The sequence below is a fragment of the Zingiber officinale genome, chromosome 2B, assembly GCF_018446385.1.
Source record: "Zingiber officinale cultivar Zhangliang chromosome 2B, Zo_v1.1, whole genome shotgun sequence".
Lineage (NCBI taxonomy): Eukaryota > Viridiplantae > Streptophyta > Magnoliopsida > Zingiberales > Zingiberaceae > Zingiber > Zingiber officinale.
In genome coordinates this window covers 35,139,671-35,274,907 of record NC_055989.1, presented here as the reverse complement: position 1 = coordinate 35,274,907, position 135,237 = coordinate 35,139,671, and the positions used below count along the sequence as shown (strand labels likewise).

Genomic DNA, 135,237 nt, shown 5'->3' with positions numbered 1-135,237 from the left:
ATGTGATAGTTAAAGTTAAAGTGATGGAATAGTCAAAGTTAAGATAGAGGGATATTTCACACTTGGTCTTGTTAATCATCCAGTCTTAAAATTCTCAGGTTCTGCCTGCGTTGCTCTGAAGCATGGTGTTCGGATAAGGTTGGTCGGGTATGCATTCGGTTGAGTATAAGGACTTTAAGGTTTTACTCTGAAATTATAAAAACAATGCACTCGGTCAGCAAATAGTTGGTCGGGTTCAAAGGAGCTCGACCGGATGAAAAGCCATCCGGACTCTAGGCAATTGAGCCTCACAAAAATCTTAATACACGATTGACCGGATAAGGGCCGGTCGAACATAAAGCTCTCTGTGTACACCCGGTCAGGCAAAGTCCGGTTGGGCTCAAAGACACTTAGCCTCACAAAGATCTTAATACTCGATCGGTTAGATAAGGGGCGGTTGAACATAAGACTTTTTGTGTTCTGAAGTGTGAGGACAAGAAACTCGATGAACAATTCCATAAGAGACAAGATGGCGATGGAGAGCTTGATATTCGCCTCCCCAATCAAAATGAAAAGAGAGTATTTTACGATTAAAAGATCGTTCAACTTGAATTTGAAAATTACAGAATATATCAAATAAATCAGATTTCCTTCTCATAGGATAGAGCCAAGTATATTTACTAAAATGATCAATGAATGTAACATAATATTGAAAACCTTGATTAGACAAAATAAGTGCAGGGCCCCAAACATCAGAATGGATTATTTCAAGTGGAAAATTAGAAACATAATCAGATGAAGAGAAAGGTAGCTTATGACTTTTAGATTCCATACAGACCCTACATGAATGAGATGGAGAGGAGGAAATAGAAGTAGGTAAATCATACCTATTGATGATTGACTGAAAAATACGAAGGGAAGGATGACCAATTCGAGCATGCCAAGCTGGTTTATTTATGTGTTCACCAACAAAAGCTTTGATTGAAGAACTCTGAAGACAATAGAGGCCATTTTTTATTCTCCCATAAAACACAATAGCATTTGTTCCTCTATCCTTTATAAGATAATGATTATGATGAAACTCAAAAATGACATTGTTATCAAGACAAAACTGACATGTAGAAAGTAAATTTTTAGTGATAGATGGAACGTGAAAGACATTGCGCATGTGAAAAGTTCAATTAGATAAATGAACATATGTGTTTCCAAGATAAGCAATTTGCAAACCTGAACCATCTCCTACTTGTACCATATCTGAGCTATAATATGGCATTACGTCTATAAGGATATTATAATCTGATGTGACATGATGAGTTGCTCCAGTGGCAATATACCAATCAGTAGATGAAAACTCTGGGGTTTTACCATAAATAGGCACAGACGAAAGAACTTTAGAATATACTTGTGAAATAGTTGGTTGTCTTGAGATTGTAGGACGACCAATAAAATTTGAGTCAAATGGACTACGACATTGAATATCAAAATGTCTAATTTCAAGACAAATTTGACATTTTACCCGAGACCAATCAAGTCTTTTAGGTCATTTATTTCTAGTATGACCAACAATGTGACAAATCTGACATCGGTCTGAACTTTATTTTTTGCCTCTTTGATGTCGTCGAGTATTTAACATCTAAAATAAAAAAAAATAATTTGTCCGGTGGTAGTGGAGAAAACCCATGGAGACGGAAAAAATAGAGATTAAAGAAGAGGAAAGAGAAGCAAAAGGGTTGATAGCGGAAGAAAATAAGTATTTTTCATTTGTTCTGAAAAATAGAGAAGAATAAAAAAATTAAAACAATAGGAGAAAAGAAAAGGCCTGAGGGAAAATTTTTTAATTCGTCGTTTATAGGATCTCCGTCTCAAGGAATTGAGGGAAGATAAAAAAAGAGATGACTCTGATACCATGTAAGAAGAAGAATAGGGAGAGAGCAAGAAATAATATGAGAGCAATAAAATTTATTGTTCATTGATATTTGCCCTAAGGACAATACAATATATAATGTTCAAAAAGTATTTGGTCAATTAACTAATTAATAAATAACAGAATTATTCTAAAAATAATTCTGTGAATAATTCTGAGAATAATTATAACAGAATTATACTAATATGATTTGATTTGATAATTTGATCCGGTTAATTTTGATAATTATATTTTATCTCTTTTAGTATACCCTCTGGATATGATAATTTTATTAGTATCAAAGTCAAGTTTGATATGAATGTTGGGTTTTATGTTTTTAGAATTTTTATCTCGTTTTGATTTATGATTTTTCGAGTGTGGAGAAGAAATCTTAATCCTTGGTATGTGGCGAGACGTCAAAGCTTATCCGAGAAGTTTTCATGGACCATGAGAAGTTGTAGCTATTGCTATTAGTTGTGTGGAAGTCTCAAGAACTTGTGACATCTTTGCCGACCTCAAACAAAAATGCCCTTCATCTCAAGTTAAGATGTCACTGATTTTGGAAGTCATGTGGAAAGCCCTGTCGTGATGCAGAACCTTGGCCAACCTTGAGGAAGATTGCTTCTGTCTCAGGACTCTTGGAAAGCCGCTGCCAGTGTTGATAGTGGGGTTTTGCTATCCCGTGGTCGTTCCGTGTATCGATCGGTGCCGGAATGAAAAATGTTGCCTATGCTAACTGACACAGCACATCATTCATGATGGCAAAAAGGTGAATACGTTCGCCCCCAGCGCCCTCGTCAATTCGTTCCAGGAACAACATGGAGAAGATAAATCACGAACGACTACTAACCTTTGAAATAATGACTAACACATAAGAAAGGCACAACACACCATTCATGCACCAACATCATAACTCAAGCTAGCAATATCCTTTAGAAAATATTTTAGAAACATGATGAACAAATCAATAACAGTGATGTTGACCTCTGTTCCTGCATTCCTATAACCACTCACACTCGCCATTTTATGACATGGGGCAAAGAAAAAGTAATTTTTTCATCCAGTTTTCATCAGGTAAATCATAGATAACTATTAGCTATTAAATATAGGTGACTAAAACATAGAAGAAAATATACTCAAACATGTTGAATTTTAATCTCACTCATATCTCAACTACCGCACCATCCTAAAGAGATATCATCTTTATGGCATAGAACATAGAACATGGTGGCAAAAGGCGAATACACTTGCCTCCAGCGCCCCCGCTAACCCGTCCCCGTCCCCGGACTACTAGCCTTTGGAATAGTGACTAATACATAAGGGAGACATTTATCTCGGTTTTGCCCAAATTCGAACCCCAGACCTCATAGTGGCAACACCTCATGCGCTAGCCACTAGACTCATCCGAGGGAACAAAAACTAAGGTAGGGTAAACTTTTTAACGTGACTGGGCCCACCGCTTCGCGGCCCCATACCCCAAAAACCTCCGAAGGGATTTTTTAGGAAGCCTCAGTACCACGTATCCGACGGATAAAGAGTTGATAAAAGAGCTCGAACTCAGCACCTCAGTCAACATTGCCCCAAATTGGGGGCTTTTTAATTGATAAGAGCCTGCGCAGGTGGGAGCTCGAACTTGGCACCTCAGTCAATGGGTAACAACGTCATAACCTGAGCACCCCTATTTCAGTTGTTAAAACTAAGATAGGGTAAACTTTTTAACGTGACTGGGCTCACCGCTTCGCGGCCCCATACCCCAGAAACCCCCGAAGGGATATTTTGGGGAGCCTCAGTATCACGTATCCGACGGATAAAGAGTTGATAAGAGGGCTCGAACTCGATACCTCAGTCAATATTGCCTCAAATTGGGGACTTTTTAATTGATAAGGACCTGCACAAGTGAAAGTTGAAACCTGACATCTCAATCAATAAGTAACAACGTCATAATCAAAATACCTCTAGTTCAATTGTCCATAGAACATAGAACATAGAACAGGGGGCATGATGACATTTGTATTATATAGATTTGGAAGAATAGAATGTACCTTAGAATAAGCCACTAAGGTGACACCAGAAATTGAAAGAACCAAAATTTAGACAAGAGGATAATAATAGCACAGTATACCCTATTAATAATTATTTTAAATAAGAGTTAAATCAAAATCTTTTTTTTTCCTTGGTTTATCCTTCCTAAGTTATCTATCGTTCCAACCAATCCACCAAAAGGATGAACACATGGGTCTATTTATCTAATACATTTCATACTCGACTTATGATAGGGTCTGGTTGCTTGTTTTATTGGTCAATTAATTCTCATTGTTCATATGGTTGTATTGTATGCAGTGGTGGTACTTGTGCCAAGGCTACATTATGTTTAGACTATATGTTTGATTCATGTAGTGCCTAATAAAATTAGTATTTAATCAGTTAGGAATGGTGGAAATTATCCTCACCTGCCTTTCTTTTTGATTGTAAGGCATTTTGCCAGGTTTAGCCGGGGAAACTCACCAAATTTCCATTGATTGAGAAACTGAAATCATGCTGCAATCCAAAATATACTACAGTCATTTTTTTATTACTCCAGAACATAGTGTACATTGCTGATATTAGAATCTGTTGTTCCTGAGATATAATGGATGTTTTATTTTTCTTAGTAGTGCCATTACGTTGTTTCCAATCCAAACCACACTTTCCTAATTTGAAGAGGAAGAATATGATAATGAAGTTAGCCATCGGAAATGTTTAAAAAAAACCACTCCTTATTAAAATATTCATGCAGCATAAAAAGGACTTATTATTTTGATTCAATTTTATTACAAGTTGGGAAGTGAGAGCACTTAGATAATTATGATTGTTTAGCCAATTTTTTAGTGGTACGCATTAAGAAAAAGGCACATCTCTTATTTTAATGGATCTTTTAGTACCCGTCCTAGGGTTATAAAGAGAGATAAATATAGGTACATAAGTGTTTGATATATGGTGAAATAAATTTCAAGTCGTCAGTTTCTGAAAATCGACCCCTAACCATTAAGCGAAAGATATTATGTGTCCACCACCTGTACTATGCCCTAGGGCAATTGGTCGTACGCAAAGGAAATATAGTACAATGGATTTTGGAGGGAGCATGATTCAAATTGGATGATCGTTGATCGGTTAATTAAGTTCAACCATTTTCTACTAACATACTATACTGACTCTTTGTATCATTTGGTAGAGAGTTTTCAACGAGTCATGTGTACAGAACTTCATTGTTATACAGAATTTAAGACAGATAGATAGACAGAGCATGTCATTTACTAACAGAAGGATTATATATATATATATATATATATATATATATATATATATATATGTTAATTCCTCGATCCCCTTCTCCTACTGTAGTCATGTCGCCTTCCTCACACGTGCTCGCAGCACCGTCCCTGCAGCCACCATCTCACACCCGACCGCTGGTGTAGCCCCGGTCGGCCCTCTCCTCCCTCAACGTCGGCCCTGAGCAAAGGCTCAACCGACTCGTCGACAGCCACGTTGCAAACCAACCGGTTTCTCACTATTCGAACTCACGTGCAAATACCAAATCGACTCCACTAGGCATTCTTGTGTGTGCCAGTGCCACAACCCACACCTCCAGTGTCGCGTGTCCTTATGCTTCTCGTCAGACCACTAGCGACTGTCGAACGCGATAGAGTCAAAAGATTGTGATGTCGGGGATGACGTCGAGCTCCTACAGGTTTATTGTTGCCATCACTCGATGAGGAACACCTCGTTGTTCTCACCATCCCTCCGTGAGCCGTCAGCCGTCAGCCATCGCCCCTATTCGCCACCGTGGAAGAAAAAAATGAGGAATAATGACGTAATGGATTTAATTAGGAGTTTAACAATTTTATCTATTAATCAATGGATGATGGGTTAAGTTGAAGAAATTGATTTAAGTAGTTATTAACTTATTGGATGATTCATTAGGTTAGTTACATAATTGATTTATCATCTGATTTTGATACATATTTAATTGAAATAAAGTGAGTTAGGTAGTTTGATTTATTTACGGATTTAGAAATTTATTTAAGAAAATTCATAGTGGATAGATTTATTGATGGATTGACTTAAATGCTGGATTAAATGATTGAAGAATGTTAAGGGTTAACTGATTGGATTAGATCATAAGATATGGTATTTGAAAGAAGTTGTTGGATCATTATGTTGATTCAATTAGGGATGAATTGGGTATGTTTGAATGAATTGGGTGTGTTTGATTCATGATGAGTTCTAAGGGTGATCACGGATTGGGTTGGTTCGGTTATTAGGGTAAAAAAATTATCCGATCCTATTAGATCAGATAATACAATATCAGGACCTACATCCGGTCCTATATCCGGCGGTTATTATATATCAGATATCCGACGGATTGTCAGTTATTTGGATATCCGACCCTATATCCAATGAAATATAAAATATAAATATAAAACAATAAAAAAATAAAATATTTTAAAATGATAATAGACATTATTCATTACACGTTGTAGCAGCTAATCGTCAGTAGCTGTTACAACGTGTAGCAGCTTATCGGCAGTAACTACTACAACGTGTAACAACTTATCGACAGTAGTTGCTACAAGTAGGGGTGATCGCAGATCAGGTTGGTTCGGTTATTGAGATAAAAAACTATCCAGCCCTACTAGATCGGATAATGCAATATCAGGACCCTATATCCGGCCCTATATCTAGCGGATTTTTTTTAGGTTCGGTTCGGGTCGGTATAAGCAGGTTGATCGGTTTGGCAAGTTGACTACTCACCCCTAATGAGTTCGATTGAATCACTAGGTCAATTAACAGATAGTTAATATTAACATGTAAATGGATTATTACATGGATCAGTTAATGAGTTGATGATGTTGGGTTAAACCTAATTCAATCAAGGGATTTGATTAATCAAGATTAATCAATTCAATTAGGGTTTTTCTTAATCGGAAAGAGATTGAGTAGTAGGTTAACTAATTGATCGAGGAAATGGGAATTTATTTGAAGTTAATCATTAATTAAGATTAATTAATGATTATTTTGATTAGAGTTTTTCCTAATTAGTTTGAGATTTAGTTTAGCTAGATGTATATGAGATTAGCTAAATTATGCATTATGTGATTACAGGACTTTGATTTAAGATGAGAGTCACGTCATGAGATTAGTTTAGCACGAGCTACAATTGAGATGGGTAGTTCTTGCTTCAACTTCTTTAGATTTTTAACCTTAGTGCATAATTATGTTATTTGCATTGCTTGTGTAGTAACTATTTTAACCTTGATATATACTCTATGTTACTTCTCGATCTTGATCTTTTATTGTTTGATCTTGTATTTTGATCTATTTTGGTATCTATGTAGTATAACTTGTTATTCCTACTTTAGTTGGTTATACATATAGGATATTACCAGACCGTAGTATAGTTGTAATCATATTCTCATACATCTATACTGTATATATGGTTATATACTTAGGCTCGTGCCTATACATGTTAAATATTATACTATAGCAAGTGGTAGAATATTCTAATAGGTTATTTATTTCAGACTGCTATCTGGGACTACTTGATTATGACATTGTTATTTTAGAATATTTATAATGATACCATGAAGTTAGTTGAGATGTTACGACTAGTTGACTAGTATTCTCTGGATGAGATTGGTTGACTAGTATTTTTTTAATGAGATTGGTTGACTATTTTTCTTGTTGTTGTTATACTTGTATGTATCTTGAATGCCCACGAGACATCCATTGTAGGGAGTTTACATGCAGTCCATAGCTAAATAGCTATGTATATACCTTGTCTACCCATGAGACATTCATGGTAGCGAGTTCGTGTGTAGTCAAGATTTGTTATATGCTAGTTATGCATATGTTTGTGTAGGGTTTGGACGTACTATATATACTCTCAAGTTATTGGTTATACCTAGTTGAGCAGGTTAGTTGAGTGTTATATAGATGTTTATATTTTTGTTAGTAGTTGATTATATTGATATTCTTGTGGTGGCAAAAGGCGAATACGCTTGCCCCCAGCGTCCCCGCCAACCCGTCCCAGGGCCAACACGGAGGAGGGATTATATTGATACTCTTACTTATATAGTAGGTATACTACTCTCTTTGATCTCCTTATATATAGTATCATGTACTATCTTCTTATACCTACTGAGTTGTTATATTCACTTCCCCTTGCTTTTTCTTTGACTTTCAGGTTAGCAGATAGAGGATGTATTGTGTCGTTCAGAGGTCTTGGCTGCCAGTCTCACTTAATGTTTGGATTTCTGTTGAGTTATAACTTCCTTTCTATATTGATTTTGAGCTTTGTTAGAATAATATGACTTTTATCTTGTGTAATGGAGTATGATCTTGTGTACAAGCATATATATACGCATTGTCATTTGTATTTTGGTGATTTTATAGTGCATCAATGTGGTGTTGGCTTGAATTGGTTTAATATTGATTATTTTCTATATTGTCACTAGAGGGTACAATCCGATTTAGCGGACGAGTTTACCTTGAAGGCATGACAGCCTCAGCCTAAAAGTACTTGGGTAGTTGATATTTATCAAATATTGTTCTAGTGCCTTCTTGTAGAGTTCTATTTTTCATTTTACTATCTCATTTTGTTGAGGTGTTTCAGGACATGAGAATTCATGATGATATCCATTCTTTAAGAAAAAATTATCAAACCTATGATTTTTAAATTCTTCATCATTTTCACTCCTAATTCTTTTAATTTTTAAATCTTTTCATTTTCTGTTTGTTTAAAAAATTACTAAAGATTTTAAATATTTTATCTTTATTTCTTAATAATTTTACTCAAGTAATAATCATCAATTGTTACTAAACAATATAGACTTCCATTAATTGATTTGATTCCATCTGAGTCAAATAAGTCTAAGTATAATAGTTCGAGTATTGAGTTGATTTGAGCTTGATTGGTTGGTTTATGAGTTGATTTAGTCTGTTTTTCTTGTTGACAAATATTACAGATTATTGATTCCAAGTTAGGTAATTTTGGTAATCCTGTAAATAGGACATTTAATTTAGTGATGTTTCTAAAGTGATGTGGGACAGTCTTCTATGTCATAGTCATGTTTCCTTTTTTTTTGTGTCAATTAACACTTAAATGAGAAGTTAGCTAGGTTAATTGCATAAATGTTATTTTTCCTAAATCCTTTAAGTTTTATGTTATGGTTGTTTGTGTGTTTAATTAAGCATTTAAATAATAGAAACCTAACCTTATAGTTAGAATCACACAATTGGCTGATGCTAAATAAATTAAATTCAAAATTTTCAATAAATAATACTTTCTAATAATGAAATTAGATTTGACGTCAATGTTATATGTCCCAATTACCTTAAGTTTGTTATTGTTTCCAAAGTCAACTTGTTCCTAAGCTTTTGTATTTTAGTTCGATGAATTTGGTGTGATCCCTAGTCATATGTCTGAAACAACCACTATTCAGTATCTACTTAGTTTCCTAAAAAAATAGGAGATGTTATTATTTAATCATTAATTAACTATTTTTAATAAGTTTGGTTTTATTTTAATTTAATATTAATTTAAGTTTAAATTTTAATTTTTAATTTTAAAATTTAAATTTTAATTTAAGTTTTAATTTTAAGTTTTAATTTAAGCTTTAATTTTAAGTTTTAATTTAAATCATAATTTAAAATTTTAATTTATGTTGTAATTTAAAATTTTTATTTAAGTTTTGTTTAAATTTAGACTTTAGTTAACCTATTCATGTCATCCGTCTAAGTTTTCAACCAAGGCATTCTAATAGTTTTGTGAGATATTTAGTTAATTTTTATTTTGAAGATAGTTTAACATTGTATTAGATTCAGATTTAATCGTCAGTTAATTAAATATACATTTCAAAAATTTGCTTCTAGGTTGTGGTGAGGCATATGTGTCTTTTTAGGTATTGGTACAACGATCATTTCTAGATAAAGTCTTTTTAAGAAATTGTACATTTAACCTTCTTATTGAAAAACTTTGGTTAACTAGTTTAAGATATGATGAGATAGCTTCGATTAGTTCTACTTAGTTAGGTAGACCAAGTAGGGTGCGCCTTACTCTACTTAACTTTCTAAACTAAGTTTCTTCTATCATTTCCATTACATTCACAAACAGGTAAGTTTTCTAATTTTTTAGTTCAATAAATTAAGTTATTAAGAATGATTTAATTTTAGGTGCTTCATTCTCATTATCATGATTTTTATCATTATTATTAAGTCAAAATTATTCATTATTTATTTATTTATTTGTTTAGAATGACACCAAACTCTGATATTAGTTGGTAATTTGGTCAAATGATGGGTGATAATCATAAAACAATATGATGTAAATTTTGTGGAAAGTTTATAACTGAAGGAATTACAAGATTAAAGCAACATATTGCACATGTTAATAGAAATATTGAAATATGTCACAAAGCTCCTAAGGAAATATAATCAATGTTAAGAAAACGTCTTCAAGACTCTAAGGCAAGTAGAAGTTCAATGCAAAGGAAAAAAACAAATAGCCTTAGATTCGATTACACAAAATATACGTGTATCAGAAAGTGGTAGTAGTGGTGGACATGACATAGAAGATATAAAAAATCGAAAAATACAAAAAGTCATCAAAGAAAGTCGTAAAACAAGAGCCATTGAGGAGAAAATGCGTAATCACCATGGTCAAGGTAAAATATATAAATAATATTTTAAATTTATGTGTATATATCTTATCAATTTAATGTACTTAACTACTCTAAATTTTATAATTGTAGGATTTTCTGGTTCTTCATCTGCCTTAGATCCTGGTTTAAAAAAAGGGATGTCTCGAAGCTTTAGTGTAAGAGGAGATTCTTGATTACCATCATAAAGAATTGACTCTTTTATGTTTCCCACAAAACAAAAGAGTCTCAAAAACTAGTTTGGTGTTGAAAAAGTAAAAAATGTTGGTAAGGCAATATCGAAATGGTTTATATATAATGTTATTCTATTTAATGCAGTAGATAGTGGTCCATACTATCAATCTATGATAAACACCATCGCTGAGGCTGGAAGAAGAATAAAAGGTCCCACAGGATGCCAAATTGGTGGTGTTTATTTACAAGAGGAGTTGGATGAGATAAATGGATATTTGAACACTTTAAAATCAAAATGGTCAAAGTATGGATGCACAGTAATGTGTGATGGTTGGAGCATATACAACAAGCATCCAATCATAAATTTTATGATATATTGTGACCGCAACATGGTATTTCATAGTTTCGTTGATTGCGCTAACAAAGTGTTACATAACCGTAAGTGCACGATTTCGTTGTCAGTGATAAAAAAGATTATCGATCCCATAAGGATAGTTGATTAAACACTGTTGATTAAGCACTAGTTAACTTCGCATAGTAAATTATCTAGACAAACATAAGATTGGTTGGAAAAGAAAATAAGAAAAAGAGAAGAGAGAAGAGATGGTGGATCTTGAGAGGAGTTGAGCTAAGAGGATGTGAGAGATGGTTTAAGGTGCGATTCTAGGATTTCAGTTTTCTTATGATGCTAGGCGATGTTACATAGATTGCTTAGTTCCTATCTTTTATGTTCATGCTCTTGTAGAAAGTTAGATGCATTACCGACTCTCCCCTGCAGTGGATAAATTGGCATAATCTCCTACTCCATGTCATATGGTACTAAATGGAAGTGATTCCTATGAAGTCCGTTAGCGGGATAGTCTGTCACCAACGTCCCTCGGTCATACAACATAGAAACACACTAACACACAATAATATAGAAATAGAAATAGCGATTATGCCTGATCCCCTACTTCCTTATGGAGATTTGATTCTCCTTTTAAGGTGATACCCTAGATGTTCGTTAGCGGGGCAACCTGTCACTAGCGCCCCTCGGTCATACGATCTAAGGTATCCTCCCTACGGGATTAACAATTCTACACAATCATTTGATAAAACATGCAAAAGATATATATAAGCTTTATACACACATTTCATCAAACATGAACAAACCATTAACAAGTCATTGAATAGAAACATGGTAAATCCATATAGTTTTACATCTCCATCAGATCACAAATACTCCTAATCCTAGAAAGGAGACCTACTCCATTGTAAAGGAAGAACAATCCCAAAATATAAAGTAAAGCATACTTACAACCCTAGATGTGAGAAGAAGGGGAAGAAGAGATACTTGCCGATGTTTCCGATATCTTGGGGATCCCTCCTTGCTCCGGAGATGGACGGATCGTCAAGGGATGGAAGTGAATAAAGCTCTAGGGTTTCCCCCTAAGGAGAGAATCCTTACCCAAGGAGAGGGACGAAATTCCAAACCCAAGATGAGTCAAAGAATGAGGTTCTTGACCCTTTTATACCTCCTCCAAACTGCCCAGGAAAACTAGGATTAGAGGAGTCTAGTAAACTGGGATTTTCGCCCATTAAAGTAGTTTTTCTCGTTGATCCGGCGATAAGAACAGGGGACCCTCGTTGTAAGGGGTCAACGCCATGTGGAAGTCAAAGAGCCGGGCGGTCTATCGAAGAAGGTCGGACCAGCTAGGCCGACCGGAGAAAGGGGGCTGACCGACCGGGCGGCCTCCCGGTGTTTAGCCGAGGGCAAAAGGCACCCCTATGGAAGTCGGGGTTCCGGCGCTCATGGGGCAAGATCGTAGGGCCGAGCGGACAGCACGCTCGGTCGAACACATGAAGCATACTGCTAACAGTCACCACAAAACACATTACCGATAATTTCCCAAGTGTACCATCATACATGGCCGGTCGGACGGGAGGCGGGCGTGGGCCGGTCAGACGCACGGCAGGAGTTCGGGGAGAAAGACAAGGGACATCTTCTGACAGCTGGCATGCTTCGTGATATGGTCATACTCCAAATCACGCAACGTGGGGTTCCGTTGTCCCATCAAGGACATGCTTTGACTGTAGCAGTATGAGTCAGGTAAGCTTTCTGACAGTCACATACCGGGGTATGGGTTGCGGACACGTATGTCCCTCGGAGGGCGTGCAAGAGCTCTTTCACCGCCCTATATAAAGAGCCTCATACTTCGCCGGAGGTACGCGTTTTTACACCTTTGGAGCCACCTTTTTCATCTGCTTGCCTGACTTGAGCGTCGGAGGGTCACCGCCGGGAACCCCTTCCCGGCCCGACTTCTGTGCAGGTTCGCCGGAGCTTCGTGCAGCCAGTCGAAGATCCACACCAGCAGCCGGGGAGCGCCACGTGCCCAGCGTCCGTTGGTTCAGCATTCGAACAGGATCACTCGTGATTTACCTTGAACCAAAGTTGTATATCTTGAAATTATCTACAATCTGATATTGAATCGAGCCCTGGCTCTAATCGACCCGAAAGTTATGGTGGTTCAAAGTTTGGTCTACAGTCTGGGCGAAGGTCCAGATGAACCCGCAATTGAGAGGCACGGTTGTGCCATTTAGCACAGGTAGACAATGCTATCTCTCTGTTAGATCTGAATAAAAGTTGTAGATCTTGAAGTTAACTACATTTTAATATAAAGAACATCTCAAAACTCCAACGAAACGTAAAGTTATGACCATTTTACGATCGGTCTGCAATCTACCTAGAATCCAGCACAGCTATTTTTTGGCGTGGCACGACCCCGTGACATCCACACGACTAGCTTCTTCTTGGCCTCGGCTCTGGTCACACGACCTTACCCGTATTCCTCTCGGGTTGAGTCACAGGGCCGTGTGGCTCACACGGTCGTGGCCTTCGTCTTCTCTGTCAAAGTCACATGACTATGTGGATTTATACGGTCGTAGCCTTCTTTACCTCTGGATTGCTGGCATGGTTGTGTGCTGCCTGGTCATGGGGAGATTGGCACGACCGTGTGGGTCACACGACCATGGTATGATTTGTTAGTTAGAGCCCTAGAGCCAATCATTTGATGATTGTTGTATGAACTCGTTGTATCATATTCTTGTATATAAATAAAGGCATTTGTTTTGGTTATTATACTTACTTGTATTGGTGCCAAATAACTAAGTATAATAGCATCCTTGAATAGAAGGTTCTTACCTATATCAATCGATTGGTTGAATCGATAGTGAGATGATATAGGGAACACTACTCTTAATTATTCCTAGTCAAGTATTAACATTCAGGGACAATGTTAATGCGATGAGACTAGCATGTAGGTCAACTCGATGACTTGATCTCACAAGTCATGGATATGGAGATATCAAGTTGACACATGGGTATGCATTGGAGAATGTATACTGAATGACCCGCCATGAGAAAGTATCATGGATCGTTATATGAGTGTCATATACTTTCTCATATGGCTATTAGTATGACTACTAGTCCTTGGATCTGAAGTCACCATGGTTCCCTACATAAGGAGTTATGTACTTTGGCTTCGTCAAACGTCCCCGTAACTGGGTGGACTATAAAGGCGATTACTAGGTATGTAACAAATTATGCGGAGGGATGTGAGTGATGTAGATGGGATCTATCCCTCCTATATCACATGAGCGACATCATTATTCTTGATAGAGTGAGATCACTAAGTGCATGACCATGCCCAAATGAGTCAATATGAGATATTGAGCTCATTTGATTATAGTGAGTCTACTTGGAGCTCAATATGAGATATTGGCCGACCACTTAAAGATGTGAATTAGTGCATTTTGTGTGCTAATTGATTTTCATCTTCTTCACTTTGTTTTTTCTTCTTCTCCCTCTCCTCCTCCTTGCCGAGACCATCAAGGGTGCTAGCACATCCTAGTGGTTTCTCTCCACTTTCTTGCTTGTGTGGATACACATAGAGGAGTATCTACTTTGATACTCTCGAGATCAGACGAACCGTGGACGAGCGGGATTAAGCGAAGGGCTTCACATCAAGGGTAACCTCATTTCCTTTGTAGATCTAGTGTAGATCTAGGTTAGAGAAACTCGTACACGAAATTTTGTTTTATAAACTTCACATGGATCCGGTGGCACGGGGATTTCGGGGTTTCCGCAACGCAAAAAGCGATTTTTGCGATCCGAAAAACCCAACATGATTTACTTTAGGATGGTCACACGGCCATGTGGCCTACACGACCCAAGCTTGATTTCTTTCAGAGTTACTCCCGTGTGCGTTTTTACTCCATTTTTACTCCAATATACGTCATGTCAATCAAAATATACAAAGAGCAGATCTCCAAATAGAATATAATAGAAGTATGATATTATAATGAAATAGGGTGCAATAAACATAGATCATGCTAATGAAATACAAGTAGATGTGCGTCAAAACATGCTTAAAAGTGTATATAATCTATGCACATCACACACCCAGACTTAAACCTTTGCTTGTCTTCAAGCAAAATCCACAATCTAGATTTATGTGCGTAGATGACATGTAATAATTCCTAATGAATCAATATAGACCTATCATATAGTTTTATTGATAAGCATGATACAAAAATTATTTGAGTGTGACCTAAGTAGAAGTTCTCCGTGCTCAGTTTGATAAGTGGCTTAACTTTCTCAAGTGTCAATCTCTAAGCCTAGTTAATTTTTCATTTAACCGTGTTCCTCATACTTCTGGCGATAGACATTTACTTGCCACATGCAAGGTTTGTTCCTCATAAAAATGCTATACATCGTCTACACAAGGTCTCAAAGGAATACTCAATATCAAGAGAAACACAGTATTCATTTCTCTAGTAACCTAACTCGGACTCAAAGGGGTGAATTACTAGTTTCCACTCACGTTGACTATTTTTTATCCCTTATTTTCTTTCTTTCTTTAAATGTTTGCAAAGTATCAAACTTGAACAAACCTTCATTCATCATTTTTTTAGCGATTAATTTTTCCCAATGAGGTTGCATGATCTGAGTTTATTCAATAACCAAAATGTAATTGAGAGGTCACCATAGAACAAGAGTACTAGTCCAGTTCTATGAATCATGACTGTTTTAAAAAATATCTACCATCAAAGTTAAGTATAATGTGAAGAGATCCTAAAACTAAGCTAATATTCAAATTCTTATAGTAATAACAATGCTCACTTCATGCTACTATGGATAGGAAAACATAGATCAATAGATATACTAGCATACCAAATCACATAACATAAATATCTAGATGAAATATGCTAGTATTTTGCATTAAGGAACAAACAATCATGATGTGATGAATGATGTAACTAGGAAAAATTTATTAAGCAAAAAGAAATAAACAAAAACTAAACTAAACCAAATGTATCTAATGCATCCTCCAGGCTTAAACTTTTCATTGTTCCAATGAAAACTAGAAATGATATATGGAGGAGGTTTTATGAAATTTAGAGAAGTTATCAAGTGATACGCTCCAAATGGTTGACATTCATATGCTTGAAGATACTCCTTTATCTGATACTCGTATTCCTCCACAATTTTGAAATCTATAAAAAATAAGATAGACAAGAAAAATTAAATTGAGATATGATTTTGTTATTAGAAAAATAAGATAGACTAGATTTAATACTATATTTATTTATCTAAAATGATTAAATTTTGTTTTGTTTTTAAAAAGAAGGCATTGGAAAATGCCGCTGGGCCCTACAGCGCCAAGTCCAGGCCCGATTTACGGCTGCTATTAAAATTCATCCAATGTTCGATCTTTATCAGACATGATTGATCGGGGACCAGATCCAGAATGAAATAGAATATCCGCGGATGAGATAAACGAAAGGCACAGCATGGTTTACAGTTTTGACCAACCTGGAGCTGAGGCGTTGTTATCCCCACCATCTCGTCAAATGACTGAGTTTTGTTTGTAAATCCGACTTTTCCCTCTTCACTTCAGCACCCGTTTGTCGCCGCCCCGTTGAAAATGGGGCACGGCAGCTCCCGAGTTGTCACCTCCGGCTATGACGACGCCCACCACCGTCCCTCTCGGCTATCTCGATTCCGTCGGCGATTCAGGTCCGACCGCCCCAGTCACGGTTCTGACCCTCCGTTCCTTAAGAACATCTCCGCCAACGATTTTGCAGGGATAGCTCGGATCGAGATCATCTGTGTAAGCGGATTCTGACCTCCACACTTTTGCTCTATGAACGAGGTCTTTCGAGCGAACTTTCAATGATGATAGTAGATTGCGCATCATTTCTCAGGCAGAGATGCAGTTCAAGGACCGGTGGATGGCTTGCTTCTCGTTGGGAGAGCGGACGTACCGCACAGAGATCTCGGATCAGTTGAGTTGGACATATTATATGACCTTCACCAAGTCAATCGAATTTCCAAAATTTAAAGCTTGATTTTCTATAGTGCTTTCTATAAAAGTAATGTTAATTTCATGCTTTCTTAGGTTAGGTAGAAAATGAAACTTGTTTGACTGTATAGATGTTGAAATTTCTAGTGTTGGGGGTTGAGTCCGCCCCAGCACCACATGTTCTAGTAATACTACCGAAAGATCACCCGTGGTATGAATACAAAGAAGGTAAATGCTGAGTTTGCTTCCCTGTATCTCCCTGTATAACTGCTCTTGCTTATGCTGTATCCCAGTCATCCTCGTTAATATCTGATGGTTTGCGTTACTCTTCTCTTAGGCAACTGTGCCAACATATGTGACATCAACAATCACTTCAAAGAAAACTGTATTTCCTTACAGACTCCTGAATAGAAAATCCTTTGATATTTGCTGAAGTCCTATCATGCTAAAAACCTCCCTAAATTCTCACCACACTGAGAAAGAAAACTGTTTGATAAACAAAACCTTACCCAAGCAGTTGCCAGACACAAGAAAATCCTTCTTTCTACAAACTGTTTGTTCTCTTATAACCTCTACAATTACCATTTGAGAAATTATTTTAGCTTAAGAACACTTAGGTAGTATCTCATTCAATTAGTATAGATTCTTATTGCAGTAACACCTTTGTATATTTACAATATATCAACTAGGTCCTCAACACTTCTCCTTCATCTTGTTCAAACATAGTATAAATCCCATCTTGTTATAAATTGATTCAATTCTAGGACCTCTTTAGGATTTAGCTAACGAATTCACTAAGTTATCATTAGAGCTAAGAGATGATGTAAGTATCTTGATACACTTTTTCTTCGACAGAATTATGTATCTCTATGTGTATTGATACCATTGGAAGTTAGCTTACATCAAGTCAGCTACCATGCCTACGTGCTCTCACTCCATCCTGGCATCAACAAGCCGACCTCTTGAGCCGAGTCATTCCAAGCTCTCTAATCTGAACTCTCAACTCAAGCTCTCCAACTCTCTAATTTAAGCTCTTTAGCCTGAGCTCCAGCTCTCCAATTTGAGCTCTTTAGCTCAAGATCTTCAATTTGAGCTCTCCGGTCCATGCTTTCCATAAGAACCGCTTCGACTTCATCGATGGATGCTTCAGAGTCTTGATCTTTCGTCTTTGCTTTTAAGGCAACATTGAGATTTGTTTTTTTCTATTTCTTTAGGATATGCAATTTGAGATTCGTGAAGTTCAAAAGTGGAAAACAAATTCTCTAGCGTACTTATCTTAAGATCCTTAGAGATGTAGTATGCATCTACTAAGGACGCCCATTCCGAAGTTCTCGGGAAGGCATTGAGCGCATACTGGATTGAATCTCGGTTTGTTACCGATTCTCCGAAATTGTTTAATTGAGTAATCAGTTCCTTAATTCGTGCTTGGAGTTGCGCTACCTTTTCTCCATTGTTCATCCTCAGGTTTGTTAGCTGGGTTCGGAGAATGTCTCGCCTTGCTAACTTTGCTTCCGAGGTGCCTTCGTGAAGTTCTAGAAACTTCTCCCAGATATCTTTGGCGGAGTCGTAGCTGCTGATTCGATTGACCTCTTGGCCAGAAGGACGCTGAGCAGATGGAACTCTGCTTTACCGTTCGCCACGAAGTTGGCTTGTTCCTTCTTCGTCCACTGATATTCTTCTTTGTCTTTTGGAACTATAAAACTATATTTCATTATTAATAGAATTTCGAAATCTGTTTTGAAGAATACCTCCATCCGGCGTTTCCATTGTGCAAAGTCTCCCTCGAATTTTGGTGGGTGAATGCTTGCACCGGCCATCATCTTGATCTTGATGCTTCAGTCGGCGGTTAGTCCTTCTGAGGCGGTTGAGCTCTGATACTACTTGTTGGCACAGCGGAGCCTGTAAGAGGGCGCAGCGTCTGTTAAAAAAAAATAAATAAAACCTTTCTCTGTTTTTCCAACTAAGATTAGTAGCACTATCACAATAATTATAAACTCAAATGAACAATTAATACAATTAAAAGAGGCTAACAGGTTTAACTTGGTTACAACCTAGGTGGTTGTTAATTCAAGGCGGTTGCAAAGCTCCACTAGAAATATCTCCTTCGTGTAGGCGGAGAAGCCTCTTACAATCTATGAAAAGCTCAGAAAAGACTAGGAAATTGATTACAGTAGCGCCTCTAGCGAGGCGCCAAAGGATAAAACTTTATCCTTTGGCAACGGCTAGAAATCTGGTCGAGGGCGCCTCCCATAAGCACGGAGCGTGCCTTCCATGCTTATGGAGGGCACCTTCCGCCTGAAGGTGGCGAAGGCGCGGGCGTGCCTCGGAGGCGCCTTCAACCCTTGTTGAGGGCGCCTCCAACAGTTTTCATCAACTTCTTTCGCTCTTCTGCTGCTCCGATTGCCTCGGTGATTGCAGCCAACCGAAATTGGACTCACCCGAACCCAATTTCCGGCCTTCTCTTCGAGCAGGTTTTCGTTCCGACTTTTTGTCCCTCGAACGTCGTGTACATTCTTCTCGTCCACCGGTGTACTCTTTCGCAGCACTTCATCTCTCGGATGCACTGAGCCTGTTGGCTTCCTTTTCGTGCTATTTTTCTCGCTAATTGCGTCTTCCGCTCGACTTCCTGTGCTCCTAAGCTCCTGCACACTTAGACACAGGATCAAAACAAAACAGAACCTAACTGAACTTGGTCGATCACATCAAAACAACCACAGGGTTTAACAGAACCTCCCAGTCGCGCAACGTCTATCCAGTAGATAACGTCATCCATGGTTTAAAGTGCCGCGCCGAGACGGTTGAAACGGGAGAAACATCTTGTTCCGCTTGCGACCAGCACTAGCACGACCCCGACACCAGAACCATGACAATTGCGATGTGTTGTATGACCTCGTGGCCGCAGTGGAGGGGTTGCTCGACCCCATAACAGCAACGAAGGGATCGCATCATCCTTTCGCTGTGGCCGCGGAGGCATCGCGCGACACTGCGACCACTGCAGACTTGTTTGAATTAATAAATAAAACAATAATATTAAAACAACAACAAAAAAATAATAATAAACAATAATAAACAATAATAACAATAATAAACAATATCTATAACAATAAAAACAATATTAAAACAATAATATTAAAACACCAACAATTGATATCATGCATGACTTGTTTGAATTGTTTGACTTGCCATGATCATGCATACTTATCTGTTATATAATATGTCATGCATCTTTTCTTAATTTAGAACGGTTAGTTATAAAAGGTTTACCAAACCCTAACAACATAGCATCGGAATGGATTGAGATGATAGTACGTCAAGGAAACTTTGTCGAAGGCATGTCTAGGCTGAATCTTGTGTATTCTACTTGGTGCACTAGACTTAATGGATCTGACCGAAGCTACCCCAGTCAAACATGGGTTAGTTAGACCAAAACCTAGTATTAAGTTTTTTTGGGCAGAACTATTTTGAAAAGTATTTAGCAAGTGGTCCACCGTTGATACACAAGAAGACCATATGCTTCGCCACTGAACTGAAAATTTATCCTTAGAAAGCCTGCTTGATTAACCCAAAGCTAAGTTTGAATCCAACATGGGTTCAATAACCTTTTTCAAAATACTTATTCAATTAAATTAAATTTAATTAAAAATGTTTTAAACTTAATCAAACTTAATCAAAATTATTTTAAAACTTTAATTCAAATTTAATTCAAATATTAAACCTAATTATGAAAACCCAATTTAATTTAAATGTAAACTAAAATGTAAAAACATAACTTAAAATCTAAAATTAATTACAACTTTAATCAAAATTTAATTCAAACTTCATTAAAACTCAAATTAAATTAATAAAACAAAAATAAAATTAAAATAAACTTAATTTAAACTAAACTTAAACTTGAATTAACTCAAGTGTACTTTAGAAAGCAAACTAAAACAATTTTAAAATAAAACTAAATTAATTATTAATTGATTAACCCTAATCAATAACTAATTTACCTTAATAGACATAATTAATCTTTAATGACTTTAATCAATAAATAAATTAATCAATAATTAATAACTTTAACTTAATTAAATTAATCATTAACTTAACTTAATACACTTAATTAATGCTTAATGAATTTCACCTTAAAATCTTAACTTTAATCATCAAATAAAGTACTTTAACCTTAAACAAAATTAATTAAAACTAATTCTAAAATTTTACCTAATTAATTCCTAAGAAACTAATTAAATTAATAATAATTCATAATCAATTAATCCATAACTATTAATTATGAAACTTATAATCAACCTTAATTGAAATAAGTAATAATTAATCTAACAATTATAAATCAAATTTTTAATCCTTGATTAATAATCATAATAAATTAAACTCAATTGAAACTAACTTTGAATTATTCCAAATTAAGTTTAACTGGATCATTAATCAAAAAATTCAACCTATAACCATAACAATTACAATTAATTCTTAATCTAATTAATAATCATTAAATTATATATCAACTTAATTGATCCTAAATTAAATCTTTTATTAATTAGCTAATTATCTATAACAAATAACTATACAATTTCTAAACTAAAATTAATTTATAAATTCAATTAATTCACAAAATAAAAATAAATGTTATCATTAATATCAAATCAATTAATAATCCATTTTAACCCAAAATTAATTTAACATAATTGAAGTTCAACTAAAACTCAATTTTAACTTAATTATAATGAAATTCACAATTAATAAAGTCATCTCACACAATTATAGGATTACCATACTTGAAAATTTAGAATGGGTGAGATGCAAACAAAATTAAAATTTATAATAATTTTTTAAAAATGTTTTGAAAACTTATAAATCTATTTTCTTAAGAAATATTTTTCAAATTTTGATTGATGATTGATTGGGTGTATTATATAAATTATTCACCATCTAAGTCTTTAGATCTTTAAGTCAACCATGACCCTTAGACACATCTAGGAATATCTTCCTTGTGGGTAACAAGGATATCCAACAAGAGTGTCTAGTTAAGGGGAGAGACTTTACTGAAGGACATATTTTTTTTTTTTTGAAATATTTTTCAAGGATTTTTCAAAATCTTGCTTTTGAAAACATATTTTGAAAAATGTTTCAAAACACTCTTTGAAAAATGCTTGATAAAACTTCTTTATAAATCTTTTTGAAAATTATCTTTAAAATCTCTTAATCAAATACTTTTTGAAAATTACTTTTACAAAATTATTTAAAGAATCTTGGTTTTGAATTAACTTGAAAATATTTTTGAAAATTACTTTCAAGAGTAACTTTTACAAAATTTATGTTTCATACTTTGAAAAACTCTTTGCAAATCTTTTTGAAAATTATTTTTATGTAACGCTTATTCCTTGACAAATATTTTTAAAATTAGCCTTGAAATATTTTATCTTTATTTTGAAAATGATTTTGAAAACTTCTTCAAAAGAATTTTTGACACTAAGAATCAATATTTTTCAAAATATAATTGATGCATGTTCAATTTGAAAACCCAATTACATCTTATCATTATCTTTCAAAAGAGTGAGGGAATACCTTAGGAATATCTTGAGAATGTTTCAGGTTTTACATCATTGTTGGTACAAAACTTAGGGATACCTTAGAAATCAATTTATGAAGGATTCTTTTTGATGAATGACAAAAGGGGGAGAAGAAGGTTTTAAGTTAGAAATCTAAATCTTATGAATATACCAAACTTAAACATATTTGTCAAATATCAAAAAGGGGAGATTGTTGGTACAATCGACCTCCAAGGTTTTAATGTCCGACAAATATGTTTAAGTATGGTGCTTGATCTAGGGAAGTCTTAGTTGTAGGCTAGGCAAGGGAAGTCCTAGTTGGAGGCTAGGCAAGAGAAATCTCGGTAGATCGTGGAAGATAGGTGGATAGGTCTGGAGGACCTGATCCCTGGGTAGCTGAATACTGAGGCAAGGGAAATCTTGGTATATCGTGGAAGCTAGGTGGATAGGTCTGGAGGACCTGATCCCTGGGTAGCCGAATACTGAGTCTTGGTAAGTGAAGCCAAGTGGTGAAAAACCTAGGGGGAGATAACCTTAGGTAACGAGAAGTCTTGGAGGAGTGAACTCCAAGCAAGGTTGATCGGATGCAGTCGACCGGACCAGCGGATCTCGGTAAATCTAGGTTTCGGTTTACCATTGTATTCTGCATTATTATTGTTGTTGGCTAATATAGTATTGCAGGAAAGGTCTTAGTGGATCAGGCGATCAGACATTGAGTAGGCAAAGTCCAAACATGTCTGGAGGACCATGTTTGGCAGGTAAATTAAGGTAAACAATTGGAGGAGCGACAGTGAGGTCGGGTTCCTGAAGGGAACAACCTAAGGTCGCTGATCCAACTGAATAAACCGGGAAGGTTTCCGAGTTGAGATCAAGATAGTTCTACTGTCTAATGTTACTCATGCATTATATATTACTGTGCTAACCTTTGTGTTGCAGGGATGTTTTGTTTAACTGTGTTGCAGGTTCGGTCGGATCGGTCGACCGAATGCAGGGATCGGTCGACTGAACTATTATGACTCAGCACAGACAGCAACGATCAGGAGCAGAAGGAAACTACACTGATCGGTCGACCGAATCGGATGATCGGTCTATCGAACAATCAGCCATTAATGCAGCATTAAGTATGGATCTCGGTAAATCTCGACGAACAAGGAAGGAGGCTGTTCGGTCGACTGAACAAAGGGATCGGTCGACCGAACCCTTAATGAGCATTGATTACCGAAGATCGAATCAGTGTCCAAATCTCAGCAAGGAAGGAAAGGGGTTGGTTCGGTCGATCGAACCCGGGGATCGGTCGATCGAACATCGACGATCTTATAAAAAGAAGCTCGAGGTATGAGGCTGTATATACTTTTTGATCATCTCAAAGCTCTCCTCTGTGTAAGCTGCTCGTGCTACAAGTCTTCTACAACTCTTGAAGCTACTCCGTCCGGAGGTACTGACCGAGCTTCAATTTGTACACTTGTCGGTATATTTTTTATTAGCTTGCATTGCAATTAACTCAAGTAAGATAATAGACTGTTACTATCTTACTCATCTCTTGTATGCACTGTTTCTTTCCGAGGTTTTCGGAAAGAAGGGTTATAGTGGATTGCCCATCGGTGCGGTCAAGGATCGTGGGCCTTGGAGTAGGAGTCGACCTAGACTTCGAACCAAGTAACCGAACGAGTTTTTCATTTTACTTTCCGCTGCACGACTTTGTTTTCTAAAGTAAAAGAAAAGTTTTAAAAGCGCGATATTCATCCCCTCCTCTATCGCACTCATCCGGTCCAACACACTTGACAACATTTCATCATAACACAAAGCATATTTACTTTAAACTTAACCATACATTAAAACATAGGTTTGATGTTGTGCTCCTAGCTCCAATGACATTTGCCTCCTTATCATTATGACGCATAAACTTGAGAAATTGAGTTATTACATTCATAGAAAATAAAACCATAATTCAATTTAACAATCAATCACTGCTACTTCCTTGATACTAGAATAACTCTACCTATCTTGGTGTCAGTGTGGCGTTCAGATCATAGAAGTGTTAATATACTTAACTCCTTGTGTACCAACTTCAAAGTTACTTTGCATGATTCATATTTGTTAATGTAGATTTTTTTCTTAGTTCCGTTCATTACCTTTACTAACCTTGGCCTTTTTGCTTTTCTTCTAAATGGTTTCACTCTATGCCTACAAATACAATGCTGCAGCACTGAGAAGCCCATCTGGAAATCAGTGAGTGTATTGATGCTTGATTTTGTTCTCACCATCATTAGTTTGGCTAGATATTCCTTTGATGTTCACAATAGTGTATTTTGATGTTTTCATTTTTATTCATTTGTTAAAATGACTTAGATATCTTGTGCAATCATGCATGAAGATATGCCCAATCTCCTTAGCATATCTTCTAGAAATAAAAAAATTCAGTACCCAGAAGCACTCTGCAATATATCATTTTCATACACATTCCATATGTTAATATCTTGGTTGGATAATATCTTTTGCTGCATAAATCCATAGTTTCCTGAATGCAGGACCTTTGAAAATTGTTTTACAATTTAGAGAATAAAGAGCATTTTTGTGGCAGAAATTGGATTGTGTATCAATCCTATGTAATGCTAACCATGGAAAAGAGAGTCATAAATAAAATGCACACTTTTTTTAACCTTTCATTCCAGTTTGTTATTTAATATTTTAATGAAAAATTGAGAGAAATGCCTTTTTATTATGTGACACGGTGGATGGTGATTATTTTCTTGTTGCTAGTTCTCCTGAAGGATTGCGCTTATTTAGATCAGGACCTTTGAAAATTGTTTTACAATCTAGAGAGAATAGAGAGCATTTTTGTGGCAGAAATTGGATTGTGTATCAATCCTATGTAATGCTAACCATGGAAAAGAGAGTCATAAATAAAATGCACACTTTTTTTAACCTTTCATTCCAGTTTGTTATTTAATATTTTAATGAAAGATTGAGAGAAATGCCATTTTATTATGTGACACGATGGATGGTGATTATTTTCTTGTTGCTAGTTCTACTGAAGGATTGTGCTTATTTAGATTAAGAACTTTGTTTCATGGTGCCAAATATTGTTTCATACATGATTCAAAATAAATTTCGAAGATTGCACTTCTTTTTCTGCTATCATAGTTTTCTTGTACCCTTGTATAATCGTCTTCTAATTTGTAGAAAATGAATTCATTTTCTACTTTTTAGTTTCTTTTTTTTTCAAAGTAAAAGAATAAACTGAAATTGGAAATAAAATTTAAAAATATCTATCATCATTTTTTCCAATACCATTGTATTAATAATTTTTTTATACGGATGACAATCTTGCCCAAAAATTAGATAAAAGTTATTATAGAAATTTAAGGAAAAAAAATCAAGATAGCAATTATTCATAACCTGAACAATGATTTTCTACCCGATAGAAGTTTGCATTTCTTCATTGTAACATTTTCAGATTCTGGAACATTCTCCTTTTGTTAATTTCAAAAGTAATCATTTATTGTTATTATTTTTAAAAATTAAAATGCAGGTCATGGTATCTCATATTTTCTTTTGTTCTTATATCCATTCTAGGAAAAAAAGGTTCCGCTGGAAAGGGATGGACCTCATGTAGCTCGTATATCTGTTTTTGAGGTATCTTGTACTTGGAACATTAATAGTGTTTCTTTTCTGTTCTTCTGTGGTTTAGCAATTCGTCTAATAGTATATTACTTCATATTAGTTGGTTGTTTGGTTTGATTTTCTAAGAGCTTTCGTTCATATATGCATTTTCATTTTTTGGATAATGATATAATAATTCTTAAGTTTATATCTTTCTAGTCTCCGGGAGTGCTTCCCATTTGCTATTCAACTTTTGTTCTGAAAATGGATAGCCTTCGATAGATTCAATTGCTTTGATAAGTTTAATATGTGAACCAACTTAAATTATTAGGTAGTTACCCTGATATGATTGTTGACATGGATACACACGAGGGTTAGCAGTTTTAGTACAAAAGATGGACATTTAGGAAGTCACAGAATCAGCACAACCTGAAGGCAGTGACGTGGAAGCAGTTTCAGTTGAAGAAACAGTCAAGTAGTGCTAATTAAGATGCAAAGTAGCGTAGTAGTGGGACAATTATGCACACAGTAGCAGGAACCATCATGTAAGTGGTAGTAGTCTTGGTGCTGTGTAGATAAGTGATAGTAATTTATTTTTTGTGTGAATACTGAGGAAAGCAAGAATAATTTATCTGTGTCAAAGTTTAAAATATCATTCTGTGTTGAAGGCTAGGTCTATTTTTACAGTGGTATGGTTTCTATTGTGCCCATGCAACATACTTATACACCCTTTAAAATGTTCTGCCTTTAACTACCACATGTTTACCTCTAAATATAGACATATGGCAATTATAATTTTTCAAATTCAATTTAATTAAATTTAAGATTAACAAGTTATAAAAATATAACAAAATCTCAAATAATTATTTTTCCTTCTTAATAGCAAGATTAGTGTTATATATTGATTCTTGTAACATTTTTATGAGATAAATTCTATTATTTTCCAACTTATATTAAAATACTGCTCTTACAATATTAGTATTTGAATTAATTTCTTCACATGTCCATCTTATGGCTATCCCATATTTTTACCGGTTCGTTTCCTCCCTAATGATCGAGCCATGAGAAAATTTATTTGCTATTGCGATTAGCACCTCCACGAATATTTTTCCTCTATCTCCCTTTTCTATGTTGGTTCGCTTTAAATACCACTGGTCAAGTTTTAGTTGACATTTGGTATCCAAGCTTTTTGCTCGACTAATTTTGGGGGTGACTGGCCTCCCCACGGAAGTTTCCAATCAGGATAAATCGGGGAAGTACGCGTGGAGACCTATCCTGACAGCCAGCATTCTCAGGTGTGCTACCCTTCAAGAAAAAATCCCCCACGGTATGCCGTAGCTGAGTCTTAAACTTTAGATGCCTGGTTTGCTGTGAATTAGCCGGTGATACTATGATCACTCTTTGTTGCTCTTGGCTCAGTTGCAATTGCGAATGATCATGCTGCCTGGATTATGTTCGCAATAGTTGGGGATGATTATCCGCTGCCAATGGATGCTCCACAGCAACTGGGTCTACCACTTCCACTATTGAAAGTTGATTTGCAAGATCTTCACCATTTGTGGCCCCACCATCTACCGCTGGGATGCTTGAGGTCGCCATCTGTACCTTGAAAGACGTCTTCCTCGTAAAGATTACGAGCGCCTGCTCGCTGCATTTGCAGCCGGCCTTGTGTGGTGTGGTGGATCCTTCTAGCAGCTCTCCTTTCGATGGCTAATTCTCCAACATCCCTCACAGAAATCCGGCATGACTTCATATATTATCTCCAAATCAAGATAAACTCCCGTGGACAATGTCATTGGAACCCTCTTAACTTTCTCACCAATTACAGCAACCTCTACCAAGAGACAAGCAAAGGTTAGTCTTTCTCGAGTTTACGTCAGTTTGTCGGTGTACAATGGCTGCCCAATCTCCGAGCCTATCAAGCTAAGCACCTTTGGTGTCCAACAGTTCGAAGGAAGACCATGGATCTAAACCCATGCTGGAATGAATCTCCTATCCTCATTGAAAAGAAAATAGATAGACGTGCGCTTTAGGAATAGAGGAATTCCGAAAGCAAAATAAGGGCCCTCTAAGCACAACTTTCTACCGGTCTTTAGCTGTAACAAACCTGTAAATTATCCAGCCGCTCTTGTGCATGAAAAACTTATAGGGTAGCCTCCATCTACGAGCCACAACCTCCACACCATCCTTCCTAGATGTCGTCCCATGAAGCAACTTACCAAGCACTAGCCCATTGATTCCTCCACAGATTCAATTTCATCATATTCAACCTGTATTCTTTTCCCAGTGGCCTCGTGCTACTGTAGGTGCATTGCCATTTTTGAGATCACAGCTGCAGCTTCTGCACTTCCCTTCACGTTTCCAGCTCCTTGGGGACCAAGACAGATTGGTGATAGGGTTTGGGCCCTGCTTACAGCAGCTCCTTGTCTCCTCCTTGCCATTTTGGTGCAAGAGCCAAATGGGAGGTTCCTACACAGGCCAGACAAGAACCTGCCGCCACCCAAAATAGTAATGACAGACTGTTTGGTGTCTTGCACCCTCCTGCAGCTGCCCCTGCATGTTCAGACCAGCCAACAATTCCCTTGTCCTGTTGTGGACCAGCCATCTCCTCCCAAGGCCAAGAAGAGCTCCAGCGATTGCCAGAAAAAACTTGAAAACGGAACCACAACTTGTTTGCACCAGGAAACCAGAAACCCAGCAGAACACAGCTGTTTGTTCTCACCGGAAACCCAGAAATCCAATCGTTTGCTTGTACAAAGAAATCCGAGAACAAAGCCTTCCACGAACAGCAACCCAACCCAGAAAACCAGGAAATAACCCAACACAAAACAGACATGGGAGAGGAAGAAATACCGGGGAGAGGGAATGTGAGGGACATGGGAGGGAAACACACCTCACCTTCACATACCAACCACTGACCAGCAACCTCACTCAACTCTTATATTTTTTATTCCATTGCATATTGCTTTAAATTAACCTTGCTAAATCTTTGGCAGGATTCTTTAAGTGTTAAATTGCAGGAATGTTCACTATTCTCTCCCCTCTATCTATCTCACCATCTCACCTACTAATTCTAACAAGTGGTATCAGAGTTAGAAAGCTTTGAAAAATTTAACCGCTAATCAAGCAAGGTGCTACATAGCTTTAGGGGAATTTTAGTTCATGGAAGAGGAAGATGATGCTATATTTCTGACTCAAAACTGACATGACAATAATTGTTAAAAGGTTATGATTTTCCATTTAATAATGATGGAGAACTGTTGTCATTATCTAGGTTGACAAAGAAACAAAGAGAAGAGCATGTTTCAGACACCAAAGCAACATTAACACTTGCTAAGGCTCTCTCTAATAAAAAATGAACAAAATTGGAAAATACTCAAATGATAAGGAATTATGGAAAAGGTAATTGCAATGCATGAAGGATCCCCTATATACTCAATTGAGCAACTTTAAGACGCTAAAGAGAAATGGTGGCTTAAATGCATTCAAGATACAAGGAGATCATGCACCTACTCATTGGCATTGGTGAAGAAATTTTGAATTAGGATCTTCTTACAATGCACTCAACACATTCCCATGAATTTTATATTGGAGTTTAATGATAAATGACTACTATCTCGTGATAAATCTCTATGTAAGTACTCTTGATGAGTTGTTCTCAAAAATGTAACTTCATGTGTCTAGGAATCCCAGGTTGAGAAGGATGAAGTCTACAAGTTAAGAGACCATCAATAAAGTACTCTTGATGAGTTGTTTTCTAAAATGTAGCTTCATGTGTCTAGGAATTTGACGTTGAGAAGGAGGAAGCCTATAAGTTAAGAGACCTCACATTAATTGGGAAGAGACGAGAGGAAGAAATTATCATCCTCGAGCACTGATGGATTCGTGTGGTGGAGGATAGATATGAAGAGGATTGTATGACAAGTAAGTTAAGAAGAAATTTCAAAAATAAATTGTAATTGAGAAGGAACAACTTGAAGGAGTACCTAAGGAAGAAAGGGAAAAGAGGAGAAAGGAAGAACGTCGGTCGATGCTACACTTGTCAAAAGAAAGGCTAAGTGAGGTACTAATGTCCAACGTTAAAGAAAGAAAAAGAAAAGAGAAGAAGAAATAGTAGGCAAGAATAGTGAGAGCTTGGATTTTATGGCAATTGATGGTGGAGTCTCTTCAACCTCATCCGAAGAAGAAAAGGTGAGGTCGAATCAAGAGGTTGTAGCTCGGACCATTTGGTAAATGAGGTAAATTCCTCTTTTGAAGAAGATTTAATAGAGCTTATTAATTCTTCGAATAAGTTTTTGGATAGACATGAAAGGAAAAATAAGAGATTTGTTATAGATTATATAAATAAAAATAAGAAATATAGAGATATATATATAAAAAAAGGGCAGCCTGGTGCACGAAGCTCCCGCCATGCGGAGTCCCGGGGAAGGATCCATTGTACGCATCCTTACCCTGCTTTTTGCAAGAGGCTGTTTCTAGGATTCGAACCCGTGACCTTTTGGTCACATGACAACAACTTTACCGTTGCGCCAAGGCTCCCCTTCAAGAAATATAGAGATATGATTTACCTTAATTGTAGGAATTTGATCAAGTCTAGGTACTTTCTCTATATGTATGAGATTGATAAGTAAAATCATTAACATATTTTTTCTTCTAAAATTTCTTAACATAATATCAGAGCAAAGCCTAGTCGTCATTCCAAAGCCTAGCCATCATTCCAAACCAAACTTTCTTTTCTCTTCCATTATTGATTGATGGTGACAACTCTTCTCTTGCATTATCCACACCTAGGTGAAATCATCGATCGCCAATCTATCATCACCCAAATTCTAGTAATTAGAATCATTGTGCGTGAGCCACATGCACCGTTATGAGTTTTCTGGTCTAGTCCCATGAGTCAGCGTGTGAAAGCACATTCATTAATGGAATTCTCTTTGGTTGTCACTATTTTGTTTACTCTACTTCATACAACATCTTCACATACCTGATTGAGTCAATATCTGTTCATGTGTGAGATTTTTTTTTTTTTAGTAATAGGTTCAGAGTTTCTTTGGTATTCCAAATTTAGTTCTCTGTTTTCTTTTGTTCTTGCTGCTCTTTGGTGATATTTTTGAGAAGTTTTTCATGATCTGTTGATGAATATGTGAAATTTTCTAGGTACCATGAATCATTAAAATCTTCATCTACAATAACTACTACCATCGTTGAATTACGTAAACCAAATACATGTCTTATTTCCTCGTCCTCCATACAGGTCATTGATTTTGGTGTCATAGATCATATGATAGGTAATTCTAATTTTTCTCTATTTTTCAGTCACATACCTCTACTTCTACTATTACTTTAGCAAATGGGTCCACTAACTTATATTGTGTGGTTAAGTTTTCACTAGGGATGACTTTGCAATTTTTATAAATTTTTGTATTCCTCTTCTTGATCGAAAAAAGTCAATTTATAACTTATTATTCCTACTTTTAAATATAACAAGATGTTCTTCTTTCTTTTTGAGAAGCATATTAGCTATTATAAGTTTATATGCTATTACAAAATATAATATAACTTTTTCTTCTTCATTTTTGTCTAAAACTATAGCCCTAATGCACCCTATTATATTTCTAATTTCTCACTCCTATATGTTCATTTAGATCTTCTCTTACTAATGTCATTTCATTTAATTTTATTGCACTACCTGGGCTTCCTAAATTTGTTTTTTTCATCTAATCCTACTTGAGCTACATATATGTTAATTATATTAATAATTTCTTTTGCTATCATTATAGTGGGATAAGGTATGATTATTGTTGTATCAATATTTTAAGTGTTATAATCTTATCTCTCTTCCTAATTACTACTAGTTCATCCTTTAGCCTACTATCTACAATAATGCCTATTTCATTTCTCCTTTTACTTCTTCTTGTATACCATTACTTAAACCTCAGTTCTCTTCCTTTCCCATTTCGTCTCTTGCAAGCACAAAACATTAGTTCTTCTCTTAATCATCACATCAACTGCCTCTATTGCTTTATTTGTGAGCGTTCTTACGTTTCATGTTCCAAATCTAAAATAATTGGTATCCTATAATGTCATTTCATATCCAACTTAGGGTGTGAACTCTTAACAATACACTTAAGTTTTCATAGAGATATAACTGAAACGACCCTAACTTCCATTTTACTAAAATTATTTTTTTAGGAAAAAAATATAGCTGAGAAATACGATATCTATAATATAATATTTAAAAGCTAATTTACTATCATTTTAAAAATAAATCTCATATGCAATAAAAATCAGAATTTATCATCCATCTAACATTAGTCCAACCCATAAAAAAAAAAAGGGCAGCCCGGTGCATGAAGCTCCCGCCATGCGGGGTCCCGGGGAAAGATCCATTGTACGCAGCCTTACCCTGCTTTTTGCAAGAGGCTGTTTCCAGGATTCGAACCCGTGACCTTTTGGTCACATGGCAACATTAGTCCAACCCATATTATCCAAAATTATTTAAACCAACTAGTAAATAAAAATCCAACATTTAACTTAAAAAGTATTTAATTCTCTCATGAAACCTCTCATAAAATCATAAATCATAGTTTTATATTGAAATGCAAGGTCTTCGGGAGTGTACTTCCTAGCTCGGTCCAATTAAGAGTCAGAGTCTCCTACCTCAATCTCATCTTTCAAACCTAGTGAGTCTAATGACTCAACACATTCAAACCATGATACTAATACATAAATATACATTTACATGCATTTAAAAATACTTATAAGAAAACTACATTTAACTTTAAAATCATTTGCATTTACATTCACATAAATCTTTAAAATACTTTAAGCATCATATAACTTTTTCCTCATCATTAATCATAAGCATTTTAGATGAAGTTTGTTCATTGAGAGTGACTCCTTTATCCTCTGTTCGATTGATCAATCTACAAAAAAAAAAAAAACCATGGTATCATGCGACAAAGTTTAGTGACCACTTTTTTGTCGCATTCCTTTGGCCTAAACATGGAAATCCGATATTCGTCTTTTTCTAGGATCTTTTCCCATAAATGGGCTTCCTTTGGGGTCTTTTTCCTAACGGTATTCCCATCAATCATTTGTAAGTTCATTGCTCGCATTTTCGACCGATCCCTCCCATATCCTCTTTGTTATAGTCAAATCACATTCCTCAAAAAAAATATTGTTCCTTTCCTTTTTCTTTTAAAAAATAAATGACCTTTTTCTCATTTTCATGAAATAAACATGTATCCGAAAATTTCATATATTTAACATAAAGCCTCGAAACTTATAAAACTTTTCATATAATTGTTCAAGCATTTATCATGGTAACTAGGGGCACTGCCATGACTTCTATTTTTTTTCCCTTAAACATAACTTTCCCATTTTACCCTTTATCATACCCATAAACTCCTAAATTTTACCCTTTCAACTCTTTACTATAAACTTCGACTCAAGCCCTTCCTAAACCACTTCTAAAAATTCCTTAAACATGTTGTCGAGGCTCTCAACTCGTTCAACACGACTTAATTTCTCATGCAAACCCTAGGCCCGTTTTTGACCCTAATTGACTTAAACTTTAAAAACTTCCTTCCCAAGTCTAACACGACTTGATTAGGCCCTTACAATCATCCTAGGACCCTCCTAGACTGCGACAAACCAACAACCAGCCTGCACACAACCCATGTGTTGTTCTAGCCCTTTTTCCCTTAAATCGTGCGACCTAAGTGGAAAACAAACTCATAGCCGAGCCCAAGGTTTAAAATTTCGACTTGTGCTGATGTTTCGATCTCAGACTAAAACGATATGATTTCGGTATTGTATCGTACTGTGCCGATACAATTTTGATAATTTTTTATTTATATATATTAATTATAAGATAAATATGTTTATGGTGTGTATAAAAATAAGTTGTATATTAATTTTGTATAAGTTTTCAATTATTGAATAACTTAATATTATTAAAAAAATAATTAAATATAATTTTCATTAAATAAAATTGATCTATCAATAATTTAATTAAAATTGATTTATCTATAATAATAAGTATATAAATTAATACAAAGATATATAATAATTATATAAATTAACTATTTATTAGTTTAAATAATTATTAATTAAATAATATATATTTTAAATAATAAAAAAATATCAAGTAAAAAAATATAAAATAATAAAATATTATCAGAATATAAATCTAAGTTATTAGAATTTTTAAAAATTTTTTAGAAGTTTTTAAATTTTTTTTAGAATTTAAAGAATGTTTTAAATGAAATTTAAAATAATGCAAAATAATAAAAAATATTAGAATATGAATAGAATTATTATATTTTTAAAATTTTAAATGGAATTTAAAATATTAAAAAATAAATTTTTAGAATATTAATTAATAAAATTTATTAAATTTATTTTAATTTTAAATATATTTTTTATATATTTTATTAGGATAATTTAATTAGGGTTTATAAAAGCCTGTTCGAAATATCACACTTACCTTAGGAATTGTTTAACTTAATTAAATAAATAAAAAAGGAAAAGACAAATACAAAAAAGAACCGACGCGAGGCGAGACGCGATAGATCACGGGGGAGGACGAGGACGCGTCCAACGACGTTGGAAGAGTCGTCGGATGCGTCCGGCTACATTGGAGGCGTGGCCGGACGTCGGAGGCGTCGCCAGAGGTGTCGTTAGAGGTGTCGTTAGAGGCGCCGTCGGAGGCGTCCCGCGATGCCTTCGATGCTGTGGGAGGTGTCCCGCGCCGAAGGCGTCGTGGGATGCTTCCGACACCTTCGGAAGCGTCTTGACTCTTCCAACATCGCCGGAGGCGTCCCGTAACTCCTCCGGTGCTACTTGTGACAGCGTCGAGATGGGGATGCTTCGCTTCACTTTTCCTCCTCTGAAAATCACGTTTTTCTCACTGTTATTTGCTGCTATATTCCATGGCTACATCCCCTCTAGGAACCCTAGGTTTGATGGTGAGATTTTCAAAAATAATACCTAAGGAGGCTAGGGTTTTGAGTATTTAAACTTAGGGTTAATTAAGTCCACTAACTTTAGTTAATTAGGCCTAATTATAGTCAAATACAACCTGCATAAAATGTTAATAAGATTAAAGTTTTCGAAATTATTTGACTAGTTTACAAGAAGTTGCTTAATTTGTCAAAAATTGGTTCTTAAAATAAAATATGCATCGACTCGTAATTAAATAGAAAACCTATAAATTTTTAGAAAATTTCATACTTAAATAAACATATTTTCATGCCATTAAAAAAATATTTATTTAAATTATTTTAGCACATTTAAATTTTTTATGCATGTGGTTTACGTGAACTTTTCTTTTAAAATTTTTTTTTGGGGGCGTTACAATTCTACCCCTCTTAAAATGAATTTCCTCGAAATTCACCTAGTCTTGATAATTGAAAAGCTTAGACTCACTTATTCACTTCATACTTAATCTAATTGACTAAAATTTTGCACTCTATCACGCTTTTGTTGGTGCATGTCTCCTAGTTTCTTAAGCAGATTTCTTCATCATATTTCGGATTAAAATTCCCACTAGGATTCTATGTCAAAAGACATCTTCCATTAATCCACTAGTGTTGATTGTCGATTTGTGGAGATTATCACTTCCCAGTATGGGTTCATCTAAGGTAATTCTTCATTATGGTATTCTCAATAAGCTCTTCACTGCTAGATCTTTAGGTATCAATTGCAGTGCATCAACATTTTCTCAGATGGCAAGTCTCTCAAAATATATTCAGTCTGTGTCATTATCGTACACAGATTCCAAATTTCAGACACTCTAAGCATTTCTGGCGTTCTCTCTGTGCAAATCAACATCTCATCCTATTCATGTCACTTTAGAAGAAAGGTCACTTTTATGAGTAAGGGTGTTGGTCGGAAAACTCCTACATCTTTATCACCTTTTTGTTCTCTATAGTCTATGGACAAATTTTTTTTTTTCAATTTACTATATGTGATTGCTATATATAATTATTTAAACACCAACCCCAACAACATTAAGGACCCTAGTCTTACGTCTAGGGTTGAGCTTGTTATTGCTACTCCTAGGAACTGCTACTTCTCTGGCAACATCACTAGTTCTGAATCTAGCTTCTTTTGATTTTGATCGCAACATTGCTTTTTGAAGGTACTCCACAAGTGCACTACTTTACATCCTTTTAATAGATATATCTCATATCCTTATTCCTCACTAGTCTATTTTGTCTTCATTTCTTCTTTAGCTTCATATTCTATCCCTAAGATAGTTTTTAGACACTATTTAATCCAAGATAACAATAGGCTATGATTGATAAGATGACATCTTTTTAATCTAATGGTACTTGAGAGCCTGTTTCTCTTTGGCAAATACACAGTTGGGTGTGAGTGGGTATTCAATTTCAAGCCTCCCAATACATTGTCTATGATGAGTAAGATTACTTCAGTTTGCCCTTTTCTTACTGTTCAAAGTAAAACCTAAAATCTCGTGTTATAGGAACCCTACGAGTTAGACCTTTATATAGAAAAGAAGATATACACCAAAAGACTCAAATACCCTTTTACTTATTCTAACACTCCTCCTCAAGCTTGAGAATATAGATTATATACACCAAGCTTGTTACATATGTAGTCAATCCGGGGACCTCTAAGTGATTTAATGAATATATCTGCTAGCTGATCATTTGAGTTGACAAAGCTAGTAGATATTTCTCCAGATATGACTTTCTCTCTGACAAAGTGACAGTCAACTTCAATATGCTTTGTTCTCTCATGGAAGACTGGATTTGAGGCAATATGCATAGCAGCTTGGTTGTCACATATGAGTGTCATTTGTGTAACCTCTCCAACCTTAGTTCCTGAAGCAACTGTTTTAATCATATAAGTTCTTGACTAGCAATAGCCATAGCTCGATATTCTGCCTCTGCACTGGATCTTGCCACAACATTCTGTTTTTTGCTTTTCCAAGAAATAAGGTTACCTCCGACAAATATACAAAATCCAGAAGTGGATCTTCTATCAGAGGGAGATCCTGCCCAATCTGCATCAGAATACCCTACGACTTGAGTATGTCCTTTGTCTTCATATAAAAGACCCTTTCCTGGTGTACCTCTGATATATCGAACAATGCGAGTTACTGCATTTCAATGTTCTTTGCATGGAGAGCTAAGAAATTGACTTACTACACTCACTGCAAATGAGATATCCGGACGAGTGACAGTAAGGTAGCTTAGTTTCCCTACCAATCGCCTATACCGTTCAGGATCTGAAAGAGGCTCCCCCTGATTTGGTAGGAGCTTGACATTAGGATCCATGGGATTGTCGACTGTCTTTGAGTTTAACATTCCTGTTTCTTCCAGAATATCCATTGCATACTTCCTTTAGGATATAATGATCCCATCTTTAGACTGTGCTACTTCTATCCCTAGAAAATATTTGAGTTTGCCGAGATCTTTTGTCTGGAAATGTTTGAAAAGATGTTGTTTTACTTGTGAAATTCCAAGATGATCATTACCTGTGATGACAATATCATCAACATAAACCACTACATAGATGCAACCAGTAGATGAGTGGCGATAAAAAACAGAATGATCAACCTCGCTTTGAGTAATGCCAAACTGTTGAATTATGGTACTAAATCTACTGAACCATGCTCTGGGTGACTGCTTGAGACCATATAAAGATTTCCGCAAGCGACATACAAGACCAGAAGACTCCCCCTGAGCAACAAAACATGGAGGTTGCTCCATGTAGATTTCCTCGAGCAGGTCACCATGTAAGAATGCATTTTTGATGTCCAACTGATGAAGGGGCCAATGTCGAATTGCAGCAATAGACAGAAAAAGACGCACAGAAGACATCTTGGCAACAGGAGAAAAGGTGTCGCCATAATCCAATCCAAATACCTGAGTATAGCCTTTAGCGACAAGACGAGCCTTAAGCCGATCAACCGTGCCGTCTACACCAACTTTCACCGTAAACATCCGACAACCAACCACTGACTTCCCATGAGGTAGAGGAACGAGGTCCCAAGTCCCACTGCTTTGTAGGGCACCCATTTCATCAAGCATAGCCTGTTTCCATCCTGGATGGGCAAAGGCATCACCTGCAGTCTTTGGAACAGAAACAGACGACAAGGAAGACAGACAATAATAATAGGATGGGGAAAGACGATGATAGCTTAAAGAAACATAGTGAGGAGAAGGATTACGAGTGGAACGCATACCCTTTCGAAGTGCAATAGAAACATCAGAGTTAGGAGATGGGACTGGAGGAAACGACGAAGGACTTGGCTCCAAAGATGTTCCCACAGCAGTGTCAGTGTTGGTCGGCGGCAAAGCAGAACGAGGACGACGCCGATAAACCTGCAAAGGAGGAGACGAGGCTGGAGGTGATAGAGGCGCCTCCGGAGGATAAAAGATAGTCACTGGTGCAGGTGGAGAGGGAGAAACCTCAGCCTGTGAAGCGGAAGGACCAAAAAAAGAAACTGACTCAAAGAATGTGACATCGGCAGAGATGAATTACCGACGAAGAGTAGGGGAATAACACTTGTACCCTTTCTGAGACTGCGGGTACCCAAGGAAGACACACTTATGAGACCGAGGAGATAGTTTGTCAATGCCGGGATCAAGAGCATGAACAAAACAAATAGAACCAAAGACCTGAGGTGGTAGAGGATGAAGGAACTGATGTGGATCAAGTACCTGATGAGGTATTTTACCCTGAAGAGTGGATGAAGGCATGCGATTGATGAGATAACACGCAGTAAGTACGACATCATCCCAAAACTGATAAGGGACATGAGAATGAAGAAGAAGGGTCCGAGTGGTTTCAAGGAGATGACGATTCTTGCATTCTGCAACCCCATTCTGTTGAGGGTAATGAGGGCAAGACGTGCGATGCAGCACACCATGAGATGTCAAGAAGGTACGAAACTGAGTAGACAAATACTCGCGTGCATTATCACTTTGTAAAGTTCGAAGGGAAGTACCAAATTGAGTTTTTATTTCAAGGAAAAAGGATTCAAAAATAGAAAACAATTCTGAACGATCCTTCATTAGATATAGCCATGTACAACGGGAAAAATCGTCTATAAAAGTAACAAAATACCTTGACCCCCCATTGTAGAAGAAACACGACTCGGACCCCAAACATCAGAATTAACCAAAGCAAAAGGAGACATAGCCCGACTCTCAATACGAGGAGAAAAAGAACTACGAACATGGTTACCTAATTGACACGACGCACAAGATAAAGACTCTAAGTGAGAAAGATTAGGATGTAATTGTTTCAACTTATTAAGACCTGGATGTCCCAACAGAGCATGAATAAGAAGCGGAGATGCCGCCGCCGAACCAACAAAAGAGGGTTGTTGAAGCCGATATAGGCCATGAGATTCACATCCGAAGCCAATCATCCTCCCCGTACTTCGGTCATGTAAGGAAACAGACGTCTTAGTAAAAGAAATGACACAATCAAGAGATCGAGTAAGTTGACTTATCGACAATAAATTAAAAGGAGCGCTGGGAACATAAAGAACATTATGAATTGAAAGAGATGAAGAAGGATGAACAATACCAATACCATGAGATTGAGTTTGGGAACCATTGGCCATGGTGACCATTGGTAAATTATCAGAAGTAGTGAGAGAGGAAAAAAGGGATTTATTACCAGTGATATGATCGGTGGCCTCCGAATCAAGAACCCAAGGGCCCGAAGAACGAGATATGCCAGCAAAGGAAGTACCAGCGTCTGCAATGGTAGCAGTGGAACCCGAAGCCTGTCGATCCTCAAACCATTTCAGAAAGTCAGTATAGGAAGGTGTTGAAGTCGAATCAGGTGTTAACTGTGAAGTGGAAGCTGAAGGAGCAACAGAACTCTGAACAATCTGAGCAGCACGAGGAGGACGACCATGTAGACTCCAGCATTTATCAATCGTGTGTCCCGGTCGGTGGCAATGATCACACCAAGGACGTCCTTTGCCACCCTTGCGAGGTGGAGGTCCTTTGTGTCGAGAGACCAAAGCTGACGAGTCGACAGGAACAGAAGAAGGCATCGTCAAGACTTTGGCCGGGACACGGAGAAGAGTCGCCCAGGTATTTTCCATGGTAGCTTCTGTGGGGCTGCCCAGGATCTGGTCACGGACATGAGAATAATCTGTGGGCAGACCATATAAAGCCAAAGACATAAAAAATTTCTTCCGATTTTCAAGCTCTTCAACAGGATCGGCCGCAGGTGGGAGTAGTTCATTGAAGTCACAAAGAAGGCTAGAAACTGAACCCAGATAAGTTGACATTGAATCCTTAATCTGATTGGCGTTGAGGATAGTCATGAGATCTTCACAAACTTGATAGAGTCGCCGAGAGGTGTTTGTAAAGAGTTGTTGAGCTTGTGTCCAAACAACTTTGCAGGTTTTGTGAGTACGGAAGACATTCCTAAGAGATGAATGGATGGTGGCTCGGATAATACAACACAACTGAGCGTCAACCTTCTTCCACAGAGGACGATCGGCGTCTTGAACATCTTCTTCAGTTTGAGTGAGATGTGTCTCATACCCCTGTCCAACAAGCCAAAGTTCAATGTGAGATGCCTAGGAGATATAATTTTTACCATCCAATTGCTCGGAAGAGAGGGGTGCAGTAATATAGTTGGTAAAGATTGAGATATCTGGCTTTGGAGCGCCAGATGTAGCCATGAATAGAACTGTGAACCGGACTGCGCTTGCTTCTGTCAGAAGTGCTTCTTCTGGCGTCAGGCTTGTTGGCTGCTGATGACAGAGCAGAGGCAGAGGTGAAGGTTCTTGGCTGCTGATGACAGAGCAGAGCAGAAGGTTCTGTGCAGAAAGAGATGGCGCCGCTGGAGAACTCGCGTGGCAGAAAGAGACGGCGCTCGGCAAGGTTCTTGGCTGCTGATGACAGAGACGCCGCTGGAGAAAGGCCGCGGTAGAAAGAGACGGCGCCGCTGGAGAACTCGCGCGGCAGAAAGAGACGACGCTCGTTGTTGGAGAGAGGCCCGTCGCTGGAGGGCTGTCGCTGCTGGAGAATTTGCGACAGAGAAAGGCGCGCGGCAGAAAGGCCGTCGCCTCTGGAGAACTCGCGCGGCAGAAAAAGAGACGGCGCGCGAGGAAGGAGGCGGCGCTGGAGAACTCGCGCGGCAGAAAAAGAGACGACGCGCGAGGAAGGAGGCGGCGCGAGAGAACAGGAATTCGGTGCGGGGAAGAGAAAAAGAAATTAGGGTTTTGGCTCTGATAGTAAAACCTAAAATCTCGTGTTATAGGAATCACACGAGTTAGACCTTTATATAGAAAAGAAGATATACACCAAAAGACTCAAATACCCTTTTACTTATTCTAACACTCCCCCTCAAGCTTGAGAATATATATTATATACACCAAGCTTGTTACATATGTAGTCAATCCGGGGACCTTCTTGGGGATAACTTAATATTTTGAAGAGCAAGAATAAAATTGTTTTGGTTAGGTTATGTATAAAAGCATAGTAAAAGCTATTGCTCTTGTTACATCTAAGTTTATCTTGAATAATAAATTTAATAGGTAAAGTTCTTACTATTTCTCATGTAGCCCTATTGTAGCAACCACATTAATGGAATAAACTCTAGACTTGAGGGAATCGGTCAAAACATTGTATTTGACTAATGTAATATGACTAGGCACTTCCTCTTCCTTTCTCCTAATTATTGATCTAAGAAAATCAACCCTTAATGATTTAAAATAAACATTTAAGAACTATTATAAATTTAATGATATAATAACTAACATTATACTTTAAGTAAAATTTTAACGAAGTTAGTGACTATTTATAAAAAAAACTATTTTTAAGTTATGACATGGTTTAACTAAAATTATAATCGAAGGGAATTTTTGTCTATCTATTTTTTTTTCGTTCTAATGATTTGATAATTCAATAATAATCAATTATTTTTTTTTTATATTTTCTTATATATGCATATTTTAAGAAAATAAAAATCACTTTGCTAAAAAAAAAAAATCATGGCCGACATTAATGAAAGTTTAAATCATTCAATATAACATAACTTAACTCTCAATAACCTCAAATATAACAATAAAATATTTAACCTTTTAACTTAACATTCATAAAAGTAAGCTTACAAACTTGAGGGTTGACTCTTTGAGCTTCCCGGAACCGGTAGTAAACACAACCCTTACAAGATCCTTGAAATGACCCTAACTTCCACTTTACTTAAATTATTTTTTTAGAAAAAAAATATGGCTGAGAAATACTATATATATAATAATATAATATCTAAAAGTTAATTTCCTATCATTTTTAAAATAAATCTCAACTATAATAAAAATTCGAATTTATCATCTATCTAACATCAGTCTAACCCATATTATCCAAAATTATTTAAACCAACCAGTAAATAAAAATCCAACATTTAACTTAAAAAGTATTTAATTATCAAATGAAATCTCTCCTAAAATCATAAATCATAATTTTATATGGAAATGCAAGGTCTTCGGGAGTGTACTGACCAACCCAGTCCAATCAAGAGTCAAAGCCGCTTACTTCAATCTCATCCTCACCTACAACCATTCAAACCTAGTGAGTGACTCAACATATTTAAACCATGATACTAATACATAGATATACATTCACATGCATTTAAAAATACTTTTAAGAAAACTACATTTAACTTTAAAATCATTTGCATTTACATTCATATAGGTCTTTAAAATACTTTAAGTATCATATAACTTTTTCCTCATCATTAATCATAAACATTTTAGGGGAAGTTTGTTCATTGAAAGTGACTGCATTATCCTCTATTCGATTGCTCAATCTATAAACATTTTAAGTACCAGTGGCGGAGTTTAGCCACCATTTCTTCGTCGCATCCCTTTGGCCTAAATATGGAAATCCGATATTAGGTTCCCTCTAGGTTCTTTTCTCGTAAACGGATTCCCTTTCGGATCTTTTCCCTCGCAGTATTCTCATCAATCATTTATAAGTTCACTGCTCGTATTTTTGACTAATTCCTCACACATCCTCTTTGTCACAATCAAATCACATTCCTCGAAAAAAAAATATTTTTCCTTTCCTTTCTTTTTCTTTTAAAAAATAAATGACCTTTTTCTCATTTTCATTAAATAAGCATGTATCCAAAAATTTTATACATTTAATATAAAGTCTCGAAACTTATAAAACTTTTCATATAATTGTTCAAGCATTTATTATGGTTACTCGGGACACTGCCAGGACTTCTGTTTTTTTCCTTCAAACATAACTTTCTCATTTTACCCTTTATCATACTCATAAACTCCTAAACTTTACCCTTTCGACTCTTTACCATAAACTTCGACTCGCCCTTCCTAAACCACTTCTAAAATTTCCTCAAACATGTTGTCGAGCCACTTGACTCATTCAACATGACTTAACTTCCCATGCAAGCCCTAGGCCTGTTTTTGACCCTAAACGACTCAAACCTTAAAAATTTCCTTCCCAACTCGAACCACGACTCAACTAGGCCCTTACAATCATCCTAGGACCCTCCTAGATCACGACAAACCAACAACCAGCTTGCACACCACCCATGTATAGTTCTAGCCTTTTTTTCCTCAAATCGTGTGGCATAAGTGGAGAACAAACCCATAGCCGAGCCCTCCATGGTTCCCTCGACTCTAGACAGGTTAGCACTTCTCCTAGGACACCTCTTGACCCTGACATAACCCACAACCACCGCTACACCTAGCCATGCACGACCCCTCTCCTTCTTCCCTTAACCTGTGACCTCATGGCTTTAAAACCCTAGCCATGGGTTCAGTCACTTCCCTCTTTGTCCAGACCCCTCTAGCATACATGAATCACTTCTAGGACTAGTAGACATCATCCCGTTACTCCTTAATGACATCCCTTGTCTCTAGTAATCTACAACAAATCTCAAATATTGATAAAAACATCAAAACTTTGTAAAAATATATTAAACAATTATAAAACTTTAACATAATCATTTTACATGCATAATTACATAAAACATACATAATATGGATTGGATGGTGCAGAAGAAAGGTTTAAAAAACTGTGCCTTTGCGTTTAAAATGCTCGAATTTTGAATACCAGTGAAAAAAGTCGGAGTGCACGACCGGGGGACGACTTAGCTTCACTTTTCCTCGTCTGAAAATCACGTTTTTCTCATTGTTATATTCCACGGCTACAACCCCTCTAGGAACCCTAGGTTTGATGGTGGGATTTTCAAAAATAATGCCTAAGGAGGCTAGGGTTTTGGGTATTTAAACTTAGGGTTAATTAAATCCACTAACTTTAGTTAATTAGGCTCAATTAAAGTCAAATACAACCCGCATAAAATGTTAATAATATTAAAGTTTTTGAAATTATTTGATTAGTCTACAAGAAGTCGCTTAATTTGTCGAAAATTGGTTCTTAAAATAAAATAAACATTGACTTATAATTAAATCGAAAACCTATAAATTTTTAGAAAATTTCATGCTTAAATAAACATAATTTCGAGCCATTAAAATAAATATTTATTTAAATTATTTTAGCACATTTAAATTCTTCATGCATATGGTTTACGTGGACTTCTTTTGTTTTTTTTTAAATTTTGGGGGCTTGTTTAGACGTTGCAATTGGACTTGCAACGTGTTTTTTTCAAGGAATAATCTACTATTAGTAGAAGTTTAATAGGTCCATACATAACATTTGTCTTTGTTTAACGTTGGTTGACAATCTAATGCAACCTTCCTATTTTTTTTGGGCTTAGGATTACTCATGACAGCGTTATCTAATTAATTATTTAGAGGTTTTTTTTTCTCAATATTTTTAATTTGTCTATTTAATTAGAGAGAGATTACAATCTTATCTAATTAATTATCAGCGAATTTAATTTTGAAAATTATAAAAAATTCTAAACTGTTTAATATTTTATAATTATTGTAAATTAACTCTAAAATCATATTTCACTCTAAATTAATGTCTATAGGATTTATAAAATTAATTTTATTTGAAACAAAATAAAAATAATTAATTCTTAATTAATTTCTAATTTAACCCCTCAAATATACATTGCATAAATGAACTATTAATTTTGTAATTGTTCTCTTTTCTTTTAATCAGATAAGTTAAATCTTGATTTTATCCCAATTAAATTTTTAATTAATTAATATAATTAATATTTATTTATTTAATTAATTGAGCATAATAATTATCCACTACTCTTCCTGATACTATATCTCTCATATGCTCAAGATTTTGATTTATATGTGTAACTGCATATGCTCTTAACATACTAACAGTGTCATCAATACTTTTTGATCAAGTGTTTCATTTTTTTTCAATATAGTTATTATATAATATAGATCCTTTATGGTAGCAAAATGTGATTATGCTCACCCAAGCGCCACTCATAGCCAGGTTATGTGAAGAGAGGTAAATCACAGGGTCAATTTATAGCTGACTGCCAAATTGGCTAGGGATGAGAGGGATTTTTTATCCTCGAGGACATGCGCCCGTTGGGAATAGTCACCTTATTATCTTTACATGATGTTCCCTAAGGACTTGTGATAATGTTTGTCGTACTAGGACATATCTAGTATTTATTTGATATAGCCACGATCTATTTCAAGGAATATCAACTTGAAAATTTGTATCAATTGTATTCCATTATGGACAGGGTCAATCCAAATGGTCACTAATCAAATCGGCCATGTCATATAATCTCCTGTTTACCAAAAGCAATGCCCTGCATTGATTACTGTATGTTCATAAGGTTGCTACACATCTTCTATATATTCAATGCTTTCAAGGGAAATATGTTGGGTCTCTTATAAGGTTAGCGGTATCCTTATGTTTCAAGAGCGTTTGTACCTAAATGCGTGAGACCCAATAAGCACAAAGTAACACATCAAATCAATTTCTATAGTAAGTCACGTTTAATGGATGGGTTATTCACAACATATCCATTGTCATGTTTACATTTTAATCTTCCATTCTATTAGGAATCCATCCATACCCTCACATTTACATTTTAACCATTACAAATTCATCAAGGTGAAATAAGCTTTTATCTTGATAGATATGTATAGGTCAAAATATAAGGATGAGACCACCAACGTGCTACTAAGACTCATAAGAACTCATCCATATCTCATTTCTAATTTTGTGCATGTGTAGATCCATCACATATCTCATTTCTAATTTTGGACATGTGTAGATTTGTCATGGTGACTATCTTGAGAGAGCTAGGGAGGTATGATGGCAGATGTGAGGCTACTAGTGTGCTCGTGGTGTGCCTAGGAACCCATCAATGCCCCTATTTCTCTATTCCTATCTCTTGATGTCTATCAAATAAAAAGGAATAGATTTTTAGGTGGAGAGAGAAATATTCAAAAAAAAAATATACAAAAAATACAAATTGTATCTGATGAGGTGCCCCTAAATATAGGAAAGAATCACCGGAAGAGAAGTGAGGGAAGGAGAGGGCCACCAATTATGGTAAAAAGTGGGAGTGGTTATGGTGAATGCTAAAGTTACGAGGTTTTATACGGAATCTGTTAGGTTCAATAGGGTTTTTGTCAGTTGAGCGGGAGAGAGAGAGGGGTTGAAATGGGGTATTTTAGGGATATGACTTAGGAAGGTGCATCTAGTGGGAATTTATAAAACTAGATTCACCAAATGCACCAGCTTGCCATTTTTCTAATTTACATTCATGGTTTAAAAATTTTACCTGTTCTTTGAGGCATTACAAAAGAGGCCAATTCTTGCTTTTATATTGTCAACAACCTCAATCTCTCTTTTCTACATATATGGTTTCTCTTTACTTGGATATTTTATTCTAAGAGTACACCTCTATTAATTTTGTTAATATCTAACTATGCCTTTTTGAATAATATGCTAATTGTTTTTGTGTAGACAAACAGGTTATCCAGGAATAATCTGGTTGGCTATTGTGAGATTGATCTCTTTGAAGTTCTGAGTCTTGTAAGACTGCCTCATCTTTGGTTTGTGCAGCATTTAGTGCTTCCATAGATTCTCACACATTTATTTTCTTTTTTTGCATTCTTTCTTAACAATTGTCCCTTGTTGATTTTCTATTTTCATAAACAAATAAAACTTGCACTTAATGATTAAAAGCGACTTTCTGTGTCTTGGAGCAGCTGAATTCCTGAAGGATTTCAACTGTTCTTTGTATTAATTAGTTTCTTGTATATAGAATCTAAATTTTTAATTGCATATATTTAGTGTTATTGGATTGTAGGAGGCTATAGTATTTGATCTTATGGGAATTCCATCTAATATTTCATGATTTTTTCTAACATCTGAAACCAGTCAACAAAACCTTATAACGTTGTTAGGTCAAGGCAAGTGTATCCTTTTCTGCTCTCCATGTATTGACTAAGAATGGTTTCTGATTTTGATATTTAAAATTTTTAAGCCTAGAAGTACACAGAAACGTATCATTTCCCATGTTCTAAGCAATAGATACCAACAATTCCAAGTATAGCATACAGATCTATGGCATATACAAGCAATTGTGAATTAATTGGGTTTTAAGAATTCTACCATCTTACAAGAAAACATGAGGGTCATGTCAGTTCAAATGTCAAGTTTCCTTCCTTGAGATCCTAAGAAGGTTTAAGTCCTTTATAAACATCAAGTTTCTCACAACATTTTAAATTACTTGTGCTACTATTCTATGCATTCATAGTTAGTTGGCATTTCAATAATTTTATTCCTAGAATTATAACTTTCATCTAGTTTATGAACTTTAATCTTGCCACCTTGGCATTTTTATGTTTTTGATTGAGAAATCTTATCATCATTTCTCTCATTGTTTCTCTAAAAACTAGGAGAGCTGGTGTGAGATCCATAATATCGTCATTCTCTAGGAGGGTTTTGGCTTCCGATTGAGAGTGAGAGAGAGGAGAGAACACGAGTTTGGAGGATGGTATAGGCCATAACACAGTTGGTAGCAAGTTGCAACGGTACAATCAACAATGACATGGCTGATTGGCAAGTGAGGGTGGCAGTGGTAGGTTAATCCGTAAGAGAGGGATGGAGACAACTCGATGTAGGTGGTGGCAACAGCCACATGACCTTTATTCAGGGACGATGAGAAGCAATGGTGGGATCACATGCGAGTGATAAAGGGGTCTTTCACGATTAGATTTCTCAAAAGGAAAAGGAGGGTAAGCAATGGTGGGTCAACGATGCTGATTGTGACAAAGAGGGAAAGAGGAAGAAAGAAAGAAAGAAAAACATGAGTGGTAGGAGTGGGCTAGAGTGTTTTGACATTTTACAAATGAATCCACACTTTTTCAATAATTACAATTAGATTTTAAAAAATAATATAATGCCCTATATGTCTAAAATGAGGGTATTCAACTTACATGTCATATTCTAGTTCTCATGTCACCACTTAGTCAATGTGGTTTTGTCAATGTGCCAATAAGCCATTTCATTTGCCTTCATGGTGGCGGTCGACGATAAGTTGACTCCGTGATTTACCTCCTTTCATATAACATGGGGACAAACTGTGAGGGGAGTCTAGGGTGAGTGTAATCATCTTTTGTTATAATGTTCACAAAAATTGAATTTTGACTAGCACTTAATCTTTCTAATACATATACTTTCAATTTTGCCTTAAATTTATTTTAGTTCAAATTTAACTCAAGTATCTTAGCTCCAACTTTGATCCAAAAAACACTTATATATAATATATTATTTATATTTTATTTCTATATTAATTAGATGAATAATCTATAGATATAGAAATAAAATAGATGAATAATCTATAGATATATAAATAAAATAATGAATTTTTTAGTATATGATCATGATAATTTTAATTAATTATTCAACAAATTCGATTGGTTAATACACGTTGATTTTTTGTTTCGATGAATCAATCGAAACAATAGCAAGTCCAATAGCAGCTTCTGCAGTTGCAATGACTATAATAAATATTGAGCTCTTCATACTAAACTACAATCTCAAGATAAATCAAACTCTGATTGAATTAAATTACATGAAAGAAGCACTCCTATTAAAATTATACCCAACACACTACCTTCCGTAAGGTGTAAGGTTCCCCACTCTTGTATTCAAATTTCACACAACAAAATAAAATTTTGACAATTCTAAATCATATTAATACATTATTTGGATTCACAAGTCAAAAAAATTGAGTGTAATCAAGCTATAGGATAACAATTTAAATATAGGCTTATAAGTTTGGCTTCGATTGATATATCTCAATTATCAAATCACAAATTACAATTTAGTAATCCAACATCCATGTCTAGATCCATAAATAACTATTTCATAATATTTTAACTTGCAACTTTTCCAAGGTTACTTAATCAAAAAGTGGTCCAACAATGATGACAATTTTCAACAATTTGTTTTAGAGACCACACACATTTATATCAACATAGTTTGAAGTAGCTCATTCTAAATTCAATAGGTAAGAATTTTCAGCAACTTGAACTCTAATTTTGCAACTTGATTCTAGCAACAATCCATAGAGAACCCAACAATATGGTAGAAAATTTATTATGTTAAGTCAGCTTAATGATTGTGGATAATTTGCACCAACCTATGCTAGGACTCTTGCCCCCCTTTACATTTAGGAAGCAAAGGGTTTTGATGGTTGTGATGAAATTGGTAAAAGATTTAAGTTAGATTTGTGGTTATCTGATTTGTATATAAGTTGTGCACTACCAAGCATATAGGTTGACTTGGCGAGGCCAAGGGTTATGAGGGTTTGATAGCTTAGAAGGATGATGCATTCGAGGGACTACAGGATGAGGAGCATTGGAGTATGACAAGTTAAGGAGGAGATGTATGTAAGTAAAGGCAAGAAGGATAGCAAACAGAGAGCTATGGGATGAGAGCAACCAAGGGATGCAACTTGATGGTAGAAAACCTCAAGACTTGAACATACTCAAATAAGATGAGTAGGGAGACTTGTATACATGGGATAAGGGTAGACAGACAACTTAGGCGGATTTGACCTTAGAACTTGTAAGAGAGGCTGCTAGTCGAATATTTAAATTGATGGTGAGATTCAGTCGATTAGTATTCACATACCCCATGTTTAAGTCTATTTAAGATATTATGGTAGTATCAGTCGACTGTAGATTATCAAAGCTATGAAAAATAAACAAATAGAATATTTTTGAGTCAATTGGGCAACTGATTGGATTTTACTAGAAGAGCACATAATGTCTAAGAGTTGACGGGGCAGTTAGATTGTGCACTAATTAGTCAATTGATGTCAGACTAGTCGATTGATATTATGGAGTTGAAGATGGAAAAATAAAAGACATGATACATATAAGATTTGATGATTAGTCGATTGATGTGCAACAAGTAGTCGACTGATGGTCACTAGATCAGTCAATAGGAAGATTTAAGCTGAAAGCTATAAATAAGACTCGAGAGGCTATGAGAAGAATAGACCTTGATCTCAAAATCATGCCTACGCTGTCTCTTTTAAGCTTTCACCATCCTTCATTCTTTTGTATCTTCTTAGTTATTTATTATTGATTGATTGTAAGAGGTTTCTCTACCTTTATGATTAACTAAAGGAGAAAGACAGTGGACATTGTGTGCTTAGGCCTTTGACGTAGCAAAATGGGGGTTGTGAATAAAGTAAATCGAAGACATCTCTCTGGTTTGGTTTTATAATTGTGTTTGTCATTTTTGTTGGCGCTATTTTGTATTGAACAATAACACTGTAGGCGAGTTATGGTATTCACGCTCTCTACCACATTAGCATCATGATCTAACAAGTGGTATTAGACAGTTTCCTCTTTAAAGGACTGATCGCCTTGAGAGCATCAAGAGGATGAATTTTAAAATTACAACATATGGAGATGTGTTATTGTTATAGACGTGGTTCAAGACTGACTTCGATGTCGCCTTAGACATAGAATAAGCATGGGAATTATTAAAAGACAAGAAGGGGAGAACCTTGCAAAAGAAAAAAATGGATGAAACTTCAAACTGAGATTGGTAGAGTTAACCAGGAAGGTATTGAGTCTATTATTTTAATTTTACTAACAATATTTTAAACCAAATAGGTAAATATAAAGATGTAAAGAAGCTGTGGCAAAAAGTTGTTAAGTACCATGAAAAGTAAATTCATAAAGAGATAGTCCAAGTAGAAGAGATTGAGGAAATGGTGAAGAAAGAACATGAAAATAGAAATCCCACATGAAAAAACACCAAGCCCACTAATTGAAAAATTAGAGAAACCTCCCTTGGAGGAACTCATGTGGAGAGTCTTCTACTTCTCCAAGATGTGAAGTAGAGGAAATCCAAATAGAAGATTAAGCATCGAGTATTATTATAAAAAATAATAGCAAGGAGCACATTTTCTGTTTTGAATGTAAACAAAAAAGGCACTACATAAATAAATGTCCAACTATCAAGAGAAAGTAAAATCAAAAGGTAAACTCCCAATCTAGTTAATTAAAAGTTTCATCTAATCAAAGTTGCAGAAGATATGAGGCAAAGAAGAGCAAAGATCTTATAATTTGCTTCACATGCAAAGGAAGTTGTCACTACCACTCCAAGTGTCCAATTGGAAAAATGATAAAGAAAAAGAAACAAATGAGAAAATGGAAGAAAATGAAAAGTTCAGGTCAAGTGGGAGCTCCAAAGGTAAAGGAGAAGTATCGTCTCTCTATTAACTTTGAATGTGAAATTTAATTCTTCCAAGCACAATTTAAGTCTAGACCTATTCATAACCATAGTTTTGGACATCATACCAATGTACATGAAAATTCTAGAATAAATATGTATGATAGATTCATGTTACCAAAATTTAGAAATTTTGAAACATATAGAATTCAAAACCAAGATTTAGACGATCGAGTTTTAAAGGCAAAAATTGAAAAATTGGAAAACATCATAGAAAAATCTTATTGGTTACAGGCGGGAAGAGAACTAAAGATCAAGGCTATAGCAAAAAGATGGGTGCCTAAAGAGTTTCTAGTTTACCTGGTTGTACCCAACTTGGTTTAGGGTACTAAGATCATTGGTTAAATCATAGAAGACCCTTAGGGCCAACCATCTTTGTATAAATCTTATTTATTATATGTTTGTCATGGCAAATTATGGAAAACACTTCAACAAATATTTTTTTAATTAGATATTTTGCTGAAGATTCATGATTTGAAAATTTGACACATAGTAGCTTTTGACTACTTCCATACTTGTACCAAAAATTCCAACATGACTTTGAAAAAAAAATGATTTTTTAAAAAATTTCATAAACTTAGCTTATAGTATGTTCATTAGTATTCATGTTTTTCAGAGTTGACTGGCATAACCAGTAAGGTTTTTTGATGAGTTGTAAAGGGGGGATTTTAGTGTTAACATAACCATTTATAATTTTTTGAAAATTCCTAACTTTAGGGGAGTTTGCCTTTCTTTATTATATTTATTATTTTGTTTATGATTTTGCGTAACTTAAACGAATCATTAAAAAAGGAGATATTGTTAGGACTCTCGGCCCCCTTTGCATTTAGGCAGCAAAGGGAAGTTAGACTTGTGATTATTTGACTTTGATAAGTTGTGCAAGGTCTACCTATAGTTGACTTGGTGAGACCAAGGGTTATGAAAACTCGATCGCCCAAGGTTCATAAGATCGAAGAAGGATGATGTATTCGATGGACGACGCATGACAAGTCAAGGAGGAGTTCTACGTAAGCAAAGGCAAGAAGGATAACTAGAGGGGAGTTACGGTCTTAGAGCATCCGAGGGACTCAGTTTGACGGTAGAAGACGTCAAGACTTGAATATACTCCAAGCAGGATGAGTGGAGTGTCTTGTATACATGGGGCGAAGGGTAGAAACAACTTAGGAGGATTCAATGTTAGAGTCCGTCGACTGATGATGATATTTAGTCAACTAGAATTCACATACCCCAAGTTTAATTTTGTTTGGGATATTAAGGTTGTATCAATGGATTGATGGGTAGCAATCAGTCGATTATGGGTGTCAAGCCATGACAAACAAACAAGCAAACTCAATGGCAATCTACTAGATTTTACTGAAAGAGCATAACATGTGTAGGGTTGCATTCATTATCCTTTTAGTTTAGTATATGTAATCATGCAACCTCTTTCAGAGCATGGAACTGAAGCTCTATAGTAAATGTGGTTTATTTATGGATCTATCAATGTAGTATAATCTAGTTATGCAACCCATTTCAAAGCAGTGTATATGTTATCTCTTGTTAATCAACTTATTATTAATAGGTGTCATCAAAACATGCCAAGATAGATAGATATGAATATCAAAGGAGAAGCAACAACAAAAAAAAAAAATATTAAGGAATAAGTGTAGAGATTATTATGGAAATAGTTCTCTAAATGTAATAAAACAATCAAGAAAAACTCACCTCAAATGAAGAAATCTACTTCATCAAATGCAAGTCCGTCTTTATACTCTTCTAACAACTAAGTATGTAAATATTAATAAGAATAATTATTGCGGGTGTGGAATACCACGCTGGTTACCTTAACCTCCTTGTGTGCACTGTTATTGTTGGACAAAGCTTCCCGTGATTTACCTCCCTTCCAGACAGCAGGAGGCCACCCTACAGGGACGACCGAGGTGACAGTTTCACCTTTTGTTGCCAATTAATAAGAATAATTATTGATTATGACTTTAACACTATGAAGTATATATACATTAAAGGAAAAGAAATGAATAAAGGAAATCACAAATTGCAACTCATTGAGAAGCAAAACTAATTCAATGCACATCTAACCCAATATGATATAGCAAGAGATAATACTTGCTCTGTTAGTGTAAGCCCTAAGTGTAATTTTCTCGTGATAGTTTTGATGTAGTTAACTAAGTTAAGTTAGGCCTTGTGTATTTGATCCTTGTGTCGAAATGTGCAGGAGTTTATGAACACAAGAAGTTGAGTGGAAGACATAGTTAGTGAGAAGGATGACTCGGGAAGGGAGCCGATGGGCTCTGTGCATCCGAGGGACGAGGTGCTTGGAAGAGTACACCGGTGGATGAGAAGGACGTGTGCGACATTTGAGGGATGAGAAGTTGGGGAGAAAGCCTTCTCGAGCAGAAGGTCGGAGTTGGGTTTGGGTGAGCTTAACTCCGGTTAACTGGAGTATCACCCACGCAAAGAAGATCAGCTAAGGAGTTGATTTACCTCAGGGAAGGCACCTTCAATTGTTTAGAAGACTTTCCATGAACAATATCGAAGACGCCTTCCAGTTTGTTGGAGGTGGTTTCAATAGCCATTAGCCGAAGATAAAACTTTATCTTTGGAGGATAAACCTTAGCCTATTAAAGGCATCTTGGACCTATTTGAAGGTGCCTTCAAGCTACGGATAGAATTTTCCAAGGGCAATAAAAAGATCCATAGAGCTAGGAAATCAACGATAAATTTCTGTGTTCATTTCCTAGTATCTTTCTAAGCTATCAAAGAGTATAAGAGGCTTATCCGCCTTTAACGAAGGAGATTTTTCTAGTGCTTTCATCTGCCTTGGATTAACACCACCTAGGTTGTAACAATGTAAATCCTGACCTTCTTACTTATTCTTTTTAAGTTGTTATTTTCATTAATGTTAATTGTCTTGAGTTGCTTAATCTAATTGTGCATCCTTGCTAAGTAAAACAAGAGATATATTTTTTTTTAAATTACGGTTTTAGGAAATTCACTCCCCTCTTGCCGGCCATACGGGACCAACAGGCATCAGAGCTCAACCGCTTTAGAAGGACTAACCACCGACCAAAGCAAACAAAATGATGGCCAGATCGAGTATCTACACTCCGAAATTTGAGGGGGAGTTCGTCCTATAAAAAAATTGAATGGAGGTATTTTTTTAAAACCAACTTTAAAGTTTTATTAATAATCAAATACGGTTTTGAAGCTCCAAAATATTAAAAAGATGAATAAAAAGAAGAGTACCTTTGGACAAAGAAAGAGCAAACGGACGAACCGAATTCTACCTACTAAGTGCCACCTCAAGAAATTAGCAGGATCGGCGTCTACGAATCGGCAAAGGAACTTTGGGAAAAGTTCCTTGAGCTACACGAAGGAATGTCTGAAGCAAAGCTCACGAAACAGGACTTTCACCGGAATCAACTAACGAACCTCCGGCTAAAAGGAGAGTCAGTAGCGCAACTGCACGCCAAATTGAAGGAGCTGATCTCGGAGAAAAGATAACAAACCGAGATTCTTTAAGGTACGCAGTAAATGCTTTTCCAAGGGCACCCGAATGATCCTCTATAGTCGACTCCTATTATATTTCTAAAGATCTAGAGGTAAGCACATTAGAAAGTTTATTTTTCACTTTAGAACTTTACGAATCTATATGTGTAGAATTAAAGGAGCTAAGTCAGACAATTGCCCGAAGGTAAGACAGACAATCCAGACTCCGAAACATCCATCGACGAAGACGAGGTAGCATTGATGGTAAGAAAGTTTAGTAAATTTATTAATACTAATAAATTTAACAAGTTATAGGCGAAAAAACACCTTCGGGCTGGGCTTGAAATGTTGTTTCGTGCCAGGCTGCATAGACGATTTTTATCGTTATGCTAGGGAAGCGAAATAGGCACCCTACGCTTGACCATTTTGAGTACATGTCAAGAGCAACAGGGCATCCCAAATGTGTCGCCAGATGCTTCAGGTGCTGCCGGAGGCGTCATGGGGCGCTTGAAGCGTCACGGGCGCTAGAGGCATCATGACGCGATGCTTCCAGTGTCACTGGCGACGTGCAGGGTGTTGAAGGTGTCGCGGGTGCGCATCATAGGCGCTCGCCGCAAGTGCGCATCATGGTTGCTTGCTGAGGGCGCGTGCATGTCGCGGGCATATCTTGTGCAAAATTAATATTGTAATTTAAATAATTTAAGCAATTCCCACTTAAGTGATATTTTAAAAAGACTTTCATAAACCTTAATTAAATTATCTCAATACAATATCAAAATATATTTAAATTTTTTTAAAAAATTAATAAATTTTATTAAATTATATTATGAAATTGTTTTTACCGTTTTAAATTTTATTTAAAAATTCTTAAAAATTCTAATAAATTAAATTTATATTCTGTATTTTTTTAATTAGTTATATTTTTTAGTGTTTTAATATTTAATTGTTAGTTTAATATTTTTATTATTTTAAATATATATTATTTAAATTAATAATTAATTAAATGAATAAATAGTTAATTTATATAATTATTATATATAAAATAGCATCTTTGTATTAAATTATATAATTATGATTATTTAATCTGGGCATTGGAGAATTATAGAGGTTATCTAAGTAAAATGCTACAAGAACTAATGTTTCCATCTGATTCATGCCACTCCTTTTAGTATTAACATGGTAATATATTATTGTTAGAATAATTATAGGGGTATTTTTGTCTTTTGGTGTATATTTTCTTTCCTATATAAAGGCCTAACTCGTGGTTCCAATACACGAGAATTTAGGGTTTTACCTTGAACATGGTATCAGAGCCAAGTTAAAACCCTAATTTCTTTCCTCGTGCTGCCGTAGTTTTGCCTCTTCCCCATCCGTTCCCCCTGCGCCGCCGCTCCCTCTGTCTCCACCTCCCGAGAGTCTTCCCAGTCCCCGATCCCACCCACAGAAAGGATCCTCGTGCCAGCGCCCAGCGACGCGGTCTTGGGTGCGGCAGCCAGCGACGCGGTCTCTCCGATCGAGGCTTCACCATCGACTTTGTCTGGGCCCTCTTCGAATCCAACCTCACGGATCTTCTCTGCATCCTCCGTCGCCGCATTCTCGTTCCTCTACGGCGCGTCTCTCACCTCGCTCAAGCCGTGGCGTTGCTTTCGTCTCCAGGCCAGGCTTCTCACCCTAGCCATCTTCTGCCCTAGCTTCGGTTCGAAGCCAACAAGCCCTGTCACCAGCAGCCCCTCACCACCAGTTGTGCTGCCAGAGAAGATCCACTCCGCCAGTAGAGAACCCTAATACGAGGTCCCCAGCCTCAGGCGAACTCCCTATCGACGTGGTAGCGAACGTAAGGAGTTTCTAACAGAGGAGGGAACAACCAGCCATTTTATCTTCTTCTCTGGTGAGCTTGTTCTTCTTCTTCCATCACTGAGCGATGTTGTGGACTTCCCACAGACGTGGTTGCGAAGGTGGGCATAACTCCAGCAATCTCGGTGTGGGCATCTATCTCCGAACAGAAGCTACATCATCTTCACTGCTCAACTCCCGTGTATGCGGTTGCGTAAACAGGAATATCAAATGAATTCAGTGTGTATTTGACTCCAGCAGCACATCACTGTTCTTTCTTCTTGATTCCGGTAGCACCAGCACATCACTATCCTTCATCTTTCTTCCAAAATAAGCAATCTCACTTCGTACATTCCAGCAGCCTGGTTCACAATTCTATTCATGGCTACATCTGGCGCCCCAAAGTCAGATACCTCAATCTTTACCAACCATATCACTGCACCTCTTTCTTCCGAGTAGTTGGATGGTAAAAATTATATCTCTTGGGCATCTCACATTGAGCTTTGGCTTGTTGGAAAGGGTTATGAGACACATCTCACTCAAACTGAAGAAGATGTTCAAGTCGCCGATCGTCCTATGTGGAAGAAGGTTGATGCTCAGTTGTGTTGTATTATCCGAGCCACCATCCATCCATCTCTTAGGAGTGGTCTTCCGTATTCACAAAACCTGTAAAGCTGTTTGGACACAGCTCAACAACTCTTTACAAACACCTCTCGGCGACTCTATCAAGTTTGTGAAGATCTCATGACCATCCTCAGTACCCATCAGATTAAGGATTCATTGTCAGCTTATCTGGGTTCAGTCTCTAGCCTTCTTTGTGACTTCAATGAAATGCTCCCACCTGCGGTCGATCCTGTTGAAGAGCTTGAAAATCGGAAGAAATTTTTTATGTTTCTGGCTTTATATGGTCTGCCCACAAATTATTCTCATGTCCGTGACCAGATCCTGGGCAGCCCCACAGAAGCTATGGAGAATACCTGGGCAACTCTTCTTCGTGTCCCGGCCAAAGTCTTGACGTTGCCTTCTTCTGTTCCTGTCGACTTGTCAGCTTTGGTCTCTCGACACAAAGGACCTCCACCACGCAAGGGTGGCAAAGGCCGTCCTTGGTGTGATCACTGCCACCGACTGGGACACACGATTGATAAGTGCTGGAGTCTACATGGCCGTCCTCCTCGTGCTGCCCAGGTCGTGAACTCTTCAGCTTCCACTTCACAGTTGACACCGGATTCAACTCCAACACCTTCCTATACTGACTTTCTGAAATGGTTTGAGGATTGTCAGGCTTCGGGTTTCACTGCTACCATTGCACACGCTGGTACTTCCTTTGCTGGCATATCTCGTTCTTTGGGTCCTTGGGTTCTTGATTCTGGGGCCACCGATCATATCACTTGTAATAAATCCCTATTTTCCTCCCTCAATACTCCAGGGTAAAATACCCCATCAGGTACTTTATCCGCATCAGCCTCTTCATCCTCTACCACCTCGGGTCTTTGGTTCTATATGTTTTGCTCATGCTCTTGATCCCGACATTAACAAACTTTCTCCCCGGTCTCATAAGTGTGTCTTCCTTGGGTACCCACGGTCTCAGAAAGGGTACAAGTGTTATTCCCCTACTCTTCGTCGGTACTTCATCTCTGCTGATGTCACATTCTTTGAGTCGGTTTTTTTTGGTCCTTCCGCTTCACAGGCCGAGGTTTCTCCCTCTCCACCTGCACCAGTAACTATCTTTTATCCTCCGGAGGCGCCTCTATCATCTCCGGCCTCGTCTCCTCCTTTGCAGGTTTATCAGCGTCGTCCTCATTCTGCTTTGCCGCCGACCAACACTGACACTGCTGTGGGCACATCTTTGGAGCCAAGTCCTTCGCCGTTTCCTTCGGTCCCATCTTCTGCCTCTGATGTTCCTATTGCACTTCGAAAGGGTATGCGCTCCACTCGTAATCTTTCTCCTCACTATGTTTCTTTGAGCTACATCGTCTTTCCCCATCCTATTATTATTGTCTGTCTTCCTTGTCATCTGTTTCTCTTCCAAAGATTACAGGTGATGTCTTTGCCCATCCAGGATGGAAACAGGCTATGCTTGATGAAATGAGTGCCTTACAGAGCAGTGAGACTTGGGACCTAGTTCCTCTATCTCCTGGGAAGTCAGTGGTTGGTTGTCGATGGGTGTTTACAGTGAAAGTTGATGTAGACGGCACGGTTGATCGGCTTAAGGCTCGTCTTGTCGCTAAAGGCTATATTCAGGCATTTGGATTGGATTATGGAGACACCTTTTCTCCCGTTGCCAAGATGTCTTCTGTGCGTCTTTTCCTGTCTATTGCTGCAATTCGTCATTGGCCCCTTCATCAATTGGACATCAAAAATGCATTCTTACATGGTAACTTGCTCGAGGAAGTCTACATGGAGCAACCTCCGTGTTTTGTTGCTAGGGGGAGTCTTCTGGTCTTGTATGTCACTTGCGGAAATCTTTATATGGTCTCAAGCAGTCAACCAGAGCATGGTTCAGTAGATTTAGTATCGTAATTCAACAGTTTGGCATGACTCGAAGCGAGGCTGATCATTCTGTCTTTTATCGCCACTCATCTACTGGTTGCATCTATGTAGTGGTTTATGTTGATGATATTGTCATCACAGGTAATGATCATCTTGAGATTTTACAAGTAAAACAACATCTTTTCAAACATTTTCAGACAAAGGATTTCGGCAAATTCAAATATTTTCTAGGGATAGAAGTGACACAGTCTAAAGATGGGATCATTATATCCCAAAGGAAGTATGCAATGGATATTCTAGAAGAAACAGGAATGTTAAACTCAAAGACAGTCGACAATCCCATGGATCCGAATGTCAAACACCTGTTAAATCAGGGGGAGCCTCTTTCAGATCCTGAACAGTACAGGCGATTGGTAGGGAAACTAAGCTACCTTACTGTCACTCGAACAGTACAGGCGATTGGTAGGGAAACTAAGCTACCTTACTGTCACTCGTTCGGATATCTCATTTGCTGTAAGTGTAGTAAGTCAGTTTCTTAGCTCTCCGTGCAAAGAACATTGTGATGCCGTAACTCGCATTATTCGATATATCAGGGGTGCACCAGGAAAGGGTCTTCTATATGAAGACAAAGGACATACTCAAGTCGTGGGGTATTCTGATACAGATTGGGCAGGATCTCCCTCTGATAGAAGATCCACTTCTAGATTTTGTATATTTGTCGGAGGTAATTTTGTTTCTTGGAAAAGCAAAAAAACAGAATGTTGTGGCAAGATCCAGTGCAGAGGCAGAATATCGAGCTATGACTATTGCTAGTCAAGAACTTATATGGTTAAAACAGTTGTTTCAGGAACTAAGGTTTGGAGAGGTTATACAAATGTCACTCATATGTGACAACCAGACCGTTATGCATATTGCCTCAAATCCAGTTTTCCATGAGAGGACAAAGCATATTGAAGTTGACTGTCACTTTGTCAGAGAGAAAGTCATATATGGAGAAATATCTGCTAGTTTTGTTAACTCAAATGATCAGCTAGCAGATATATTCACTAAGTCACTTAGAGGTCGTCGAATTGACTACATATGTAACAAGCTTGGTGTATATGGTCTATATTCTCAAGCTTGAGGGGGAGTGTTAGAATAATTATAGGGGTATTTTTGTCTTTTGGTGTATATCTTCTTTCATATATAAAGGCCTAACTCGTGGTTCCAATACACGAGAATTTAGGGTTTTCCTATATTTTCTTTTGGTGAACTCCTTTTAGTATTAACAAGGTAATATATTATGATGTATTCATTTTAATTCGAATTATTGATAGATCAATTTTCTTTACAGAAAACTATATTTAATTATATTTTCTAACAATATTAAGTTGTTAATAATAAAAAATTTATATAAAATCAATATATAACTTATTTTTAAATTATACACAATAAATATATTTATCTAATAATTACTATATAGAAATAAAAAAATACCGAAACTTTATTGGTACGACACGATATAATACTGAAATCGTATCGTTCCGTGTAGAACCGAAACCTTGAGTCAAAATTTTAAATCTTGGATTCAAATGTATCCTTTGTTGCCCTCTGAGATAAATGAGGTGAAGTTATTATGCATCTTCTCGTTATATATGAATCCTAGAAATCTAAATCACCCGCAGGAAGAGTTCACGATGGCCAAAGTTTGTTGTGTGGTTTTGATAATTCTTGGCATTGATACTTATTTATGGATGCTCTAGTTCCATCTCTAACTTTGCAATGCACTTCATGCTTCTCCTATACCTTTTTTTTGCAATTTTCCCTTCTCCCATTGAAAATTTTCTCATATTGATGGGTATTGATGAGGCAACACAATATAGGAGTAAAGTTAGGTTCTAATACCACTTGATGTACCACTAGGATGAATGTGTACCTTGAATGATAATTTTATAGGGTGATGGCCTTAATAATGATCTCGTGAAGGAGAAGAAAAAATATACATGAACAAACAATTGTATTATTGCGTAAATAATGAAACCAATGAGACAAAAGCCTAGTTTGTGGGTCATACAATAACTTGGTCTCATCTAACTTAAGCAAAATATAGTAGATTTGCTAGAAATAGTACAAGTATAAATGATAAAAATTGACCAAGTTGATAGAAATCAAGGTTTAAGTTTCTCTCTCCGAGCTATGCTTTTGGCCCTCATCTGGAATGTTGCTGTTCTGGTGCCTTACCAACATGTGGTGCTAGTGGCACCATTAAGAGAAGGGAGGAATCTGGAAGTAGAAAAATAGTACCAATTAGGAGGGTAGAATTGGGAGGAGGAAGAAGGCAGAGTTAATTGAAGGAGCTAAAAACTTTGGCCGTTGATGACTTGGGAGAGCTTCTCCTGGAAGTATTATGTCCTTGCCTCCTCATGGCAAGAAGAAGCACCTACTTGGTCTTGACTTACTCTTTTGTTGTGTTGCCTTGCCCTTGTTCTCACATCGTCTCACCCTTCTGCTCAGATGGACTATCCCCTTGTCTCATGTCGCTTTACTTGATATCAAGGAAGCTACTCAAGTCAGGGAAAACAGTAAGTGTCGACAAGGTGGAAGAATCCTCACATACCTGTGCCAAGTTCACTCCCCATTCTGTACTGTAAAGATCAAATTTTATTTTTCTTGTGATAATTGATGTCATTGATGGTTGATATTTTTACTATGCTTGTCCTCCTTTTACCTGTATATTTTCTTTAACGTTAATATTTCATGTAATTGATTGTAGTTTAACATAAAATTCCACTAGTACTGTCATCTAGCATGTGTTCATCTTTGTATGTCAGAGTTGTTCCTTACTGACGGTTGCAGGAATCCGAGGATAACATGGAGGTACTGAACCTCTTAGATCCATCATCAGCTAATATGATCGTGGGTACTATTTCAATTCTGTGTTATGTTGAGGTATACTCATCCTGCATTATTTTGTGTGAAGCAAGAGAAATACTAGGCTTGGTTCTCTTTGTTTCTGAAACTACTACTTTTGCTATATGACAGGATCCAATTGAAACAGAAAAATCCTTTGCACACCGTATCTTATCAATTGTGGTATTTCTTTCCATTTCTTTATTTTCCTTTCTTTAGTTAAGTTCCATTAAGTACTTAGAAGAAATTGTACTGCCTTTGTAATTCATTAACTTGATATTTTTTTTTCAAAAATAGGAATCAATGCAAGGGTTATTTTCTCTAAATTCTGAATTCTTTTTTTCCCAATCTTGATGTTTAAGTTGATTAATAATAATGTCCAATCCCTTGGTCTCTTCCCTTGGCCTCGTTGTCTCTATATTGATCTCACAAGTCTCTCTGGTATAGGCTCTGTCCCATCCTTCGCTCGTATCTTGAATATCTTCCTCTCTTCCTCCCAAAGTCTAACCCTAACGGTTGAACCCTATGGCCCTTGACTTTCTTCCTCTCTTCCTCCCTCGTTCCTTCGTTGGATTGGTGCTTGTTGCGACCCCGTATTGGCGGGAGTTGCATCGGGCTGCCCTTTTTTATATTCTTATTTTGTTCATGTGCATAGTGCTAATAGTAATGTTATTGTAAAATTAGTTCCATTTCTAATAAACAACCATCAATTTTGCCTTGGGATTTAGCATTTTTTTTATCTAATTCTCCATCATAGAGAAATTATCAACGTCGTTATGAAGGCCTTTGTATATTATGTTTATGTATACTCAGGGACCAAATATATTTATATCACTCTACATGTATATCAGATATGAAAAGTTATGCTAATGCAGATACACATTCACCATTAAACAATACGAACAAGTGAACTTTCATAATTTTGAGCCATGTGTATGTTAGTATTAGCTCTAAGAGCCAATTATGAGATGATTAGACTTATTGGGTTAATGCCCTTATTGGGTTAATTGGTTAATCCAATATGGTAAAATCGAACCCATTCAAGATGATTAATGGAGATTAATTATGCATTAAAGAGGGAAGATCATTGAGTTAGACTCAAATCGATCCAACTATTTGATTGAGTCCAATTCGAATTACACTCATGGAGTCAATTCGGATTGATGAGGATCAATGAGTTGAACTCATTGGATGAACTCGAATTCACCAAGGAAGAGGAAAAATCAAGATTTAATTGGATTAATGGAGAATTAATGTCAATTAAAACTGTTGGAATATTGTAACATAACTAGGGGTATTATTGTAATTATGCTGTATATTCTCCTCTATATAAGATAATAACTTTGTGGTGTCTATGACACGGGTTTCTCTTTTTAACATGGTATCAGAGCCAAAATTCTAATTTTCTGCGCCGTCGTTCCTCTCGTGCACGCACAGTGCCGTTCGCCAAAACCCTAATTTTCTTCCCCTTGTTCCAATGGAGCGTATCATCCGCATCTTCTCTGGTGAGTCCCTTGACCCGCAGGTGGCCAACGCTGTCCTCCCCGTTGCAACCAGGGCGTCTCTTACAACCAGGAAAACGCAACACTTCTTCTTCCTTTCTCCTCCGAGAAGGGTTACGGAATAGCTCCTCCAGCTCCTCGCGATTTTCTGCTAGGGCACGGAACAGCGCCTCTCGCACCACTTCTTCCTTTCTCCTCCGAGAAGGGTTACGCCTTCTCCTTCGACGTTCTTCGCACGCAGATACACCGTCGTTGTTCTGCAGCCGTTGTCACTGAGGATTGGCGACACCAACCCTCACGCTACCTTCCGTAGTTGCTCGCCCATGAGGTTGTTCCAACTGGCGAATCAGGAGTACACCACTAACTTCTGCTTCCTCAGCCACATCCTGTTCACCGGAGACTCGTGTGCAACCACGACCCTCGTCTTCTTTGGCATTGTTTTCTCCAGTAGTCAAGAGCCTTTTTTCACAGTTCTTTCTAAACTAATCAATGGCTACATCCGACATCCCAAAGCCAGATACCTCAATCTTTACTAGCCACATCACTGCACCTCTCTCTTTCGAGTGGTAAAAATTATGTCTCTTGGGCATCTCACATTGAGCTTTGGCGTGTTGGACGGGGTTATGAGACACATCTCACTTAAACTGAAGAAGATTTTCAAGTCGCCGATCATCCTCTATGAAAGAAGGTTGACGCTCAATTGTGTTGTATTATCTGAGCCACCATCCATCCATCTCTTAGGAATGTCTTCCGTACTCACAAAACCTGCAAAGCTATTTGAACACAGGCTCAACAACTCTTTACAAACACCTCTCGGCGATTCTATCAAGTTTGTGAAGATCTCATGACTATCCTCAGTGCCCATTAGATTAAGGATTTAATGTCAACTTACTTGGATTCGATCTCTAGCCTTCTTTGTGACTTCAATGAACTGCTACCACTTGTGGCTAGTCTTCTTAAAGAGCTTGAAAATCGGAAGAAATTTTTTATATCCATGGCTTTATATGGTCTGCTTACAGATTATTCTCATGTTCATGATCAAATCCTGTGCAACCCTACAGAAGCTACCATGGACAATACCTGAGCGACTCTCCTCCGTGTCCTGGCCAAGATCTTGACGATGCCTCATTCCATTACTGTTGACTCGTCAGCTTTGGTCTCTCGATACAACAACAGACCTTCGCCCACCGCCTGGGCCACACGATTAATAAGTGCCGGGGTCTGCATGGTCGACCTCCTCACGCTGCTCAGATCGTTCAGAGTTCTGTTGTTTCTTGACTTCCACTTCACATTTAACACCGGATTCAACTCCACCACTTCCTATAATGACTTTAGAAATGGTTTGAGGATCGTCAGGCTTCTGACTATTACCATGTTGCATACACTGGTAATTCCTTTGCTGGTATATCTCACTCTTGGTCCTTGGGTTCTTGATTCTGAGGCCACCGATCATATCATTGGTAATAAATCCTTATTTTCTTCTCTCACTACTTTCGGTTATTTACCAATGGTCACCATGGCCAATAGCTCCCAAACTTAGTCCTAGGGTATTAGTATTGTTCATCGTTTTCCGTCTCTTTCCATTCATAATGTTCTTTATGTTCACGGAGCTCCCTTTAATTTATTTTCAATAAATCAACTTACTCGGTCTCTTGATTGTGTCATTTCTTTTACTAAACAACCCTCTCTTGTTGGCTCGGAGGAGACATCTCCACTTCTTATTCATGCTCAGTTGGACAACCTCTTGATAGTTGACAATTATATCTTAGTCTTTCTCACTTAGAGTCTTTGTCTTGTGAGTCGTGTCAGTTAGGTAAGCATGTTCGTAGTTCTTTTTCTCTTCGCATTGTGAGTCAGGCTACGACCCCTTTGCTTTAGTTCATTCTGATGTTTGGGGTCCGAGTCGTGTTTCTTCTACATTAGGATCACGATATTTTGTTACTTTAATAGACGATTTTTCCCGTTGTACATGGTTATATCTGATGAAGGAACGTTCAGAATTATTTTCTATTTTTAAATCTTTTTTTCATGAAATCAAAACTCAGTTTGGTATTTCTCTTCGAACTTTGCAAAGTGATAATGCACGCGAGTATCTTTCTACTCAGTTTCGTTCCTTCTTGGCATCTCGTGGTGTGCTGCATCGCACGTCTTACCCTCATACCCCTCAATAGAATGGGGTTGCAGAATGCAAGAATCGTCATCTCCTTAAGATCACTCGGACTCTTCTTCTCCATTCTCATATTCCTTATTAGTTTTGGGGTGATGTCGTACTTACTGCGTGTTATCTCATCAATCGCATGCCTTCCTCCACTCTCCAGGGTAAAATACCTCATCATATCCTCTACCCTCATCATCCTCTTCATCCTTTACCACCTCGGGTCTTTAGTTCTATTTGTTTTGCTCATGATCTTGATCCTGACATTGATAAACTCTCCCCGGTCTCATAAGTGTGTTTTCCTTGGTACCCACTGTCTCAGAAAGGGTACAAGTGTTATTCCCCTACTCTTCGTCGGTACTTCATCTCTATTGATGTCACATTCTTTGATTCAGTTTCATTTTTTGGGCTCCTGCTTTCCAGTCCGAGATATCTCCCTCTCTACCTGCACCAGTGACTATCTTTTGTCCTCCGACGGCGCCTCTATCATCCCTAGCCTCGTCTCTTCCTTTACAGGTTTATCAGTATCGTCCTCGTCCTGCTTTGCCGCCTCCCAGCACTGACATTGCCGTGGACACATCTTTGGAGCTAAGTCTTTCGCCGTTTCCTCCGGTCCCATTTCCTGACTTTGATATTCCCATTGCACTTCGAAAGGGTATGCGTTCCACTTGTAATCCTTCTCCTCACTATGTTTCTTTGAGTTATCATCATCTTTCTCCTTCTTATTATTCTTTTCTTTCTTCCTTATTGTTTATTTCTCTTCCAAAGACTGTAGGTGATGCCTTTGCGCATCCAGGATGGAAACAGGCTATGCTCGATGAAATTTGTGCTTTACAGTGTAGTAAGACTTGGGACCTCGTTCCTCTACCACCTAGGAAGTCAGTTGTTGGTTGTCGATGGGTGTATATAGTGAAGGATGGTCCAGATGGTATGGTTGACAGACTTAAGGCTTGTCTTGTCGCTAAAGGTTATACTCAGATCTTCGGATTGGATTATGGGGATACTTTTTCTCCTATTGCCAAGATGTCTTTTGTACGCCTATTCTTGTCAATTGCTATAATTCACCATTGGACTCTTTATCAATTGGACATCAAAAATGCATTTTTACATGGTGATCTACTCAAGGGATTCTACATTGAGCAACCTCTATGTTTCGTTACTCAGGGGGAGTCTTCTAGTCTTGTATGTTGCCTGCGAAAATGACCTCAAGCAATCACCCAGATCATGGTTTGGTAGATTTAGTACTGTAATTCAATAGTTTGACATGACTCGGAGTGAGACTTACCATTCTGTCTTTTATTGCCACTCATCTACTGGTTACATTTACGTAGTGGTTTATGTTGATGATATTGTCATCACAGGTAGTGATCATCTTGGGATCTCACATGTAAAATAACATCTTTTCAAACATTTCCAGACAAAGGATCTCGACAAACTCAAATACTTCTTGGGGATAGAAGTAGTACAGTCTAAACAGGGGATCGTCATATCCCAAAGGAAGTATGCAATGAATATTTTGGAAGAAACAAGAATGTTAAACTCAAAGACAGTCGACAACCCTATGGATCCTAATATCAAGCTCATGCCAAATCAGGGGCAGCCTCTTCCAGATCCTGAACGGTACAGGCGATTAGTAGGGCAACTAAGCTACCTTACTGTTACTCATCCGGATATCTCATTTGCGGTAAGTGTAGTAAGTCGGTTTCTCAACTCTCCATGCAAAGAATATTGGGATGCTGTGACTCACATTATTATATATATATCAGAAGCGCACTAGGAAATGGTCTTTTGTATGCAGACAAAGGACATACTTGAGTCGTATGATACTCTGATGCAGATTGGATAGGATCTCCCAATGATAGAAGGTTCACTTTTGGGTTTTGTATATTTGTCGGAGGTAACCTTATTCTTGGAAAAGCAAAAAGCAGAATGTTGTGGTAAGATCCAGTGCAGAGGCAGGGTATCGAGCTATGACCATAACTAGTCAAGAGCTTATATGGCTAAAACGGTTGCTTTAGGAACTCAGGTTTGGGGAGGTTACACAAATGTCACTTATATGTGACAACTAGGTTGCCATGCATATTGCCTGGAACCTATTTTTTCATGAGAGGACAAAGCATATTGAAGTTGACTGTCACTTTGTTAGAGAAAAGGTCATATAAGCAGAAATATTTGCTAGTTTTGTCAACTCACATATCAGCTAACAGATATATTCACTAAGTCACTGAGAGGTCCCCGAATTGACTACATATGTAACAAGCTTGGTGCATATGATTTATATTCTCCAGCTTGAGGGGAAGTGTTGGAATATTGTAACATAACTAGGGGTATTATTGTAATTATGCTGTATATTCTCCTTTATATAAGATAATAACTCCGTGATGTCTAAGACACGGGTTTCTCTTTTTAACAAAAACTAATTGGGTGAATGAGTACAAAAGGGGGTTTTGTATTTATTTGGTGGATGACTTGTGTTCTTCCTCCACTTCATTCTCATGGCCGAATCCTTTTTATGGCCGAACCTCCATGTGTGGCTAGCATCACAGTGGTGATTCTTCTCTAAATCGTGAGTTCGTGAGATGGACAGAACGTGTTCGTGTGGATACCGTAGAGGCGCCGCCACTTGATCGCACTGAGATCTGCATCCAAAGAAAAGTTACTGCCGGGATTGCGAAGGGCACGCAGCAAAGGTATAACTCTCATCAAACTTAGTATATATGGTCTTCCTTCGCATGGATCTTTTTGAGAAGATCTAGTTTATTTTTCCGCTGCGATTTCTACGTGTTTAGCGTGCTAGATCCTTACAGTGGTATCAGAGTCACTTACGAAAGCGTATACTAAGTTGTAGTTAGATTTTTATATGTGATATAGAAATAGCATGAGATATTTTCTATGATTTGCATGATTATGAGTTAGATTTCGACCAAAGGTCTTGGCTTAAAAACTGTTGTGAACAGCAAGGTCTCGACCAACACTGTTGTGAACAACAAGAATGTGTCGAAAGGATTTGTGGGTAGCAGGGTCTTGGGTATGGCAGTAACTCATACAATGAGTATACAAAACAATTTAGCACCAGAGGCGCTGCTCCCTCCAGCCAAATGGCTGCGCTCATAAGTCTTTGTTGAAATTATAGTAGATTTTATGTCATAAAGAAATTGTGAATATTATATGATATAGTGCATGGTTATGACCCTTTAACCCCTAATGTGATTTAATGTGTGTGTATGTTGTAATTCATATTACGGCCTGCGTGTCGTGCCTCTCTTCGTTTTCATTTCGGTTGTAAATTTAGACTATCTTTAAATGTAACTCGAGATTTTTTTAGATTTTGTAATGTACAAATTAGAGAAAGAATCAGTCTACTGGATGAAGGTGAAAAAGGAAGAAGGACAACAACACACGGCGACAAGGAAGCACTTGGAGAAGATGCTTTAACCTAGGTTGACCTTTCGATCTTCTCATTGGCTTGAGAAGATCATAGATGATGGGGCCATAATCATGTCACATTTAATTAGCGTATATGTTGATGTATGCCATGATATGCTATGAATGTATGTGATGCATGTGTAACTATCATAATTAGGACCTTTTCATATGCCTACCAAATTTTGGTACTCACTACTACCTCGATCATTTGTAGTCAGGTTTTGCCAAAGCAAAGTGACTCGTTTTATCTTAGTAGAGTGCGACAAGACAATTGTGATGTCTGATTATTAGACTTTGGATGAACTTAATTAAGTTACCTCAATTGGATTGAGAACTTAGAGGCATATCCCATACGATGTAATTCAATTATACTAGTCTTGGGCGATTAGCTAAAGCTAACTCAAGATGTGTTATAATATGGATTTCATAAGATGGGCAAGTGAACAAATAGTCGTGTTCACCAGATAAGTCAAGAGTTACATAGAATGTAATTGGTGCACGTTGCTTACCTAAATTATACTAAATCTTAGGCGATTAGCCAAAGTTAACTCAAGATGAGATATAATATGGATCTTGTCCCACATGAATGTCATCGCGATTGGTTTTGGAGCTAGTAGTGTGGGTAAAATCATATCCATAACTTGCTCCTATCAAAGCTTTCAAATTTAGTAGGAGAATTATTTAATTAAAGTCCTAATTAAATGATCTAAATATGATATTTATTTCTGCATTTTATTGTTGTAGATCACCATGTCGTCTAGTACGTCAAATACACTTTCTCTGCGATCTGTCTTTGATAAGGACAAGCTGAGCTAATTTCCTAGACTGGTATAGGAACTTGAGAATAGTTCTTAAACAAGAGAGAAAATTATATGTCCTAGAGTAGCCCATTCCCGAACCACCCCCACTACTGCCACTAGAGATGATAAGGATGCTTATAAGAAGCATCATGATGATGCATTAGTTGTATCATGCCTTATGCTTGCCACCATGAAGTCTGAGTTTCAGAAGCAATATGAGAATATGGATGATTATGATATAGTTGAACATCTTAGACAACTATATCAAGAACAAGCAAGACATGAGAGATTTGAGATCTCTAAGACTTTATTTCAATGCAAAATACAAGGAAACCCCGTAGCGTCTTATTTGCTCAAAATGATCAAGTATGTGGAGAATCTATAAAGGTTGAGATTTTCACTAGGCCAAGAATTGACCATTGACCTTATTTTGTAGTCATTGCCTAAGAGCTATAGTCAATTTATTATGAATTATACATGAATGAAATTGAAAAACCATTACTTGAGATGTTGAGCATGTTGAGAATTGCTGAACTCAATCTTAAGATGGTAAAGCCAAGTACCATTTTGATGGTGCCAAAGGGCAAAGACAAATGGAAGCCCAAAGGTAAGGGTAAGACCCAAGCCAAAGGCAAGGGCAAGATTTATGCATTGAAACCCAAAGGTGAGGTTGTTAAGGAAGGAACCTGCTTCCATTGTAGTGAGATCGGACACTGGAAGAGGAACTGCAAGTTGTACCTAGAGGAATTGAAAAGGAAAAGAAGTGAGACTTCTGCCTCAGTTATATATGTTATAGAAGTCAATGTATCTATTTCTTTTTCATGAGTATTAAATATCGAGTGTGCATCTCACATTTGTACTAATGTGCAGGGGCTGAGAAATAGTAGAATATTGACAAAGGGCGAAGTGGACCTATGACTAGGCAATGACGCAAAATTTGCTGCTATAGCAGTAGAACATATTCCTTATTTTTGCCCACTGGGTTTATTTTAGAACTTGAAGAGAGTTGTTATGTGCATGCCTTGACTAAGAACATCTCTATTTCTTGTTTGGACAAGAAAGATTTTTCATTTGTAATAAAAGATAAATGTGTTGGAACCTCAAGGTTGTTTTGATGTGATCAACAAATTAAGTTAGGTCCTGTAGTATTTTAACCTTGTATCTAAGTGTGCAGGAGCTTAGGAGCACAAGGAGTCGAGCAAAAGACGTAGCTAGCGAGAAGGACCACACGGGAGAGAGTCGACGAACTCGGTGCGTCTGAGGTATGGGGTGCTACGGAAGAGTACGCGGGCGGACGAGAAGGAAGCGCATGACGTTTCCGAGGGACGAGAAGCCGGAGCGGAAGGTTGCTCGAGATGACCGAAATTGGGTTCGGGTGAGCCTTATCTCGGTTAGCAATCATCCAAGCGAGCGGAGCCGGAGCGGAAGACCCAGACCGAGGTGAGTAGCACCGGAGCAGAGGGCCCGAACCAGAAAAAGTATGTTGACTTTCTTGGTCCGAGCGCCCGGAACCATTCCAGGCGCCCGGACTTGGAGTTTATCAAGATCGCGGTCAAACACGATCTATGCGAGAAGGGATAAAGTTTTATCCCTCTCAGGCGCTTGGAACCCTTCCAGGCGCCGCGACCAAGGTTATAAATATAACCTTGGTCCAAGAAGCTCAATCAACTCAAGCAATTAGCATTTCCAACACTTGTACGCTTTCTTTAGAGTTTAGCTTTTATTTTTCTGTGCGTCATTGCTGTAAGAGGCTTCTCCGCCTGAAGGAGATACTAGTGCGACACATTCCTTGGATTAACAACCTCCCCGGTTGTAACTAAGTTAAATCCGGTGCCTGTTCTTTTTGTTATTTTCTGTTTATTTATTTTATGCAAGTGATATTCTGAGAGTTCGAGAAGGGTAGTTTTCTTCTACTTTTGCAAAGCTATCCAACCTCCCCTTCTAGCCCGCCAACGCGGTCCAACAAGTGGTATCAGACCCAGGACGTTTCAGGAGGACTAACCGCCGAACGAAGCACCGAATCAATGGCCGGACCAAGCATCTACCCGTCGAAATTCGAAGGGGAATTCTCTAGCTGGAAAAAGCAAATGCAGGTATTTTTTAAAATCGATTTTGATTTATTATTAATAATGGAGTTCGGTTTTACAACACCAGAAGGTAAAGAAAAGTACCAATAGACGAAAAAGGAGCAGACCGACTACGTGGCAAATGGCAAGGCAGAATTCCATCTGCTGAGCGTTCTTCCGCCACAAGAAGTCAATCGGGTTAACAACTACGACTCAGCAAAGGAACTGTGGGAAAAGTTCCTTGAGCTGCACGAAGGAACGTCTGAAGCCAAGCTCGTAAGACGGGATTTACTTCGCAACCAGCTCACCAACCTGCGACTTGAAGAAAACGAAGCAGTCACACATCTGCACTCGAAGATTAAAGAAATCATCACCGGACTTTCGAATCTTGGAGAAAAGGTAAATAATCGAGATTTGCTAAGGTACGCACTCAATTCATTTCCTAGAAATTCAAAAAGGGCATCACTAGTAGATGCCTTTTATATTTCGAAAGACTTAGAAAAAATTACATTAGAAGAATTATTTTCCACATTTGAAGTGCATGAATCAAGATGTGCAGGTACGAAGGAGCCCAAGCAAAATATCGCCCTCAAAGTATCGAGAGACGAACTTGAGTCAGAGTCTTCCCTCGACGACAAGGAAATGATTATGACGGTAAGACGCTTTAAGAAATTATGTAATTTTAGAAAAACTAACAATCCACAGGGTAGAAAGAAAAGGACGATCCGCTGCTACCACTGCAAAGAAGGACAACTACCCCAAGCTAAAGAACAAAGACAAAGACAAAGGCAAGAAGTTTGTCCAAACAAACAAGCGCAAGGTCTTAAAGGCGACGTGGGATGATACGTCGACCGAATTGGAAGTCGAGGCCTTCTCCGGACTTGCATTAATGGCAAGTCATCAAGACGAGGACTACGATTCAAGCTCGTCCGAAATGAGCATCGAGAGCATCGATGAAGGGGGAGCTATTTCGGAAGAAAGCAGCAGTTCAGGAGGAGACACGTATAATGAGATCGACAAGGTAAGTCAGGTGCGATCTCTTCGTCCCGATAATTTCTTTAAGTTTGTTAAATTGTTAACTAAAGACTGCTGCAAGTTAGAAAAGGAAACTAAAAATTTAAAAATAATTCTAGCTAAGTCTTGCCCATTAGAAGAGTTAGACAAATTAAAGTTAGAAAATGAAAATTTGAAAAGACAAATAGATTCTTTAAAAATCATGCATGTTCCCATAATACAAATTTTAGAAAATACAACAATTTAAATTGGTATTTTAGATATCACCAGGGACAAATTAGAAATATCTCAAAAAGGTATGCCCTTAAGAAATTTTTAGTTAATCCAGTAGGCTGGAACCTATATTGGGTTCAAAAGTCTTGTTTAAATTGAACTATTAATTAGATTTAGCGCTTTCAGCGAGAAAATTAAACAGTTAATTTCTTTATGAGGCTTTGTCTAAGAAAGTGGTTGTTGCTCCAATAACCAAGAAGGCCTAGTGCCTCGCCACTGCCTGAAAGCCAAAATATTGAAATGAAATGTTTAATTAACTTTCTGATAAAACATTAAAGTTAAAATTAAATAATGCTTTAGAAAGTCTTTCAAATAATTTTTTTGAAATTAAAAAAAATTATTTTTTTTAATTAGAAAAATTTTCTTGCTTAAGTTTTCTGCTTAGAAAATTTTCAAAAATTATTTTGATTGCAAAAACTTAGAAATTTTTCAAAATATTTTTTCATGTAAAATTGTCTAACTTAGAATTTTTTTCTAACTTAGAAATGTTTTCTAAAAATCATTGAAATAATTTTCAAAATTTTCTAAGTTTTAACCCTTAGATTTTTTTTGAACCCTATTTTTTTTGTGATCAAAGGGGGAGAAGGAAAAGTATAAGTCTAGGGGGAGGTAGACCAATTTTTTTATTTTTTACAATTTTTCTATCTTTTTGCACTTTATTGCAATATTAGATATTTTATTTTTATGTCTATTTACCCTATCTTAACTTGGGTTGCTCACATCAAAAAGAGGGAGATTGTTGGAACCCCAAGGTTGTTTTGATGTGATCAACAAGTTAAGTTAGGTCCTGTGGTGTTTTAATCTTGTGTCTAAATGTGCAGGAGCTTAGGAGCACAAGGAGTCGAGCAAAAAACGTAGCTAGCGAGAAGGACCACACGGGAGAGAGTCGACGGGCTCGGTGCGTCTGAGTTATGGGGTGCTACGGAAGAGTACGCGGGCGGACGAGAAGGAAGCGCACGACGTTTCCGAGAGACGAGAAGCCGGAACGAAAGGTTGCTCGAGAAAGTCGAAATTGGGTTCGGGTGAGCCTTATTTCGGTTGGCTGAAATCACCCAAGCGAGCGTAGCTGGAGCGGAAGACCCTGATCGAGGCGAACAACACCGGAGTAGAGGGCTCGGACTAGAAAAAGTCAACTCTGTTGACTTTCTTGGTTCGGGCGCCCGAACCTGGAGTTTATCAAGATCGCGGTCAAACGCGATCTATACGAGAAGAGATAAAGTTTTATCCCCTCCCGGGCGCCTGGAACCCTTCCAAGCGCCCCGACTAAGGCTATAAATATAGTCTTGGTCCAAGAAACTCAATCAACTCAAGCAATTAGCATTTCCAACACTTGTATGCTTTCTTTAGAGTTTAGCTTCTATTTTTCTGTACGTCATTGCTGTAAAAGGCTTCTCCGCCTGAAGGAGATACTAGTGCGACACATTCCTTGAATTAACAACCTCCTCGATTGTAACCAAGTCAAATCCGGTGCCTCTTCTTTTTGTTATTTTCTGTTTATTTATTTTATGCAAGTGATATTCTGAGAGTTTGAGAGGGGTAGTTTTCTTCTACTTTTGCAGGGCTATCTAACCCCCCTTCTAGCCGGCCAACGCGGTCCAACAAAATGTTGTTCTGTTTATTTCAATGAAATGTTCTATTACAGTGCACATCTTGTGAATGAACTTTATGTTCTAGACTTTGACAACCCAATCTATAACATAAATATCAAATATATCTCTACATTGTCACTTAGGTCACATAAATAAGAGTCGCATACCCCAACTTTATATGAATGGACTTTTGGACTCATGTGAATCATATGAAGTATATGAATCTTGTCTTCAAGGCAAGATGACAAAGACTCCATTTAGTGGATATAGTGAAAGAGCTAATGACTTGTTAGGACTCATAGTATGCGGCCCTTTCAGAATAGCAGCTAGAGAAGACTATCATTACTTTATTACTTTTACTGATGATTTTTGTATGTACGACTATGTGTATTTGATGAGATACAAGTGGGAATCTTTTGAAAAGTTTAAAGAATTCAAGAATGAAGTATAAAACCAACTTGGTAAGCGTATTAAGATGCTTCGATCAGATCGAGGTGGGGAATACCCTAGCCAAGAGTTTCATGACCATCTCGTTCAGTGTGAGATTATATCTCAACTTACTCCACCTGGAACACCACAATGGAATGGTGTATCAGAAAGGAGAAATCATATTTTATTAGATATGATACAATCAATGATGAATCAAACAGATCTTCCTACTTCCTTCTGGGGACATGCTCTAGAGACGATCGCTTTCACACTTAACAGCGTTCCATGTAAAGCCGTTGTAAAGACACCATATACAATATGGACTGGAAGAGTCCCAAGATGTCTTTCATGAGGATTTGGGGATGTGGGGCTTACGTTTGACGACAAGTCTCAGATAAGCTAGGACCCAAATCAGACAAGTGCTATTTTGTAGGATATCCCAAAAAAATAAAGGGATATTACTTTTATAATCCTACACAAGGCAAAGTGTTTGCTGCTAGAGATGATGTCTTTCTAGAGAGGGAGTTTATTTCTAGAAAAACTAGTGGGAGTAAAGTTGATCTTGAAGAAATTCAAGATACACAATCTAGCACCGAAGCCTTGATGGAAATTGAACAGGTACTACAAGATGTTGTGGATCATGATTTTGTTATATTACAAGAAGTTGTGGAGCAACAAACTGTTCAAGTAGCACAAACTCTATGCAGATCTGATAGGACCCGTCGTCAACTTGAGAGAGATTCTTTTCTCTTGTCTGATTATGGTGATGTAGTACTTATTAGTCTCAACGAGCCTACATCTTATCAAGAAGCTATACAGGTTCAGATTCTGAGAAATGCTAGAGGCCATGAGATCCAAAATGGAATTCATGTATACTAACCATGTATGGACTTTGGTTGATCTACTTGAAGGGATCAAACTCATTGGGTCTTTAAAAGAAGACGGACATGGATGGTCATCTGTATACTTATAAAGGATGATTGGTGGCTAAAGGATTCAAGCAAATTCATGGTATAGACTATGATGAAACCTTTTCACTAGTTGCGATGCTTAAGTCTATTCGAATTCTACTTGCTATTATAGCTTACTATGATCATGAGATCTGGCATGGATGCCAAGACTGCATTTCTCAATGGAAATCTACTCGAGGATGTGTACATGACACAACCTAAGGGTTTTGTCGATCCAGAGCATGCTGGAAAGGTATGTAAGTTGCAACGATCCATTTATGGATTAAAGAAAGCTTCTACAAGCTGAAATCTTCGATTTAATGATGCAATCAAAGCGTTTGGTTTCATCAAGAATGAAGATGAACCTTGTGTCTACAAGAGGCTTAGTGGGAGTTTCTCATATTATATGTAGATGACATACTTCTCATTGGAAATGATATCCCTACTCTTTAGTCAGTGAAGACGTGGCTTGGGAATTGTTTCTCAATGAAGGACTTGGGTGAAGTAGCCTATATCTTGGGCATCAAGGTCTATAGAGATTGGTCTAAGAGTTGCTTTGGCTAAGTCAGAGTACATATATTGACAAGGTGCTTAATCATTTTGCCATGCAGAATTCCAAGAAGGGATTCCTAGTGATGTTCATGTGAGTCTTTCGAAGACTCAATGCCCCTCTTCTAAGGAAGAAAAGGACCGCATGAATTAGATTCCTTATGCATCTGCTATAAGGTCTATCATGTACGACATGCTTTGTACTCGCTCAGATGTCTCGTATGCATTAAGCATGAAGAGCAGATACCAGTCAAATTCAGGTGAAGGTCACTGGACAGCTGTTAAGAATATTCTTAAGTACTTGAGAAGAACTCAAGATTATTTCTTGATTGTTGGAGGTGATGAAGAGCTTACTGTAAAGGGTTACACTGATGCTAGCTTCCAAATTGATAAGGATGATTCCAGATCACAGTTAGGATATATATTTTACTTAAATGGTGATGCTGGTATTAAATATTCCGGCGGTTCTATTTCATTCGAGATCATCGATAGAGGAGATGTGAGACTATGCATAATATTGTCCGATGCTAACATTGCGGATCCATTAATCAATACTTTGGCACAGAGAAAACATGATGGTCGCACTAGGTCAATGGATATTAGATATCTCAGATTGACACTAGTAACATAAGGAGATTGTTAGTATTAGTCCTAGTACCAATTATGAGATGATTGATAGGGCATTATTATATCATATTTTATTTTATTAATAAAAGGTAAAGTTGGTTATTATATTTATTTCAGTTCAATGCCGAATGAATATGTATAATAATATCCTAGGGTAGTAGGTTCTAGTCTACAGTATATCAATTGGTTGAATTGACAGTGGGACCCTGTAGATACACATAGACACTACTCTTAGCTATTCCTGGTCAAGCATTAATATGCAAGGATAATATTAATGCATTGAGACTAGCATGTAGGTCAATTAATGACTTAATCCCACAAGTTATGGATATAAGATATCACGTTGACATATGAGTATATATTAAAAAATATGTACTGAATTGACCTGCCATGAGAATGTTTCATGAATCATTATATGAGTGTCATAAACATTCTCATGTGACTATTGGTATGAATATTCCTTAGATCTGAAGTCGCTACGGTTCCCTACATAAGGAGTTGTGTACTTTGGTATCGGCAAATGTCACCTGTAACTAAGGTGGACAATAAAGTCGATCACTGGGTATGCAATGAATTATGCGGAGAGATGTGAGTGATGTAGATGAGATCTATCCCTTCCATATGATGGAAGCGATATCTGTCGGTCCCTTGATTAGTAGGACACAAGAAAGCATGCCCATGTTCAAATGAGACAATATGAAATATTGATCTTATTTGTATGAGTATGCCTACTTAGAGATTAAGAAACAAAAAAATTGATAAGAGGATGACACGGTCTATGCTTCATTGATCAATCTAGATATCAAGAATAGAGGGATTGAGTCATACAAGATAATAGCCATGGAAAGATTAAGTCGGATCTTGACATTCTCATTACTTGGATAACAATGATGCCTTTCTAGATGTCACTCATTGTTTATGTATCTAAAATGTTGATTTAGATACATTGCCAACATTACGAGAGCCTATTGGGTCACACACAAAGAACATGCTATTTTAGAGATGGAATTATTTTAGTTTGACTAAAGTACTATGGACCTTTAGAATAATAGGTTAGTCTAAAGTGTTGGTGTCATCTTTATAGTGATTGACCCTAGTGCTAGTGGGAGATTGTTAGTATTAGCCCTAAGAGCTAATTATGAGATGACTAGACTTATTGGATTAATGTCCTTATTGAGTTAATTGGTTAATCCAATATGCTACAATCCAACCCATTAAAGATGATTAATGGAGATTAATTATGCATTGAAGAGGGAAGATCATTGAGTTAAATTCAATTTGATCCAACTATTGGATTGAGTCCAATTCGAATTAGACTCATGGAGTCAATTTGGATTGATGAGGATCAATGAGTTGGACTCATTGGATGAAGCCGAATTCACCAAGGAAGAGGAAAGATCAAGATTTAATTGGATTAATGGAGAATTATTGCCAATTAAGGCAATTAATGTTAATTAAGACTAATTGGGTGAATGAATACAAAAGGGGGTTTTGTATTCATTTTTGTGGATGACTTGTGTTCTTCCTCCATCTTCTTCCTCCTCTTCATTCTCATGGCCGAATCCTTTCTATGGCCGGACCTCCATGTGTGGCTAGAACCACAGTGGTGGTTCTTCTTCAAATCGTGAGTTCGTGAGATGGATGGAACGTGTTCGTGTGCATACCGTAGAGGCGCGACTACTTGATCGCGCTGAGATCTGCATCCAAAAAAAAGTTGCTGTCGGGATTGCGAAGGGCATGCAGCAAAGGTATAACTCATCAAACTTAGTATATATGGTTTTCCTTTCCATGAATCTTCTGGAGAGGATCTAGTTTATTTTTCCACTGCACTTTCTGCGTGTTTAGCGCGTTAGATCCTTACAGTGTATTCTCATTTCATATACTATGACTAGATTACATTTTTTGGAATATATACATTTACCCAATATCCTTCTGTCTGGGGGTTTCCTGTTGCAAATTCAACCTTGGAACATGATTTTCTCACTATATTACGATTTGAACTGGAGCATTTTAGGATCTTCTATTCCATTGTGAATTAATAAGCAGATATATTGTATGTGTCTTGAATATTGATTTCCAATAATTCAGTCATGTTGCTTGAAAGAAGATTTCAAACCCAGTAAATTATGTTTGGTTTATGAGAGAGTTAAATAAGTTTCAAGTAAACTGGATGACTTTCCTGGAGTCATTTTAATGTAGCACTCATTCTTCACTGAAGGGAATTCTATATCCATGCATTTGTTGATAGGTTACTATGGCTATTTGGTGGTTTAATAGATATCCATGACAGAATTCCAAATGGTTGTCTACAACTGGTTTAAGTTTTAATATTTGACTCTAAACTCAAAAAACTCTACATATTGACTTCATTAGATTGTAAACCACTTTTCTGGATAATGGGTAAGAGTTGAAATTTTGCATATCTTCTGTAGGATCTAAACAGTGATGGTCAACTATCATATTCTGAATTTGCTGAGTTGATCAATGCATTTGGTAATCAAACAGCAGCAAGTAAGGTCAGTAATTCTCCTGTTTGTTTAAATCTTTTTGTTTGTCTCTGTTTACTTCATGATTCCTTTTCACATCAACTTTCTTGACCCTGTAAGTAATTTTCATCACACCAACATCATTCTGATGTTGAGATTCATGGTTACCATTAATTTTTCTTAAATAGACAAAAGATCTCTTTGAGCAAGCAGACAAGAATGGTGATGGCGTAGTTGACTTAGATGAGTTGTCTACACTTTTAGCTGTTCATCAGGAAAGGTATTATCCATGTGCAACTTTGTCGTGATTACATTATTACCAGCTGTGGCTCCAATTGTTAAAGTTAGCTCATTAAGAATGGTTAATCTACTAGTATATCCTGAACTATAGGGTTTAGGATTAACAATTTGATATCTAAACTCAGCAATTTATGCCAATCTGATCCTATTAAATCTAAAATTTAATAGTTTAGTATATCTTAGATTGTGGTTAAGCAATGAGGTGGTTGTCTCAGCTTAATGTTATATTTCTTGTCAATCTAGAAAGATGCCAAATTATATGAAAATCCTTAAAAACCACACTTTATTCTCATTCACATTTAATTTTGACATTAAAAATGGCTTTTATATAACCAATGTGACTTGAAATTTTGCTAGCCTTAACAAGCTGACTGATAAGGTTGCTATCCCATCAATTTAGTTAAATTTATTAGTGAATGACACATTTCTATTTATGCATCAAGTTATGACAATAAATGGTTGAAGATAAAATTTTACAATCCTCTAGTATAGAATTCATTCACGCACCAAATTATGACTATAGATGTTTGTAGATAAAATTATTGAAATCTGACGATATAGGATTTGATTGATTAACCCTGTAATGAACAAGTTGTTACATAACTTTTTTTATGACTTGCTGTTATATGTGTGGTACTGCAGCGAACCGCTGATCGGTAACTGTCCTGTATGTGGTGAGGATCTTGGGAAGTTTGACAACTTGAATGATATGATCCATATGTCTTTATGTTTTGATGAGGGTACTGGGAATCACATTATGACCGGTGGATTTCTAACCGATAAACAAGCATCTTATGGGTAAAAGCTTATTTCTGAGTTTTTTCTTGCATCTGGAAATAATATCTTTGTTTTCTAGTTAGTAAATCCAGATGCCGTGTTGCATTTCAGGTGGCTATTCAAAATTAGTGAGTGGGCCCATGTTTCATCATATGACATTGGACTGCGTTCTGGATCCAGTGCCTCCCATATTCTGGTATCCTGCAATTCTATCTGGATGTCATATTAAATATAGCTAAATTTTTATTATCTGAAAGAACTTAGTATTTGAACTTACCAAATTCTGTATTATAATTTGACAAGCTATATTTGGAGATCCCACAAACTTTTTTTCTACAATTTCATGTTGATATACTTTCCTAATGCTCCAAAGGATGAGGAAACCATATCAAAACACTGACATAACACGAAACAGTTGTATTTGAAAGCAGAAACCATATCAAAACACTGACACGACATGAAACAGTTTGGAAGCCGTTTTGTTCCAGTTAGAGACTAAAACTTTGACTGTCAAGATTTTAAACCTTGCTTTTCATTCCCTAATAAAGTGAACACACTTTACACATCTAATCTTTTTGATATTTGGTGTCTGAATTCTATCCCTTTAATTTTTTTTTGGTATTTTTCTTGCATAACATAGTTCCTAGTGAAAGAAAAATTTGAAAAATTCTGTATTTTTCATCCTTTCAAGTAGTGGTGAAAGCTCATTTTGGCACCATTGTAAATGCTTGGACTTTTCTTGTACCTTTTACTATATTCTTTTTAGCCTACCGACTTTATCGATCATGTTGGTACACTTAAGTGAAATAGTGTTGAGAGTGGAAGAATTGATATTTTGTTGACATTACAATAATCTTACCTTCATATGAGACTCTTTAATGTGCCTTCTTTTGTCTTGATGGTTGAATCCCCTTACAACCTTACCTATTGTCGTTCCTTGTTATTCTATATAATTGTCTTTCTTGACTACTCTCTCACCTTTATAAAGAAAATTGTTTTTTTTTCTCTGAGTCATACAATTGATGTGATTTGAAGGGGAACCTTGGCACAATAGTAAAGTTGCTTTCGTGTGTTTGTGGTCACGAGTTCGAGTCGCGTAAATCGTCTTTTACAATGCAGGGTAAGACTATGTATAATAAACACTTCCTCTCGGGAGCTTCGTGCATTAGACTATCATTTTTTTACATTTGATGTGACTTAACTCTGCCCATGGTAAATAGACTCCATTATGGTTGGTCCTAAGTTTGGATAAAAGAGGAAGGTTGTATTACAATGTTAGCCAACATTAAATAAAGGTAACTGTTATGTATGAATCCATTAAATTATTATGCTACATACTAGGTTGTTCCTTAAAAGGAATGCGTTGCAGGTTTATATCTCCTTGGTAAGGATCACTTTATAACAAAATAATGGAGGTAGTAGATACAATAATTAGATGAATAATTAATATTTTATGCTTATTGGAGACAATGAGTAGGAGAGAAGACAAATATGACACAAAACTTAGGTTTTAAGTACCATATAACACACGAGTAGCAAGATAGGAGAGAGGAATCCAAATTTCGCGTTGAACGGCTGAAGATTGCTTTAATCAATTTCCCACATTTTACCTTCATCAACTTCTATTATGGAATGAGGGGTCGCAAGGATCTCTCTAGGTAAATTTCTTTAACTACAAGGCCAAGGGGCCTAGCTACTGTACGTTAGTTATAAATTTTAAGATGTTCTAGATTTTTTTACAAAATCCAATTAAAACCACCGAACTTTGTTTTTTTCTCTCTCCCATATCGCCTCTCTACATTAGCATTTTTCCCCTTCCAAACTTTTTTTCCTTTCTCGTTTTCTTTTCCTCCTCTAATCCCCTTCCCTTTTTTTTATCTCGGGTTCTTTTTCCTCCCCTAATTCTCTTCTTATTCTTTCTCTAATCCTAATTTTACTCTCAAAATTCTCCGCCTCTCATTGCTGTCGCTACTGTCATCGTCATCGTCGTTGCACGTCGCTATCATCTTACACTATTACTGCAGTGCCATTGTCATTTGTTGCTAGCACCACAGTCATCACTTTGTCAACGCTCCATAGCAAACGACTTTTAATTAAGGTGGAGTTTTTTTATTTGATCTCTTTCGATTAGAGATTTTAATTCTAAAAAAACATAGTGTTAATTTTTCATATATTTATGTTTTTGTTTGCTAGTCAAGTATGTTAAGTGTTTACAGATATTGAGGTCTTCCGTGCATTTGATGTTTAATTTGTTATAAGAAGATGATCAATTTTATTGATTATCATTCAAAAATTTAATCAATTGAATCACATCATTTATTGCATGGATAGACTTATTATATAATTTACACGAACATCTTGTAATAACCATATGTATATGGAAAGAATCGTCTTTAGGATAATAATTAAAATTGGATAGTTATATAACTAGAAAAGTATGTCTTTATAATGGAAACAATTGACTTAGTACCTCTATCAATATGTGTGAAAAATAAGCGATCATTAACTCTCAAGTCAATTCTATCAATTTTGTTTGCTATTTGTTTTTGAATTGTTAAAAAAAGATAATCATTAAATTATATGATTATGTTTCTAAAGTATTATATTGATGATAAATTAGGTAAAATAACAATGTTGAGGTATTTTAAGAGAATGCGAGATGAACCTACTTCAAATAAGACATCTCCTCCACCACCTCCTCCACCTCCACCACCTCCTCCTCCTGATGCTAACTCAAGTAAGTATCCTAGTGATCCTAGGCTAAGAAAGAACTTTCTCGAATATAATGTGAATGAAAGGGAGATTGTTCAACGTTACTATTTACAAAAAGGTCCGTTTTAGCCTAAGAATCATGAATTTCCTTAGCGTGATTGTCCAAAAGAGAAATGAAGATTTCGAGCTATATGGTTTAGTCTTCATCCTAATTGGCTAGAATGCAACATTGCAAAAGAATGCGACCTTCTATCTTTATTGATATTTATTCAAAGAGGATCATGGTTGTCAAAGTGGTGGTGATTCTTTTGTTACTGAGGGATTTAAAAATTAGAGAAAGAAAGAAAAAAATTCTTGAACACATTGGAAAACAGAGCAGCATTCACAATAGGTGTATGATGGCGACTTATAACTTAATGAATCAAAAACAACATATTGAAACTTGTTTGGTTAATTAGTCTCGTCAGGTAGCTTTTGATTATCGTGTTCGTTTGACAGCATCAATTGATTGCATAAGATTTCTTGTAAGTCAAGGATAACCATTTTGTGGTTGTGATGAATCAACAGACTCACTTAATCATGGTAATGTTCTTAAACTGTTAAGATTTCTTACTAACTATAATGAGGATATAAATAAAGTTGCACTGGATAATGCTCCCTCAAACCGACATCGCCTAATATTCAAATAAGATATTATCAGATCCATTGCATATTTAACTACTAATTCTATTCTTGGAGATCTTGGTGATGAATTATTTATTATATTGGTTGATGTGGCTCATGATGTAACTTTTAAAGAACAAATGACAGTTGCTTTACGATTTTTAGATGAAAGGGGAAATATTGTTGAATACTTTCTAGGCATTGTACATGTAAACGACACTACTACCACTTAAGATTGTTATTGATTTTTTGTTGTGTCAATATGAATTATCTATGTATAATTTGCGAGGGCAAGGATATGATGGAGCTAGCAATATGAGAGGAGAATTCAATGACTTAAAAAGCTTAATTATGATGGAGAACAAGTCTGCTTATTATGTTCATTGTTTTGCTCATTAACTGCAACTTTCACTTGTAGCTGTTGTTAAAAATCACATGAGGTATTTTACTTTTTTTTTATGTGGTTGCACAATTGAACAATATTGTTGGAGCGTCATGTAAGCGAAGAAACATATTTTGTGAGAAACAATTGAAAAGGTTATTAAAAGAATTTGCAATGGTAATATCCTCACTGGACGAGGTATAAGACATTAAAAAGAGATGGGAGCACACGTTGGGGTTCACATTATAATACATTGTTGAGTTTGATATGCTTGTATCCTTCAGTTATTGATATCTTTTATTTGTTGAAGAGGAGGGAACAAATCATAAGCAAAGGACGCAAGCAAATAATCTGTTGGAATTGATTGGAAAATATGAATTTATATTTCAGATGTACTTAATGAAGAATATCTTAAGAGTCATAAATGATTTGTCGCAAGCTTTGCAAAAAAAAGATCAAGACTTCGTAAATGCCATGATGCTTGTGAGATCACGCAAACATCAACTGTAAATCATGAAAGATGATGGTTGGGATTTGTTACTAAATGAAGTTTTTTTATTTTGTGTTAAATATGAGATAGTCATCCTGCACATAGAAGACTTATTCTATTTTCATGGGAGGTCATGACGAAATGTTAAAGGAAGGATAAATCTTCACTATTATTGCATTGAAACATTTTATGAAGTGATAGATATGCAACTTCAAAAGTTGAACAATCGCTTTAACGAGGTGAATACAAAGTTGTTATTATGTATAGCTTGTTTTGATCCATTAAATTCATTTTCTACTTATGATAAGAGAAAATTACTTTAGTTTGTTGAGTGTTATCCATCCGATTTTTCCCCGATAGAGTTAATGTATCTTAAGCATCACAACTTGATAGCTTTATTTTTTATATGTGGAGTAGCAATCAATTCTTTGAGGTTGTGGGGATTGACCAGCTTGCTAAAAGGATGGTTCAATTGAAGAAACATCGTTTGTATTCTTTGGTATATTTACTTTTGAAGTTAACATTGTTATTACCTGTTGCAACTGCAACTGTAGAGAGAGTGTTTTCAGCAATGAAAATAATCAAAACCTCATTTCGTAATCGGTTGAGATATGATATGGTAAATGATTGTTTGATACTATATATTGAGCGAGTTGTGTTTGATACAGTTGATAATGAAGCTATTATTCAGCATTTTCAAAGTATGAAATTTTGGAGAGTGATATTGTAAAAACATATGAAGTATATATATGACTTTTATTATATATTCTGTGTTGTATTATTTTTTTTTATTTATTGAATTCGCTCCCTATTGAAAATCCTATTTACGCCACTGATACGACATTGGTCACTGATTGATAATGAGAAGATAATAGTTTATCGGACGACCCTGGGAGGATAGAATAGTATTGGTATAGCCTGAAGTTGTCTCAATCGGGAGTAGTCGTATGATTGAGAGCCGATATCTCTAACTCAAGCAAATACCATCCTTTAAGCATTCCCAAAGGCTCTTAAGGATGTAAGAATAATGATAGGAAACAAATAGCCATCAATAAAGAAAATCTTGGTGAGTTGGCCCCAAAATATTCCCTCTTGAAGGGAGAAATCAGTTTCAAGGTTAGTCGACCTTGCGAATACGGGCTTGATGGCCTTACAAAATTATCCTTCCTTAATGAGAAGGGTAAAGTTAATCGGGCTCTTCGCCCTTAAAGAAATATAGATACTTAGGGTCCTACAATGTGATGTTGGAAGTTGTTAATATGCTACTTCGTGGGAGGCTTGAAGATGAATAACTCCTCGGGTGCACGCTCTATGGCTTGGTCCAAACTCAAGAAAGAGGAGTCCTTTCTAAGCAGGGATATTTAGCTTCCTCGAACTGAGATATACAATCATAGAATCTTGTCTTCAATCAAGAGAACATGTGATCCACCAGCAAGCTAGTAACTTTTGGATCCGACCAGAACTTCGCCGCCCATTCGATCTCCTGGGTAGTCAACTTTTCGTTCTTGTTAGCCAACTCAACTTTCAAATTTTGAGCTGTATGCTTGTAAGTCTTTGAGAGTCTAGGCTGAATAAAACTTGTTAAGGGACTGAGCTCTGGCCTCCTCAGCTTCTTGGGTGCGATGTTCAGCATCTTCTACCCGCCCTTCTAGCTTGGATATGATCTTCTTGCTTAGATTGTCATTCATCTCCTGAGCCACTTCCAGCCTCTACCTGTTGAAAAGAATGAAAAAATCTTAGGAGCCAAGAAGATAGTAGGGAGGCTGGGAGCCATAGGATTTCAAGAAATTACCATTAGAATTCCTTGCAACATAATATCACATATTTGCCTCCAACTCAGCAAAGACAAGGGGCCGGATAACAAAGGACCAGCTGCCCTACTGACAATAGGCGTAGTATCACTCGTGCGAGGATCTGGAACAGTAAGACCGAGCGGGTTAAAAGTAGCAAGGCTCAACCTCCCTTTGGGAAGAATCGGGGTATTCTCCTCTTGTGGAACCTCAGTGGAAGTGCTGGGGAAGTCTGCACCATAAGAAAATGATACACTCCTTGCTAACTTATTTGAAGACAATGGGCAAATCAGGGATAAACAAGGGCTAGCCACCCCACTAGTTGGATATATAGAGACACCCGTTCGGCGGGTCCTGAGGGGTATGCCTGGAATATCAGGTAGGGAAGAAGGAGACACATTCCCTAATGGTTCATTCAAGGAGGAAGAGGTAGAAGACAAATCCTTTGAAAGGAGAATAGGAGCAACTAATGAAGATTGGGTAACACATGACCTGATCCTGGTCAAGCGGTGGCATACTCCGGCCAGGGCAATCACTGAAATGGGTTTGAATGGGGCAGGGGCAAGCTCTTAGCTAGTAGGGTTAAAATTATGGAACGCAAAGGAAGAGGAGGCTTAAAGTCCTTACCAAGTAAGGTGGAGACTCAGCTCAGTCCCGTAGATTGATGAATTAACAGATAAGACATCATAAACAAACATCTCATATGACACGCAGTAGTGCTTGAATTGGTAATTGAAGGAGGATATGTGATGCACCAAAATCCATCCCTCATTGAGCTAATGGAAAACAAGTGTATCTTTTGAATTGAGTTATTCTCATTATATTGCACTTTGATATCTCAAATTACCCTCTATACATAGACAATGATTGCAGGCTTAGTGTAGCTCTCGTGATGATGGGATTCACGCAATACTCGGTCGGGTAATATTAACCCCATTAATGGGTGCGATTGTCTTTCTTGCTATTGATGACCAAAGCGAGAGGCCTCCTAGCCACATTAGTCATTCTTATTCTTGGCTGAGGGATCTAGCACTTCTCCCCGGTCCATATACAAAGGCCATTCTTATTCCTTACTGAGGGATCTAGCACTTCTCCTCGATATGCAAAGGTCATTCTTATTTTTGGCCGAGGGATCGAGCACCTCTCCCCGATCTAGATGCAAAGGTCATTCTTATTTTTAGCCGAGGGATTGAGCACCTCTCCTCGGTTTAGATGCAAAGGTCATTATTCTTGGCCGAGGGATCAAACACCTCTTTCCGTCCAGAAGATATACTTACGCTAGGTCGCAAGACCAAGCTCTTCACTTTGGTCTCGATGAAGAGGATCTCCCTATTTCGGAATTTCAATTTTTCCTCCCCGCGCGGGACAGCGATGGTGGGCATCGGCAATATAATGTTTAGTTAGGAAGGAGAGGGGATTTCTTCTATCTTCCATTGCCACCTAGGTAGCCCGCATGATTAGATTTAACTACGTACGAAATATCAAAGTCAAATCCCTTCACTTTTTACCTCATCGGACTTCATTCGACTTCGCTCTTTACTCTAATTGGGAGGGGGGACATGTGATGATGCTCGGATAAACCCTATCAGACCCCCGACCTTGCAAGACCAGATATACTCGACTGACCTCCCTTTTTTCCTAACCATGGGAGCCTGATTAGCTTTGGGCCGAACAACCCCATCAGGGCCCGCTATGGAAGAACTAGGCTGAGTTGGCTCTTCCAGGGTAAGTATCCACTAGTGCCCCCTTAAAAAATCGACATACAAGCAAACAAAGCCGGTAGTACAGACTAACAGTTGTTGTTACAGACGAGGAAGTTCACTTGTGTGATCGGTTAATGGGTGGCGCCTTGCTCGTGCGGTTATCCACGCTTCCCATCTAGGGCTAGTGCGACAGCCGACATGGATCCACTTCGGCCGAGGCTTTATAGGTCTTCACGCAGGTAGGTGAAGGTGTGGTCTTTCTCGACACTTGCTTTTGTCTTTCTCCTTTGAGCTTTTTATGCTCCTCTTTGTCCCTTTACCGACTTGACCGTCAGAGGTGCAACTCTGGTAGCGTCGACCCTCGACTGATGCTCGTTGATTTGTAGGCTCATTCCTCGAAGGATCTGTTGCGACCGCTACCCAAAGAGGAGGAAGGAAGGAGCCCGAGTAAGTGAAAAGTGACACCATCATTACCTATGCATTATAAAAAATTAATAGTAAAAAAATCAAATAATTCATAATTACAACATTAACAAAATTAATATAATACATTCAGACATATTCATGTTCAAAAAATTATTGCTTCAATATGGCATATGGAAATGATATTTTCATGTCTTTCCAAACTTTCTGGCTCTATCAGCTGGTTTTGGTCAAAATCGGCTGATGGACTAATCGAACTCGGAATGATATGTAACCAGGTCATATGTGTTCGTATAGTTCTTTTGATTATCTTCATGCCCTCAAACATCATTTCTATACGTCATATTAAGAGCAATAATTTTTTGAACATGAATTAAATTTTTTAATTGATTGCTACAATATAGCAATCGATTCGGGACATTACTGCACTAATAAACAATGGCCGAATTGATTGCTAGTGTAACAATCGATTGGGGGTAGGCACGTGCAAATACGGAGTAGCAAAAATGGAATTGAGTACGTGATTTGGTAATTTTGAAACTTACCTACATGATTTGTGTATTCGATAACTTTGGCTACGTGGTTCAACAATTTACGGTAGAATTTGAAATATATATTTTTTTAAAATTTTTATTTATTTTAAATTTTCAAAACTAATTTAAGGTTTGATTTTAAATAAATTACAAATATGAACTCAAAATTTAACTTAAAATATATTTTTTTTATTTAGTTCTTTATATTTATAATAAATAATAATAAAAATATTAATTTATATAATATAATTATATTAGTTAATTAACCATTTATTTAATTAATTATTAATTTATATATATATATATAATTATAGTTTATATAATAATTAATTATTAATTTAAATTATATATATATATATATATTAAATAATACATTACATATTTATATATATAATTTAAATAATATATTTTATAAAAAAATTTATATAATATAATAGTAATTATAACATTTAAATTTAAATTTATTTAAATATAATGATGTTAATTAAAATTGTTATATTAAATTTTTTAATAAAACCTTAATATCTCGATTGCATCTTTTCTCTTGCGTTTCTGCCACATTCTTCCTCGTGCTCGTGAATCAGTTGTCTATTATGATTTTTTCATCGATCGCCAAAAACATCCTTTAATGGCTTAATTAATGCATTCAAGGCTTGATAAATGCCAAACACATTCCATTGTCTAATCGCTACTAGATTTGGGGGTATTTGTTGTGTTCAAATTAAAAAAGTGAGCTCAAGTAGTCTCATATAAAATGTTCCTTGTTAAAATTTATTGTGGTCTTATTTAGTTTTGTATGATAAGGAGTGTACTAGATTTTCTAATGTTACCTGACACCTTATTTGATGATGCCGTAGGAATCCACAAGGTCAAAAGTTGCTTTTCCCAACATTTTCAAACTAAGAATTTGACTGATCTAAAGTAATTTCTATAAATAGAATGTTCAAGGGTTGACATTTATCTCGTAATGCATATGCTTGATATAATTGAAGTTAATATGCTAAGAGCTTTGATCGTGTGAAACTCCTCTAGATCCCCAATGTTAGATTAATGTGAGGCAGAGAGAATGATTATATTACCTAGGGAAGTATCAAAGATTGATTGGTAAATTGAACTATGTAGCACTATCACTACACCTGAAATCTCATGCATGGATCTCCTGTGTCATGATTGAGGTCTTCTCTATATCATTGGTACATAGTTGAAAGTTAGGCAGGTTCCCCATATATAAGCAGTTATTGTTATTCTGGGGAGTGATTTGACGTCTTAAAAAAAGCAAGAAGTGGTTAGATCAAGTGCAAAACAAGAATATAAGGTTGTAGCACTTATTTTGCCCAACAATTAATAGAGTATGGTAGTTCTTATATAATCCAATGAAATCATATTGTGATAATTGGATTGCCATGCACATTACTTATTCAGTCTTTCATGAGAGGATTTAATGCAAGGATAGTAGAGAAAAGGTGCAATCTGAAATGATTTTTGCATTGCTTTCTAGTTTTGAAGATTAGCTAACTAAATATATATTTGTAACAAGTTGGTAGTGTAATACCTTTCAACCAGCTTGAGGTAGAGTATTGAACACCAAAATATTTCATTCTAAATATGTAGGGGTCTTTTTGTAAATATACATGATTTAATTGATACATAAGCGGGGAATCTTGTCACAACAGTAAAATTATTGCCGTGTGACCTAGAAGTCACATGTTCAAGCCTTGGAAATAGCTTCTTGCAAAGTAGGGTAAGACTCTGTACAATAGATCCTTCCCCGAGACCCCGCATTAATGGGAGTTTCGTGCACTGGGCTACTTTTATTGATAAATAAATAGATTAGTTAGGGTTAAAGAGATCCAAAATTTTCCCCTTCATAGGTTACCATCTAAATGCAAAATGGAGCTTTGTATGTCTCTAAGATCTTTTTCACTTTTGTCAAAGAAGAAAGGAGATTTACAATATAAAGGTTGGCTCTTCAACATATATCCTGGTTTCACCTATATAGTCATAATGATTTACTTCTTGAAATATTAACAAACTCATCATGTTAGCTAGATAAATATATGATATGGTTTTATCTTATTACTGAAGATCCTGTTTTTCAGCATAGTGGTTTTGATTGCAGCCACTTATGCTCCAAAGGATACCCCATGCATTTGCTTTTTGCAGCTCTTTTAGATTTATGGATTTGATAACCAAAACATGATTAAATTGTATTGGATACTAGGTGATTGATAGAAGGACAAAGGGTTTGGTTGAGGAAATAATAGATGGAAAGATAGTTCTCTCCATGAGAGCAATATACCAATCAAAAGTTGGCTTGACACTGATAAATGCAGGTACTTCCATGTCTTCACCAAATTTTCTTTGTTATCTAATATGCTCAAGTTTTTTAACATTATGCAAACAAATCCCAATATTTCTTATTCACAACTATGTAATGGCTGACTTGTTAACAGCTCATGATTCCAATTTGCTTGCATTGGCATTCTTTTTTGTGTTACTATCTAGAAGTTTGAATGGTAAATTTAAGATTTTCATGGTACTAAAACAATTCCTTGTTGAATTTGACTTAAAATATGTATCTTTAAAAGTTATTTAATTAATGTTCAAACATTGGTGGCAAAAGGTGAAATTGTCACCTTGGCTCCAGCATGGCCCATTGTCAGGAAGGGAAGTAAATCACAGGGGGAGAAGGCTTCGCCAACAACAACAATACACGCAAGAAGGGTTGAGGCAAGCAGGGCATTCCGTACCCACTAGGAATTGACTCAGGCTTATTGACAGCAACATCCTTGCATGACCAACTGCGCCAGCCCGTGGGCAATTGATGTTCAAACATAAATATATAGATGAAAGTTCTTCAAAATTGTCTTTATTTTTGAAAAGTTTAGACTAAATCCGAGTTAAATATTAATGCAACTAGTGATACAATACTTAGCAAAGCATTTGTAGTATCAAGGATATCTCTTTGCATTTGTTGCAATTTTCAACAAAGATATACTATTTCGTGATGATGTGATTTGAATTGTATAACAAGCTTGGGATTTCAAGTATTTTTTTTTTTAAGAGGTTCACTGAAGGGGAGCCTTGGCGCAATGGTAAAGTTGTTGTCATGTGACCAAAAGGTCACGGGTTCGAATCATGGAAACAACCTCTTGCAAAAAGCAGGGTAAGGCTGCGTACAATGGATCCTTCCCCTGGACCCCGCATAGCGGGAGCTTCGTGCACCAGGCTGACTTTTTTTAAAAGGCTCACTCTAATGCATGGATAAGAGCATCCTTTTATGTGGCATTGTCTATATAGAATCTCTGTATTAATTAACATTTACTTTTAATTTTATTCTTTAATTACGTAAAATCTATACATCTTTAATTTTAAAATATTTTATACTTATAATCATTCAACCTTTATTAGGTAGAATGCTAAAATGAGCAATGTAAAATGAGACAATTTTTACAATTGAAGCAATTTCAAATTTGAAGCACATAGGAATTTTCATTTTTTGATGATTTAATTTTTTTTGAAATCACATATTTTTATGTAATTATGTGAAATATATTTATAAACATTTGATAAGAACTTGAGCTTAAATAAATTTTTTTATATTTAATATGATTAAACCCTAAATAAAAAACTTAAATGGGGTGAAATAATATAAAATTATATAGAAGAGAGAGAGAGATGAAATAATTTTTTATCTTTATTCATTTATGTGTAGGTATTTATATACATCACCCTATAACTATGTCTATCTATTACGATCTCTACAATTAAGCTAATTACACACTCCAAGATCAATCCTTATAATTAAGCTAATTGCACGGTCAAACATAAGATGCAATCCCTACCATTAAGCTAATTACATGATCAAAGATAAGATGCTATAACTATTCAACACTCCCCCTCAAGTTGGAGCATATATATCAACCATATCCAGCTTATCATAGAGTTCTGAGAATCGTTTCCTCCTAACACTTTAGTGAAGACATCATCAACTTGATTGGATGATGATGTGAATGGATTGATAATTTTCTAACTCATTATGCACTCGTGCATAAAGTGATAGACAACCTCAATATACTTAGTCTTCTCATGAAAAATCGGGTTACTTGCAATGTGAATAGCTGCTTGGTCATTATAGTACATATAGGTAGTGGTTCATTGTAAGTGAATTCTAATTTTTCAAGCAAATTTTTTAGCCATAACATCTCAATCACATATGAGTCATGGCTCTATACTCAGCTTCGGTAGTTAACCTAGCAATGATAGTTTGTTTCTTACTTCGCCATGTTACTAGATTTCCCTTACATAAGTGTAATACTCAGAAGTGGACCATCTGTCAATTTTTATCCAACATAGTCGGCATTAGGATAGACTTCGATCTTTAGGTATCCATTTCTCTTAAAAGACAACCCTTTCCTTGAAGATTTCTTAATGTACATAAGAATCCAGATCGTAGCATCCTAGTGAACTTCCTTCGGCTTAAAACGACTTACCATTCCAACTGTAAAGGAGATGCCAGGTCTCGTTAGTGTTAAGTATATGAGTTTCCAACAAGTTGTCTATATTTTACCTTATCTTCAAAGAATTCTCCGGTATCATTCCAAACACTTGGATTGATATCTATAAGAGTATCAACCGGCTTCGTTCTAAGCAATTCGGTTTCTTTGAATAAATCTATAGCATACTTTTGTTGCCATAATGAAACTCTAGTTTTGTTGTGAACAATTTTAATTCCCAAGAAATACTTAGGATGTCAATCTCATATCCTTAGTAACAAAGTGTTGCTGTAAATACTTCTTATTTTTGTCAATGCTACTTATATCGGATGTCATAAACATAAATAATAAGAATGATAATCTCATTCGTCTTATGTCATACAAACACAGAATGATCATATTTGCACTATTATATTACTGAATTTATCAAACCAAGCTCTGGGGGCTTTATTTAAGACCATAAATAGTCTTTTTAAGTCTGCAAACCATAGTAGCCTTCTCCCCCTTGAGCATCATACCCGAGGTTGCTCCAAAAAAACGGTCTTATGCAAATCACCATAAAGGAAGATATTTTTCACATCTAGTTGATACATTGGCCAAGATTGATTGACAAGCAAGGAGAACCGAACTCTAATAGAAGTCGGGTGGGTAGTAGGAGAGACCGTCTCAAAGTAGTCATCATAAGTTTGGGTAAATCCTTTGGCCACCAGGCGAGCTTTGCATCGATCAATAGTATTGTCATCTTTATACTTCAGAGTAAACACCCAACGACAGTTGCAGGCATAGGCCCCCAAGTACCACGAGAGATAAGGGCGGACATTTCTTCATCCATTGTAGTCTGCCAAGCAAAGTGTTGATAAGCCTCGGAATAGGAAGTTAGAACCTCTGTAGATGAGAGAGAAATAGCAAAAGTGCGGAAAACAGGACGAAGGTAATCAAATGACATATGGTTAGACAAAGGATGGGTAGTGCAAGAACGAATATCTTTACAAAGAGCAATGGGCAGATCAATATCGGAGGGGCGAGGAGTATCAGGAGCTACAGTAAGAGGAGGCGAGGGACATGAGACAGGTTCTGAGAATACCTTGTATACACCTGCAATGGTTTAGGAGACGGAGCATTTGCAGTGGGAGACATGGATGGTGGGATAGGTAATGGAGAAGATGTTAATGTACTAGGAGACTAAGCCAGATGGGGAAAAGTAAGGTTGTGACTCAAAAAACGTAATATTATCATAGGTGTAATTGCGTTTTATGAGCGGGTCAAGGCAATGATATTCTTTTTTTGTGTACGTGAATATCCAAGCAGGATGCATTTAATAGAACAAGGAGACAATTTATCCAAGTCATAGTAAAATTATATATAAAACAAACACAACCAAATATGCGAAGGAGCATAGAGAAAATAAGTTTGTTAGGATAAAGACACGAGAGTGGGATATCCCCACGTAACATAGTAGATGACATCTATTTATAAGGAAGCAAGCTGTGAAAACAACATTATCCCACAAATACTTAGGGACATGCATGTGATAGAGAAGTGTAGGAGTTACGTCTAAAATATAACGATGTTTGCATTCAGCAACTCCATTTTGTTGGGAAGTGTATGCGTAAGATGTTTGATGAATTATGCCATAAGAATTTCAAAATGTAGAAATCGTTTTCTAAGTGAACTCAAGTGCATTATCAGTACGAAGAGTGCACAAATTAACATAATATTGGATTTTTATTTTATTATAAAATGATTATAGAACATTAAGAACATCACTTCTATTTTTGAGTAAATATAACCACGTCATGCGGGAATAATCATCAACAAAAATTATAAAATACTGAAAGCCCCCTCTAGACTCAACTCTATTAGGTCCCCAAATATCACAATGAACAAGTTCAAAAGCAAAAGGATTATGTTTATCAACTCTAGAAGGAAAAAATATGCGATGGTGTTTGTCGAACTCACATGATTCGCATTGAAAATCAGTAACTGAACAAAAACTAAATTTTTAAGAGAGAAAGGAGATGGGTGACCTAGACAATAATGACACTGATAAGGAGACATCGTTGTTGAGAGTGCACGGGGACATGCAGGTGTAATAGAATCCAGATAGGATAGGTCATCACGCTCATGCCCTTCACCAACTATCCAGATAGGATAGTTAGCTTATAGATAGTAAACTTATAGAAAATTTCGGTGTGAAGAGAATATTATTAAGAGTGATATTGGTAGTGGGGGTCTGACAACATCTAATCCCATAATTGGAGAATAGATACCATTGATTAGACGTACAAAGGATAAAGATGTGGAAACAAAAGATGAAGATAAAACAGACTTGTTACCGGTAATATGGGTAGAACCATCAAAATTCAACATCCAAGACTTATTATAAGATACCGCAAACGCACCAATAGAGGATGAGGCAATAGTGGCAGAAGGAATGTCAGCAAAAAAGTGAAGTAATTTCTCATAATCAGTACGAGAAACAATGACCAAATCGTCGTTAGGTGATGGTGTCGATGTTTCAGTAGATGCACTGTTAATCCAATTAGATTTATCAAACTTTGCCCAACACTTCTCAGAGGCATGCATGAACAAGCACCCCTGGTGGTATCAGATCCACAACCACGATTGTGACCACTATTATGACCCCGTGAGAACCCCCGACCACAATCACCTATAGCCGAAGTATTGAAAGATGGGGAAGAACTAGTGTCAAGACGGTCCGTGGTCACACGAAGGGACCGAGATAGAGCATTCGATAACGTGGGAATGCTATCACTTGTCAGTAGATTATCCCGAATCGGTCGTAGAGTGGAATCTAAACCAGATAGGAATTTTGCGACCCAGAATTCCTCCACAAATTCTTTCGAGTAGTGTCACACGAGAGAGGATAGTATAGTAGAATTTCATTGGCAGCCCCCTTAAGAGTAGCAAAATAGTTACTAACAAACTAATCGTCTTGTGAAGAACGAAGAGATTTTCATATAATTCGAAAACACAAGAAACATTCTTGTCATAAGAATACATGTCCCATAAGGCATCCCACATCTCTTTTGTAGTTTCAACGAATATACATTAGTGCTTACGAACTCCTCCATACTATTGAGGAGCCAAGCCATAATAGAACAATCGCCCAAAATCCAATATGAATATTTCGGATCTTTAGAATCAAGAGGGCCAGAATATGTTCCTACTTCTTATGGGACCAAGGAATAGTTCAAACGAATGTGACCATAAGAGATAGTTGTTCTCATTCAATTTAATAAAGGTAGCCAAATTAGGTTTAGAATCTGAAGACGTCATTGTAGGTCAGTGGCAGAAACTTGAGTAGTAGATTAGAGTGGCGGCGATGACAAAGTTTTGAGTAGTGGCGACACGAGAACCGCCAATAGGAAAAGAGAAAAAAGGATAGAAGGTTAGGTCAAAGAAAGATCAACTTTCGTCAGAGATAAATAATGCTCTGCTCTAATACCATGTAGAAGAGAAAGATATTTTTCTATATCTTTATTCACTTATGTGTAGGTATTTATATACAACACCCCAAGATTTAAAATTTCGACCCGTGCCGAGGTTTCAACCCTAGACCGGAACGATACGACTTCGGTACCGTATCATGTCGTGCCAATATAATTTCGGTATTTTTTAAATATAAAATATATTAATTAAAAAATAAAATATTTAACATAAATATTTAAAAAATAAACAATATAAAAAAATAATCTTTTAAAAAAGGAAAAGATATGAAAATAGATAAATAAATAAATAAAAATTTTATTATAATTTTTAAATTAAAATAAATAAAATATAAAATTAATTAGATAATTTTATTAGGGTTTAATAAAATTTCTTTAGATTATCTCTATCATCGCTAGGAGTTGATTAAAATAATTAACCTAAGTTTAATTAAAAATATCTGAAATCCGATACTACTCGCGAGCGAGCTCGACTTTGGCGTTGCCGCAGGGTTGCGCGACTTCGGCGCTGCCGGTTGCGCGACCCCTCAGCTATGGGCAGAGGAATTGCGTGACTCCTCCGGTGCGACCGTGGTGGTCATGTGACCCCTTTACAGTGGCCGTTGGGTCACGCGACACCTCTACGACGGCAGCAGAAGGGTTATGCGACCCCTCCGTTGTTGTTGTGGAGTCGAGCGACCCCTCCCGGGTCGCGCAACACGACGCAGCAGTTGTGGGTCTGGTGCCGGGTCGTGCCGGTTCCAGTCGCCGAGCGGAACAAGATGTTTCGCCCGTGTCATCCGTCTCGACACGACACTTTAAACCATGCATCACCCTATAATTATGCCTATCAATTACAATCCCTACAATTAAACTAATTGCACGGTCAAAGATCAGATGCAATCCCTATAATTAAGCTAATTACACTGTCAAAGGTAAGATGCTACAATCATTCAACAATATCATATGGTTTTAATTTAATTATGTTTGTTATATACAAGTACAACCAAGCTTTTATTCTTCAAGTAGGATTGACTATATGAATCTTCCTACGCCAATGAGCTTGATTCCCTACTATATCATCACCTATATTTAAATCAATTTTATCATATTTTATCATTGCTAACCACGTTTTCTTTGCTCTTCCTCTTCCTCTATTAATGTACGTATTTACTATGGTCTCATATCGCCTAACTTGGATATTTATTAGTTACTTAAATATATATTCATACTATCATAAACGCATCTTTTGGAGTTCTCTCAATAGACGTACTCCTGACTTTTGCTTTAATGTTCTCATTTCTTAATCTATCTATCCTCGTATGTTTGCACATACACCTTAACATCACCTCTACAACTCTTATCTTTTACTCATGTGCTCGAGTTATAGTCTACATTCAACTTCATATAACATTACAAGTCTAACCGTTATTTTATAAAACTTTCCTCTATGCTTTAAAAATATTTTAGGATTATAAAGAATACTTAACAACTTCCTCCATTTCAACTATCTTACTTGTATCCCATGTAAAACATCTCTGTCAATTCCTCATTTTTTCATAAACAAACCTCGATATTTAAAACTCTTACGACTCTAGTAATGCATCTCAAATTCATCCATGACTAGTGTAAAAAAATATGGACATAAAGTTGATCTTTGATATAACCTTATTACAAAGAATACCCAATATCCCCCTCCATTTCAACTATGTTACTTGTAGTCTATGTAAAACATTTCTATTGATCCCTCTATCATTTCATAAACGAACCTCGATATTTAAAACTCTTATAACTCTGGTAATGCATCTCAAATTCATTCATGACTGTAAACAGATATGGACTTAAAGTTGGTCTTTGATATAACCTTATTAATAAGAAATTCTTAGGTTGATCCTCTTGGAGTCTTTACTTTGATCATTACATCTTTATATATATATATATATATATATATATATATATACAGGGAATGAAATACCGTTTCGTGCCGCTCGGCATGGACGATTTTTATCGTTCCGCCGGGGCGGCCAAAACCGGCACCGGAAGCATCCCCGTCTTGATGTTATCGCAGGCAGCGCCGGAGGAGTTGCGGGATGCTTCTGTGGTGCTGGAAGAGTTAAGACGCTTCCGAAGGTGTCAGAAGCGTCTCGCGACGCCTTCGGCATGGGATGCCTCCCGCAGCGCTGAGGGCGTCGCGGGACGCCTCCGACACCGGCGGAAGCGTCGGGTGATACCTTCGATGCCATCGGACGCCTCCGATGCCACCGGATGCGTCCAACTCCACCAGACGTGTCCAGCGATGCTTCCGGCGCCGCCGGACGCGTCCTCGTCCTCCCCCATAATCCGTCGCGTCTCGCGTTGCATTAGTTCTTTTTTGTTTTTGTCTTTTCATTTTTTATTTATTTAATTAATTTAAAGAGTTCCTAAGGTAAGTGTGATATTTCGAACAATTTTTATAAACCCTAATTAAATTATCCTAATAAAATATATAAAAAATATATTTTAAATTAAAATAAATTTAATAAATTTTATTAATTAATATTCTAAAAATTTATTTTTAAATATTTTAAATTTCATTTAAAATTTAAAAAAAATAGTAATTCTATTCATATTCTAATATTTTTTTATTATTTTGTATTATTTAATTTCATTTAAAAAATTCTTTAAAAATTCTAAATAAATTTTAAAAAATTCTAATAACTTAAATTTATATTCGGATAATTTTTTATTATTTTATATTTTTTACTTGATATCTTTTACTATTTAAAATATATATTATTTAATTAATAATTATTTAAATGATTAAATGGTTAATTTATATAATTATTATATATCTTTGTTTTAATTTATATATTTATTATTATAGATAGATCAATTTTAATTAAGTTATTGATAGATCAATTTTATTTAATGAAAATTATAATTAATTAAGTTATTGATAGATCAATTTTATTTAATGAAAATTATATTTAATTATTTTTTCTAACAATATTAAGTTATTCAATAATTGAGAACTTATACAAAATCAATATACAACTTATTTTTATATACACCATACACATATTTATCTTATAATTGCTATATATAAATAAAAAATTACCGAATTCGTATCGGCACGGCACTATACGATACCAAAACCGTATCATTCTAGTTTGAGACCGAAGCCTTAGCACGGGTCGAAATTTTAAACCTTGTATATATATCCTGAATGATTTCAATTAACTCTGCTAACAACTTTCATTTTTTAAAATTCTATACATTATTTTTCTTAGGACTTGATCATAGTTTTTTCAAGTGAATTAATATCATGTGAAAGGCTTGCTTTTTTTCTTGATACTTTTTCATTAGTTGTTTGAGAACATATCTAACTTCGGTATAAATCCAAATTGATTTTCAATCACCTTATTTTCCTTAATTTTTTTCTATCATCTTGTTTTCCATCGTTGATCTTCGTTTGTTCTATATAAATATAATTATTAAAGTAGGATGAAAAATAAATAGATTCAATATTTTTTTAATTTTGAAACCTAAAATATTATATATATATATATATATATATATATATATATATATATATATATAATTCGATTACGATTCGATTGAATTAAATTTAAATTTTATTTTTTGATAAAATCACATTTAAATATGAAAATATAGTTTTCTTAAAGTAATTAATCAATGTCTATTATAATCATAATTAATCTTTCAAACTTACAAAATAATACAAGAAAAAAAATCAAATGATATTAAATACAAAAAATAATTTTATTTTAATTTTTATATTTTAAATGATTTTTAAATAACTAATTAAGCTAAATGAAATTAATATTTCTAAAATTTATTTTAGGATTAAATAAAGCATGTCAAGTGGATATGATGATTAAGGATAAGTGGAATCAAACTGAAATCTATTTGAATTTATTTTGGTCTATTAAAAACTAAATCAAATTTATATACAGGATAAATGGTTTAAACATTTAATTAGGATAATTGTGTATTTTTATAAAATTAGAAATTATTAAATTAGTTTTTTTTCTTTCTTCCTGTTACATCCATGTATCACTATTTGTTACACTCACATCCGAGTATCATTGTTAGTGGCAACTCGTGTTCTCTCTCTGCCCGAAGCCCACTTTCTTCCATTTGCCATAGCCCCATAGCTTTGCACGCCTCACCACCCACCGTTGCTCACCAAAGACCCCGCTACCTATAGCTTCCTTGACCTATCGCTTGCAGTAGCCACTAGACTGACCATGATGCAACAATCTTCAATCTGTCTCTGGTAACTTTCCTTCTCTTCCCAACTTCGGTGTTGGTGCTTGTGTCAAGTGTTTCACATGCTGAACGGCGGATGGAACAATAAATTTCTCCCTTATCAAACATTGAGCTAAACAGAAGAGAATACTTAGTATTGAGTTCAATAATTTATTGAACTAGTCTGATCCAGTTGTGTTGTTTAACATAGTATAAGATTTCAAATAATGGTTGCTACCACCCTAGATTACCTTCCCAAAAGCAGAATAAGGAAGTCCGACATCTACTGAAATTCATGCCATCAACAAGCTACATTGAAGGGGGAGAGAAGGGATGGTGGAGAATCAAGAGAACTCAGAGGAGCATTGTAGGGAGTAGGTTGTTCGAGAACGGAGAGATCCTGCCTGGGAATTAGCAGGAAGGATTGGGTGGCACTCGCACTAGGGTAACAAGAGGTTTCTCCCTAGCTCACATTAAGGAAGAGATCTTCCTAATGCTTGCAATAAGAGGCTGAAGCAGGAGATGAGATGGGGTCCAGTGCACAGGATAAAGAGTGGGCTTTAATATGAATAAAATCCTAAATTAACCCAATGGGTTCATCCTAACCTCTAGGCTAACTGTGGTTCAATCTGGATTTGGTTCAATTTTAGCTCAGACTAAACCTTTACTCATTTCCCCAATTAATCCACCCTATTCGATTCCCTAAATTAATTCACAACTCAAGAATTACACCAAATCAATAAGGTATATATTACAAAAACGGAGGTCTTATTTTGATGCATGGAAGTCAACTTGCTCGCTGCAGAAACAAATGTGGAAGGCTAGAAAATCTTGAGTAAGTGCATGGAAGAAGAGGCTGGAGTGAATCAGATGCATGCCAAGGAGGAGAGGCCATGCTGCTACATCAAACAAAAATATCACTAAAGAAGACTAAATCCTTACCATAAGATTCAATCGTATTGATTACCACGTTAGTAACAATAGCAATATCATTCAATCAAGGAATCAATTAGTATGCACATATTTATAGCACTATAGCTAAATAGAAAAAGAATCCATGTGAGACTTAATATGCATTCAAAATCTCAAACAGCATAAATTGTAATATTATTGTTTTTCTTAATTGTTGATTTTGCTCCTTTGAATAAAAAGTGTATTCTTTTTGGTCAACATGAAATCAGGCTTATGCACCTCTGACATCTTATATCTTTATCACATATGATAAAGTTCTATTTTAGGCATTCATCCTTTATGTCACAGGAATTTTATTGAATGTGTTATATTTTTACAGGAGTCAAGGAGTTATTACAAAGCATCTCGGACAAGCAAGGGAAGAAGATGAATTCTATTGAGTCTGCAGAAGACATACCCAAGTTCATTGAGTTTTTCAGTGTAAACTTCCTTTGTTTGATGCTTAAGCTAGTTTCTTATGAATACTACTAATACTATAATTAACTGTAAGCTGTAAACAAAGAAAAGGGATCATGCATGACCTATAAGAATCTTGTGATTCTCAAGATTGTACTATGCTATTATTTATAAAGAATTTAGACACTAGCATATGTACAATGAAAAGGTAATTATTTTCATTAAAAAACGTAGCAAAACTACTCATATTCCAATTAAAAATAACCTTAACAATTTATGGTACAAATTGTTCTATAATATATAGGTCATACGAACAAAAAGTCATCCTTTTTGTTTTCTGTTTTTCTTTCTGATAAGTCAAAGCATTTTTTTTTCCCAATCCTGTCTATCCTATCCATCCAAAGAACACACATTGAGCAAGGATGAATAAAAGAAAGCAAATATGCCTCCACCAATATGCACTTCAATATCTTGGTAATCAAGAAGATGCATGGTGAAATTCTTACAAAATTCTAGAGATTAAATAAATTTGGTAAGTCTTTTCCTTCTAGATATTAAATATACTTAGTAACTTATTATTCTGGAGGTACCAGTTTTTTTTTAAATGTCAGTCTAATATACATATAGAAGGGACTGTAATGAAATCGTGTTCTTAGTTCCTGTAGTTCTTATTATTATGAAGATACTTTGATATACTGAATCCTTGATAATAATAGGAAAAAATTGTTGGCTTAATAGGTTGGAATTTTGTGACCTCTGTATCCAATGTGCTAAGTTCTGTTTTAGATTTATCCTGAATTAGTATCTGCAACATGGTTTCCATTGATACAATTTTCATATTAGTCATATTTTTGTGATGATGTAGGGTCAACTTAATATGGATGAGGCCAAGTATCCAATTGAGCATTTCAAGGTATTTGTTCAAATAAAGTTAACAATGTTTTTCTTCTGTTTCCCTTTTTTGTTTTGTGGTTTTTACTGTGGTTTCTCACCTCTAATGAATCGCTATCTAGCAAAGAAGTAAGCTTTTGCGATGCATATATATACTCTTTCAAAGCATGGACATGTGTAAGTATTATGCTGTTGATCAATATAGTCAAAGAAAAATTCCACATCTTTGATTACATATGGCATTTAAATAACAATAACCACTATAATCTGCAAGGCCAAACTCATCTCGTATCTACAAATACACAAAATTAAAGGATCCAAGAAACTTTCCAATACCATCATTTTTTATATTTTTAGCACCAACTCTCCAAAGAAAAAGTTGTCACAATTATCCTCTCTTATCTCCACTAGAAATGCTACTCATTACTCAATCTTATCTCCTAATTAACCATAAATAATCTTGATATATAACATAAATTACTCAATCATCAGAGAATGTTCAATCATATAGATCCTTGAATACAACAATTGATTCTCAAATAAAGATACTCAAGAAACCAAAAGGGATTAAGAAACAAAGCAAAAAGTTTGATGTTGTAGGGACCACTTTGTAAATAGTATACATTACAAGGGTCTAAATGAAATAATATATATAAGTAAAAGGGACTACCTAGGGATTATGGATATAATTAAATCTTTTCTTTTTCATGATATGAGATATTTTTGCAGTAACCGTACAACACCAAACCGACTGCCAACTTGTCTCTTTATTCCTTGTAGTCTTTGCCCATTATTCGGCCACCTACATTTGCAGTCTCCAATAGTTCTTCAATGCTATCACATGCTCACCCACGTGCACCGCCACCCACCCACACACTTCCACTTGTGCTTGTCCACTTACGCTTGTTCGTTTGCACATCTTAGCTCATGTCCTCCTCAACTTGCACACGCTTGGCCACACGTCTCTACCCATGCAAGCCTCTACCCATGTATGCTAACCCATGCACCTCCACCCTTGCACACTCTCTCTATGCCTTAACCCACAAGATTCCACTCGTATGCTTTTGCATGATTGTGCCTCATGTGTGAACCTGAAGCCTCTCTAGTCGAACTTGTTTGTATAATCATACCCTAGGGGGTAAGTCCATATGGTTTTTGATGTGTTTGATAAAAGTTTAAAGTTAGATTCATATCGTATTACATTGTGTCAAGTATGTAGTAATTGGTTACTTGACATTTTTGTTGCAATAATAATGGGAGAAATCCAAGTGGATAAAGTTCATTATGATATTTGGCAAGAAAAGGAAAAGTCTAATGGTCATTGTAAGATGGATAAAGTTTAAATGGGTCGAGGTTGATCATATATTTGGTAAAACAGAAGCCCCGCATGTACTAACAGATTTGGAATACCAATAAAAGTTGCTAGATAAGGAAAACCTAGAGGTAAAGCCTTTTGGTCTGAGAAGTCCCAGGTCAAGGTGACTAGATACTTGCTAGATGAGGAAGATTAAGGTCGATTAGATACCTAGCTAATGAAGAAGGTCCAAATGCAAGGCCTCTTGGCAAATGAGAAGTCTTAGTAGATCAAGATTAGTCTAGGCACCTAGCAAATGAGGAAGTCAACTAAAAACATAAATAAAGTTCTAGTAAGTCGAGGTTGAATAAATCACTATTATGTAAGAAGTCTCAGAGATAAACTCTTGGCATGTGAGTAGTGACAAATTATAAGTGACATCTATTTTGAGTGCAAGTAGTTTTAGATAGGCAATGACTTTGATTGAGAAACTAGTGTTTCAGAGTCAAAATCAATGAGTTAGTTGATTGTTGCTCACATTTAATCTATTCATACGGTTAGTCAACTAGGAAGTCGATTGAAGACAGAAAAATGAGAAATAGAAGTTTCTATTTCAAGTTTAATAGATTAAATGACTAAACTTATTGAATGACAGACTAGTTGACTAAGAATAATTTTTTATTTGAATTATTGTACTATTAGAAAAGGTATTGCCTGGAGAAGTCGATAGTGATCACAAGGAGTTAACTGATGAGGTTCAATCAATCGACTAATGAAACATTCATTGTCAGAAAATTTCGTTACTAATAGATTAGATCAGTTTACTGCAAGCAAAAAGGAGTTGATTAATGAGATAGTCACTAGAGCAAAAAGGAGTTGATTAAGGAGTCCATTGTCAGAGTCATGGATTGGTAGGTTTTGTCGAACGTTAATTTAGAAGAGTCGATTAGAAGGCATTTCAGTTGACTAGGTTTGAGTTGATTGGATGAAGTAATGGTCAAGCAAGTGGATCATAATCGACTAGAAGGCATTATAGTCTTGAGTGTTTAAACAATCGACTATAATAGAGTTGAGTCAATTGGATGAACTAATGATCGAGCAAGTCAATCAGTCGACTATTTAAGGTTTAATTAGTCGATTATAATGATGATTGTTTTCACCCTCTAAATATGAACCAAAGACACTTCAAATTAAACAATATTGCACCTCGATATGCTTCAATCTACAATATTTCCTTCATCAATTTCAAATCTTTGAAGTGTTTTTTAAAAATTTTGTTGTTGTTTTCATTCTAATATTTTGAGCTTAAGGTCGTTACCTCCATTCTCCATATTTTCCGATCTCTATTAGTGCACTTCATTTATTATTTTCTCTATCTCAAAAAGGATTTTGAGACGGAGAGGAATAGTAGTTTTCGTGGGTTGACTCACCATATGAGGCCATAGGCCATGGAGTAGGAACTAAGAGTTTTAAATCACGTAAGTCGAAGATTAGGATGCAGTATTACATCTAGATCAACATCAAATACTAGATTGTCATCAAAAGGGGATTCAAAGCACCAAGAGACAAAGAGGGAAAAATGTTTAAGAAGGAGAAATGAAGCAATTTAAAAATTGAAGCAAATGGAAAGGCAACAAAACATCTGATTGATACTTTGCCTAATGAGGTTTTAAGCAAACTAGGCGAGTACGTGGACACAAAGGAATTGTCAGATAAACTAAAAAAACTACTCCAATGCACAAACTATCAAAAGAAGCACCACAAGACGAACCACAGATCAGCGAAGGAACAACCGAGAATGGAAAACATTTAGAATGTCTGCATCTAAAGAAGAAAATAAAGAACCCTAAATCTCATCTGAACTTGAAGCAGAAAGCATCAGAAGCCCTTTGAGCCCTACTGCTGAAATCTCTTGTACTCTAAAATTCAAACACCATATCATATGCTTTGCATGCAAGGAAAGAGGACATTTCAAGAACTTGTGTAACAAGAAATGTCCAAGCACAAGCAGAGGAAAAAGAAGAGCACTGAACCAGAACAAGCACCATGAAGGGATCACAAGAAAAAAGGACTCAAACCGAAAAGGGTACATCATTTAAAACATAAAGTGCATATTCTAATATGACAATTGAAAGAATATGATAAATGTTTGGAAGAGTACGTTTCTATTTTATTACACCAACAATTGTTTTTTGAAAATCAAGCATCCATGATAGGAAGGAGCATGGTTGACATTCATGTGTTTGCTTTGAGCTATGAATCATTACCCACACGGAAAACTTATATGCCATCCTACCATAGGGTGTCATATGACTATAATGGATTTACTGGACCAAGGTTGATGTCAAGTCTCTGAGTCTATCTTAAGAATCCAGTTGGGACCAACAACTCTTAGGTCTCAAAGAACTATCTGCTGAAAGACTTGAGGAGTTCCAAAGAGGAAAAATGGTAAATTTATCCTTAGCATTTTGGCACACCTAAAGGTTATTTATAGTTATTAAATTTTTACAAAATTGCATTAATAGCTTGATTGTGTATTGAGATATCTAGATTCTAGAACACAAGTGAAATACTAGGACTTAAAATTTATTTTCGAAATAAAAGTTAATTGATGTTTTGCTTAATATCAATCAACAATCAGTTAACTCATAAGACTCAATCGATTGAATGTTATTCACCTTATTTTAGTTTTACTTTTTTTTTATTTGCATGAATAATGGATTAATGGTAAAGACATAGAGTCTTCATGTTTTCAGTTACTAGAGTTTGGAGATTATGGGAAAAAAAAATAGATGTTAATACATCTGCAATATAGTATTGGAATACAAATTTAAAACCCAGTGATGTGAACTTTTTATTAGCTGTGCCAAATAATTGATACTTTGATACAACAACTGACTTTTGAGCTAATATGAATCAAATCAAAGAGGATATTAGTGTGATAATTATTTATTCTTATTATTCTTATAAATGTCAATAGCATACTAATACTTTCAAATATTTTTGTTTACAGACCTTCAATGAGTTTTTTATTCGAGAACTGAAACCTGGTGCAAGACCTATTGCTTCTGTTGGACGTGATGACATAGCTATTTGTGCAGCTGATAGCCGTCTGATGGCTTTTAATTCTGCAAAAGAGAGCTTAAGGTTTTGGATTAAGGTGCGATGTTTACTCCCAAAGTCCAAAATTAAGTCCCTTTTATTAACAATCCTTAATGTTAGTCCAAAATTAAGTCCTTTGTCTATCAATCCTTAAAGTTAGTCCAAGATTAAATCCTTTTGTTAACAATCCTAGGGAAAAGGTTTGAACTTTTTTTCACAATTTCTACATGCTAAATTCATTTACAAAATATTACTCGTCTTTTTCGATCCATGGTCCTAAGAATTTATTTGCATTATGCTTTAAAATGCAATCAAAATCGTGCTAAACATCTTAGAAGAAAATAAAATTTCCAAATTAGGTTTTGTTGCTATGATGGGCTTTACATGGCTCTAATATTTTGGGAGTTTATTATGGAAAATTGTGTCAAGCTAATGCACATCCTAAAGAAGTTAGTTTTGTAAATGACTTTTCCATTTTTATACTATTTGCAAGACCTCTATCTAGAATGCATTTTTAAATAACTATATTATCAACAGCTAATGGAATACATATAATTAGTCTAAAATATAGATTTATTCAATCACAGATAAATTGGTCTAGCAGGAAATTATTATTGATTATATGGAAATATTAAAGCAGCCTAAGGATTTGCAATTTAATCACCATAGTACAATCCATTTTCTCTATAAATGCCACTTTTATCATTCCATGAGGAAATAAATATTTCTCACTTTCCCTGCGCCTAAAAAACAAAAAAAATAAAAAGAAATATTTATGATTGTATTATTGAAATTATTAAAAATATATTAGTTTACTAATTGAAAGTTGTTACTGAAAAATCCTAGAACTCCTTTTTCATACCTTTCACCAACCATGTAGTACCCACATTTAAGCGATTCGAATTAAACAACCCAACTCCAAAGATTATGCATTATGAACTGGACATGATACCAAAAATAAATTTATGTTTGAACATCATAATAGTAAATAATTCTTCGAGAGAGCAGAAAGTGCAACCAACTAGTGCAGGAACTTAAACATACTATCAATTACATAACTCGACATCGACATTAGGACCCAACATCCTAACGCATGTAGAAACTTAGACAAATAAAAGAGTCCCTTGGATGTGCACTGTCAGGTACAAGAAAGCTCATCCGTCAAGTCCTTCTATCTCCTCATTACCTGCACCATATGGATCTAGTGAGTCTAAAGACATAGCAAGTTCAACCATTTATAAAAATTACATCCGTTCACATTTAAGAGAAATATTCCTTTTTTTATATAATTTACCATATAATGACATTAGTTTTATAAATTTCCTCCTCATAAATTACAAGAATTCGGTTCATCAAATGTAGTTACTTTATACTTCAACCTTTGATTGTTTGGCTAAATTTTTATCGTAGTACTAGGTTGGTAAGGTTCACCGGACCCTTTTTAAGCCAGATTCCCAAACCCCTCTGTATCATAAAGGTTCACCAGACCCTTCTTAAACCGAATTCCCAAACCTCTTTTGTTTTGGTAAGGTTCACCGGATTCTTCTTAAGCCGGATTCCCAACCCTCTTTTGTTTTGGTAAGGTTCATCGGATTCTTCTTAAGCCGGATTCCCAAACCTCTTTTGTTTTGGTAAGGTTCACCGGATTCTTCTTAAGCCGGATTCCTCTACTCGTCACATTGTCACATACAAATCATATTATTAAAAACAAGACGTTATTACTTTTCATGCATAGGAAGACATTGCTACATAAATAAAATGATTTGTTGCATGTTAAACAAATAGACAACTTGTGTGCATCAGCATCCTACTAACAATTATGATAATATGCTAAAACAAATTGTCAACTTGCGTGCATCAATATTCTACTAGCAATTATGATAATAGAGTTCGAGGTGCTAATAGATGGGAGATAAATAAAAATAGAAATGTCGAGAAAAGGATCCTGCCCTCGTGCCCTCCCATCCACCCTTCTTTGGTCACTATACCTCACCTCGCAACCCCCCTCTCCGGCCCCCTTCTTTCTTCACCTGAACAACCCAGAAAGAAAACCCTATCCCCACCGCCAGTCCTTCTTCCCTCACTCGAACAACCCCTACAAGATAGCAGCAACTTTGAGTCCATCTAGCATCCAGATTTTTCAACCAAAATCGGTAAAACTTCGCCAAATCTTCGCAACCAATTCCAACATTAAATGCAACACACATCAAAATATCATAGTATGATCCATATGCTACAGTCAATCAGTAAATGCAAAAACAACGAAAGGGAACCTTGCCTTGGTATTTTGCGTACGGAAGATAACTAGCGAGACATAGGGAAAACACGACCTTAAGGGTTCCGATGAAGTTCTTCCTCTATCTCTAAAGTTTATAGGGTTCGGATGGAGGTGTGGGGAGGCCGGCGACTTCAAGGGTTAGGGGAGAGGGGGAAAAAAATATAAGGCATGTATTTAAAAGGGTAAACCGGGTCTGGTTGCTAGCAAATTTGGCCAGGTTCATTAACTTATTAATATATTAATTACTTAAACCCATAACTCTTGATTTATTTAAATGAACCGTTTTTTTTAACACTACAGTTACCCATTACATGAAGCAATTATATAAATATTATTTTTTTTATTCTAAATAAAGTAATTTTAATAATTTAAAATTGATGTATATCAGTACTATTCAATTTAAAAGGACATTTTTTTATAAAAAATTAATATATGCTTTGTTTCTTTAACATTAATTTTTTTAATGGTTGATTAAAATTTTAAATAATATTTCAGTGTTTCTATAATATTTTTTTGCCAAAATTGTTTTGTACATATAATCTTCTATTTCTATTTACTTGTCATACAAATAAAAAGTTGTTCTAGTTCATTTTTAGTTCATTACTAAATCCATTAATATCATATAATTTTAATGTTAAGAAAGGTATTCACATTATTATATTCAATATAATTGTTGAATATTTCTGAAGATTCCCTTGATTGTAGGGATTTTGATTGATTTGGATTCTCTTGATTATTGGTATTGAGATTGATTTTTCTTTTCTCTCCTTATGTATATAAATACCTACATGTAAACATATTAATGATAAGATAGAAAGATTTTCTCTTTTCCACATGGTATCAGAGCGAGGTTGAAAGGTAAACCCTATTTTTTTCTGCATCGCCGTTCCTTGCGTCGCAGCATCGCCCGACGCTGCCGCCCTCCTCTCCTCTTCGCGAATTGACGCCGACATTTTCCTAAATCTTGAGCACACCGTCCTCTCCTGCAGTCCGACGATGGAGAGAAGTTTGGGAGATCAGCAGTTTGGCGACGGCAGGGATTATTCTTCCTGCAGTTCCACCGTCCTCACCTATCTTCTTGCATTGCTTGAGCCTTTCTTCACCGTGTGCCCTCTTTCATTGAGCTGTCAATGGCTTTCTCCGACACTCTAAAATCAGATATTTCAATCTTTACCAACCACATCACTATACCACTCTCTTCCGAGCAGTTGGATGGTAAGAACTCTTCTTGGGCCTCTCACATTGAGCTTTGGCTTGTTGAACAGGGTTATGAGACACATCTCACTCTCACCGAAAAGGATGCCCAAGTTGCTGATTGTCCTTTATGGAAAAAGGTTGACGCCCAGTTGTGTTGCATTATCCGAGCCACCATCCATCCATCTCTTAGGGATGTCTTCTGCACTCACAAAACTTGGAACTCTGTTTGGATACAGGCTCAACAACTCTTTGCAAACATCTCTCGGCGACTCTATCAGGTTTGTGAAGATCTCATGACCATCCTCGGTGCTCATCAGGTTAAGGATTCAATGTCTACCTATCTAGGTTCAGTCTCTAGTCTTCTTTGTGACTTCAATGAACTACTTCCATCTGCAGCCACTCCTGTTGCGGAGCTTGAAAATCGGAAGAAATTTTTTGTCTCTGGCTTTATATGGTCTGCCCATAGATTATTCTCATATTCGCGATCAGATCCTGGGCAGCCCCATAGAAGCTACCATGGACAGTACCTGGGCAACTCTCCTCCGTGTCCCTGTCAAAGTCTTGTCGTTGCCTCCTTCCATTCCTGTTGACTCGTTAGCTTTAGTCTCTCGAAATAACAACAGTCGACCACCTCGTAAGGATGGCAAAGGATGTCCTTGGTGTGATCACTGTCACTGATCAAGACACACGATTGATAAGTATTGGAGTCTCCATGGTCGACCTCCTCACGCTGCTCAGATCGCTCAGAGTTCTGTCGCGCAGGGGAAGTCTCTTGGTCTTGTATGTCGCTTGCGGAAATCTTTATATGGCCTCAAGCAGTCACCCAAGGCATGGTTCGGTAGATTTAGTACTATAATTCAACAGTTTGGCATGACTCGGAGCGAGGTTGACCATTCTGTCTTTTATCGCCACTCATCTACTTGTTGCATCTACTTAGTGGTATATGTTGATGATATCGTCATCGTAGGTAGTGATCATCTCGGGATTTCACAGGTAAAACATCATCTTTTCAAACATTTTCAGACAAAGGATCTCGGCAAACTCAAATATTTCTTGGGGATAGAAGTAACATAGTCTAAAGATGGGATCATCATATCCCAAAGGAAGTATGCAATGGATATTCTGGAAGAAACAGGAATGTTAAACTCAAAGACAGTCAACAACCCCATGGATCCTAATGTCAAGCTCCTGCCAAATCAAGGGGAGCCTCTTCCAGATCCTGAACGGTACAGGCAATTAGTAGGGAAACTAAGCTACCTTACTGTTACTCATCCGGATATCTCGTTTGCAGTAAGTGTAGTAAGTCAGTTTCTCAACTCCATGTAAGGAACATTGGAATGCTATGACTCGCATTATTCGATATATCCGAGGCGCACGAGGAAAGAGTCTTTTGTATGAAGACAAAGGACATACTCGAGTTGTAGGATATTCTGATGCAGATTGGGCAGGATCTCCCATTGATAGAAGATCCACTCCTGGGTTTTGCATATTTGTTGGAGATAACCTTGTTTCTTGGAAAAGCAAAAAGCAGAATGTTGTGGTAAGATCCAGTGCAGAGGCAGAGTATCGAGCTATGGTCATAGCTAGTCAAGAGCTTATATGGCTAAAACAGTTGCTTCAGGAACTAAAGTTTGGAGAGGTTACAGAAGTATCACTTATATGTGACAACCAGACTGCCATGCATATCGTCTCGAACCCAGTTTTTCATGAGAGAATAAAGCATATTGAAGTTGACTATCATTTTGTCAGAGAGAAAGTCATATATGGAGAAATATCTACTAGCTTTGTCAATTCACATGATCAACTAGCAGAAATATTCACTAAGTTACTAAGAGGTCCCCAAATTGACTACATATGTAACAAGCTTACTGCATATGATCTATATTCTCCAGCTTGAGGGGGAGTGTTGAATATTTCTGAAGATTCTCTTGATTTTAGGGATTATGATTAATTTGGATTCCCTTGATTATTGGGATTGAAATTGATCTTGATTGTATTCCCTTGACTATAGGGATTGAGATTGATTTTTCTTCTCTCCTTATGTATATAAATACCTACATGTAAATATATTAATGATAAGATAGAGAGATTTTCTCTTTTCCACAATAACTATTTATGTAATTGTACATTTGAAATGGTTGAAATGTTGCTTCAACTTTTGTGATAACTAATTCCTTTAATAAACTTTACCTATGTGCTAAAATGACTTGTGAACTTGGTGGATGAGTAAGTGCTATTGCCATGCTTATTTAACACCCTTTTATTTCTCCCAAGTATTTTGAACTTTCAAAGCCCTTCACGATGCTCTGACAAGTGTATCCTAAGTACCCTATGCTTGTTTTTGAGTAGTTCACTTTTTTCAATTCTGTTTCTATATTTGAGGATCACAAGGTAAATTTAAACATCCAAAAGTTAATTTAAATATATTGAATAAGCAACAGATTGTCTCTCAATTAACATAATGCATGGTGCTCAGAACTTAATCCATAATCCATATTTATCAGAATTATGTGATTGAAATTGATTTATTTTTGCAGAGAAATATAGGCAATTTACGTTTTGAATTCTTTGACCTTTCCTGCTCATTTATGTCTTGTTAGTTGATCACGTTGCATATCAGTCTCCCTACAGCTATGGGTAATGTACTAGTAGTGTAATTCAAGGACAGTAATTGGAGCAGATTGTCTAGCCACTGATTGTCAGTTTGCCACTGATTTTTGGATGATAACTTGGTAAGCTGAAGGATATTGATGACGCTATAAGATTTAAAACATGCCAATTGGTTTAAAAATTTAATCTTAGTACCATTTGCAATTTATTTTTGGATTGTATTTACTGGGAGCAAAATAATCCATAATTTATGAATGTTTATCAAGCACACAAAGAAATGCTTTTTCTGCTTTCTACAGGGCCGAAAATTCTCAATTCAAGGCCTTCTTGGGAAGGATGTAAACTATAATGAGTTTGTTGATGGATCTTTAGTAATTTTTCGACTCGCTCCACAGGTCTCTCTCTCTCACCTTTTCACTTGCTCAATATTTTTCAAAAATTTTCATTATTTGTTAAAACTTTCAAATTTGTTTTTCATGGTTCCAGGACTACCACCGGTTCCATGTTCCTGTATCTGGGACAATTGAGAGTTTTCATGAAATTCCAGGATACTTGTACACAGTATGTAACTATGTTTTCTTCTTCCAGTCATATCTTCCTTTGCCTGAATCTTTTTCTATTTTAATGTTTTGGCTCAATGCTTGATCCTAGTTTCAATTTTCTGAAGGTGAATCCAATTGCTGTAAACAGCAAATACTGTAATGTCTTTACAGAGAATAAGCGGGTTGTCTCTGTCATCTCGACATCAGAATTTGGGAAGGTTTGTAGTTTCTTAGTATCATGTACTTGCATCGTTTTATGCCAATTTTGTTACGGAAAGCACTTGGCCAATAGCTGATTTTGTGACATTTTATGTATATAATGTATTTGGGTTTTTAAGATGTTAATGTAGGTAAAATTTATCACATGGTCAGTGCTATTTTTGTTTGTGTTCAGGATAATATGTGGTAAATTCAATATTCTAAAAGGAACTGCATCACTATTTTGCTACAATGAACACTCTTATCTCTATTTACCTATTTTTCCTTATTCCATCTTTGCTACATATTATGCTCTCAATTTTTTTCATTTATGAATACTTCCAGATCTTTCTAGAAGTTTGGTTACTTCTGGGATAGATACGATATCATCTGATCTTTGTCGAAACAAGAGTTCTTTATTTTTCCAATAATTTGAAAGACCGTGATAAAAAATATGATGGAGGGGTTTTAGCCCCCAATGGCAAGTTGGAAGGGGCCTCAAGACTTTATAAAGCTTAAGGAAGCCTCTTCCCTTTCAGACACCCACAACTCTTGTGATTGGAATAGATATCATGAAATGACTCATTAAAATCTTTATCACAATTTGGATTTGAAATTAAGCATAGTTTTATTTCGTGTGGATACAAACCCAGTTACAAGCAATGTTGTCTTTGAATTCTGCCAAGTTCAGCATATTTAGATGTTCAAAACATGAAGATATTAGAAATTTTCAATTTGTATCTCTGCTTTGCCAAGTACTTCTTTTTTTAATTGGATAGAATTTTAGGGCTAAATTTCTGTAAACTTAGTATACTTATCTATGGTTCACATTTGCGGCAGGTGGCATTCATTGCAATAGGAGCTACAATGGTAGGGAGTATCACCTTTACCAAGGAAAAGGGTGACTATGTCCATAAGGGAGATGAGGTTTTTTAACTCTACCTTGCATTATTTGTGCATGGGGAAAAAAGCATAGCCAGCCTTGACAGATTTACTTTTTGTGTTCATTTTCAGTTTGGGTATTTCTCATTTGGTGGAAGCACGGTGATATGCATCTTTGAAAAGGTTAGTATCTGATTCTTACCTTCGCTAGTTAAAATTTTTTGATAGTTGAAACTTGAAAGAACAATGAAGTATCACGCATTTATAGTTGAATAAATGATACTATTTTGTCTATTTATATGGTTCAGAAAAGGTTTCATATGTTTTCCTATGCTGCACTCAATCTCATTGACTCATTTAGTTGGTGCATCTGTGGTTATCTTCTGCACATCTGTGTCATGTTAAGCAGTTTGGTTTTCCTCTTGCATTCTAGAAGCAAACTCAAAAATCATGATTGTAGTTGAAAAAGCCTAAACTTTCTATAGTTGAAATCATGTTGTCAATTGTAGATCAGTATCAGCAATTAAATCCATCATTTTGGCAGCCTATTGACACCAAAATGTGTATCCACACAAATAAATGTTGTGTTGCTCGTATCAACACAATTTTGGTAGTATTGATTAAGGCAAGGCCTATCTACCAATGGCCTATTTACCAATGTTTCTACATTTCGCATCATTACTAGAAGGCTATCCATACTTAAGTATAGTAAATCATTGGCATAATCCATGACATTATCAGCTACAATTTAGGTCAGTAGATTGATCCTCAACTATTCTGAGACTCCTAAGCCGGTAGCAGTATTCATCTAAATGAGTTGAAATTTTAGATATTAAAATTCCTCCTTTCCTAAAAAGGGAATTCCTCTTTTATTATAAATATCATTCATTTTCCATATTGAGGAGGCCTGTGGCTCTCTTGGATAGTAGTTCAAAGGTGTCGTAGAAAATTAATCCAAAACGATAATCACATCTTGAATAAATTCAGCTTGAATAAGAATAAAAGGCCTCCATGACTAGAACTGAGGAATAAGTGATGAATATGTTTCTTTGAAAAAGAAAAATGTAAGAATATTGTGGTAATTAGCACCATGCAGATCTTGCTTCTCGATGCCTCCTTGTCTTGAAAATATTATTTGTGAGTGTACAGAAGTAAGCATATCCACTGAATCTTCTCAAGTCCTCAGGACGCTTCTGTTGATTTGGTTTGCATGTACATACGTTATTGTACAGGATACTGTGCAATTTATGGAAATAAATTTAGTGGACCGATTATTTATTTTATGGAATTTGTCAGACAATATGATCTTGCTATTGTTTGATTTATACAGCATTCTATAGAGATAGATGAAGATCTTCTCTCAAACAGTGAAAGGTCTCTCGAGACGCTAGTTGCCGTAGGTATGAGACTGGGCATCTCCAAAAGGTCTGGAAGAATTGAAGAACCGCCAACAATGGAGACAAGCAAGTTAGAAGATGATGAGAGTGGAATGGAGAAGTAGAAAGGTAAAAGTTTGTCTACACTATTTAAAAAAAAAAGTGCTAGTGTGGATATCTTAATACATTTGATATTTGCTTCTTTTCATGAAAGTGCTTGTATTTGTTATGCTACGGGATAATAAATTATGAAGTGTCTCCAAACAAATATTATTTTAACAAACATTTAGAGCCAACAGAATTGACTGAAGCATAGGAACTGGGATTATGCATGAATTGGGCTGAAATTGTGTCTAGGATGAACATTTGACTGTCTTATGCATGAACTGGGCTGCAATTCTCCCTTGTGCTCTCACCTCGACGCCCTGCCCTGCTGCATCACATCGAATGCTAGTTTCTTGTCACATCGGTTGAGTTTGCAAATCTGCACCTCACCGGTCGTTTGGCAGTTGCAATTTTGGGTCGTAAAAAGATGATAATCCTCATTTCAGGCGGTTCATCATCGCCAACTCCGAGGGATTTTGCCAAACAATAGTGTATGTAGAGGGTAAAGTAATCTGCGGGACTTCCGCACCAATAAGGAATTTACTCCAGATTTATATGTGATAATACCACCGCATAAAATATCTGCATCAGGAGGCTGCAATTTTGAGTCATCTCTTGCTCTCAGATGTGCTGCAAAACCTTGGGCGAGCATTCGCTTGCTCCCACTTGTGCTCCTGTGGGATGAGCTGAAACGGAGTCGTACCTTCCATGAGGCCATGGAGGCTATCGCCACAGGGCTTGGCTCATAAAAGGGTCCAATTTTTTTTTAATTATAAATATACATAAAAAGGCACAATGCTAAACCTTATTCTCATGAAGGCATACATCGACGATTCTCATGAAGGCACGCACCAATGTTACAACGTGTTCATTTTTTCAATTCTTCTTTGGCGTTCTTTCCACTGAGGCGCGAAGAAAAGGCTGGGTGTAGGATTTGGTTAGGCTTTATTTTTTTTGCATTATTGTTTGAATATTAAGTTTAATCTTCGTATCTCTGCTTTACTTTTGTAGTTTTATATTGGATGATATTTCTCCGTTTGTGTGATCCTTCTTTATTTTATGGGATTCTATTTTTTTTATCTCCGAGATGCCTTGTTTATAATCTTCTGATTATTTAATTTCTGTAATCAGTAGTCGTGTGAAGTTTGATATTGATACTAGGTGCTTTATTTTATTAGTCGACCACTAACTTTAATAAACTTTGTGTTCTTTCTTGTAAAGGTTGAATTTTTTTTTTATGATTTTCCTAGCTAGCTACGTCTTTTACTTGTATCTATCACCTATTAAAAAATTATTTAGGTCAGCGTATTCCAATCTTTTGAACTTGCAACTAGCTTATATATTATGTAATATGATGTGTTTTCTTATTCATTGAAATTAGTGTTCTTATATTATGAGTCAGTTCACTAAAGAGTAGCTATCTCTTTAAATTAAATGTCATTTGGTTTTAATCAATTTTTTATTAGAAAATTTCTCAAAAAAAAATCGAACATATTATATTGTTATTCTTGAAATTACAATATATGAAGGGGAGCTTGGCGTAACGATAAAGTTGTTATTTTGGGATCAAAATATCACGGGTTCAAATCCTAGAAATAATCTTTTACAAAAAGTAGGATAAGACTGCGTATAATGGATCCTTCCCTGGGATCCTGCATAACGGAGAGCTTCATACATCGGATTATTTTTTTTCTTGAAATTATAATATATCAAATCATAGCTATGGAGAATTTTTATATTGTAGCTTGGGATCATAACTTCAGTGTTGCCTTTTTCTAAAATAGCATGGACTTTAAAGAAATTTTAAAAAATATATATTTTAATTTTGTTGATGAATGTAGACACTTTAATATATTCATTGTGTAACTGAATTTCCTACTAGGGGGTTAATACACTTCGATTGTTCTTTTCATGCAGTAGTCTTGTTATTTCAAGTATATACAGAGTCCTCTATTTATCAAACTTATTAATGTCACTTTTAAAATTCAACTAGTTCACAATCTATGTTTGATTCTCAAGTAACCTAATAAATGCACCAAGTCTATTTTGCAACTCTTGATAATTCTTGGATTGGTTCATTAGCATGTCCATGTTTAGAATGCTTGGGCCTCCTCTATATTTGCCTTTGACCATTCCTTACATGTGTTAGATCTTTAAAGTTTACATGTTTCATTTGATCATTCTCGTAGTAGTTTGTCATTTCCATGCTGTAAACTCAATATTACATCGACCGGATACTCACACTATTTTTCCTCCCAAAGTTGTTATTGGTGCAATATCCCCTTGGTTAGGTTGACCAGGTTGACTAAGCTTGAATCTTGATGTTTAGATTTTGATGTTTGACAATACATGGAGATTGCAGATGCAATCGCCCGATTGGGGAGAATGTTGATACAATTCCTCTCTAGTCAAACACTGACTAGTTAAATGTGAAGAAGAGTCAAGCAGGCCAAAGGGTTGGCTGGATACTTGATTGAGAAAGTCCTAACTGGAGGTTAGGTAAGGGAAAATCCCGGTGAGTGAAGCTAGGCAGTTGGAAAATCCTGGTGAGTGAAGTCAGGTGAAAGACCTAGTGAGTGAAGCTAGGCAAATAAAAATCCCAGTGAGTGAAGTCAGGCAGTGGGAAAGTCCCGGTGAGTGAAACCGGACAGTGGGAAAATCCTCGTGAGTGAAGCCAGGTAAAAACTTTAGTGAGTAAAGTTAGGTGGAAGTCTTGGTAAGTGAAGCTAGGCAGAAGGAAAGACCTGGTGAGTGAAGCCAAGCACGTAGAAATCCAAGTGGGTCAAGGTTGATCAGACACCTGGTGTTGGAAAGCCCAAGTAAGTCAAAGGATTGACTGGATACTTGGCACAAGGAAATCCAGATGGGTCAAGGTTGAATGGACATCTGGTGGAAGTCCAAGTGAGACATGGAGGATCGGACACTTGACACGAGATGGTAAGTCCAAGTGGGTCAAGGTTGACCATACACTTGGCACGAGGAGAAAAGTCCAAGTGGATCAAAGGGTTGATCAGACACTTGGCGAAGAAGTCCCAACAGGTCAAGGTTGACCAGATGCTAGGCATGAGGAGTTCCAACAGGTCACGGTTGACCGGATGTTAGAATTGGGGACCCTAGACTTGAGTTAAGCAAGTCAAAGGAAAGTCAAACGATCAACAGATCGATTGAACTATGGTTCAATCGATCAGTCAATCGATTGAATGTGTGCTGCGAAGAAGGCTGGCCCAATCAATCGACCGATCGATTGGGAAGTGAAATCGCGAGCACAGAATGCTCCCCAATCGATCAGGCGATCAATTGGGCTCCCCAACCGATTCGTCAATCAATTGGGGCAAGTTTTCTCGCGCAGACGCGAGAGCACAGAAGAAGGCTGAATCGATCAATAGATCGATTAAGCCTCCTCAATCGATCAGCCAATTGTTGGGTTTTTCGGGCCGCGAAAACTGCTTTTCGCGTCGCGGAAACCCCGAATCACCCAAAGTCGTAGATCCGTGCAAGGAAAACCGAACGAAATACAAGTACGAGTTTCAAAAAAAAAACCTTTAGATCTACTCCTAGATCTGTGTTGAGAACTTTACCCTTGTTGCGTGCCCTTTCGCGTTCCCGCTCGTCCAAGGAGTTGCCGGATCTCTAGACCGTCAAGCGTCGGTCCTCTAGAAGTATCCACACGGACACGTAGGTGGAGAAGACCTCACACAAAGGTGTGCTTGTTGGTTGCTACTCCGAAAACCTAGAGGTTCCACTGTACAAAAATTTTGTACAAAGGTCTGAACCTTTTCCTAGCTACCATGTGTTCTTTTAAATTAAATTTTGGATCGCCTGCGGAACTTAACACGTTTGATCCAAAACTTAATCTATTCGTTCTTTTAGGTTTTGACTTGGGTCTCCTGCGGAACTTAACACGTTCGACCCAAATCACCTTAAGTTATTAATTCCATTAAATATTAATTTCCATAATTGGTTCCCAGTACTGACGTGGCGAGGCACATGACCTTCTTGGATATGGGAGCAACCACCACCGACTAGACATAACCTTTTATGGAAAGCTAATATTTAATTTCCTAAAATAACTTTAGGTTAACCGAAAAGAACAATCAAATCACAAGGGAAAGAAAAACAAAAGAACACTATATCGAAAATAAATTCGAAACTCTAGAATCGTATGCCTCTTGTATTTAGTATTATTTCCAAAAATAACTAGTATGATGCGGAAACAAAAATTACTAGTTATACCTTTTAGAAAGACCTCTTGATCTTCTACCGTATTCCTCTTCTAACCTCGGACGTTGTATGGGCAACGATCTTCCGAGATGAGAACCACCAAGCACCTTCTTCTTCCTTACAAGTTTCAGCCATCAAAACTTCTCCTAGGATGAAGAGGTTCGACCACCACCACCATGCTCCAAGGGATGCTAGAAAAGAGGCTTCTTTTCTCTCCTTCTTCTCCTTCTTAAATCCGGCCACCAAAGCTATCTCCACCATGAGAAGGTTTCGGCCACACAAAGGAGAGGAGAGGAAAGAAAGGACCGGCCACACCCAATGAGAAAAGAGAGGAAAAATAGAATAGAGTCGTTAGCCTTGAAGCCTCCTCTACCCCCTCTTTTATAATCCTTGGTCTTGACAAATAAGGAAAATTTAATAAAAACTTCCTTAATTCTTTTGCCATTGAAAAGGAAAATTTATTTAATTAAAATAATTTTCTCTTTTCAAATTATAATGGCCGGCCACTCTTCTCCCCAAAACAAGGAGAGTTTTAATTAAAACAAAAATTAAAACTTCCTAATTTATTTCTAGAAATTTATAAAATTTCTCCAATAATTTTAATCCCTTCATGATAGGTTAAAATTTTTTTTATAAATTAAAATCTTTCTTTTAAACATGTGGATAATTTCCAAAAAGGAAAGTTATCTCTAAAAATTAAAATCTCCTTTCAATCTACAAATAAGGAAAGATATTAAATCTTTTCTTAATCTTTTGTAGAAACTAATAAAAGAGAATTTTTAATTTTTAAACTTTCTTTTAAATCATGAATATAATTAAAAGGAAAGTTTTTACCAAAATTAAAATCAACCTTTTAATCTACAAATAAGGAAAGAGATTTTAACTCTTCTCTTAATCTTTTGTAGAATCTTATAAAAGGAAGGATTTAAATTTTTAAACTCTCTTTTAAATTATATTATCCACATAAGAAAATTTTAAAATTAAAATTCCTTTTTATTTTAATAGGGACGGCCACATGAATTCACCCATGAACATACCCATGGCCGGCCCTAGCTTGGTCTCCAAGCTAGCTTGGCCGGCCCCTATAGGATGGGTAAGAAGGTGGGTATAGTACTCTATAATTAAGATAGGGACCGAGAGGAGGAATTTGTTTTGGTCTCCCGATAAAATTAAGCATCCCGTGCTCGCCCCGAACACACAACTTAATTTTATCAATAATAATTCATTCCACTAGAGAACTATTATTGAACTACCGCACCAATCCCAAATTACATTTTGGGCTCCTTCTTATTATGAGTGTGCTAGTCTCCCTATATTTAAGATAACAAATGTCCACTAATTAAGTAAGTTACTGACAACTCACTTAATTAATATCTAGCTCCAAGAGTAGTACCACTCAACTTCATCGTCATTTCGGACTAAGTCCACCTGCAAGGTTTAACATGACAATCCTTATGAGCTCCTCTTGGGGACATTCTCAACCTAGATTACTAGGACACAGTTTCCTTCTATAATCAACAACACACACTATAAGTGATATCATTTCCCAACTTATCGAGCTTATTGATTCATCGAACTAAATCTCACCCATTGATAAATTAAAGAAATAAATATCAAATATATGTGCTTGTTATTATATTAGGATTAAGAGCACACACTTCCATAATAACCGAGGTCTTTGTTTCTTTATAAAGTCAGTATAAAAGAAACGACCTCAAATGGTCCTACTCAATACACTCTAAGTGTACTAGTGTAATTATATAGTTAAGATAAACTAACACCTAATTACACGACGACCTTCCAATGGTTTGTTCCTTTTCATCATGGTCGTGAGCCACTGTTTATAATTTATAAGGAACCGATAACATGATCTTCTGTGTGTGACACCACACACCATGTTATCTACAATATAAATTAATTGAGCAACTACATTTATCATAAATGTAGACATTTAACCAATGTGATTCTTATTTCTAGATAAATGTTCATACCAAAAGCTAGGCTTTTAGTATACACTCTAACAGTGCTAGCACCTTGTGTGGTCACGGCAAGAAGAGGAGAGGGAGAGAGAGAGCTTGAGAGGAAGAAGGAAGAAGATACACACACTTGAATGAAAAATGAATTCACATTCAAAATCAAAGTGGCCGGCCACTTCCATGGTGTAACTCCCCATTAAATGCAATTAATGTGAAGTTATTAAGAAAATGACTTTGTAACTTCCATGAGGTGACACCCATGATGATGTGGAGTAACATCATTGGTCCACTTCAATGCCAACTCACCAATGAGGTGGCATAAAGTCAAGTCTAACTTGACTTTTAATCTTCCTCTCAAGTCAAGTCAAACTTGACCAAATCTCTTCCATGGTTGATCGAATCCAACCATTTGATTCAAGCCAACTTAATATAATGAATCTAATTCATTTAATTAAATTGATTCAATGAGTCAAAATCTAAATTAGACAACACATGAATCAACTTGAGTCGAACTCAAGTTAGCCCAATTAGGATTACTCTTAATCCAATTTGATTCATCAAATGAATCTAATCCTCTTGGTTCATCATATGAACCTAATTTCCATCTAATTGTCCTAAGTGTGTGACCCTATAGGTTCTTGTAACGTTGGCAATGCCCTAAACCCATTTAGGAGCATAAGTAATGAGCGGTATCTAGCAACACATCATTACTACCCAAGTTACAAGAATGTCGAGATCCGACATCACCTTGTGACTACTAATTGTGACTCCTCACAAAATATGACATTGTCCTTCTATCCTAGACATCTAGATTGATCAATGTGAGGCATAGACCGTGTCATCCTCTAATCAATCTAAATCTTGAACTCCAAGTAGACTCACTCAATCAAATGAGCTCAACATCTCATGTTGACTCATTTGGGCATGGCCATGCACTTCGTGGTCTAACTCTATCAAGAATATTGATGTCGCTCCCGTCATATGGGAGGGATAGATCCCATCTACATAATTTGTTACATACCCAGTAATCGCCTTTATAGTCCACCCTGTTACGGGTGACGTTTGACGAAACCAAAGTACATAACTCCTTATGTAGGGATCCATGGTGACTTCAGGTCAAAGGACTAATAGTCATACTAATAGCCACATGAGAAAGTATATGACACTCATATAACGATCCATGATACTTTCTCATGGCGGGTCATTCAGTATACATTCTCTAATGCATACCCATGTGTCAGCTTGATATCTCTATATCCATGACTTGTGAGATCAAGTCATCGAGCTGACCTACATGCTAGTCTTATTGTATTAACATTGTCCCTGAATGTTAATACTCGACTAGGAATGATTTAGAGTAGTGTTCCCTATATCATCTCACTATCGATTCAACCAATCGATTGATATAGGTAAGAACCTTCTACTCTAGGACGTTACTATACTTATTTTATCTGGCACTAATACAAATAAGCATAATAACCAAAAACCAAATGCCTTAATATATATACAAGAATATGATATACATGAGTCCATACAATCATCAAATGATTGGCTCTAGGGCTCTAACTAACAATCTCCCACTAGCACTAGTGTCAATCAGTATAGGCTCTAAGGCCTAATGACCTAGTGTGACCATCATGCTTTCTCTGTGCCAAAGCCTTGGTCAAGGGATCTGCGATGTTAGCCTCTGTAGGTACTCTGCAAATCTCCACATCTCCTCTATCGATAATCTCTCGAATGAGATGGAAACGTTGTAAAACTGCTGTGAACTCTGCCAGCTCATAGCACTACCATTCAAGTAAAACACGAACCTCGACTGTGATCTTTAATCATCCTGATCGGTCTGGAAGCTGGCATCACTGTAACCCTTTACAGTTAGCTCATCATTGCCTTCATATATCAAGAAATATTCTTTAGTCCTTCATAAGTACTTAAGAATATTCTTGACCGCTATCCAGTGACTTTCACTGGACTGGTATCTGCTCGTCATGCTCAAAGCATACGAGACATCAGGTCGAGTACATAGCATGACGTACATGATCAATCCTATGGCTGAGGCATAAGGGATCTGATCCATGCGGTCTCTCTCCTCTCTAGAAGAGGGACCTTGAGTCTTCGAAAGACTCACGCCATGTGACATCGGCAGAAATCCCCTCTTGGAGTTCTGCATGGCAAACCGTAGGAGTACCTTGTCAATGTATGTACTCTGACTTAGGCCAAGCAATCTCTTAGATCTATCTCTATAGATCTGTATCCCAAGAATGTGGGATGCCTCACCTAAGTCCTTCATTGAGAAGCAACTCCCTAGTCAGGTCTTGACATATTGAAGCATAGGGATGTCCTTCCCAATGAGTAGTATGTCATCCACATACAATATGAGGAAGACAACTATATCCCCTACAACCTTCTTGTAGACACAAGGCTCATCTTCGTTCTTGATGAAACCAAACTGTTTGATTGCATCATCGAATCGAAGATTCCAGCTCCGAGAAGCTTGCTTTAGTCCATAAATGGACCTATGCAGCTTGCATACTCTGCTAGTATGTTGTGGATCTTATGGCCTTTAGCCATTTCTCGGAATCTGGTCTCATCACAGCTTCCTGATAGGTGATAGGCTCATCCTCTATGAGCACAATGTCATCATGGTCAGACAAGAGAAATGAGTATCTCTCAGGCTGACGACGTACCCTATCAGACTTGCGAAGAGGTATGTCTACTTGAACTGGTTGTTGTTCCTCAACTCCTTGTGGAACAACATCATCCACAACACTTTGTGGTTCCAGTTCAATTTCCATCGAGGCTTCAGTGCTAGTATTCGCATCTTGAACTTCTCCAAGATCGAACGTGCTCCCACTAGTCTTTCTAGAAACAAAGTCCCTTTCTAGAAAGACCCCAGTCTTTGCCACAACTATCTTGTGGTGACTGAGAATGTAGAAGTAATATCCCTTAGTTTCCTTGGGATATCCAATGAAATAGCACTTGTCGGATTTGGGTCCTAATTTGTCTGAGACTTGACGTCGTACATAGGCCTCACAGCCCCAAATCCTCATGAAAGACACCTGAGCATCTCTCCCAGACCATATCCTATATGGTGTCTTTATCACGGCCTTGGATGGAACTCGGTTGAGAATGAAAGCTGCCATGACTAGAGCATAGCCCCAAAGGTATGTTGGAAGATCTGTGTAACTCATCATAGATCGTACCATATCTAATAAGGTACGATTCCTCCTTTCGGATACACCATTCCACTGTGGTGTTCTAGGAGGAGTGAGTTGAGGTAAAATCTCACACTCAGCTAAGTAGTCACGAAACTCATGGCTTAAGTATTCACCACCTCGATCTGATCGAAGTACCTTAATACTCTTGCCAAGCTGGTTCTGTACTTCATTCTTGAATTCTTTGAACTTTTCAAAGGATTCAGATTTATGTGTCATCAAATACACATAACCATATCTACTGAAGTCATCAGTAAATGTGATGAAGTACCTATAACCGCCTCTAGCAGCGACATTGAAAGGGCCACATACATCACTATGTATGAGTCCTAACAAATCAGTCGCTCTCTCGCTGTGCTCACTAAAGGGAGTCTTGGTCATCTTGCCTCGTAAGCATGACTCGCATATCTCATATGATTCAAAATCAAATGAGTCCAGCAAACCATCCTTATGGAGCTGGGATAAGCGCTTGTCATTTATATGACTTAAGCGACAGTGCCAGAGATAGGTTTGGTTCAAGTCATTTGACTTGAACCTCTTGGTACTAATGTTATAGATAGGGCTCTCAAGGTCTAGAATATAGAGTCCGTTTATTAGTGGTGCACTACAATAGAACATATCGTTTAAATAAACGAAACAACATTTGTTCTTTATAGTAAACGAGAAACCTTTCTTGTCCAAACAAGAAACTGAAATAATGTTCTTAGTTAATGCAGGCACATAGCAATAATCGTCTAACTCTAGTACATGCCCAGAGGGCAGAGATAAAAAGTAAGTCCCTACAGCAACAGCAGCAACCCGTGCTCCATTGCCTACTCGTAGGTCCACCTCGCCCTTTGTCAATGCCCTGTTATTTCTCAGCGCCTGCACATCAGTATAAATGTGAGAAACACATCCAGTATCTAATACCCATGATGTAGAAATAGATAGATTGACTTCTATAACATATATACCTGAAGTGGAAGTCTCACTTCGCTTCTTTTTAAGATCCTCCAAGTATACCTTGCAGTTCCTCTTCCAAGGTCTTGCCCGACCGCAGCGGAAGCAGTAGCATCCTGGCGACCTCGCCTTTAGGCTTCAATGCCTTGCCTTTGCCCTTGGTTTGGGACTTTCCTTACCTTTGGGCTTGCCCTCGCCCTTGTGCTTGGACCATCGAATGGGCTTAACCTTCTTAAGGTTAATCTCATTCGTAACATACTAAGTAGCTCGGCAGTGCTTGTCAATCTCGTTCATGTTATAGTTGAGAACGAATTGATTATAGCTATCCGGCAAGGACTGCAAGATTAAGTCAGTGGCCAGCTCTTGGCCAAGTGGGAAACCCAGTCTTTGTAGGTTATCTATGTACCCAATCATCTTGAGTACATAAGGACCTACAGGAGCCCCGTCTGACATCTTGCACTGAAACAGTGCCTTAGAGATCTCAAATCTCTCATGCCTCGCTTGTCCCGATATAGTTGGCGAAGATGCTCAACCATATCGTAGCGCCCATCAACTCGTGTTGCTTCAGCTCGGAGTTCATGGTCGCGAGCATTAGACAGACACATCTAATGCGCCGTCTTGATGCTTCTTGTAAGCATCTTTGTCCGCTCGCGGGGTGGCAGGAGGAGCCTCGGAATGGGCTGCTCCAGAACGTTTACGTTCCTGGGTGAGAACTATTCTCAAGTTCCTGTACCAGTCCAGGAAATTCGCTCCGTTGAGTTTGTCCTTCTCAAGGACAGATCGCAGGGAGAAGGAATTCGTGTTCGACGTCATGGTTATCTACAACCGAAAATTTGCAGAAATAAATATCATATTCTTTTAAAATCATTTAATTAGGCCTTTAACTAAATGATGCTCCCACTATAATTCATGTGGGACAAGATCCACATCATACTAACCCTTGAGTTAGCTTTGGCTAATACGCCCAAGGCTTAGTATGATCGGTAGGTAACGATTACCAATTATATCTCTATGCAACTCTTGTTTATAAAATCAATATCCGCATTTATATTAAAACTCGAGTTAGCTTTGACTAATACGCCCGAGAGTTAATATAGATGTGATTTTGACCTATCTTTTCCAACCGTTGGAAGAATGCCTATAGTTGACTCGATCTAACCGAGCAACTAGGAATACTCAATCTAATTGAGTTTGTATTCACCCATGCGTTGATAGGCGGGACCAAGATTGTCCCTCCGTACCCTACCAAGATAATATGTATTGATCTGCTTTGGCAGATTCAACAATACATGTGATCAAGGTAGTGATAGGTATCACGGCACGGTTAGGCATTTAGAGTTGGTTCGATCGAGATCTAATCTAATCGAAAAGGATGCATCTTGTGCACGACTTAAATCTAATATAATCGCAAGGGTGCATCATGTGCACGACTTAGATCTAATCTAATCGTAAGGCACTAATTAATTAATTACTTATTAAACATGCATCATATACATAAGCAATTAACTAATTAATCTATTTGTGATTTAGTCATGGCCCCACTATGATCTTCTCAAGCCAATGAGAAGATCGAATGGTCAACCTAGGGTCAACAGCTTCTCCAAGCTCCTCCCTTTGACCACCTTGTGTTGCTCGTGCCCGTCTCGGAACTCCGTCTCGTGTGGACCCTCCACCGCTCCAATTTGTACATTACAATTTGAAACTCGAGTTACATTCGAGTCTAAATCTAATTTACAACCAGAATATATGAGAAAGGCACGACGCGCAGGTCGCGGAAAAATAAAAACATACAACACGCGCAAACACATAACGGCACGTAGGCCGTATTATGAATTACAACACAATCTAATCATATTGGGTTTTTGGGCCATGACTATCACAAAATTAATATATAATTCAAAATTATATATTTTCATAATTTTCTATAATTTTAAAATTAATTTTTTACAATTTTTACGAGTAAAATTTCCTGGCAGTCCCGTTTAGCGGAACGGATCCCCTTGCGGGGCCAGGGGAAGCGCCCCTACCCGCGATCTAACCATCGCGAGGGTTCCTTTGCGATCCTACAGCGCCTTAGCCCGCTGTCTCAAAACAATTTGGGACGAAACCTTTGAGAAGAATTTTCCCGGCGGTCCCGATTAGCGATTTCGGGCGCAATTTCGAAGCAAATCCCCTTGCGGGGTTAGGGGAAGTGCCCCTACCCACGATCTAACAATCGTGAGTTGCTTCTAAGCGATCCTACAGCACCTTCGCTCGCTGTCCCAAACGGATTTGGGTCGAAACATCACCGTTTTTGGAAAAATCTTCCCGGTAGTCGAAGCCTACAAGCGTCTAAACACTTGTGCTTCGATTACTCGAGAAAAATACTCATAAAAACCCAAAAAACATAATTTTACAGAAAATTACAGAAACTTTAGTTTTCATAAAACCAAAAATTAAACTCGTACAAGCTTTGCACGTGGCTCTGATACCACTGTTGGGTTTTTCGGGCCGCGAAAACCGCTTTTCGCGTCGCGGAAACCCCGAATCACCCAAAGCCGTAGATCCGTGCAAGGAAAACTGAACGAAATACAAGTACGAGTTTCAAAAAAAAACCTTTAGATCTACTCCTAGATCTATGTGTTGAGAACTTTACCCTTGTTGCGTGCCCTTTCGCGTTCCCGCTCGTCCAAGGAGTTGCCGGATCTCTAGACCGTCAAGCGTCGGTCCTCTAGAAGTATCCACACGGACACGTAGGTGGAGAAGACCTCACACAAAGGTGTGCTAGCACCTTGTGTGGTCACGGCAAGAGGAGGAGAGGGAGAGAGAGAGCTTGAGAGGAAGAAGGAAGAAGATACACACACTTGAATGAAAAATGAATTCACATTCAAAATCAAAGTGGCCGGCCACTTCCATGGTGTAACTCCCCATTAAATGCAATTAATGTGAAGTTATTAAGAAAATGACTTTGTAACTTCCATGAGGTGGCACCCATCAAGTCTAACTTGACTTTTAATCTTCCTCTCAAGTCAAGTCAAACTTGACCAAATCTCTTCCATGGTTGATCGAATCCAACCATTTGATTCAAGCCAACTTAATATAATGAATCTAATTCATTTAATTAAATTGATTCAATGAGTCAAAATCTAAATTAGACTCATTGAACACATGAATCAACTTGAGTCGAACTCAAGTTAGCCCAATTAGGATTACTCTTAATCCAATTTGATTCATTAAATGAATCTAATCCTCTTGGTTCATCATATGAACCTAATCTCCATCTAATTGTCCTAAGTGTGTGACCCTATAGGTTCTTGTAACGTTGGCAATGCCCTAAACCCATTTAGGAGCATAAGTAATGAGCGGTATCTAGCAACACATCATTACTACCCAAGTTACAAGAATGTCGAGATCCGACATCACCTTGTGACTACTAATTGTGACTCCTCACAAAATATGACATTGTCCTTCTATCCTAGACATCTAGATTGATCAATGTGAGGCATAGACCGTGTCATCCTCTAATCAATCTAAATCTTGAACTCTAAGTAGACTCACTCAATCAAATGAGCTCAACATCTCATGTTGACTCACTTGGGCATGGTCATGCACTTCATGGTCTAACTCTATCAAGAATATTGATGTCGCTCCCGTCATATGGGAGGGATAGATCACATCTACATCACTCACATCCCTCTGCATAATTTGTTACATACCCAGTAATCGCCTTTATAGTCCACCCTGTTACGGGTGACGTTTGACGAAACCAAAGTACATAACTCCTTATGTAGGGATCCATGGTGACTTCAGGTCAAAGGACTAATAGTCATACTAATAGCCACATGAGAAAGTATATGACACTCATATAACGATCCATGATACTTTCTCATGGCGGGTCATTCAGTATACATTCTCTAATGCATACCCATGTGTCAGCTTGATATCTCTATATCCATGACTTGTGAGATCAAGTCATCGAGCTGACCTACATGCTAGTCTTATTGTATTAACATTGTCCCTGAATGTTAATACTCGACTAGGAATGATTTAGAATAGTGTTCCCTATATCATCTCACTATCGATTCAACCAATCGATTGATATAGGTAAGAACCTTCTACTCAAGGACGTTACTATACTTATTTTATCTGACACTAATACAAATAAGCATAATAACTAAAAACCAAATGCCTTAATATATATACAAGAATATGATATACATGAGTCCATACAATCATCAAATGATTGGCTCTAGGGCTCTAACTAACACCAATCGATTGGGATTCGACCGTTGCGCAGGATGTAGGGGATGAACGGCTACGATGGCTAGGATGTGACGTGACAATCGATTGGGATGAAGCCCAATAGATTGGGAGCCGCAAGAGCGCACAGTATATAGCCATTACGAGCGTTTTTCTCAGCAGCTTTCACGGGTGATTCTTCTCGATTCTTCACGCGATTTCTCTATTGCTCACAACCAGTTCTTGAAGGCTCTTGGGGACAAGTGCTGGTGTACTTCAAAGGTTCAAGAGGCAACAACAAGCGACAAGTAAGCAAGAAGAGAGAAATTTTCATTTGTATTCATTGTATTTTTCTTCTTGTGTTGAGTTGTTGTATGTGTGAGTCTTGTACGAGGTTTCTCCACCATCAGTAGTTATCCAGAAGGAGTGTTTTTATTAGTTGAGTGAGCGTGATGTGTGGATCCTTAGATTAGTCACCTCTTCTTGAAGTGGATACCAAGTAAATCCTAGCGTTAGCATTGTGAGTGTGCTTTGTGTGTATTTCCGCTGTATTTCATCATCACAAAGCAAACAACCGAAGCGCAATGAGCTATTCACCCCCTCTCTCCCTCTAGCACAAATCGACCATAACAAGTGATATCAGAGCGAGGTCGCTCTTCACCAGAATCATCCCCGGAAGGGGCAACAAGCTAAAGGGAGAAGAAGTTGAACCAAATTCAACAAGTCAAAGATTTTATCAAGGCTCAACTTTAAATAGAATTCTAAGATGGATTTGGATATGACACAAGGGTGCCTCCACCGTATACATTAACAAGCTTCGATTCTTGGAAATCAAGAGTCAAAAATTTTTTCATGATGGAGCTAGAGCAATGGTTTGCTCTAATGGAAGGCTTTGAAGCTCCAACAAATTCAAAAGGTAAAATCCTCAAGAAGAGCAAATGGAGTCAAGAGCAAATTCAAATGAGCGAGACAAATGACAAGGTGACCAAGCTACTGGTCAATTTATTGCTAAGCAATATTTTGACTCAAATTAGATAATACAAGGATGCCAAGGAGCAAAATGGCTAAAGTACATGAGGTTCTCTCCACTACACCAAACCAAGAGAAATTCAAAGAGGGCAACTCATTGGAGCAATACCAAAAGGAGGAGGACTTCGAGGTTGAGAGATGCTCAACATCGGAAGAAGAAGAAGAAGAAGCTTCATCTTCAACGGATGCAACGAGAAAGACAAAGAGGGAGCATACTCTTTGTTCCATGTACAAGATGATAAAGATGAAGAGGCCTCCACCTCTAGGATTGAGGGGGAGTGTCATTCGTTGACACCGGAGGAAGAAGAAGCTTCCATGTTCGGGTCAAATAAGGAGGAAGATGGTGCCACCTCCATAAGTCAAGCAAAATCAAATGGATGATTGTGTGCCAACCCTACAAGGAAAGGTATAACAATTTCAATTGTTAATAATAAAAAATCACATTATATTCTTTGAGTGTAGGGAAAGAGGACACTATAAGAGAAAGTGTCCAAAATTGACCAAGAAGAAGGGCCAAGTGACACCAAAGGACAAGGAGAAGCCCAAGAAGGTTGCTCCCATGACAAAGAGGAGTAAAAAGCACATTGTGTGCTTCTCTTGCAATCAAAAGGGGCATTATAGGAGCCAATGTTATAAGGGGAAGAAAGTGGCCAAAATCAAAGGAGGAAGCTCAAGTCAAGGGGGAGCTTCAAAGGAAAAATGTAAGGTATTATTTATTGAACCAATTCCTTTGACACATGGTAAAAAACATGCTAGTTCAAATTTATATCATTTTAATGCTATTTACCATAAAAATAGGAAGCATGATAGAATTAATGAAAATCATGTGGCTCTTCATGCAAAGACTACCTCACCTAGGGCTAGAAAGATAGACAATAATTTGAGCAAGAATTCTAAGAATTTTAGATATAAGCCCAAACATAAAAATGCTCATGGGAATAATGAAAAATCCAAAACTAAGGATTTAAGGATGGAAAACTAAGCCTTGAGGTCAATGCTTGAAAAATTAGAAAAGGCCCTAAATAACAAAGCCCAAATCAGAAAATGTTTAAGAAGAAAAAGATGATCCAATCCAAGAGCAAGCAGCCGTTTGAATCAAATAACGAAGCCTAAATCGAAAGTGACTTGTAATGGGTGTAACCAGAAGGGCGACTATAAGCTGGAATGTCCAAACCAGAAGCAAAGAGGAAGACTTTGAAAGCAAAGTGGTTCGAGTCCTCGGAAGACTCCGATGAAGAACACGAACAAGTGGGTTTCCTTGCTTTACTAGTGCAAGCTCACATTACCGAAACGAAGTCTGAGTCTGTAATCGGAGCTG

The 135,237-nt window shown here is 36.7% G+C and overlaps 1 protein-coding gene across 1 annotated transcript; it reads left to right on the top strand.

Annotated features, from left to right (window-relative positions):
* The first annotated feature begins 16,548 nt into the window (after positions 1-16,548).
* On the top strand, positions 16,549-118,512 carry LOC122045583 (phosphatidylserine decarboxylase proenzyme 2-like). Its single transcript, XM_042605865.1, has 21 exons — positions 16,549-16,904; positions 16,999-17,078; positions 24,847-24,871; positions 26,219-26,278; positions 47,149-47,217; positions 62,590-62,682; positions 62,776-62,826; positions 80,456-80,539; positions 80,698-80,789; positions 81,452-81,607; positions 81,698-81,782; positions 92,504-92,615; positions 103,770-103,870; positions 104,712-104,759; positions 109,045-109,191; positions 115,518-115,613; positions 115,705-115,779; positions 115,886-115,978; positions 116,799-116,885; positions 116,973-117,023; positions 118,171-118,512. Exons 1-21 carry the CDS (start codon positions 16,719-16,721, stop codon positions 118,339-118,341), a joined length of 1,962 nt encoding a protein of 653 aa, XP_042461799.1. The 5' UTR covers positions 16,549-16,718; the 3' UTR covers positions 118,342-118,512.
* Positions 118,513-135,237: the final 16,725 nt, after the last annotated feature.

Excerpts from the sequence above, each read along its gene's own strand:
- LOC122045583 (XM_042605865.1), top strand. The coding sequence starts at position 16,719 with ATGGGGCACGGCAGCTCCCGAGTTGTCACCTCCGGCTATGACGACGCC. Across the intron at positions 81,783-92,503 it reads CCAGTGCCTCCCATATTCTG|GTGATTGATAGAAGGACAAA; the intron begins GTATCCTGCAAT and ends ATTGGATACTAG. Across the intron at positions 115,614-115,704 it reads TTTTTCGACTCGCTCCACAG|GACTACCACCGGTTCCATGT; the intron begins GTCTCTCTCTCT and ends TCATGGTTCCAG.